Source organism: Ursus americanus, chromosome 13, assembly GCF_024610735.1.
Source record: "Ursus americanus isolate L20-20 chromosome 13, mUrsAme1.1.p, whole genome shotgun sequence".
Lineage (NCBI taxonomy): Eukaryota > Metazoa > Chordata > Mammalia > Carnivora > Ursidae > Ursus > Ursus americanus.
The window spans coordinates 29,882,543-30,026,721 of NC_142139.1; the positions used below are offsets into that span (position 1 = coordinate 29,882,543).

General features: G+C 38.1%; 2 protein-coding genes across 4 annotated transcripts; both read left to right on the forward strand.

The window, feature by feature from the left end:
* Positions 1–1,174: 1,174 nt before the first annotated feature.
* Positions 1,175–80,629, forward strand: NAA15 (N-alpha-acetyltransferase 15, NatA auxiliary subunit). 2 transcript variants are annotated; one of them, XM_045798946.2, is made up of 20 exons: positions 1,175–1,513; positions 31,771–31,855; positions 33,799–33,903; positions 36,765–36,922; positions 37,732–37,866; positions 39,091–39,244; positions 42,871–42,990; positions 44,333–44,428; positions 44,579–44,685; positions 46,949–47,021; positions 49,884–50,053; positions 51,267–51,419; positions 51,946–52,074; positions 53,140–53,353; positions 62,201–62,394; positions 66,705–66,813; positions 69,183–69,281; positions 74,117–74,260; positions 76,116–76,213; positions 78,186–80,629. In XM_045798946.2, the coding sequence occupies exons 1-20, from the start codon at positions 1,460–1,462 to the stop codon at positions 78,384–78,386; spliced, it is 2,598 nt and encodes an 865-aa protein (XP_045654902.1). In that variant the 5' UTR covers positions 1,175–1,459; the 3' UTR covers positions 78,387–80,629. The 2 variants fall into 2 exon arrangements, with proteins under 2 accessions (XP_045654902.1, XP_045654901.1); XM_045798945.2 differs by having other exon boundaries at positions 1,176–1,513; positions 74,114–74,260.
* A 29,614-nt stretch (positions 80,630–110,243) lies between these two features.
* Positions 110,244–126,705, forward strand: RAB33B (RAB33B, member RAS oncogene family). Of its 2 annotated transcripts, XM_045798944.2 has the most exons (3): positions 110,244–111,184; positions 111,427–111,694; positions 123,896–126,705. In XM_045798944.2, exons 2-3 carry the CDS (start codon positions 111,446–111,448, stop codon positions 124,334–124,336), a joined length of 690 nt encoding a protein of 229 aa, XP_045654900.2. In that variant the 5' UTR covers positions 110,244–111,184; positions 111,427–111,445; the 3' UTR covers positions 124,337–126,705. The 2 variants fall into 2 exon arrangements, with proteins under 2 accessions (XP_045654900.2, XP_087722582.1); XM_087866456.1 differs by having other exon boundaries at positions 111,041–111,694.
* Positions 126,706–144,179: the final 17,474 nt, after the last annotated feature.

Consider the following 144,179-nt stretch of genomic DNA (forward strand, 5'->3'; position numbering starts at 1 on the left):
TACTGCACATACAATGCAATGATTCGTGATGCAGAGAATGCTACGGATGGAACTCAGCATCTGGAGAGAGATCATCAAAAATAATCAAGTGTAAAAGTGGCTCATATGAGGGAAAAATTGTAGATCATCAATGGAATGCCAGCTTTAAAATAGGTTTACTGTATATTTTAAATATTTTTAAAAAAATATTTTTTAAAGTAGACTCCATGCCCAACTTGGGGCTTAAACTCACCACTCTGATATCAAGAGTCACATGCTCTACTGACTGAGCCAGCCAGGCGCCCCTTTACTGTCAATTGTTAATGAAATTTTATATCTATACCTATATCTATATCTCCTTATGTGGAAAAGGTCCACTTCGGTATCTAGTTTGATCTACTGCAGCAGTTCTCTGGTATCCTTGCCTGATACTCTGGTGTTTAAGATTTGAGGATTTCTGGTGATGGGAGTTCAACACTCACAATATTAAGCACTAACTTTTAGCCAACTCCAGGGGAGTCAATGTCCCTGAACTCTACTCCAAGATGACTCGAACAGTCATGAACCCTTCATTGTATGGACTCAACAATGAAATAAAACACATTTAACTTTCAGATGCTTCTTTGGCAGGGCAAACATGGCACTTAGGATCTGGCTCTTTCCAGGCTCACCTTAAGTAATAAACCAAATCACCCATACTCCAGCCAGTCCATTTAATTGGTCAAACTCGTGCACGGTTTTCAGACTCCATTAAGCCTCTGCTTTCCGTATTGGTTTACAAGTCCTCCCTGGGGTGAAGTCTTCATTTCCCTTCCGCCTCTGCTGCTTAATTAGGCACTTCATCCACGATCAAACGAAGAACTTCTTGAACACCTGCACTTAAGCACTTCGGGCTCGAAACTGGGAGAATCTACCCAATGAATGAAAGGCCACTTTGGCAGCAAAGAGCAGAAAGGCTACTCCTGAGCTGCAGACCGCCGGAATCGCAGTTAGCGACCCTAACCCGGCGCCTCCAAGACGCTCTGCGACCGAGGGATGGGCGGGGCCTGCCGCGACCCTCGCGGCCTCCGCCCACCCGCTGGCCTCCACGTTTCCCAGCAAGCTCTAGGACAGAGGAGGTGGGGAAAGGAGGTCATCGCGCCTGCGTGCTAGGAAGTGTGACCCGGGTGGGAAAGCCCTCTGCGTCCGCCATTTTGGCTGCCTCTGTCGGTCTGTTCAGTTACCACGTGAACCGCCGACGGAGACCCGTGGGGGGGGGGGGAGGCGGCGGCAGCGTTAAGTGAGAAAGGAAAAAAGACAACGAGGGGAAGGGGGTGTCGGGGTTGGGCGACGCGGTGACATTCGAGGCCTGGTGGCGGCGGTGGATCGGGGCAATCAAGGCTGAAGCAGCCCGGGGACGGCGGCGGCGGCGGCGGCGGCGGTCGGACAAACAGACTGACCGAGCCGGGCGGTGGCGGGAGCAGCGGGAGGAGCCGGAACGATGCCGGCCGTGAGCCTCCCGCCCAAGGAGAACGCTCTCTTCAAGCGGATCTTGGTAAGTGTGAGACTCTGGGCAAGCAGTGGGGAGGATTTAGCCGGTACACGGGCCTGTCACCCCTAACCTCGGCCCGGCGGGCACCGGGCCACCTCCGCCAGGAACCCCGCCTTCGTACTCCTAGTCAAGCCGAATGCGCCCCCCCCCCGTTCCCTCCCTGTGGTTCCCACTTCACCCCGCGCGCCCCGGGCTTCCTCCTCCTGTCTCCACGCTTCGGAGGCCGTGGTTCCGGAGTAGGCCCCGTTTTCCTAGCTTCTAGACTGCGGGTTTTCATCCGGCCCGAGTGAAGGGAGGACAGGCCCGGCCTTTAGCAGGGAAGGGGGCAACACGGCAGGAGTCGCGGCGGGGGTGGTGCGGGAACACTGCCGGCAGGTCGGGGTGGCACCCTTGGAAGGAACAGGTGGTGCGGATGCGGCACAGCTCATTCATTGCCCAAGCGCGGAGCTCCCTCCATCGTCCGTCCCTCCCTCTTCCTCTCTTGATATTCACCTGTCCCCGCCCGTCCCGGGGTCACTGAATGACCTGGAGGGAGGGAAGGAAGGGGGTCAGAAGAGGAAAGGAAGCTTTCTTAACGACTACCTCCTTGTAGTTAGTTTCATACTTGAGACTGCAGATTCTCGGCCTCTCTTTTTCCCTCGTTTCTGGATGGAGTAGGGAAGGGACCTTTATTTCTTAGTTTCCAAGCGGGAAACAGCCCCACCCCATACCCTGCTCGGGAGGTGGGGCCCACTGCGAGGGGGCGGTCCGGTTGGAAGTGAAAAGTTTATACAGTTTCTGGTTGAGACGTTCTTGACACGGATTTTCTCAGAGACTGAAGTGTATTAACACTGATGCGAAAATTGAGCAGCAAAGACAACTTAAGAACTTTTGAGATGGATCTTATTGACACTAGCTCAAACTCATTTCCTACAGTTCAAACGTGTGCTGTTTGCATTTTTTTAAATACCATAAAATACAGTGATGTTTGGAGGGACTGTTTACATTGTAAAATATATCTTGTGGCCTTGGCGCTATTACTGATACACCATGGCACATTTTTGGTTTGGCATTTAGTGTGTGGGTTGCCCCTTCATGCAAATACTTCTTTATGAAAGAATTAACTGTTTGCCAAACTTAAAACTTTAAAAATTTTTTAAATTTGGAGTGTGTGCATGAAAGTGTTAGCTGTTGCAATTTTAATTTGCTTCACTTACTTGAAAAGTAGAACAATTTTGGGGATCCAGTCTTCTAGGAATAGGAAAGAGTAATCCAAGTTGAACTATGATTTTACAAAAATATCCATATGCCTTACAGATTTAGTCAATTTATGTTGAAAAACTCATGAGAACGTCACATCCAATACCACGTAACTCTTTTCCTTTGAAATCCTTATTGCCATTTTTTTGGTTTAAGAATAATGAGTGTAGATGGGACTATCACATAGTTTTAATAGAACAATTTGTTTACTTTTAAATCCTTTATTTATTTATAAAGATTTTATTTACTGACAGAGAGAGTGCGCATGCGCACAAGCAGGGGGCGTGGGTGACAGAGGGAGAGGGAGAAGCAGGCTCCCGCTGAGCAGGGAGCTGGGACATGGGACTCACACAGGACTCGGTCCCAGGACCCCCGGGATCATGACCTGAGCTGGGCAGGGACCCAACCGACTGAGCCACCCAGGCATTCCTACTTTTAAGTCTTTTAAAAGACTAACTGGTGCGTAGGTTCGACTGTAACATAGTTTTAGGATAAAAACGTGTCTTAAATCTTACTCCTTAACTTTTTTTTGAAAAAAATGCAAGCAGAAAAGTTGAGGAAGAGTACAAGGAGCACGCAAATCCTTTACCTTAATTTAGTATGTAACATTTTGCCAGATTTGCTTTCTCTGTCTTGCCATACACATAAGAGTAAGTTACAGACATAATATTTCATCCATAAATGGTCCAGCAAGCATTTTCTGAGTATAAGGATATTGTCCTGTATATCTATAATACTGTTAACAGTCATTCCCTAATACTGTGGAATATCCAGTTCATATTCAAATTATCCCAGTTGTTAGGGTAGCAGTTTTTTAAAAATCAAACTTTTTATTTTGGATAACTGTAGATTCACATGTAGTTTTAAGGAATAATACAGAGATCCCTTGTACCCTTTACCCAGTTTCCCAGTGCTAACGCCTTGCAGAACTGTAGTTCAGTATCATAACATTGATACACTCTACCAATCTTATTCAGATTTCTTCAGTTTGCTTGTACTAATTTGTGTGTGTATTTAGTTCTGTGCAGTGTTATCGCAATTGTAATTACATAACCACCAGTACAGTCAGTATACAGAACGGTTCCATCAGCACAAGGATCCTTCTGTTGCCCTTTTAGAACCACACCTTTCCCCTGCTTTCCATCCCCTCTACCCCCAAACTCTGGCAGCCGCTACTGTTCTGTTCTCTATTTCTATAATTTTATCATTTTATGAGTGTTTACTGAAAAGAGTCATACAGCATATAACTTTTTAGTATTGGCCTTGTTTTAATGCAATATAATTTCCTTGATATTCATCCAAGTTGTTGGGTGTATCAATACTAGTTCCTTTTTTACTGTTGAGTAGAATTCTGTGATATGGATGTACCACAGTTCAACCATTCATAGAATAGCGTTTTTTGATTAATCGTTTTACACATTTTTTTTTCTGGTTGTGATAGTGGGGCAGAACCTTTAAGTTCATTGCTAAAGTGGAAGTGCTAAAGGATTTATTGTGATATATATGCAGAAGAAATGTGAAAATTACTAAAGAGAAGGGGATAGAATGTTCTTGTTGTTCTGTTACATTAGGAATGAAGAAAACTTTGCTAACCAAAGTATAGTTAGTATTTGCTTTTTCAAAATTGCTTCTACTTCCCCAGTTTTTATGGTATGTAAACTCTTTTGATTTTAAGCCTCCTAACTCCGAAAAGTTGGGCATACTTTAATGCCTGTAACCAAATTGTTGATGGGTTGGTAACTGTTAAATCATTCCAGTAGTAGTCACTTTTTGAGCTGCTACTTTGTTAGTTGTACCATACTCCTTTGTAGTAAATTCCTTTAGGAAATGAAGTTAGTTTGTATTTTTAAAATATTTGAAACCTCAATTTTAAAGTAATGAAATATGTTTTTGCCTTAATTTTTCAAAGGAAACCCAGAAAGTTTCAGTAGTGGATTTGCCTGGCTTGTTGTGGTTTAGTTGATATCTAAAATTCAGTTTTGGGGGCGCCTGGGTGGCTCAGTCGGTTGGTTAAGCGTCTGTCTTCGGCTCAGGTCATGATCCCAGGGTCCTGGGATCGAGCCCTGCATTGGGCTCTCTGCTCAGCGGGGAGACTGCTTCTCCCTCTCCGTCTGCCTGCCACTCCCCCGGCTTGTGCATGTGCTCTCTCTCTGTCAAATGAATAAATAAATCTTCAAAAAAATAATTCAGTTTTGTTGCATATTGGGCCCTTTTTTTTCATATATTACTTAACTTTTCTGACTAAAGAATTGTTATAAGTTGGTCAAAATGTCTACAGAATGTGTCTTGTCTATAATTTGTCTAGAGAAAGGGCAGGGCATGAATTTCATGTAACATATATTATGTAGGAGTTTAGTTTAAAGAAGAGTTATGTGTGTTTAACAGAAGTGGTTTCTTTGCGGGATTTTTGTTGTAATTATACACCATTTTAACAATTTGGAAAACTAAGTCATTAGAAAATTGTGATTTTGCCTACTCTTTTTTTTTTTTTTTAAAGATTTTATTTATTTGACAGAGATAGAGACAGCCAGCGAGAGAGGGAACACAAGCAGGGGGAGTGGGAGAGGAAGAAGCAGGCTCACAGCGGAGGAGCCTGATGTGGGGCTCGATCCCATAACGCCGGGATCACGCCCTGAGCCGAAGGCAGACGCTTAACCGCTGTGCCACCCAGGCGCCCCGATTTTGCCTACTCTTGATGCTATTTGTTTAAATAGTTTGAGGACATTACCAGATCTTTACACCACTGTTTTAGGATCTAGGTTAAGGGTAGGAAAAATGAGTTGCTGGAGTGGAATGAAATTCACACCTTTTTAGATTTTAGCCCACTTGCAGAAGTGGATATACCCTAATGCCTTGCAGTCAAGAGTTGCCAGGTTGGTCACTCTTGCTGCTCTTCTCTTCTTAGGTGGTAATGTGAGCTAAAAGGGCAAAAAACCTATGTTGGGAGTACTTAAAATATTTTACATCATTAATCTATTTTTGGACTTTTGCCTGACTGAATGTTTTATGTTGTTAGTTAAACGTGTAGATGGCAGAATTTTTCTTTCCTAGGAAAGTGGTAAGAGAAGTTGTTAGTATAGCATGGTTATAATGTTAGTGATTTACTGAAAACTTACCATTTGTACTATACAATAGAACTTTCTGTGATGATGGAAATGTCCTGTATCTGCTCTGTCCAATATGATAGCTGTTAGTCACATGTGGCTATTGTACACCTGAAATATGGCTAGTGTGATTGAGGAACTCAATTTATAAATTTAATTAAGTTTAAATTCAAATAGCGACATGTGGTGGTGTATGGTTGCAGTTCTGGACAGTGCACTTTGCAGATCCTTCTTTATTCTTAAAACTTCTCAGGGTGGGGACATTTTAATTAAGGAAACAGACTGAGATTAAAGTTAACAGCTCAGTGTTAGATTCGTTAGATTCAAGAATCAGTTTTTTTGTTTGTTAGCTCAGGGCATTTATACCGTACCTGCCTAGTGTTTATCTGTTCGGTGTTGGGGGGGAGGGGAAGCGGCAGCGGTTGTAGGGAGAGGGAGTTAGGTAAAGGTGTTGTAATAATTGTAGGTGGCTAGATGTATTGTAGGTAAATTATTTCATATGATTTATTGTGTTTGGGAAAAAAGTGCTCTTTTTACAGTTAGTGATACTTAGGTTTGATTTAGTTGCAGATGAAAGTAAGATTAAGAATTGTCAAGTAAATTTCCATATGTACATGAAAGCTCTGTTGACTTAAATTTCTATGTGACAATTCTAGTTTTGCAACTGAATGTGGACAGTAACCTTGAAATTGGTTTTAATATGCTTTTGCCTGCCCTGCATGTGTTCAGAATGTAACAAAAAATAAAGAAATGGAAACAAAGTTTTACCTGCTATGAAGTCCTTTTTCTTTCTTTCTTTTTTAAGATTATTTATTTGTGAAGAGAGAGAGGGTAGAGCGAGTGAAAGCATGAGTAGGGGGATAGAGGCACAGGGAGAGGGGCAGAAGGAGAGGGAGAAACAGGCTGAGCAGGGAGCCAGATGTGGGGCCCAATGCCAGGACCCTGGGATCAGGACTTGAGCCAAAGGCAGAAGCTCAACTGACTGAGCCACCCAGGCGCCCCTGAAGTCCTTTTCTTTGTACACTGTAGGTAATCAAATGTTTAAGCTAGAATAAATTGCTTCCTGAAAGTGTACCAGAAAAGGAAATGGAAATTTGCTGTAATGTAAATATACTACATTATAAAATACACAAAATACTTTTTTTTTGAAAGTCCGTAAAAATCTTAGGAGAAAAAACCTTTTGATAATGTGGCAAATTCACTATTTCGGTTTCCTTTATACTTCTGCCCGAAATCCTTTCCGTAGTATGAATGAACAAACTGAGATACGTTTTTATTTAAATTGAAGCGCGCTCGCGCTTGCGTGTGTGTATGTGTGTGTGTGTGTGTGTGTATTTTTCCTTTCTTTTCTTTTCTTTTCTTTTCTCTTTTCTTTTTTCTTTTCTTTTCTTTTCTTTTCTTTTCTTTTCTTTTCTTTTCTTTTCTTTTCTTTTTGAGAGAGAGAATCTTACTCAAGCAGGCTCCATGCTGGACATGGAGCCATATGTGGGGCTCGATCTTAGGACCCTGAGATCATGACCTGAGCATGAAATCAAGAGTCGGTGGCCTAACTGCAACACCCAGGCGCCCCCAAATATTTTTAAAATCATTTATTGTATTAGAAACCTGAAATGTTTCAAAAGTGATTCTTTTGGATTGAGAGTAGGTTAAAGTACTTGTATGTACAGATTATTTGGAGAATAGAGTGCTTTGGTTAAAAAAAAAAAAAAAAAGATTAGGGTGCCTGGGTGGCGCAGTCGTTAAGCATCTGCCTTCGGCTCAGGGTGTGATCCCAGCGTTCTGGGATCAAGCCCCACATCAGGCTCCTCCGCTGGGAGCCTGCTTCTTCCTCTCCCACTCCCCCTGCTTGTGTTCTCTCTTTCGCTGGCTGTCTCTCTGTCAAAGAAATAAATAAAATCTTAAAAAAAAAAAAAAGATCGACCACAGTTTAGTTTTTAATAGTAGTAGACAACACCATATATTCAGAAAAGCATACAAAACTTTAACAGGGAATCGAATTTAATGTTCGATTCTGTGGGTATTTTAAAGGTTTGCAGTCCTGGGTCATTATTGGCGATTATTACAAACTAAGTTATTTGATAGTTATAGAATTGCTATCCCAACTATTACTTTGAAGCACTGGTTAAAAGACAGTTTCCACAGAGGGAGACATGGTGCCCTGTATGGCTGGAGGACTGGAGAACTACTGGCCAACCTGCTTCAGCTGAAGGGATCTCTTTGTTTAGTGTGCATTATTTCCTTTAATATTTGTGCTTCTGACAATGCAGTTCTCACAGAGCATTGATTCAAATATATATTCTTTGTTCATAAAAGTGGTTTTGGACATAAAAAGCTGGGTTATATAAGGGATCATATGCAAAGGACTGTTCAGAATTTTCTCCCCTATCAGATACCTGCATGGCACATTTCTTCTCTCAGAATTCTGTTCAAGTGTGCTCCTCAGCTCAGCTTATTTTCTTCCTTACTTTATGTCTCTCTGTATCACTTTATTACCATATGACACATATGTGCAAGTAATTTATCACATGTCTTCTATAATTAAAATGTAGGTTTTATGATGATAGGGCCTTCTTTGTTAATTAGTGTACCCTCATTGGTTAGAATAATGTACCATAATAGACATTGAATAAGTACTTGTTGCATAAAATGAATGTATAAACAGTGACAAGAGAGAAAGCTCTTTGGATTATGTTCTTATATAAAGATTTTTGAAAAGGGGAGTTACTGGGCCTTGGCATTGTAGAGTACGTTGTTACATGAGGTAATGGTAGGATATCAGGCAGAACCTGTATTACTCGGTAAGACCTTAGAAGTTTCACTTACGAATGAATCATAGTATTAGTTTGTTTACATTGCCTTTCTCCAGTCACAGAAGCATAATAAGAGGAAATTTTATTGTTCTGTTTTGGTTGTTTTAGCACTGGAGGAAAAAATGGCATCTGGATTAAATGAGGATGTTTGTCGTGAGGAGCCTGCTGCTGAATCAGATAGTAAGGCTCAGTCATCTGTAGTTTCATAAAGCTCTACGACTGATTACAACACAGATTTGAGGGTGAGGACCGGTGCATATGATACTATAAAACAGGAAGGGAAAATTTTGTAGATTAGAGTTGCTTCGTGAGTGTTTTACAGAAAATGTAAAGATCAAGTTGAATTTTTGGAATTGGAAAGGTATGCTGGGAAGCTGGTGTGGCAGAGCAAGCCACATAACTAATCATTGAGCCTAGCCAGCCATCAGCATTCACATCTAAATACAACTTTGCTGTCTATTTATAGGTAGTAGCCCTACCGAAGGGAGAAAAACTTAGATTCTTAGTGAAAAATAGTTTTGAAAAAATGTCAGTTGCCAGTGCTAATGGTGAGAAGAGCAAGTGAAAAGTTTTAAAAGAGTGATGATTCTTAATATAAATATTAGGGTTTGAAGAGGAGGGAATTTTATACTGTGATTGTATTCTTGACTTTTGGGAATTTCCCTGGAATATCAGCTGTATACCTAACATCTAAGCTGTTTTTTAATTCATGTTGTACAAACTTGTGTTGAAGTTTTAACTTTCAAAAAACTAGTTTAACTTGTTGCTTATGGTTTTTCCCCCTTAAGTAAGATAGGAATTATATTGTTCACTACTAATTCGGAATTAAAACAATTCTTTAAAATTTTAATTTAATAAAGCAATCTTTTTGACTATTTAAAAGTAAAATAAAAATTGTAGTATAGAAATAAATGATGGAGAACTTAATGTTTTTGTTGCCTGATGTAGTCTGTTCCACTGAAATTTTCTTTGGTTAGTATAATAGGAATACATTTTCAGTTGAGATAATTTGAAATTTCTGTCAAAGCCTACTGGGGAAATTATAATCTTACTTCAAGCCAATGATTTTTTTCTTTTTTCTTTTTTAAGTAAGCCCTAGGCCCAACATGGGGCTTGAACCCACGACCCCAAGATCAGGGGTTGCATGCTCTACCCACTGAGCCAGCCAGGCACCTCTAGCCAGTGATATTTTAAATCTTAAAGATTCCATTTGAGTTTTTTATGTAGGAGGTTATTTAAATATTCCTGTGTGTTATCTGTAAGGGTTGTTCTATCTACATATCTTAGTATAAAAGGAGAAATGAAAGTTTGCTTTTGAAAGTATAGACCTAGGAAAAAAACCCTTAAGGTTGGTTGTTTATTTCCACACATGGTTGTTCCAGTTAAAAAATTTCTTTTCTCCTTATAATAATGGCTTCCACTTAATATGGCACTCTATTTTTCAGAGAGATCTCATTGGAGATTACAAGATATCTTTGATTATCAGTGCTTTGGAACTGAGTCAGAATCTTTTAGAAGAGGGGAAATGAAGTAAACTGGCATTTATTGAGTATCTATTTTGAGCCAGATTTTAGGCTAAGCTTTTCTTACACATTAGCTGATGTAAACGTTGCATCTCTCCTTTAAGGAAATTGTAATAAGTATTGTCCATACTTATTATTAAAAGTAGATTTCTGATTGCTTTATATACAGTCAGTTGTGCTGTATCAGGACAGATGGGTTCCTAAAACTCACTGCACTATGCAAAATCATACAATAAAAACCACAGGGCTTTTTACTAGGCACAACACTCAAAAATTTTGTTAGTGAAGGGTACCTGGCTCTGTCGGTTAAGTGTCTGTCTTTGGCTCAGGTCATGATCCCGGAGATTGGGATTGAGCCCTGCATTGGGTTTCCTGTTCAGCGGGGAGTCCGCTGCTTCTTCTCTCTCTCACATAAATAAATAAAATCTTAAAAAAAATTTTTTTTCACTAGTGAAAAAAGCAAAGGTAAGAACCAAATTAAAATGATAGCACAATTTTTACATATGTTAAATGGTTAATAAATACTATAGAATAAATACTGCACTTTACCATGGAAAAGACCAGAAGTGAGTGTCAGAAGGATTGCAGTTTGTGAATTGTTTTGAAGTAATGGAAGGAAAGTTATCTAAAGTCTGAGGGAAAGTTGTAACACCGGAGAGAGATGGGTGTGGCTCTTAACACGGCCAGAACTGATGTAGCTGGTAGATGTTTGAGGTGTATGTCTGTCCTGTACATTGCCTGTGTGGTTTATTTTAGCTGAGTTCAGTTTGTTCACCTAGTACTTCTAGTGGACAAAATTCCACAGAAACAATCATGAAATTTGAAATTTAGTGTGTTTAAAATACTCCTTACTATATCAGTGATATTGGAACAAACATGTGTTTTCCAGACAAGCTTTATAGCAGAACTGACTGTACATTATCTAACTTTGTGTTGTAGTGATCACACAGCTGAGATTTGGGTAACTCTTCTTTACTCTGGCATGGGATTATGTAGATTACTAAACTAGAACTTCTTGAATTTAGGACCTGAGAGAGCGTCACGTTGTTTGCCATCTTAGTTGCCACTGCCGCTATGAAGACTTAAACTTCTTTCAGTGTTTTCCTTGTTAAAGAGAAGCTTTGTTCCAGACTACCAAAAGTTTCAGGCCAATTCATCTTAAAGATTTTTTGTGGGAAGACAGTATTTTAAAAACAGGAAACAAAATACTACACATTTCTTCAATTTGTGTTTTGAAACAATTTCAATGTTGAGTGGAGGGAGCCTGGTGTGGAAAGAACAATAGAAAGATTCTGGGATTGAATCCTAGCTCTGCATTGTTTTATTCCTTACTCTTTTTAAGGCTCAGTTTGCAAATCTGAGTAAAAAAGATAAAACAGTACTTTTCTGACACACTTCACTGGTCATGTAGTGAGATATGTATGAAAGTGCCTGGCAAACGGTAAATCATGTGAATTAGTACTTGTTTTGTTGTAGGTGTCATCTGTTAAGAACTTTACTTTTTTTATTGATCTCATTTTGTTTTGTTATCCTTATCACGTGTCTTATATTCTGTTTGATATTTTTATTTTGTTTTGTATATTTTTTGGTATTTAGAAAGGTTTATATCTTGTCAGTTACCTTTATGTTTCTACCTTTAAAAAGTTACCTTAGTTTTCTTTTTTTTTTCTTATTTAGGCTTTTGCTATTTGATTTGTTAGCTGTGAATTAAATCCACTGAGTCTCATTTTCTTATGTGTGAGGCAATTTATGAGCTTATTCTGCTTTACATTTTTTCCCACGTCTCTTTTCCTTTGACATTTTAAAATTCTTTTTACTTGGTTGAGAGTATGTAATTTATGTACTGTTCTTTCATCCTTATCAATACCTTTGTTTTAGATTTAGTTCTATAATTAAATATAGTTTATATTCACAAGGAGACTGTTAGCTGAAGTTTTCCCAATCATCCCTTGGTTGGATGAAGCTCATTGTACGCTGGAGATTCCTCAGCAGTGCTTATGGAAATCTCTTAAATTCATACATGGTTAAACTGTTTTTCTATAGCCTTGATATTTGAAGGACAGTTTGGCTGAATGTAAAATCTTTGATGCATATCTTCTTAATTTTTTGAAAATACTGCCCTCTTGTTCTCTTGGTTGTATATTGCTGATGCCACCATGATTTTCTTTGTGGATGATTTGGTCTTTCTTTTTTATCTTTTCTGTTTTATATTTTCCTATTGTTTGTCCATTATTTAACATTTTTTAAAAAAGATTTTATTTATTTATTTGACAGAGAGAGAGACAGCCAGCGAGAGAGGGAGCACAAGCAGCAGGGGGAGTGGGAGAGGAAGAAGCAGGCTCCCAGCCGAGGAGCCCAATGCAGGGCTCGATCCCAAGACTCCGGGATCACGCAGTGAGCTGAAGGCAGACACTTAATGACTGAGCCACCCAGGCGCCCCCATATTTAAAATTTTGAACATCTGATTTGAGGTGTTCTTTTATGTCTTCATCTGGTATATAATTTTTTTCCAGTTATATTAAGAAATAATTGACATATCTCACTGTAAGTCATACAGCATTATTTATTTTTAATTTGTGATGGAGTTGTATTACATGTTTCTTTTTTATAGCTAGGCTTTTTGGGTGTCTTTTCATCTGCAACAAGGTTTTTTGCTTTTTTTGTTCCATGTAAGTAACCTGGTATAGATGCTGTGTTCTTTTTTTCTGTTCAGGTTGTGATGGATTTTACTAGACCAACACTATGGACCGTTTTATTTTTTATTTGTTTTTTATTTTTTAAAAGCTTTTATTTATTTGAGAGAGAACGGCCAGGGGGAGAGGGAGGGGGAGAAGCAGACTCCCCCCCCCCCCCCCCCGCCAAGCAGGGAGCCTGATGCGGGGCTCGATCCCAGGACCCCTAGACCATGACCCGAGCTGAAGGCAGATGCTTAACCAGCTGAGCCCCTCAGGCGCCCCTAGACAGTTTTATTTTTGGTTTGAGGTTTGTGTGGCTTCCTCAACCTCTTAGTTCAAAAGAGCACCCTCTTTTGTTGCTACAGTGAATTGTTTTCAAATAATTATATCTCTTCTATCTCTTTCCAATTGTTCTATCATTATTTTAGTAGAGTCTTCATCTAAAGTGGCTTCTTTCTGTATCAGGCCTTCAAGTGTCAGTTCCTTCTTCTAAGGTGCCCCTTCTCCCTGAATGCTATGCCTTGCTAAAACTGCTATCTTTGGTCTTTTTTGTTTTTCAAGTTTTATTTAAATTCTACTTAACATACAGTGTAATATTAATTTCAGGTGTAAAAATATATCAATTCAGCACTTCCATACACCACCCTGTGCTCATCATAACAAGTACACTCCTTAATCTCCATCACCTTTTTCACACATCCCCCACCCACCTCCCCTCTGGTAACCATCAGTTTGTTTTCTATAGTAAGAGTCTGTTTCTTGGTTTGTCTCTCTCTCTCTTTTTCCCCTTTTCTCATTTGTTTCTTAAGTTCCACATGTGAGTGAAATCATATGGTATTTGTCTTTCCTTGACTTACTTCACTTAGCATAATACACTCTACCTCCATCCATGTCATTGCAGGTGGCAAGATTTCATTCTTTTTTATGGCTGAGTAATATCCCATTATGTATATATACCACATCTTGTCTATCCATTCATCAGTCAGTGGACGTTTGGGCTCTTTCTATAGTTTGGCTATTGTTGATAATGTTGCTATGAACATTGGAGTGCGTCTATCCCTTTGAATTAGTATTATTTTGTATTCTTTGGGTAAATGCCTAATAGTGTAATTGCTGGGTTATAAGGTAGTTCTCTTTGTAATTTTTAAACATTTTATTTTTAAGGGGTGCCTGAGTGGCTCAGTTGGTTAAGCGTCTGCTTTCGGCTGAGGTCATAATCTCAGGGTCCTGGAATCGTGCCCTGACATTGGGCTCTCTGCCCAGCAGGGAGTCTGCTTCTCCCTGTCCCTCTCCTTCTGCCCCTCCCCCATGCTCGCTCTCTCTCTCTCTCTCTCAAGTAAATATATAAAATCTTTAAAAAAACATAAAGATTTTATTTTTGAGTAATCTCTCTTTTTAAAGTAATTCCTACATGGGGCTTGAACCCACAACTCTGAGATCAAGAGTTGCATGCTCTAACAACTGAGCCAGCCAGGTGCCCCTATTTTTAACTTTTTTTTTTTCAAGTGGGCTCCACATGGAGCCCAGGATGGGGCTTGAACTCACAACCCTGATATCAAGAGTCAGATGCTTAACCAACTGAGCCACCCAGGCACCCCTATTTTAACTTTTTTTTTAAAGTATTTATTTATTTATTTATTTATTTATTTATTTATTTATTTATTTATTTATTTGAGAGAAAGAGCATGCATGAGAGCGTGAGTTGGGAGGGCTTGCAGAGGGAGAAGCAGACTCCCCACCGAGCAGGGAGCCTGATGTGGGGCTCAATCGCAGGACCCTGGGATCATGACCTGAGCTGAGGGCAGATGCTTAACCAACTGACTGAGCCATCCAGACGCCCCTATTTTTAACTTTTTGAAGAATCTTCATATTGTTTTCTACAGTGGCTGAGCCAGTTTGTATTCCCACCGTAAGTGCAAAAGGGTTTCTCTTTCTCCACATCCGTGCCAGCACTTGTTTCTTGTGTCGTTGATTTTAACCATTTGGACTGGTGTGAGGTGGTGCTAGCTCATTGTAGTTTTGATTTGCACTTCCCTGATAAGTGATGTTGAGCATCTTTTCACGTGTCTGTTGGCCATCTGTATGTCTTCGAAGTGTCTTTTTGTGTCTTCTGCCCATTTTTTAATTGGATTATTTGTGTTTCGGGTGTTGAGTTTTGCAAATTATTTATGTATTTCGGATACTAACCCTTTATTGGTATGTCATTTGTAAATATCTTCTTCCATTCAATAGATTGCCTTTTTTGTTTTGTTGATTGTTTCCATCACTCTTCAGAAGCTTTTTATTTTGATGTAGTCCCAGTAGTTTTATTTTTGCTTTTGTTTCCCTTGCCTCAGGAGACATATCTAGAAGTTGCTACTGCTAATGTCAAAGAAACTATGGCCTGTGTTCTCTTCTAGTATTTTTAAGGTTTCATGTCTCACATTTAGGTTTTTCATCCATTTTGAATTTTTTGTATATGGTGTAAGAAAGTGGTTCAGTTTAATTCCTGTGCATGTTGCTGTCCAGTTTTCCCAGCACCATTTGTTGAAGAGGTGGTCTTCACAAGACTTTATAAGCCTCTTCTTCTTGACTCCCAGTAGGCATTAGTCTCATCCATCACGTCTCTTAAGTACTTCCTTTCGGAATGAGGCCTCTTCTGAATAAATCCTAGTTAATATTACATGTATTCAGTCACAACTTCAACCCTGTTGTATTGCTCTTTTGGACAGTTCCCATTGGAGCTTCTGATCTTGGGTGTTTATGCACATATATGTAAGTTGGCATTTTTTGCTTACCTCATCTTCTTATGATGCTGGCTTTGAGTGATTTTGTTTGCTTTCTTTCTTGGCCTGTATGGTTTTTGTGAGGATTCGTGGAGTGTTTAGAAATTAGAAGGCAGCGATTATGCTATAAAGAATTTATTTTTAGTTTTGCAGCGATTATGCTATAAAGAATTTATTTTTGGTTTTATATGCTATGCTTGACAATAACGGTGTGTGTTTGTTTTTTTTTTATTGCAGTTCGGGTTTTATATATATAAATTGAGTAATTGGTTGTACTTCTGTTTCTGTGTCCTCATGGCCACTCCGTTGTTTCTTTTCAAACTCTCCTGGGAGTATTTATTATTGAAATAATTGAGGTTCTATTATATAATTGACTATCAAACGTGTATATACCTTGAGTTTTACTGAATTTTGTCCTACCCCTAGCATTAGAGCTCATAGCTAACAGCATTTCTTTAGCAGAGTTCTATTCGTATTAAGCAGAATCTGAAATCTTCAACTTTTTTCTCAAGTGACACAGTTTAATGCTGAAAAAAAAGTAAGATAAAACACATTTTACAATGCATTAACAGTGGTGTAGTATCCAGAAAGCAGATGGTGATTGTCACATTGAATTCTGCTTCTAGTAAGACCATGTCTAATTTTAACTTCTGGGTCCAAAACTTAGAGAGATACAGACCAGTGACTCCCACAGGCTGATATGCCACAAGGATATTGGTGTAAAATTCCCACAGACCTTTCTTTGTTTTATTCCGAGACTGTGTATTTGTTACTTTTAAAATACTGAAATGCCTTTTGTTTTGTGAAATATTAATAAGAGATTTTTTAAAAAATGGTTTATTTAGAAAAAAGAAAATTTAGCAATCTCATTTAAATGATCCTTTTTTTGGGGGGGGGGAAATTTTACTAGTTTTGAGAAATTACACAGGTGTGGAAACAATACTGTATCAACCTCAGAGAGTGGCCCAGGTTGTTAAAGGACGTAAAACCTTCCTATAAGGAACAGTTAAGGAACAAAAATGGTTAGCTTAAAAGAGAAAACTGAACTCTTACAGAGCTAAAATCAGTAAACAGAGGTTAGAGTGAGATAGAGTTTGGCTCAGTATATCTGAAAACATTTAACAGACTGAGCTGGCAGCACACATGAGCTGTGTGACCACTTGCACCAGATGATGTTTAAGGTCTCTTCCAACTAGAGACTATAAAATAGCCTTGACTTGCTAAGTCTTATCTCAGTGGGTCTTAGTTTTTTTTATTGTAGAAATAAGAGAAACATCAAAAAAAAATAGTATAAAACTAGGAGGAGAAAAGTCATCCTTAGGATTTTTCATGGTTTTTGTAGTTTGCCAAAAATTACATGATATGAGAAAGACAACAGATTGTCTGCAGATGGAAGTTCCAACTAAAATAATTTTGGGAAAGGGAGGATATAGGTAGAGATCCTATGTTTTTTGTTTTTTAGAGATTTATTTATTTATTTGAGAGAGAGAGAGAGTGCAGCAGGGAGGGGCAGAAGGGGGAGGAGGGAGAATCTGAAGCAGACTCTGTGCTGAGCGCGGAGCCTGACTTGGGACTCAGTCTCATGACCCCGGGATCACAACCTGAGCTGAAACCAAGAGTTGGATGCCTAACTGACTTGCCCATACAGGTGTCCCTCTATGTTTTCTTTTTAAAAATTTTTTTTTCAAAAATTATTGTATAATTTACAGTAAAATGCACAGGTCTTGAGTATACTATTTTATTAGTTGTCTTGAGGGTACTACTGTTCCTTTCATTTTGACAATTGCATATACCCATGAAACCTATGCCCCTTTCAAGATGTAGAACATTTCCGTCATCTCAGACCCCTTTGATTATATAATTTAATTTCTGCTTTCATATTTCTCTGCATTCAGCCAAGCTGGGTTAGGTCTAAATATTGTAAGCTGTAACTGATATCATTTATTTAAACTTAAAAAAAATTTTTTTTAAGTAAACTCTACCCCCAACGTGGGGCTGGAACTCACAACCCAGAGCTCAAGAGTCACATGCTCCACTGACTGAGCCAGCCAGGTGTCCCTATTTAAACATTTTTATTGAGTGCTTATTCAGGTTCTTTATACATGTTTGCATTCAGTTCTCACCTAAACCCTGCATGGTGGTTGATGATATATTTGAGGCTATAGTTAGGCCAGTGATACAAAGCTGTTTATTAAGTGGTTGCTAGGACTTGAACTCTAGACTGTTGTTGTCCAGTAGAATTTTTCATGATGGTGGATGTGTTCTATGTCTTGAGTTTCCAGGACATTAGCCAGTGTTCACATGTGGCTGTTGGACACCTGGGATATGGGCAGTGTGACTGAGGAGCTTTACTGAAGAATTTTAATTTTTTTTTTTAAAGGGAAAAGCAGGGAGGGGCAGAGGGAGAGGGAGAGAGAAAGAATCTTAAGCAGGCTCCACACCCAGCGTGAGCCCACTGTGGGGCTTGATCTCACAACCCTGAGATCATGACCTAAGCTGAAATCAGGGGTCAGATGCTTAAGTGACTGAGCCACCCAGGTGCCCCTAAAGAATTTTAATTTTTATTTAATTATTGATGAACTGAAATGTTAAATGGCTACAGCTCTAATCTCTGACTCCGGAGGCTTTATGCGCTCTTTCTCCATACCTTTCTACTCTACAGAAGTAGAACCACTAAAGTAGCTCCAGTACATTGGCACTAAGTGCCAGTCAGCCTCCTGGTAAGTGAGTAAACGCTTCTTGATTTGATTTGGGCATACCTAAGACTCGTTTTCTTTTTAACTTTTTAATTGTAAAGTTTTCAAACATGTGAAAATAAGGAAAATAATATAATGAACCTATTTCCTAATTTTGACAGTTACCAAATTTGGTTCATTCTTTTTCATCTGTGACCTCTACCCCCTAGACTATTTTGAAGAAATCCCAGGTATCATTTCAACATGAGTGACTTTAAAAGCCAACTTTGACTTTTATCATTTAGCTTGATGTGAAGCTGCATTCTTTTTAATCATTTTCAAAGAATGAAATGTTTCTTGGCATTAGCTGAAGGAAAGCAGTGGAAGGATATATATAGTACTAAAGAAAATCATGTAATCTTAATGCCAAATCTAAATTGTATATACAGTTTTTGCCTAGTTTCTCTATTTGCCATGTCATAGTTCTCACTTCTAGGGAACTGTTTTTTTCTGTAACGAGGATTTGGAAAAGGATGATGAACTTTCTTTCTGCAATAGATAACCTTATGTAGTTTATCTGGGCTTTTCACAGCTTGTCCAGCTATTCTATTCTACTCTATTTTTGTTTATTTACTTTTAAAGATATATTTTAGGGAGTACTTGTGTGAATGGGGGAGAGGCAGAGGGAGAGCATCTTCAAGCCAACTCCCCACTGAGCACCAAGCCCCATGTGGGGGCTCAGTCTCACAACCCATGAGACCATGGGACCTGATCCAAAACCAAGAGTCAGTCGCCCAACTGCCTGAGCCACCCAGGCACCCCCAGCTATTCTATTTATATAAACAGCCACCTGTTTTGGAGATTTCTTAACCGCCTTCATATTCATTTCATTTTATTTTATATATATGTATGTGTGTGTACATATAAATTTGAGAGAGCATGCAAGTGGGGGGGGGGTGCAGAGGGAGAGAGAGAGAACCCCAGGCAGGCTCCACGCCCAGCACAGAGCCCGACACAAGGCTTGATCCCACAACCCTGAGATCATGACCTGAGCCAAAATAGTCAGACACTTAACCAGTTGAGCCACCCAGGTGCCCCAGCCTCCTTCATATTAGTCAAATTAGAGATCATTTTTCTAGGAACAGCAGTAGAATAATTTTCAATATTGTGACAAAAGTGCTGTTACTTAACATCATGAGATTCATTTGCTATAATCTCATGGTACCATAGTGCCTCACGTCAGGCATTGGTGCTGGGCCACTTAGAGAATCCCAGAGGATCCCCTCCTCTGGGATTCCTCTGGCACAAATGCCTAAGGCTATGTTCATTTTTTTTTTTTTTAAGATTTTATTTATTTATTTGACAGAGAGTGGCAGCGAGAGAGGGAACACAAGCAGGGTGAGTGGGAGAGGGAGAAGCAGGCTTCCCGCTGAGCAGGGAGCCTGATGCGGGGGCTCGATCCCAGAACGCTGGGATCATGACCTGAGCCGAAGGCAGACGCTCAACGACTGAGCCACCCAGGTGCCCCTATGTTCATTGTTTAAAACTCTCTTTTCTCTGTTCTTCAGATCGGATAAATTTTATTTATCAATTTACCAGTACACTGATTCTTTCCTGTTATCTCCATTCTGGTATTGAGCCCATATGATGAGTTTTCTTATCTTCCCAAAAAAAGTGTTGCAAAGTGTTCAGTAATTGCTTCTTCTGGTATTTTTATAATAGCTAATTTAAAGTCTTAAATTTCTCTCATCTCCACATTGGCATCTGTAAATTGTCTTTTTCATTGCAAGTTGAGATTTTTCCTGTTTCTTCACATGCCATATAATTTTGGATTTTATCCTGGACATTTTGAATATCAGCTTATCAGAGTCTGGGACTTGTTGAGATCCTGTGGAAAATGTTAATTTTGTTTTAGCAAATTTGGTTAGTTTCAAGCAGCAAGTCTCAACTCTTTTCTTTGGGCTGGGGTTCTAATATCAGTTCAGTTTTTAAAATCTTTGTAGTCAGTTTTAAAATCCTGTTGATATGCTACCCAGTAACTAGTCTGAGTCCTGGACAGTGTATATGTTAGTTCATTTCTCAGTCTTTGATGTCGTGAATAGGATCAGATCTATGCGTGTGCAGTTTAAGGGTGAACTGTGGAGTTCATAAATATGTGGTTGCTTTCTCTAGTTCCTCCTTCTCTGTGATATTCTTGGCACTGTTTTCCTGAGTCTTGTCTTTTCATCCTTTGGCTAGAAAGCTGGGATTCTAGTTATTTCACTGTACTTCGCACTTTTGTGATTATGCCTATGTCTGGCTAGAGCTTATCAAATTCATTGATCTCAAAGAACTAGCTTTTGGTTTCAGTGATTTCCTCAGTTTTTCTTTTTTTTTATTTCATTGATTTTGCTCTTAACCTTTTTTGTTTCCTTTCTCTTACTTGGAGTTTAATTTGCTCTTGTTTTTCTAATTTCTTAAGGTAGAAGCTGAGATAATTGGAGACCTTCTTTTATAATACGGGCTTTTTTCCTAACTAGTTCCATAATTTTCTCTTTTGTTACTTTTCAACAGTTGGATTGTGATGTGACTCTTCTCCTCCCATCTTCTTTCAGTTTAATCCTGCTTGGGGTTTGTTGACATTCTTGGCTCTGGGGATTTAGAGTTTTCATCAAATTTGCAGGTTTTTAAAAAAATTAATTTATTTGACAGAGGGAGAGAGTGCACGCGAGCGAGCATACAAGGGGAACGGGAGAGGGAGAAGCAGGCTCCCCACTGATCAGGGAGCCTGATCAGGGGCTCAATCCCAGGACCCTGAGATCATGACCTGAGCTGAAGGCAGATACTTAACCTACTGAGCCACCCAGGTGCCCCAAATTTGCAGTTTTTTGTATTTATCCCACTTAAGTCTTCATTTTCTTTTGATGCTCCTGTTACATGTATGTGTTACACTATTAGACTACTTGATATTGTTCCACAGGTCTTTGAGTTTCTCTGTTTTCTTTCCCTGCCACCCCCTTCATTTTCCTCTTTCAGCTTCCATTTTGGATCATTTCTGTAATATGTTCTCACATCCACTGCAGCCACTTTAAGTTCTCTCAGTGGTTTTATGTTCACTGCACTGGCCTCAAATTCACTGTGGTGTCTGATATTTTAAGCCTTTATGATTAACTCTTCACTTTTTGGTATTTTTTATTCTACAGTGTCCATTTTTTTAAGTTTCCATTTTTCTTTTTTTGTTTTTTAAATATATATATTTTTAAATTTTATTTTTAAGTAACCTCTATACCCAACATATCCTTGAACCCACAACCCCAAGATCAAGAGTCACATGTTCCATGGACTGAACCAGCCAGGCGCCCCTCTTTTTTCTTTCTTTTTTCTTTTCTTTTCTTTTTTTTTTTTTTTGTGTGTGTTCAGGTAAACGCTATCCCCAATGTGGGGTTTGAATTCATGACCCTAAGATCGAGTCACATGCTCTGTTGACTGAGGCCAGCCAGGTGCCTCCCCCCACCACCAAGTTTCCATTTTTCTATTGAGATTTTCTGTTTGTTTTCTGATTGGGTCCATGTTTTCCTTTCAGTCCTTTGATATTACCTAATAGTTAACTGTTTTAAAACCTTTGCTACTTCCATCATCATTATTTTTGTATTTCTGTTGATTTCTTTTTCCTATAGGTCATGGGTCACAATTTTTGCTTTTTTACCTTTCTAATTTTGTTTTTTCATAAGATTGGATATTATAGACACACGACATTGAACATCTGGATCTTATTGTCTTTCTTAATAGAGTTTTGTTTTGACAGACTGTTAATTTGCTTGTGTATCAGCTTCTCTCCAGGGCTTGTTTTAAGGCTTTAATAAAAGTGGGTCTAGATTAGCCTTATTCCCAAAGTGTTGGCTTTCTGGGTCTCTACTGAATCATGGAGTATTTAATGAAGTCTGTAAATGGATGTTAGGAACTCAGATGTCTCCTCCCATCCGTGTATGAATGAGCACCAATAGTTGTTCTGCCCATGCTAGTTGATAGTTGTTTTTGCCTAGCTTCTGTAGATTCTTTCAGTGAACCTGCTCAGCTTAATAATTGACAAAAGATTTCAAGGGCGCCTGGGTGGCTCAGTTGGTTAAGCATCCAACTCTTGATTTTGGTTCAGGTCATGATCTCAGGGTTGTGAGATCAAGCCTCATGTAGACTGCATGCTCCGTGCAGTGGCACTTGAGATTCTCTGCCTCTGCCCCTCCTTTCCTTGCCCGCGCATGCGGCTCTTTCTCCCTGGCTCTCAAATAAATAAATAAAATCTTAAAAAAATATATTTGAAGATTCCTATGCAGATTTCCAAAGCTTTGTCTTTGTACAATTCTCTTTGGTACCCTGCCTCATAAATTCTAGCTGTTGTATCCCTTTCTGACTCAGATTATCTGCTTGTATCAGTGAGACTGCCGTGTTCTGTTTGCCCTCCGCCTCCCATTCTACAGTCTGGAAAATGCCTCTAGGCAGAGAAAAGGATTTTCTTGGGATTTACCTTGATTCCCTTCTGAGATCACAGTCTTGTGTGTTGGCTCTCATCCGACATCTGAAAATAATTACTTCTTATTTACTTACTAGTTTTATGTTTGGCAGAAGTTTCATCTTTCTTTCTTTCTTGTTTTTCCAGAAGTATTATTTGTGTCAGTTATTCCTATACATTTGGAAGCAGGGATTTCAGAGTGTATGGTACCATCATTTAGCACATGGGGTTTTTTATCTATTAGGACAATTTATTCTATTTTAATTTTATCCTATTTTGCTTTACTATTTTTTTTTTAAAGATCTATTTATTTATTTTTAGAGAGAGCTAGCACAAGTGGGAGGGGCAGAGGGAGAAGGAGAGAGAATATCAAGCGGACTCCATGCTCATCATGGAGCCCAACATAGGGCTCTTTCCCACGACCCTGAGACCACCATCTGAGTCAAAACCAAGAGTCAGAGGCTTAATCAGCTGTGCCACCCTCATGCCCCATGCTTTACCCTTTCTAGAACATAGTGTTAGTATTTTAAAATTTAACTCCTAATGGAAGGTAATCTACAATGTTCTAGTATTTTTGAAACTATTATGTCTAATTTTGAATTAACATATATCCATGTTATAGGCAAGAGAATAGAGCACTGTGGCATTCATCCCATACCAAGGGAAACCCTTGTAGTCCTGAAATTTCAAGAACTCCTAAATACAAGAGTTTTAGAGATAGAATTGTAGACTTCTACTTTTTTTTTTTTAAAGCAGTCTCCACGTTGGGCTTGAACTCATGACCCTGAGGTCAAGACCTGAGCTGAGATCAAGAGTCAGAGATGCTCAACTGACTGAGCCACCCAGGCGCCTCTGTAGACTTGTTTTATTTAATTGGATGATTCCACTGTAGAGTACTTAATATGTCTGTCTACCATGTTGTTTTATAAAACCTGTTTTAAATGAATTGAATGCGAAGCTTTTCTTCAAAGTATACTATAAATAGTATTTTGCATCCTTCTTTTCCTAAGTAAAAGTCAGTTCTTTAAAAACTTACTTTCGGCCTATGGGATTGGTTAAGGCATTAAGAATCTTGTCATGATGCCTTCCTTTTATATAGTTCTGCAGAATTAACTTTAGTGTTAGTGTTATGTGGGATTTTGAAAAATAACCAAATCTATTTTTTTTCATTTTGTACATCTCTTTTTGAATGGTTCAAAAAAGGACTTTTTATATATTTTATATTTGTTGTTACTTTTTCTATTAAACTAGAAATACTACTCTCTTGTTGTAGAAGTGGTGCTCTTTTAGGAGAAAAAGAGATTGGGATCCATTTCCTTAAGTACACACTGATTCTTGAGTTGAAGAAATGAGTTCTTAGCAGCTTTTTGGAGGAGTATACCATTTTGAATTATTTTTACAGGTCACATTGACAGGAGATAATTGGTTTAATGACATTGAGTATAATTTTAATACGGAAGACTGCCAGATTTCATTAATTGAGAACATAATCATTAGGAATTGAAACTTAATTATTATTGGTCTGAAATGTGATAAAAAGCTAAGTAGTATAGTATTATCACATTCAAAGAAAGTGGAGTTTGTTTTTTAATTTTCTTTTGGTAAACTCAATTATTTGGGGTAATTATCCAATTAGTTAATTATTCTGTGTGTGTTCATTTTTCTCACCTTACTTTTGGCATTTTTATTGCCTATTTATTTGACTATAATAGTAAGTAAGAAATAAGGTGAGGGGTGCCTGGGTGGCTTAGTTGGTTAAGCCTCCAACTGTTGGTTTCAGCTCAGGTCAGGATCTCAGGGTCCTGAGATCCAGCCCTGAGTTGGGCTCTGCGCTCAGAGGGGAGTCTTCTTGAGATTTTGTCTCTTCCTCTGCCTGTCCCTCTTACCCCCACGCACCTCTCTCTGTCTAAAATAAATACGTCTTTAAAAAATAAAACAAGGTGAGATAATGTTTGAATTTGATTAGAAGATCTGTTAAAAGATTATAGGCTTTAAAAAAAATTTTTTTTTAAAGATTTTATTTACTTATTTGACAGAGAGAGAGAGAGAAAGTGTGTGCACAGCAGAGGGAGCAAGAGAGGCAGAGGGAGAAGTAGACTCCCCTGCTGAGTAGGGAGCCTAACGCGGGGCTTGATCCCAGGACGGTCCTGGGATTATGACCTGAGCCAAAGGCAGGCGCTCAACAACTGAGCCATCCAGGTGCCCCAGCTTTTTAATTTTTTATTTATTTTTTAAGTAGGCTCCATTTCCAGCATGGCACTTGAACTTATGACTCTGAGATTGAGAGAGTCTCATGCTGTACTGATGGAGCCAGCAGGCACCCCAAAACTATAGGCTTTTTTTTTTTTTTTTTTAAAGAGAGGGAGTATGAGTGGGGGTTCGGGAGCAGGGGAAAGAGGGAGGGAGGGAATATTAAGCAGGCTCCACACCCAGCACAGAGCCCAGCATGGGGCTCAATCTCAGGACCTTGAGATCATGACCTGAGCTGAAATTAAGAGTCAGATGTTTAACTGACTGAAATACCCAGTGGCCCCCCCCAAAAAACTATAGCCTTTAATAACATTTATGTTAATAAAATTTAATGAAATTTCTGTATATGATGGAAAGAGCTCTCACCTGGGCCTCAGAAGGCCTAGGATGTCTAAATTTTGCCACTAACTAGGTAAATTGCTTGTTTTCTAAATCTTACTTGTACAATAAGCATTGAACCTTTTATTCTTAGTTTACAGGAGTATCATGAAGATTAAATGAGATGCTAGTGTGCAATCCCTTTGAAAAATGTGGTGCTGTAAACAATGTAATGTATTTCCAGTAAGACCAAGAAAAAAACAACTGGAATCCTGAGTATTTTAAGTTCACCTATACAAAATAAAGTCACATTATGCATGTCAAGTAAGAATATAAATGTCTGTGATTTTCATGTGCTTGTTATCAATTATATTTATACAGGTTCGCATTTATACTATGGAACAGTAGACTGTTCTGTAGTTTTTGGGTTAGACCTTGTTAAATAATCAGAATGTTAATAGCAATTGCCTCTGTAATGGGATATAGCTTAATTCTTTCTTTCTTTCTTTCTTTCTTTCTTTCTTTCTTTCTTTCTTTCTTTCTTGGCATTATATTTCTTCTGTTAGAGGTTTTCTTTTTTCCTATTTTTTTTTTTTCTGTGCTACACTACTCAATGTAGTAGAAAGGTAGTTATAATGGCTAAGTGTAATGGCTCTGAATCCAGATTGCCTGGTTTAAATCTTTTTTTTCATCACCGGGTAGCTGTGTGACCTTGACCAAATTATATAATTTCCATGGACCTCAGATATCTCATCTAAAATGAGGATAAAAAGAATACTTACTTCATACCATTGTTGAGATTAAACGAGTTTTCCCTGTAAAGCATTTAGCACAGTACCTGACATTCACTAAATGCTCAATAAGTATTAGCTGTTAGTATTGTTTTACATTAATAGCTCAATAAGTATTAGCTGTATTATAGTAGAGTTTTCCCTGTAAAGCATTTAGCACAGTACCTGACATTCACTAAATGCTCAATAAGTATTAGCTGTTAGTATTGTTTTACATTTCCTGGCAAGATATCTCTAGGATTTAAAGACTCTTTCTGATACTCAGCAAGGTACTTAAGACTATATAACTAGTTTGTTGTCCGAAGTTAGGGTTTAAAACCAGAGCTATTTGATTCCATAGGTAGCTTTTCACTATTTGACTAATTCCTTGAAGTAAATTTTTCCATTCATAATGTTACTAGTATGTAAAAATTACCTACAAATACAATGCTAGGATTATGTCATAGTGGTCACACTTTATATGATTTGTTTACTTTAGCAGAGAAGACCTACACTCCTTTTGTACCATATTTATTGTATTGGCTTTGGTAAATTTAAGCCTTAGGTATCAAAGCAATTTTTAATCCAAAGTAAGTTAAAAGAGATACTAAGTTTTTGCTGACTTACTACTGTTAGTTCAGGTAGGTTATTAATTTTAGGTATTTTTTTTGGTTTCATGTATTTTTTTTGTAATCTCAGTTATTAATATTTTTTTTTCTGTTTTTCAGTGAATATATGTTTTTATTTCTGTTTATTTTGATGTAATTAAGCACCTCTAATGTGTTTATGGGCTGTTAGTATAACCTCTTTTGGGTTCAATTTTTTCAAGACCCCGCCCCAATTATTTTTTAAAATTTTTTAAAAGATTTATTTGCAAGAGAGAGAGAGAGTGCACAGAGGGAAAGGGAGAAGCAGACTCCCTGCTGAGCAGAGAGCACGATGCAGGCCTGATCCCAGGACCTGAGATAATGACCTGAGCCAAAGGCAGATGCTTAACCAACTGAGCCACCCAGGCACTCCTCCTTGCCCAATTTTTTTAATGACCTGTCTTTTTGATATTGACTTATAGAAGTTTTTTATATATTCTAGATGTAGGATCTTTGTTGGGCATTGCATGTCTTCTCTGGCTTGCCTTTTTTTTTTTTTTTTAAAGATTTTATTTATTTATTTGAGAGAGAGATAACATGAACAGGTGGAGAGGCACTTGGAGAGGGAGAGACAGATTCCTGCACTGACAGGGAGCCCAATGAGGGGCTTAATCCCAGGACCCTGGGATCATGACCTGAGCCAAAGGCAGATGCTTAACCAACTGAGCCACCCACCTGCCCCTGGCTTGCCTTTTTTTAATATTATCTTAAACATTTAAACTTTCCTGCTTAAGGAATAAAGGAGCTTATCAACCCAACATATAATGAAGATATTTTAAAATGGTTTTTTGGGAAGCTTTATTGTTTCACCTTTTTCATTTAGATTTGTGATGCTTTTGGAATTTTTCTTTTGTAAAGAAGGGTTGTTGTTTGGCCTCATGAAGTTTCACCGTACATATTTAAAACTTAGTACTCAACAATTTTTAGCAACAGATGCATGGGGACTCTGCTAATTTATTTTTCCATCTTTTTTCTCTATACTTCTATACTTTTTCTATACTTCAGTTTGTGTAGTTTCTATTGTCTGTGTTTCTATGTCTTCCGTTTCACTGATTTTTTCTTCTACAGTGTCAATACCTTTAATCTGATGACATTTTTTGTATATATTGTATTTTTCACCTCTAGAAGCACTATTTGGTTCTTTTTTATATGTTGTTTCTCTTTTCACATGTTTATTTTCCTTAAACTCTTGAGCATCTAGTTGTCTTGATATTTTGACCTCATTATTTCATCATTTCTCTAGTTCTCCTGGTTGTGGATCATGTTTTCTTGCCTCTTAGGTTATCTAATAATATCTTATTGGATGGTGGGTATTTATGAATTTTACATTGTTTTATGTGACTTAACTGTCTTTAAAGAGTGTTGGACTTTGTTAATAGCAGACAGTGAAGGTACTTGTATATCAGCCTAGGCCTTTGTTTAGATTGGGTCTAGGGTACACTTACTCTAGGGCTAGTTTTTGTCTTCTTCTGAGTAGACCTTTTTTGCAGTATTTACTCAATTCTGCAGGTGTTAATTGAAGACTTCATTCTGGCTATTTGGAATTCTCAGTACCATGTGAAAATTCTTGAACTTACTGCTTCCTGGTCATTCTTTTTTGGCCTCATGAAGTTTCCCTCTACATTTTCAAGACTTAGCACTCATAGTTTTCAGCAACCAATGCATTTGGACCCCCTGCAGATTTTTAAATTTCTTTCTCTGAATAGTTCCATCAGCATTTGCTTTATCATGTGGTTGGCCTCATTGAACTTCATTCAGTCTTTGTCTCTTCAATTCTCTGTGGACTGTTGTGCTCTGTGAGATCCTTCTCCCTGTACTATGATCTATAAAGTAGGGGCATTTCTAAGTCTGTCATTTTTTCCCCACCTCTCACGGTTCACAGCCCTGTGCTCCCTATTGTCCAATGTCTGACAATAGTTATTTCATATGTTTTGTCTATTTTTGTTGTTTACAGTAAGTAGAAGGGCAAGTTCAACTTTATTTATTCCATCATGGCCAAAAGTGGAAGTTCCTTTACTGTATTTTAAAGAAATAAATTTTCAGAGGTGCACTTGGGTGGCTCAGTCAGTTAAACATACCACTTTTGATCAGTTCTTGATCTCAAGCCCCATGTTGAGCTCCACACCAGGCATGAAGCCTACTTAGATACAAATAAAAAAAAAGTTTTCAGAAAGCTAATTGAGGATTTTAAGAACAATGCCCTTAAATTGTTCTTTGTATGTATATAGTTCCTGGAAAACATTGACACATACAGAGTGTCCCTCTTAACTAGTGTTTACATCATAGCTATACATAATTATTATAAGAAAAATATACTATAGTTAGGCTTTCTGCTGAGTAAATAGGAATATGAAATTTAATTACTTTGTTATGTTTCTTTGACTACATATGGTTAATGATAGCCTTAAGTTACTGCTGCTGCTTTCCCTTCCCTCTTATCCCCCAGATAACTGCCTGCCAAGTGTATAGTTGATTGTGGGGAAGGGAGGCAGGGAATTAGGAAGCTTTTGTAGAGAAATTGGGACTATTGTTACCTACTAGAGGATGGAAGTATGAGTGAAAGAAAGCACCAAAGATAAATAGTTTTGTTTTGTTTTTTTTTCCTTCACATCTGGTTGGGTGAGTTGAGGGGAAAGCATCTACTGAGATGATGAAGACTTGGTGCAGAACATTCTGGGGGAGGCAGATATTCAGTTGTGTTTGGGATACAATAAGTTTGAGATGAGAAGCAGCAAAGTAGAGATGATGAGTACGTAGTTGGTTATAGAACAGTTCTGTAGTTGGCTCTAGCATTGAGCTTAAGCAGTTGATGTCTTTGATGCCAAATGTAAAATTTTATGTTTTCATTGTTTTGTTTCTATACATTTTTTTCTGCGGTGATTCTGTCATTTTTTTCATTAAGCCTCCCTCCCAGATTTTGAAAATACTGTTTCAAAAGTTGTGAGCAAAATTTGCTTAAATTTATGACAGTGAATTCTGGCATAGATTATTATATGTTCTAGATGTAGGCTTATTTCTGTAACAAATAGAATGATTTAAAAATTAATTATTGGGGCACCTGGATGGCTCAGTCCGTTAGGCATCTGACTCTTGATTTTGGCTCAGGTCTTGTTCTCAGTGTGGTAAGTGAGTTCAAGCCTTGCATTGGGGTATGCTGGGCATGGAGCCTACTTAAAAAAAAATTAAAAAATAATTATTATTAGTGAAACCACACATTGATACCTGAAAGTCAAATAGCACTAGAATATTTATGATGAAAAAATATGTCCCCTTCACCCCTACCCCCTCACCCTCCACCTTCCCACTTCAGAATCACGCACTCTCTTAGCCATATTCTTTGGTATTTCCTTTCTTGTTGCTTAATAATATACCACTATTTTTTGGTGCATGACTTTGAGACATTTGTTGACTTCTGGTTATGGAAAAAAAGGACTTAGAAGTTCATCATTCACATATTTGTCCACTTTCCTTTTCCTCATCACCCTGTCATAGTTGTATCACAATATTTTGACAAACCAGCACTGAATATTTACATTTTTATAATTATGCATGTATTTTTCACTGTTAAGGTAAATATTACACTAATACCATACTTTCTGTCTTATTTCTCCTAGAGATAATACTTGTCTCATTCAGTTGCCTGGTTTTCTGTAGAGCTATTGCTCATTTTTCCCAAATGTGTCTGAATTTCTGTCATTTGCTCATAAATAATAATTTCCATATTATGAAATATATTAGTTCCATTTTTGCCCTTACTGGAAACCTATTCCATGGTGGCCTTTGGCTTCCTTTTTTATTTTGAAGTGGTTGTTCTCTAGATCTTTTTTCTGCATTAGATTTATTTACCAAGTGCCATATTGTCTTTTTTGGTTTGTTTTGATTCCTTTTAATAGCTTCATAAGGAAAAGTGCATAGAGATAAATTTTTAGCTTTCTGAGAAGTCTCTAAGTCTCATTTTCACATACTTGATTGATAATTTGGCTGGGTATAGAATTCTAGGTTGAAACTTGATTTCATTTTGAATTTTTTTTTTTTAAGATTTTATTTATTTGACAGAGAGAGACAGCCAGCGAGAGAAGGAACACAAGCAGGGGGAGTGGGAGAGGAAGAAGCAGGCTCCCAGTGGAGGAGCCCAATGTAGGGCTCGATCCCGGAACGCTCAACGACTGCACCACCCAGGCACCCCTCACTTTGAACTTTGAACTGTGTATAGATGTTTTCTGGTTTTTAGCAGTATTCCATTATTACTTTGGAATAAAAGTTCAGTGACGTTCAAATTACAGATCCCTTTATGTGCCTTTTCCCCCCCCCGGAAGTTTTTAAGGACCTTTTCTTTTTTTTTTTTTTCTTTTTTAAAGATTTTATTTATTTATTTGACAGAGATAGAGATAGCCAGCGAGAGAGGGAACACAAGCAGGGGGAGTGGGAGAGGAAGAAGCAGGCTCATAGCAGAGGAGCCTGATGTGGGGCTCGATCCCATAATGCTGGGAACATGCCCTGAGCCCAAGGCAGACGCTTAACTGCTGTGCCACCCGGGCGCCCCTAAGGACCTTTTCTTTATTTTCAAGGCTTTGAAGTTTCATTATGATGTGCCATGGTAAAGATCTTTTTTTTCTTCTTCATTATTTTGCATGTAGTTTTTTGTCCCTGTGGCTTGAGAGACTTCTTTCCTTCAGTAAGAAGAAAATATTATTTAAAAATATAATTTCCATACCTTTATTTTCTCTCAGTTTTCATTTTCTATAACACTTGCTGGACATTTTAGGAGTGAGCTGATGATTTCTTATTTTTCCTAATCTATAGTCTGTCTCTTTGTCTTGCTTTTACTTTTTGTATTTGAATCTTCTGTATTTTTTATTGGAATTTTAATGGGATTTAGGAGAATATGGACATAATATTTGATCATTCCGTTGTATTTAGCAATCAAAATTTTAGGATTGAATTTAAAATTGTTTGCATTTCTTGCTAAACTCGATTTTTTCTTTTTTGTTTTGACAGAGATGTTATGAACATAAACAGTATCGAAATGGGTTGAAATTTTGTAAACAAATCCTCTCTAATCCCAAATTTGCAGAGCATGGAGGTAAGTATAAATACCATATACTTGTCTGTATAAGTAAATAAGCTGCTAACTTGTCTGGCTTCACTTATTTCGGTTCTGTTACTCTCAGATGCCCTGTTTTTCAGAGAGAATGGACCTTCTTTGACTGTTGCGTGAAGCTCTTTTAATACTGTAATTTGAATTTCATGTCAAGAAAACTGTAACACTTTCTACTTGATTTCTGGTTTATTCCTGTTTTGAAGATTAGTGCTGTAGGAAAGGCAGAGGAGATTAGTGGGGACGGATTGTTTAAATTTAATAAATAAACTCATTTAAGATATTAGAAAATTTTGCTTTAGAACTCTGTTGAGCTGCAAAAATTTGATTTCTTACATTAAGCTTATTCAGAAAGTGCCTATTTGGTCCTTAGCTTATGAGCTAGCATCTTTTTATTCAACATTGTATCTTAGTTTTTCAAGACAGTCATGTTTAAGACTTGATCCGTATCATGTAATGTTCTGAAAATTTACATAGCTTTTGCTTATGTGAGGGTAGAAGATTGGACAGTGAGATGTTGGTAGGGTAAAAGGAGAGTGTGTGGCTAAACTTGTGAAGACGCATAGGAAAACTAAGCTTTTGCAAGTCTGATTTGTGCAGTTAGGAGACATGGCTCTTCAGTAATTAATTTGATAATCGCTTAGTATCGAAGAAGAGGGAGAGAGCAATAGTTCTCTTTTGGCTCTCTTTACTCCTACATATTTTTACTATAATAATAACATTGGAGGTGGAAAGCAGGGGACATAAAACCACCTAAATTTATCTCTCTTTTTTTTTTTTCCTTGTTAAAAAATATTTTTTTTGTTAGGTGCATGGTATGTTGTAGGAAGTGCCATAATTTAATTGAAAGTATTTTAACGGTACATAAAGTGATGGTTTGTCTTCGACTCACTGGCAGTACAGAGTTTCATTAATTAAGGCACTTTAAGATGTTTGGTAAAACTTGCGTGAATAGATTTTACCTATTTGACAACAAAGAACTGTTTTACATGGTATAGTACCTTGCAAGTTTGGCTACTTGCCAAATATATTTTGTTAGCTTCCTTTTCCTTTAAAGTTATATATGATTTATAATGATTTGTACATGATTTTTTCCCCTCTCTTTTCTGTTTCTTTATCTGTATTTTTCTAATAAATGTTGATTTTTTTCCTCAGGGTAATACCTTTCTTTAATCCTTGCCTTTTATTATTAATTTTTCTATAAATTATAAATTTTAACCCTAAAAGTTAAGTAAATCATAATGAATATTTTTTATTCCTGTGTGCTTTGTAACATGCACATTATAAAATTAGAAATCTTTTTTCTTTTCCTTTTCTGAGAACTTAGTATTTCCCTGAACTCTGTTAATCTTTTGATTGTGAATGACAGATACCTGACATTTTCTTTGTTGTGTGTTTGGTAATAATCCCAAAGAATCTTTTAAAAATTTATGAAAATCAGAAATGTTAGACAATTTATTTGGATGGTTTAACCATTGAACAGTGAATTTAATCTTAATGTAACTGGGGTTCACAGAAATAAAGTCTGTTTTAAGGTAAAGTTTTCCGTATTTTAAAGGGGGATTTTAAGGATTGATTATTAGAGGTGAATTTCCTTGAAGAACAGTAGTAGAGTCACTGTATCTTGTTAGCACATGAATTACCAGATATTCATGCACTTTTGTATCTTTTTATTTAGAAAAAAAAAATTCTGGGATGCCTAGACTATAGAAATGTGTGTTTCCTTGGTTTGTCAAATTTTAAAATATTTTAATTCTGTAGAAGTCCGAAAGTTTTCCAGATAATCTTCTTGAAAGTTTAAATTCTTAGAATAATGTAACATTTGTTTTTGAGATTATGATTACTTTTTTGTTAACTATTTTTAATGTTTAATTACTTTCTTTTTTCTTCCTTTTCTTTCTCTTCCCCCCCTCCTTTTTTAAAAATAGAAACCCTGGCTATGAAAGGATTAACATTGAACTGTTTGGGGAAAAAGGAAGAAGCTTATGAATTGGTTCGTAGAGGTTTGAGAAATGACTTGAAGAGTCATGTGTGTATCCTTTTTCAGATATGTTTAAGGATTGGATTGGGGTGTCTTAAGCTAAGACAGCAATTTGGGAGTCAGAAGTCTTAGATTCCTCTTACTGTGTAACTCCAGGGTTATAAATTGAATAACAGCTGTCTTCATGGAACATTTTTATGTACTTACCCTGTTCTAACATTACTTCTGTTCAGATAAATTGGACTTTGCCTTTTAAAATACCGTGGTCCCACCTTATCCGCAGTTTCACTTTCTGCAGTTTCAGTTACCCGAGGTCAACTTCAGTTTGGAAGCACGATCCTGACGCATTGTCAGGTCAGTAGTGGTATTACACTACATCACAGTGCCTGAGTCATTCACCTCACTTCATCTCATCACGTAGGCATTTTATCACCTCACATCACAAGGAAAAAGGGTGAGTACAGTATAATAAAATAGTTAAGAGAAAGAGAGACCACGTTCATATAACTTTTATTGCAGTGTATTATAGTTCTATTTTGTTATTACTTATTGTTGATAATCTCTTACCATGCCTAATTTGTAAATTAAACTTTATTGTAGGTTTGTGTATATAGGAAAAAACATAGTTATATATAGGTTTCAGGCAGTTGTTGGGAGTCTCGAAACCTATCCTTCACAGATAGGGGGATACTATATTTATGAAAGCCCTTCCCTCGATTACAAATAAAGAAGCACCCGGCAGATTTCATCATCATTATAAATTTAGAAAAAAATATACAATAGGAATAATAGGCAAATAGTATACTGACAAAGAACACAAGCTCTGGAGTATGCTTCCCTTAGGTTTGAATTTCACCTCTTCTTTTTGTGATCTTAGGACTTAGTTTCCTAGTGTATGAAATGACGATAACCATACCCATCTCACTGTGGTGTTGTGAGGATTTAACGATGAGGTGTCGTAGATGTTTAACATAGTTTCTGATAGTGCCAAGGTACTGTACCAGATAAATTTTAAGAGTCAGGTGAAGTTAGGAGCAAATACAAATGTCTGAAGGAAGATAGAGAAAAAAATATGGGTTGCTCTTTTTTAAACCGTTTTTAAACAAATATTTCTTATTTTGTGAGCTGACACAGTTTTTAGTGCTGAGACACTTTGAATTTCAGGTGTTTACCAGACCTCTGGCATACTACAGATGAAGAAAAGTTAGGGATTTTGCTGTCGAGGAATTTACAGTCTGGTGAAGGAAGGTACTTAGTGGATGCATATACAGAAACGTGTTTGAGTATTACATAAAGCATTACAGCTTGTTCAGAAACTATCACTAATCTAGTGAAGCAGAATTGAGTTGGGAGTAAGTAGAAACGCTAGAGTAATCAAAGGACTAATTAGTAAGACTGTTGTAGATACCTTTTCATCATTTTTAATGATTGCATAGTGTTCTGTAAGTATTTACTTATGATTTATTTGTGTTCCTCTTGATGGACATATGTTTCTTTAAATTTTTAGCATTGTTAAACTCCTTAAGTATAGATTTTTAGGGGGTGAAGTTTAGAGGCAGTTAAAAGATAGTTGCAGTGCTCATGAGAGGTGATGAAGTCCTGGTAATGGGGGCCAGATTATGAAGGGTAGTGTGTCTTAGGCTTTTAAAAACGTGTACCAGCCAAATGAGAAGACTGTGTTAAACTTTACTTTGTCATTTTAGTATGAAAGCAAGGATTTTTCAAATAAAATTTATGGTATTCAATAATGTATTTTCAGTTTAACGTGTGCCATCCTGGGCATTATGTATTTAACTGACTCTGTTGAGGAGCCCTGACATTCATAGATTGAAAAGTTTATATCTGATCTGAGAGAGAAACACTACAAGTTTCTGGAAAGGGAAGTGAATTATTTTCTTTTGATTTTACGTATTTTTTTTTTTTTTAAGAAAGGTTACTCGGAAAGAATAAAAGCAGAGAGACTGTGAAGGTAGGAGGATGGGTGACTGTGCAGTACTCAAGATCTAAAGTGAAAAGGACTTGTATTAGGGGAGTGGGATTATTTATGTATTTTCCCCCCATTATAGCATTTTTTTACAACAACTATAGTTTACTTCTCTGTGCTCTTACTAGACTTCAGATTTTTTGGATGCAGGAAACAATCCATTTTGGTCACCTACACCCTGATTATTAAGATATTTTAATAATTGCTAAATGAATTTTTATCTTATATGTGTTTTTCATCTTCTATGTATTGACTTTTAGGGACTTGTACTGCACTAAGCATTCTACACTAAGAATCTTGTTAGCTAAAGAAAATGTACATGATGTAAAATAATTATATGTTAAGTATATACTCATTCCCTCTTTTTTTCTTTTAAAAGTAAAGATAATTCCAGGGGCACCTGAGTGGCTCAGTCGGTTATGTATCCGACTCTTGATTTTGGCTCAGGTCTTGATCTCAGGGTCCTGAGACCCAGACCAGTGTTGCGGAGCCTGCTTGGGATTCTCCCTTTCCCTCTGTGCACTGTGCCCCACCCCCACCCCCAACTCATGTGCACTTGCATGTTGTCTCTCAATAAATAGATAGATAGATAATTCGTAATATTTATTGAGCATTTATTTTGTACCGATCTTTTCCATTTACTTATGCAACTATGCTGTATAGACTTTCTATTTACATTTTATAATTGAGGAAACATATAAGACCAAGTAACTTACCAAGGTGACAGCTAATAAGACAGGTGAGACCCATTTTCTCTGGCTTAAAAAGCTGTGTTGTTTTCCAGTGTGTTAAACGTCTATCTTTATATTCTCTCCTTTTTTTAAAGCTTATAACTTTATAAATAGCTGTAGTTTTCTGAGTTTCTTGAGGAATGTTATTGGAATATTATTTCTTGACTTGTAGGTTGTGTCCTTAACAAAATCCTTTAGGTTGGCATGTTTATGGCCTTCTCCAGAGGTCAGACAAGAAATATGATGAAGCCATTAAGTGTTATAGGAATGCGTTAAAATGGGATAAAGACAATCTTCAAATCTTAAGGGACCTTTCTTTACTACAGATTCAAATGAGAGATCTTGAGGGTTACAGGGTAAGTAAAATAGCCAATTTTTTTATTCTAAGGGAAAAGTAGTATTAAAATATTTAAAACTTTTTTGAGTACTTACTAAAAACAAAATTTTCCATTCTTAAACAGAATTTAATTGAATCTTATTCATCTCCTCCTAGTAGTGATTGCGTATATGTTATGACTGGACTAATCAGATTTTTAAAATAAATTATTTTACTCTGAGGCAGAATTGGATTACTTTGTAGAATGGAGTTAATTCAGTGAAAATTAGCATTGAAGTTCCTCGAATAGACAATGTCTTTGTCTGCTATTAACATGTAAATACAACCTTTAGTTCTCACATTTTTCTGGAAAGCGTATTTGTTCTTCTTTTGACCTCCATTGTGACAATTCTTTGTACCTATCTTTTAACCCTTAAATTAGTCTATTAATTCAGATCTATAGAGTCCATGTAGTACCTCCTCAGTTGTTTTCTGTAGATCTTAACTCAGTAGTTGGGCCCTGTATTTTTAAAAAAGTTTTTCTTTTGTACTCTTTTCCATCCTGTCTCTCCTTTTTTTTTTTTAAAGTAGTTCAGGAAATAATAAAGCATATCTGGTCTTAAGTTTTAAAAAAGTTACAATATTATTTTGGAGGCTTCATTGTACTTCTTACCAAATATTGTTTTGCTCCTATAAAGCTACACAATATGGATGTCTGAAGCTATGTTCTATTATTTTTCCCAGTATTGTGTTGCAAATTGCTCATCATTGTTGGGTTAATTAATATGATCTTTTTAGGAGCATTTGCTTTCACCGTAAACCTAAGAAAGTTTTTTTTTCCCTTGAAAGGAAACGAGGTATCAATTACTTCAGCTTCGCCCTGCACAAAGAGCATCATGGATTGGTTATGCTATTGCTTACCACTTATTAGAAGATTATGAAATGGCAGCAAAGATTTTAGAAGAATTTAGGAAAACACAACAGGTAACAACCAGGAGCCAGACCTAGTAAACTGGGTCTAATTCTAAGTGTAATGATGAGAAAGAAGTGTATATAGACTTACAAACTTTTTATTTTGAAATAGTTCCAAACTTGAAGAAAAATTGCAAGGAACTCCATTAGGAGTTCAGTCACATTAACTGATTGTTCATACTTGACACATTACTTTACAAGTTCTATTATCTATTTATCTTTTTAAATTTTTTTCCTGAAACATTTGAGAGTAGTGCAGACACCATGATCTTCTCCTAAATCTGTCAGTGTAATATTTTCTAAGACTAGCTCTATAGTTATTAACTCTATACACAGTACAATATAGATTATCAAAAATTAGGAAATTTAACATTGATAGACTGTTATTATCTAATCCACGACCTGTATTCAAAATGTGTTAATTATCCTATTTATATCCTTTCTAAGATCTTTTCCCCCATTACTGGAATCATACTTTGCATTTAGTTATCATTTCTTTCCAGTCTGATTTAATCCGGAAGTTTTGAAGGCTTTCTTTCTATTTCATGACATTGAAATTTTTGAAGAATACAGCAAGTGCTTTTGTAGAATGTCCATCAATTTGGATTTCTTTGATGCTTCCTCATTATTAGATATAGTTAAGAATTTTTGGCAGGAAACTACAGGAGTTACATTTAGCCCTTCTCCTCAGTTCATCACATTAGGAAGCGCATAAGGTCTGTTTGTTCCATTTAAATACTTGGTTAATGTGGTGTCTGCCAGGTTTCTTTACTAAAAAATTGTTGTTTTTTCCTCTTTGTATTTATTAAACAGTTTGAGATGTTATGAGTAGCCTGTTCTTCATCAAACTTACCACTGGTTTTAACATTCATTGTGATTCTTGCCTGAATCAACTGTTCTGTGATAGTTGCAAAGTGGTGATTCTCTAACTCTCTTATTTTTTCTAGATTTATTATTTGACATTCTACTGTTAAGTAAGAGCTTTCCTTTCTACCCTGTTTACTTATTATTATATGTAAGGACTTAGGGATTCTTACTTTATTCAGTGGGTTATAAGTTAATATTGTCATTTTTTACTTAGTTGCTCTCTAGACAGATATTTAAGAATGTTTAGAAAATGAATTCTGTCAGTCAGTTATTATCCTTTGATTTCTTGTATGTATTTTGAGTGTATAAACAGTTTTCTAAAATGAAAACGAAATTCTTACTGTTAGTATTCCTTATATCCATATATAGACATCTCCTGATAAAGTGGATTATGAATATAGTGAACTACTTTTATATCAGAACCAAGTTCTTCGGGAAGCAGGTCTCTATAGAGAAGCCCTAGAACATCTTTGTACCTATGAAAAGCAGATTTGTGATAAACTTGCTGTAGAAGAAACCAAAGGTACTTTTAAAAATTTTATTTATGTATGTATGTATATATGTATGTATTTTAAAGAGTTCATTTGTTAGAGAGCCTGCGCATGCACAAGTGTGGGGGGCAGAGGGAGAAGCTGACTTTCCGCTGAGTAGGGAGCCTGACAGTGGGCCTCTATGCCAGGACCCTAGGATCATGACCTGAGCCCAAACCAAGAGTTGGACATTTAACTGACTGAGCCGCCCAGGTGCCCCAAAGGTGTTTTTTTTTTGTTTGTTTGTTTTTTATTTGTATTTTATTTTTTGGTATTTATTTGTTCATATTTTATTTTTATTTGTTTTATTGTTTTATTTTTTTATTATTCTAGTATTTAGTTATCGCAAAGAGCAAGACTAAAAAATCTAGTTGCTGCTGATAATTGCATATAATTCAGCTTTTTTGTGATAGAAAATCTGTTTCTTGCACATACACTGAATAATTTGTAATGTTGGAAAATACGCATTTAAACAATGGCTATTGATATAGGAAAGAATAATTGCAAAAAATAAAATCATTAAATGAAGTGACTCAGAATATTTTTCTTTAAATAAAATGTTCTTGGCTTGAAAATATTAATAGGGTTTGATCAAAACACAGGAGGTAATTGCTTAATTTTATAAGATAGGAATAAATTTCTTAGGAACAGCTTATTAGCAAAACTGAATGTGTTACTGAGTCTTTACTGAAGTATATATGGGGCAATCGTAAGGTCTTTCTAGTTTATGTGGATGTCTTTCTGGACATAGAAGGAATATGAATTGAAACCAGAGATTTGGCTTTATATGTGTGGATTGTGATAAGAGGGGTAGATCCCTAAATAAAGATCCCCAACGCTGCCATTTATTAGAAGGCTGAGAAAAAGGAGTTTCAATTTTAAAAGTTGAGGAACTGATTATGGAAAATGAAAGAAGAATAACAAGTAACTGAAAATAGAAGTACTTTTCTAAGAATTACCATCTGAAATGTCTCTTTGCCTGGGTTAGTCCAGGGAACTGATGTTTGCTGGTTTCAGATTCCTTTGGCTCCTGTTGAAGTTGAATACTAAAAAAGTGCAGTACTTGCTTGTATAGTGGATATAACCATTATTTGCCATATGAGCTTTCAGCAGAGGATAATGCTGCTGGCAAGAAAAAAAATGGAAGTCTCTACCCTGCTGGAGCTCATTTGTGAACTATAGATCCAGAACAGCCATCTTTCACTTGAATTGATCCTCCCTTAACCATCTGTTAGTTATAAAGGGAGGGGATTTCTGACTTTATGAAAGGATCACAAGACTGGAAAAAACTAGTTCAGGTTCTTTCATTGGCTACTATAAGTAGCTGTATGACCAGTCAGAAGGCTTGGACCTTTGTTTCTTTATCAAAATACATGATAGTTTTCAAAATACTCTTAAGTACATTATTTCATTTGATCTTTTTGATAACTATTAGCGATAAAGAATGACAGATCAAGTTAGGTGAGAATTCAGAATTGATCAGTGGATTTTAGGAATTTGGAAGTCATTGGAGAGACCTTAACAAAAGCATTTTCTGAACATTGGAAAGGAGGGTGACAAATCAAGTGGAATTAAATGACATTGGATGTCGAGGAATTAAAGATAGCATGCATGGATGACTCATAAAAGAAGTTTTGTTGTCTAGGGAAACAGATAAGTGGGGTGGTGCTAGATGAAATGGAATACAGAATCAAAAGGTTTTTTTTTACAGTATGTACTTAATGCTCACTGGAGAATGATCCAGTAGAGACAGAATATTTGATACAACAGAGAAGCTGTGATCTAGTGGATAAGTTGAAAGATGAGCTTTAGATAACAACATGAATAGTTCACAGTAGCAAGTGAGGGTTGAATACATAGGTAAGTAGATATATAGATGTAGTAGATATCTGGGAGTTCTTCTAATTGCTTCCATTTTCTCAGTGAACTAGGAAAACAGTCATCAGTTCATTCCACAAAGTATGTATTGATAGTTACAGTGAATCAGGTGGTGGGGACAGCTTATATAAAGAAAATAGAAAGGAACTGAGAGTAGAACATTAATCGTTGGAAATTCTAGTAATAAAGGCATTGTTACTGGTCTGAATAATTTGCGAACTTCTGGAGTGCGTGAGTGGGCATAGTTAAGCAGGAAGTTTCATTGTTAATTCTTTACACCACCAGTTCCTTCTACAAAAAAGAGGTGGGAGAAAATTAAGGAGAGGAAATGTTGGATGGGTGTAGTGTAGGGGAGAAAAGTTGCAGGATTTTTTTGTTCTCAGTGAAGTAGGCTTTTGATTAGTATAGAGCAGGTTTGTCAACCTTGGCACTGTTTTGGGACTGAGATGTTGGGGATGGAAGTTTCCTATATGTTGTAGTTCACTTAGCAGCATCCCTAGCTTTTACCTATCAGAATACCAGTAGCACTGCCCCATCCCTTATTGTGATAACCAAAAAATGTCTCCTGATATTGGCAAAAGTGCCCTTGGCTGAGAGCCGCTGGCTGATACAGACGTTAAAAATATGGGCTTTTTAAAGCCAAATTACTTGGATTCAAATCCTGATTCCAACAGCTAACTATCTTAAAGTTCCTCAGCAAGTTTACTTAAGTTCTCTCTGCTTTAAAATGATGAAAATAATAGTAAACTATCTCATAGAGTTTTGAGAACTGAATTGCCTAATGCATGTGAAATGTTTAAGTCACTGGCACACAGTGAAAACTCAGTAAGTGTCCTTTTTTTTTTTTTTTTTTTTTCTGATGAGAGCAGAGGGTGACAAGGATGAAGTCATGGTTTGAAAATAATACCTTTGGTGGATGGAAGCCCATTAAGGATAAGGAAAAGTGTACCTGAGCAGTGCTTGAGGCTTATTTGATTTTGGAGCTCATAGATTTCTAGGGAAACCAGTGCCTCTGTCTGTTCATCTAATGACCTGCTTCTTTTTGTGAGAAGGTGTATAGCAAACAAACATTTGGGAGCCTTAGGTTTTGAGACTGATTTTGACATTGGGGCTGTTAATACCATTTAGGGATGAGATTGGCTATGTCACCCAGAGAAAATCAGCAGTGAGTCTGCGAGTTACCGAAGGGTCTGAAGAAAAGGGAATGGTTTTTCTCTAAGATTGAAGGCTAAGTTTAGTGAGACAAGAATAAGCTAGACAAGACAATTAAGCTTAAAGCAAGATAGCTGCCCTATTTGGTAGACTGAAGAGCTAGAAAAAGCAGGTTTTGGATGTGGTCATGACCGTGGGCTGCTATAGCAGAATCCTTTTATAATTGATTCGGAGATCATAAGGTTAGAGTGTTGGATTGGGTCAATAATTCAGATGTGAAATTGTCTGTGTTATATCAGGAATAATTAAGTAGTAGGTGGTGGCTTGGTGACTGTGTTTAGTGAATTTGGGGAATAGCCTGGAGTTAGACAAATACCTGAATAAATTGAGGATGTAGAGAGGATGGCATTTCTACATAAGAACTTCAGAAAGAGAGACAATAACATGGTAGTCTTGCTGAAGGGTATTAGGAATTTAAGAGGATACCAAATCCACTTCCCAACATTGAAGAGATTTTAAGAGAAAATTCAAGGAAAAGTTAAAGTTATAATCAGAAGATATTTAGTTAATTTAATTTGTTTTTCATCAGGGGAACTTCTGTTGCAGTTAGGTCGTTTGGAAGATGCAGCTGATGTTTATAGAGGATTACAAGAGAGAAATCCTGAAAACTGGGCCTATTACAAAGGCCTGGAAAAGGCACTCAAACCAGGTAGTATTGTTTAAAACTTTTTAAGTTTCAATTGCTCCTTTTGTTGATAAATATTTTTTTTAACTCTTTGAAAAGCTTATCTAGAAAAATAGTGGTTAAGAATTGGTTTCAAAATCTGAATACAAAAGTACAGTTGCAGACTTCCATTTAGTATGGCAGATTGAGCATTTTCTGAAACCTCTCTTTTACACATTTATAGAAATAGTTGAGAAAAGAATTTCATAAACAACTTTTAATAATTTGCAAATGGCATGGCAGCATCAAAAATTGAAAGGGAAATTCCTCCTGACAGAAATGTCTCCTTACTTACAGAGATGTCTCCCTAAAGGAAAGAAAGCTTAACTTCTGTGGCCACAGCTGCATGGCCTGCCAAGGGCACATGAATGCAGCCAAGCTGAAAGAGCAGCACTGTTTCCTGTGTGGGAAGAGGGACTAAATTTCCATCACTTAAATGAACTTGGGTCCAGAGACTTTCCCCACAACTCCCCTTCACCCTCTCCCATGAATGGGACTCAAAGAGAATAGTAGAGAACACCCAGAAACATGTCATCTACAAATAGGGTCCTTAGCGAAGATGATTTGATTTGAGGCTGTGTCTCACTCAAGACTGGTAGTGAGCCAATACTGATACACTGATATATACAAGAGAAACCTTGTAACAAAGAATATTTTACTATTCTGAAACACTGTCACAGGAATGGTAATCATTAGTACAGCAAAAGGGAGTAAATGGAGGAATCTAAGGTGAAAAAGGGAATTGCAGCTATGAAATAGGAAAAGTTATGAGAAAGTACTAATTAGGAATCTAGGAAAAGAAAAGCCTACTTACTGAAATAAAAATCTTAATAGATTGAATGGAAGAGAGTCCACAACTGAGGAGAAATTAGTGAACTGGAAGATTGAACTGAGGAGAGCTCTTAAGTGAGAGTGAAAGAAAATACAAAAGAAATATGGAGAAATGGAAGATTAGGGGATAGATCCAAAAGCTCTAAAATAAAGGATAGGCTGAAGAGAATAGTAGAGAAGCTGTGGAAACGTAATAACCAAGCTTTTCTTAGAACTAAACTGAGTCCTTAGATTCTGAAAGATACCTAAAGCAGAAAGGATAGAGAAAATTATATATTTTAGAAGATTACAGGCATTTAAAATATAAAAATACTAGAAAAATATTCTAAAATGATTGTTGGTATATTTAGGTTATTAGATTATAAATTTTGTTTTCTCTAATTTTTCTGCTTAATAAGAATTTATATAGACTTTGAGAAATTTATAATTTGCTAGAAAAAACATACAAGTTAGGATTAAATATAAAAAGAATTTTTTTGTTTTGTTTTGTTTGCAGCTAATATGTTAGAACGACTAAAAATTTATGAGGAGGCCTGGACTAAATATCCCAGGGGACTGGTGCCAAGAAGACTGCCATTGAACTTTTTATCTGGTGAGAGTAATTGCAAAGGAATGAAAGTGATGTTAGGATTTACAGTTTGTTTCCTTGGTTTTAGATATATGAGTGTGCATGTTAGTATTGAAGTATGTATTTTAGAGTTGTCTGGGTAAATGCAAATCAACAGATTTTTTTTCTTCCAAGGTGAGAAGTTTAAAGAATGTTTGGATAAGTTTCTAAGGATGAATTTCAGCAAGGGTTGTCCACCAGTCTTCAATACTTTGAGGTCATTATACAAAGATAAAGAAAAGGTAAAGCAAAATACCATTTTTTCCCCACTATCATTTCTTCACTCAGTGTTTGAAATCATTGATTCTTGATTATCTGTGTACATAGTACATATTTTGTGAATCTGGTATCTGTTTTCCTGTCTTGTGGTTTAAATGCTTCTGTACCTCTTACTTTTCATCCCTTTCTCTTTTTAATCAAGTAACTTATTATTTCCTTATTTTCTCTTTTATTTCTGCTATTTACTTTGAGTCAGTGTAGGTATGAAAAGTTGGTAAGGTAGTGATTTCTTCAATATTTTCTCTAATCCTTGTTCATGGTGAAAGTCAGAAGTAATTTTTTAAACTAAGGTTTAGCTTAGTGGTCTTTCTCCTTTTTTATTTGGTAGGAAAAACTTCTGTCAGCAGTTTGTTTGCTGTCCCAGTAAGTTAACTTTTTGAGCTATGTATAATAATGCTCAAATTGCTTATTAAGAGGGTGGTTTTTTTTTTTTTTTTAAAGATTTTATTTATTTATTTAACAGAGAGACAGCCAGCGAGAGAGGGAACACAGGCAGGGGGAGTGGGAGAGGAAGAAGCAGGCTCCCAGCGAAGGAGCCTGATGTGGGGCTCGATACCAGAACACTGGGATCACGCCCTGAGCCGAAGGCAGACGCTTGCCCTGAGCTGAAGGCAGACGCTTAACGACTGAGCCACCCAGGCGCCCCAAGAGGGTGTTTTAATACTAATTTAGATTATTTTGCTTGCAAGTACAGTGACATCAAGGCATGCTGGTTGGATAAAAAGAAATCAGTTACAGTGAAGAATCAGAAAGGTGGGACAAATTAAACATGCTAAACACTTTAACCTAAAGCATAGAAGGTGTGCTTATTTTCCAGTCTTTTGTTGAGAGGCCCAAGGTATGGGCTTTATTGATGACTTTCACTCTTTTTTTAATTGCATAAATCAACATTCCTAAAATGTGGTCTGTTGTTTTCAGTATCAGTAGCATGGGAACTTGATGCTTACGAAGCAGTCTTGATTATAGAAGCCTATATATTACGATTTTCCCCCTTATCATTGAAACCTAAATTTGTTAGAAGTATATAATTTATCCTTGAGTCTCTCCATGGTATTCAACTTAAAACAGTTTTTTCTTTTGTTCTCATTTATTGAGTTTGCATAATATTGAATTAAATTCTGTAATGATGATAATAAATGCAACTGATTCAAACAGGTTTGGGAAAACAAAACTCTTAGTAAGCATGTAGCTCAACTTGTGGGAGCGGAAGAACATGGGCGCACCAGAATAACCTAGCTGTGACCATTCAGTCCTCACAATTTTCTGAGGTAATGGAGAGAGCTGGTGTTAATCTGTTGAGTCGGTTAAGTTGAGGTCATTCAGGAGAGCTTCTGTAGTAACAAATCCATTATAGATGGATTAAGTGAAGAAGGGAATTAATAAATTAAAGGTATTCACAGATCTCTTACAAAGCCAGGAGCAAGTGGTGTAGTCATGACTCAGGAGAAACCAGAACCCAGACATCCACTCACTATCCTGGATTTCAGAAATCCACCCACTGTTGTGTTTCAGTTTTACTAATGCTTTCCCTTTGATGCTAAAATTGAGAGTTGATGCTATTATGTACTTTTGGAATTTCTCTTTTCACATAGTTTTTAATTCTTGATTCCTGAAGGGCAGATGTTAATTGTGGATATTATTTATGTGAATTGAGATAAAAATGAACCAAGATAAGAGTCATCCACAATATCACCTCTTTTTATCTACTCTTTTCCTGATTTCTAGCTCAGCTTCATTCATATTCCCTCCTTTCTAGCAGGGAAAGGAGTTGCCAGTAAATTTTTAGAAAGTTGTATCTTTTTTTTTTAACTTTATTTATTTATTTATTTATTTATTTGAGAAAGCACGAGCAGGGGGAAGGGCAGGGGGACAGGGACAAGCAGACTTGCCACTGAGCACGGAGCCCAGTGTGCGGCTAAATCCCAGTACCCTGAAATCATGACCCTGAACCAAAATCAGGAGTCGGACACTTAACCGACTGAGCCACCCAGGCACCCCGAAAGTTATATTTTAATACCTCCAAAAATGTATGATTTATTTGCTTTTAAGTTTTTATCCATAGGTTAAGAGGTTTATAGAAGGGTGTGTGTGTCTGTGTGTGTGTGCGCACGTGCGCGTGTCTTGGAATGTTGACGTAGCCTTTTAAAATAGTGAATAACATGTTTTGTACAAAAATGGTAACTGCATTTATATATATTAAAGTTTGCTTGTGTGTTTGTACTCTAGGTGGCAATCATAGAAGAATTAGTAGTAGGTTATGAAACTTCTTTAAAAAGCTGCCGGTTATTTAACCCTAATGGTAAGTGCTCAAGTTTTATGTTTTAAAAATGTCTTGAAAATTTCTTAATCAGAAGGTCAATATTCATTACTTAGACAGTAAGCTTAGTATATTTAAATTTTTTTCTTTTTAAGGTGGAGATGCATTAATTTGCTCATTGTGTGAAAATATTTGGTTAAGAAGAGAATCATATTATCTTACTGGAAAAAAATATAAAATTTAAAACATCTACAAAACTAGGCCTACTCATACAGTGATCCTCCATCATTTACCCAGCATCCACTTTCAGTAATTTTTAACTCATGGGAAAACATTTCATCTATATTCTTTCTTTCTTTTTTTTTTTTTTTTTAAGATTTTATTTATTTATTTGACAGAGATAGAGGCAGCCAGAGAGAGAGGAAACACAAGCAGGGGGAGTGGGGGAGGGAGAAGCAGGCTCACAGCAGAAGAGCCCGATGTGGGGCTCGATCCCGTAACGCCAGGATCACGCCCTGAGCTGAAGGCAGACGCTTAACCGCTGTGCCACTCAGGCGCCCCTATCTATATTCTTTCTTACTTCTCTCTTTTCCCATGTATTCTGAAGTAAATCCCAAACATCACATCATTTTATCCATGACTATTTCAGTATTCTAAAAATCATAACCATAATATCATCACCACACCTGAACATTAATACTTTATTAAGATCAAAGAAAAAAGTCCATGCTTACATTTCCAGTTATCTTAGAAATGTCATTTTTTTTCCCTCTTTGGCTTTGAAGTTTGTTTGAATGAGGCTCCATATGAAATCTGTACTTCAAGTTTGCTATGCCTCAGCTCTGTTACAAAGAATCTATAGGTTTTCTGTTTGCTCTTTTTCCTGCAGTTTATTTGTATAAAAAATTCGGTTTTTTTTCTTGAGTTTTTCTACAGTCCAGATTTTGCTGAATGGACGCTCATGGTGTTGCTTAACATGTTATTCCTCTGTCCTCTGAATTTGTTATAAATTGGTAGTTGGATGTAGAGCTGTGCTATCTAGTATAATAGCTATTAGCCACATATGACTATTAAAATTTTTTAAATTAAATGAAATTAAAAATTCAGTTCCTTAGTTGTAGTAGCCATAATTCAGGTGCTGCTTAGTAACCATGTAAAGCCAGTTCCCACTCCCATATTGGTCAGGGCAAATACAGAACATTTCCATCCTTGCAGAAGCTTCTAATGGACAGGTCTGAGTAGAGGATTAATGAGATTCATTATTTTGTTTGTTTGTTTCCTTTTAAATATAGGGGGTGAACATGGTTATTTCATGGCAGGGCTGGTAGTATATTCTTCTATCAGGAGTCATTTAGTGTTTGTTTTGTATGTTAGCAACTGTCAGTAATTACAAATTGATAATAGTCTATCATTCGTCTTCTATTATCTTATAAGAGAAATTTCCCTTCATCTGTTACCTGTTTATCCAGTATTTTGGTTTATATAGGAAAAGCAAGATAAATGCTGCTTCTTTCCCCATATGTCCTACTTTTTGTTGTTATTCTTTACCAGTTTTCAAAATAATGAATTCATATAGTAGCGTCCTTCAAAGATGCCAGTGCACATTTTAAAGGTATTATGAATTCATGGGTTTAAACATATTTCATGTTTTAAATCATTGCAGTTTCAAATGGTTCCAGCCTTCACATACCATGGTGTAGTAGTTGATAGCTTTTTGGCAGTTTGTTAATGACAAGATACTCCAGTTCATCTGGTACACTGCCCATAGCAGACCTGGAATCAATTGTTTTTCCAAAGGAGCCCTGGTTCTTACAGTGGGAAAGCCCAGTATGGGACCTGGGGTGCTCATTGCTATTGGGTTGATCATTGTTTCTAGGTCTCAGATTAATTTTAATAATACTTTTTAGAAGGCGTTACCATGGTTTCATTGGTTAATCATCATGATGTTCCTTTGATTATCAGCATTTTCCTACATATTTTACAAATGTGGAAGAGGTTCAATGACATGCCCAAGAATATGCAGCACTTTAGTTGCAGATCTATCAGATCGGGAGTTGGTGAGTTCCACTCCTATTGTTTGTCCACTGAGCCATCCTGCTTTTACTAGGATAAAAATAAGCAATCTATTGCTTTCTTTGAAAGCAAATAACAGTTCTTAGATTTTAGATATTGGTATTTAAAAAAGTATTTTATAATGTGTGGGTTGTATATTTAACTTACACATTTTCTTGTGAGTGTATAAAAATTAAATTATGAACTAAAATGTAGAGTAAGCATTTTTACTTATTTCATTTTTTGGGTATAGTTTTTATTTACCCTAAATTAAGCATCATTGCATATCAGCATAATATTAGAATATATTAATATAATCACCCAAAACTCAACCACATCACAAGTATATTTATGTATAGTTTAGTACATTAGCTAGAAATCCAATTAAGCAGTCAGGCCTTTTTTTTTTTTTTTTTTTAACCTCACATTAGTGGAAGATCAAAATTTCTTCTGATACCTTTTTTGCCCCTCATAAATAACATCCTGATCTTTACACTTTTGTAGTACTAGCACAACTTGTCTCTCCCCACCCCTATTCCTTTCAGTTTCTTTTTTTAAGTAATTTTTTATGTCTTTGATCTCATTTATCTGCCATATTTATTATATGAAGTTCTTACTAAATTCAAGGTATCGTGGTAGGGGCTATAATGATAAAGAACAGACAACAGGGTCCCTTCCAAAGATCTTATAAATTTAAGGATGGTTTTATAGCTAGATAAATAAATAAATGGTTCAAATTACTTTTCCTTATTAATAAAGATAAAGCCATTTGGAGGTGGGTACTCTCTTAATATATGTAATGACTAATCTTGGTTTATTTCCTCTCCCACCCACCTACCCCACTTTTTAAAGATGATGGAAAAGAGGAACCACCAACCACATTACTTTGGGTCCAGTACTACTTGGCACAACATTATGACAAAATTGGCCAGCCATCGATTGCTCTGGAATACATAAATACCGCTATTGAAAGTACACCTACATTGATAGAACTCTTTCTTGTGAAAGCTAAAATCTATAAGGTAAAATCTTCCCCCCCCCTTTTTAATAAGGTAATGAGTCTTATAAAAACTTTTTTCTATAATTTGTAGATTCTGAAAGCTGTAATAAAAATGATACATTTGATGGCTCGTAAAACCTGGAATAAGTATGGAATATTTCTCAGTCTGGTTACTTTTAGATTTGTCATGGTCATAATTTTCTCACTTGTATCTCTCTATAAACACAGATATACATACATGCATATGGTTATTCAGATATGTGGTTATTCATATTACATATTCTTAAACATTCACACACGTGTCTGGTTATTTTTTTGGTTTTAAGTAGTAACAGTATAGATACTCAAAAGTAATTTGCTGCGACATATTTGTTTCTATTAACATTTGAGTATGATCAGGATCAGTATCTGGTAATCTTAATGAAATGAGACTGCAGATTTTACTATTTTACTTGACTTCTTAACTTCTTGGTCTCACTTGAGAATCTCCAGTCATATGTTTTAGCATCATGTTAAAGTAAACTTGGCTCTTCTCTTTCTTAATACAAATACAAATTAGTAATAATAGGTCTTAGGGAAGAGACTGAAAACTTACAATTTATTTACCAAAATATAATGAAATTAAGTATTATTTTAAAGCACTTTTCAGAGTCAGGTTATGCTCATTAGTTTTGTGGCTTTGACAGATGGACTAGTAATGTAAATTAAAAAGCAGCATGGCATGTCCAGTAAGAGGCAGTAATGGTTCCATGGTTGCTTTAAGGTAGAAATTTGGCCATACCTTTGCTTTTTTTTTTTTTTTTTTTTAACTCTTCAATGTTGAAGAATAATTTTTAAAATAAACATTTTTGTATGTTAACAGAATTTCCCTGATACTCAGCCATGATGCCTTTTTTGAACTTTATATTGTTCTGACTTAAAGATTTTAATTACTATTTATTCTTAAATTCAACTATTGTTTTTGAGTATTCATTATGTGCCAGACAGCTGATATAGTTGTATAGTGAGGTAATAAAGTTAACAATATTATTAAAACAAGTCTTTACTGTCAGAGAGCTATATTCTACATGGCCAGAAAAGTATCAGAATGTATATATCTACATTGATTAGGGTCTTAAGATCAGTCAGAAGAATACCTTTTTTTTCATTTGTGTTTTAAATATTTATCAATAGGTAACTAATTACTTGCATAGTAAAATTAGCATACTGACTGGTTTATTTTGCTTTTCTATAAGCATGCTGGAAATATTAGAGAAGCTGCGAGGTGGATGGATGAGGCCCAGGCCTTGGACACAGCAGACAGATTTATCAATTCCAAGTGTGCAAAGTACATGCTAAAAGCCAATCTGATTAAAGAGGCTGAAGAAATGTGCTCAAAGTTTACCAGGGTTTGTACAGCTAGTGTTCTTATGAATAAACAGTTTATACTTGTATACCTTGCTTATTTTTCAAAATTTGTTTCTAGTATTTTTAGTATCAAAATAGGATTTTAATTAAATTGCCTTAGGAGAAAGAAACGAATCAATATTAGTATAAAACATAATTTTCTTTTTAGTTGGTTGTACAGTGGGTTTTTAAACTCTGGTTTATACTGATGTATGTTCAGATGAATTTTTTTTAGGGGTGAAAGGAACTAATGTTCATGACTATCTGCTGTGTGCTAGTGTTGTCTTTCTTATGTTACTCTCCAACCCCAGTTAGTAGATCTTTTGATTATTTACAAAGGTACATTTTTTTTCAGTGATTAGAAATATAATTCAACTTCTTACACATAGTAACTGTTCCCTTTTATTCTGAAAGTTAAGTGATTTTGAAAAAATTTGAATCAGTTGACCATATTTTCCTTCTTAAATTCTATGGTGGAATGGCATATTTGGTAAGAAATGATCTTGAATGCATATAATTTTCATATAGGAAGGAACATCAGCAGTAGAGAATTTGAATGAAATGCAGTGCATGTGGTTCCAGACAGAATGTGCCCAAGCTTATAAGGCAATGAATAAATTTGGTGAAGCACTTAAGAAATGTCATGAGATTGAGAGAGTAAGTACCATATATATATATTTATATATGAGTTTCTCATTTTATTATATGTGGAAGGTTTTAGACAACTATAGTTTTTTTCTTTATAATTCACAGTAAGTGATTTCTAAATATCAGTGCTCACATTTTTTCAGTTTTTTATTGGAAATGTTATAGACTACATTTTCAGCAGACTTGATCCATTGTCTACTCTTTCAGCAAGAATTCATGTGAAAAACTTGATAGAAAGTTTATAGCTTGGCTGTTTTTATTGATTTTTGAATGTTTCAAATTGCTGCTCCATCTTCAGGAATACAAAGCTCATTAAGTTATCTTAGAAAGCTGTTTGTTAAGGGGTTGATTGGTGATGCAATATACCCTTGATAGTCATAAGGTACAAGCTTTGAATCCTTTTTACAGTATTTCTGTAGCCTATGTAATTCCTCATTTTCTGATACATTCATTGTTAGTCCTCTTCTGATTAATTTCTGTCACGACTGGTTAGCTTTCTTTTTTTGTGTTTTTCACAGATAAAGATAATTTATATAATTTCATGCTCTTCTCTTATCAAGTCCAGAACCCCAGAGCTTAGTTGAAATGTGTTAGGTTCTGGTTGCTTGACTTAAATGCTAATTGGTCTCTCCCACATACCAGCATAACATTGTGTAGAACTCAAATTTGTATTTTTAGAAAAATTACCAAAGACTACATATAGTCTTCTCAGGTCATTCTAAATATAAAAACTGAATGTTTAATATGTAAATGTACTACATCATTATGTATACTAATAAATTATGTTTGATTTGTCATGCTGGCTTTAAGTATGATTAAGGAAGGAATAAATACATATATTTCAAATCATGTGTTTCCTTTTCATTCAACAAATAACTCAGTACTTGGTGTATGCCATATACTGTGCTAGGGGATGGCCGATTGTATTTGATTATCTGATATGCAAAACATATGGGTGATTGTGATTTTTAATATCTTTATTTTACTAATTTTTTCACGCATAGGAAACAAGTAATTCTGAGTTTTCTTTGACATTATTACACTTCCATATAATAAAAAAGATAATTTTGTTAGCATTTTATAGAAATCACTGATGACCAGTTTGACTTTCATACATACTGTATGAGGAAGATTACCCTTAGATCATATGTGGACTTATTAAAACTAGAAGATGTACTTCGACAGCATCCATTTTACTTTAAAGCAGCAAGAATTGCTATAGAGATTTATTTGAAGCTTCATGACAACCCCCTTACAGATGAGAATAAAGAGCATGAAGCTGATACAGGTATAATATTCAAAGATTTCTTATTTGGTATGGTGTGTATGTGTGTCTTTGTATTTTTGTGTAGCATAGATTTTACTTGAGCTTTTTAGTAAGCACCTTGTGGGAAGATGTTATATGTGCTTAGAAAATGATGGACAATTTGTGGATTTCCCTAAGCAATAAAAGAAAAATACTGTGTATACTTTGAAAAGTTAAGCAGTAATTTAACGGATCGTTAGCTTTTAAGAAGTTGAATTTCATGAGTTTAACATTTAAAGTCTGGTTTACCCAGTACTGTAAATTACTATCATTAGCGTCGGCACTTTACATTAATGTTGACTGTCAGTATATCTAGTTATTCTTCTTTGTAATAGTTAACTTATAATTAACCTACTGAAAGGTGAATAATGCTTGAACATTAAAAGCCGGCTTGGAATTAAACTAGTAAAATTGCCTGGTGATTTATCATTTGGCCGGTTTTTAAAGTGCTATTTTTATACCATGATGACAAAATGTATAGTCTTCCTTAGATAATTATTTGGGAAAGGATCTCAGAATAAAAATGATACAGACATGTGGAAGGATATAAATACACATCCAAATATTTTGTGAGTTATTCATGGCAAAAATGTTACATGAGGTGGGTGGAAAAAGTGTGTCAGATTTTTTTATTCAGTCTGAGCTTATTCCTCTTCTGAAGTTATGGTTAGTTGTTTTCTGTATCCTTCTTCCTGATAAAGAGCTTTGGATCCTTTTGATAATTTTTATTAAAATTTAAAATCACACGTTGAAACCCTTGTATAGATTTTATTTGACCCTCTACCTGTTGTTGCTTCCTTAAGTAGAAAGAAAATGCCAGTAAGAATCTACAAAACAATTTATAGTTGAAGCTGAGAGCTGTGATCCTGTGGTTTCTTTTGTTTATCTTCCTGTTCACTCCTCCTGCCTTTCTCCACTTCTTCAAATTATTCAAATAATATATAATTAACTCTAATTATACAAAGTTAAAAAAATTCAGAAATACACTAGCAAATGTGAAAATCCCCTTTCACTATTCTCCATACCCATAGACGATCTTCTTTCATAGGTTATCCCTACAAAAGGTTCAGTTGCCTTTGTACACAATTACATATTTCAGTTTTATGTGTATGTAAACTCCACACACACATTTCAGGGCAGTTTTTTGAGGTTGTTTGGTTTTCATTTGTTTTATTTTTTTAGCCCCATAAATGAGTGATATTATCTTGAGTATTCTGCAACTTAGACTTGTTTTTTCATAGTGTTGCTTCATATCTGGACATGACTTACTACAATGATCAGTCATTTTTAAGGCCCTGTAGAAACCTATGTGGGTTTTTTTCCCTCACCATTACAGTGCTGTAGTAAATGTCCTTGTACGTCATTTTGTACTTGTTTATTCAGCATGGATTGTTAGAAGTGGAAATTACTGGGTTAAAGAATATGAGAATTTGAAATAGTGTCAAATTGACTTCCTTAAAAGGTTCATCAGTTTTTATTTCCACAAACACTTTTGAGCTTATCTTTTACTTCATTGCTAACATAAAAAATTACCCATCCTTTACATTTCCACTGTTTTGGGGAAAATACCTGATTTATAATTCCTAGATTATGTAAAAGTTTATTTATTTTGAGAGAGAGAGAGAGAACGTGTGTGCTCGCACATCTGGGGGGTAGGGCAGAGGAAGAGAAAGTCCCAAGCCAACTCAGCGCTGAGTGTGGTGCCTTATGCAGGGCTTGATCTCATGACCCAAGATATGACCCAAGCTGAAATCAAGAGTCAGATACAACTGGCTACACCACCCAGGTGCCCCCCTAATTCCTAGATTTTTAAGAATGGAACATCTGTATGTTTTCATGTGGCCTTTGGCTTTCTTGTATGAATTGCCTGTTCATGTCTTTTTCCCATTTTATTTTTCAACTTGGTTTGTAGAAGTTCTCTGCATGTTCAGGACTTTAATGCTTGTTTATGTATTGCAGAAAATTTCTTCCTCTTTTACTTTAGTCTTAACTTTATGGTAGGTATCTTTTATTATGAAAAAGTATTAATATTTATGAGATAAAATTTAGTCTTTTCTAAGTCTTGCATAGAAAGGCTTTTTTTACTTCAGAATTTAAAATATATTTTAGAGGTGCTTGGGTGGTGGCTCAGTCGTTAGCATCTGCCTTCAGCTCAGGTCATGATCCCAGGGTCCTGGGATCGAGCCCCACATCAGGGAGCCTGCTTCTCCCTCTCACACTCTCCCTGCTTGTGTGCCATCTCTTTGTCAAATAAATAAATAAAATCTTAAAAAATAAAATAGAATAAAATAAATTTATTTTAGAAGATATTTATCTTCTGTGTTTCCTTATAATATTCTGTTATGATTACAATCATCTGGAGTTAATTTTTTTAAAGGTTTATTTATTTATTTTGGGAGGGTGGGGGGAGGGGCAGAGAGGGAGAGAGAGAATCCCTAGCAGACATGGGGCTCCATCCCACCACCCCAAGATCATGACCCTAGCCAAAACCAAGAGTCGGATGCTCATCTGACTGTACCACCCAGGCATCCCTCATCTGGAGTTAACTGTTACATATTGATGTGAAGTTGAAGGTGGCTTTTTACCCCCAAATAGACTGCTGACTCCTCAACAGCATTTATTGGTAAGTTGTCGTATTCCCTGCTGATTTAAAAAGGGGTGCCTGGCTCGTTCAGTCTGTGGAGCATGTGACTCTTGATCTCTCGGTTGTGAGTTCAAGCCCCACATTGGGTGTAGAGATTACTTAAAAATAAAATCTTTAAAAATAAAAAAATAAATTGCCACCTTTATCATGAACTAAACTATGAAGTACAGCATAGGGAGATGTGGGTATGGTGTTTGGTTCTAACATACATCAAAACTTCCTGTAAAGACATTAAACTGTGGTATTGACATCAGTATATAGGTTTCTGTTCTTACGATCTCTTTGTCTCTTCTTAAAATCTAATGCTATGTCTTTAGAATTTTCTTGCTTTTATATGAACTTACTTTTATATTTGAACTGTAGAATTAGCTTGTCTGTTAGTAAGATTCTTTTGGAATTTTTAATTTGAATTGCATTTAAGATACAAATTACCATTTGGGGTGGGGATATCTTAATATCAAATCTTTGCATACTAGAATGCATTTTATGTCCTATTTATGTTTTAGTGTGATTGTCATATAACTTTGAATTTACTACTAGCATTATCTCTACATGCCTTTTTTTTCCATTATGATATTCTAAATGAATATTATTATAGTTTTTGTCAAGTTGGTATCCTTATTGAACTCTGATACTAGGTTTAGTACTTTTTTTCAGTTGATTTTTAAAAATTTTTCTATGTAAGCTGTTATATTAATCTGTAAACAGCAGTTTGTTTTCTTTCAGTATTTATACCTCTCTTTCTCATGCCTTATTGCATTGGTGAGGCTTGCTAAAACTGCTGATTACTGGAAACAGTAGTATGCTTGCTGCCTTTTTTAATCTTTAGACATAATGTTTCTAATGGTCCACCATAAAGCTTGTTATTTGTAGTAAATATCTGGTAGTTACCCTTTATTTGGTTGAGAAGTTATTTTTCGCTTCTTACGTTTTTATCTTTTCAGTGAACTTAAAGAGTCTTACTAGTGTGGCCAGATTTCTTTTATTTTGCCTTCCTAACGTGAATGTTGATTTGGCTGTATAGAGTAGTCTAGATTTAGGTGTTATTTGCTATGTATACACATATATGCATGCATACACATACGTATACACACAATTTTTTTTTTTTAAGATAGTGCAGTATTCTAGGATAGTAGAATTTTCCTCTGGCTCCTCCTAATTGAAAATTCTGAGCCTCTATTATGTTCGCACAAATAATAGGTAATTCATGTAAAGTTGAGACCATTCTTATCCAGGTAACTAGTGCTGATTAAGTTAACAGGATTCGAACTCTTAATTTCTGTATTAACTTCTAATGTAGTTATTCCTTTCTCCATTTTTGTATGGCAGCTCTGTTATTATGAACTAGGTGAGTCATTTCAAGGCAGTGGTAGATAATATGGAATAAGATCACAAAAGAGCCAGTGGGCCAAATCTGTACTGTGGTTTGATTTGATAAATGAAATTTTATTGGGACATAGCTGAGCCTCTTCGTTGATGTATTATTTATGGCTAATCTTGTGCTACAACAGCTGAGTTTAGTTGGGGCACCAGAGACTCATGGCTTTCAGAGCTGAAAATATTTAGTTATCTGGCCCATTACAGAAAAAGATTATTGACTCCTGGTGTAGCATAGTGGAAAGAAAGAGCCCAGACTTTGGAATCAGAATGAAGTGGACTTAAATCCTCGTTCTATCTTTTATTGTTACTTGAGTTAATAGTTTTCCTCTGAAACCTCAGTTTTCTCAATACATAAAAATAGTATACTCTAATCCATGAGATTATTGAAGATATTAAATAAAATAATTATGCATGGTATCTAGTATGTAGTAAGGATGCAAGTGGTAGCAGTTATTTTACAAGTCATTAAAAGGTCAGAATTTTTGTGGTTACTCAATTTTAAATGTCTTGTATTTCCAGAATGTAATTTTTGGTCCTTGTTTCAAATTTTCTTTTTTAGTAGTAAGGCTACTAGGAAAAAGAGAAACAGGTGTGTATTTATTTTTGATGGTTGTTGTCTATTGACACATAATAAATTTCCCTAAATTTAGCAGCTTAAAACAACTATTTGCATAGTTCAGGAGTTTCGAAGCATCTAGGTTGTTCTAGCTCAAGGTCTCTTACAAAGTTGTAGTTAAGGCGGGGGCGGGGGGTGGGAGACACTTGGGTGGCCCAGTTGGATAAGCATCTGCCCCTTCAGCTCAGGTCATGATACATGGTCCTGGGATCGAGCCCCACATCGGGCTCCCTGCTCAGCGGAGAGCCCACTTCTCTCTTTCCCTCTCCCACTCTGCCTGCTTGTGGGCTCTCTCTCTCTTTTAAATAAATAAATAAAATCTTACTAAAAAAATGTTGACTGGGGCTGCAGTCATCTGAAAGCTAGACTAGAACTAGAAGATCCATTTCCCAGATGGCTCACTCCATGGATTTTTGGCAGGTAGCCTTAATATGTTAGTCTCTCTAGAGGATTTCTTCAGTTCCTCAAGGCATAGTAGCTAGCCATGAGAGCAAGGAAGAAGCCACAACACTTTTAATGTTCTGTTCTCTTGACATAACACCCCATCACTTCCTACATGTTCTGTTTGGTAGAAGTGAGTCACCAAGTATAACCTATATTTGAGTGGGAGAAGAATCAATTTGTAGACATATTTTTAACTGCCATGTTCTGCATTCTGGACACAAATTTTTACAGTATTCTTTTTTTCTTCTTTTTTAAAAAGATTTTATTTATTTATTGGAGAGAGATAGAGATAGCTAGAGAGCAGGAGCAGGGAGAAGAGAGAGAACGAGGTTCCCTGCTGAGCAGGGAGCCTGATGCAGGACTTGATCCCAGGACCCTGGGATCACGACCTGAGCCAAAGGCAGATATTTAACCGACTGAGCCACCCAGGCACTCTGTTTACATTATTCTTACATGCAAAATACACTTGCCCCTTCCAAGGCCTTCAAAAGTCTCATTCCATTACAGTATTAGCTCAGAGTCCAGAATGTTCGTTATATATGTATATGATGTGCTGGTGCTGATGAGATTTCTTTAATATGGTTCTTTAGTGTAGCTCTTCAAGTATATATAGTTCTTGATATGAAATCCTGTGCCAGGGGTACCTGGGTGGCTCAGTCTGTTAAGCATCTGCCTTAGGCTCAGGTCATGATCCCAGCATCCTGGGATTGAGCCCTGCATCACTCCCTGCCCAGTGGGGAGTCTGCTTCTCCCTATCACTCTTCCACTCTCCCTACTCATTCTCTCTCTCTCTCTCTCTCTCTCTCTCATTGTCTCAAATAAACAAATAAAATCTTAAAAAAAAAAAAATCCTGTGCCCAGTGCATGTCCACTATAAATTGATAGCAGAGGAAAAGAGTACCCGTTGTCGATATTCTTGGTCAAAAGGGGGTGGTTAAGGGGAAATGGGAGGTGCACAGGAGTTACTGGTTATGTCGTTCTCAAGTCCAGTTGGGTACAGGATAGCAGTTCTTCGATTAGGACTCACGATTTAGGACTAATTCTCTAATGGTTCCTGGTTCTGTGCTCGCTTTCTTGGTTCCACCTTCTGCATCTTCTTTCCTTGTTCTTAAAAGTTAGCATTCGTGGGGTGCCAGCCAGCTCAGTTGGAAGAGCTTGCAACTCTTTTTTTTTTTTTTTTTAAGATTTTATTTATTTATTCGACAGAGATAGAGACAGCCAGCGAGAGAGGGAACACAAGCAGGGGGAGTGGGAGAGGAAGAAGCAGGCTCATAGTGGAAGAGCCTGACGTGGGGCTTGATCCCATAACGTCGGGATCACACCCTGAGCCGAAGGCAGACGCTTAACCGCTGTGCCACCTAGGCACCCCGAGCTTGCAACTCTTGATCTTGAGGTGTGGGTTCAAGCCCCATGTTGGCTGTAGTAATTACTAAAAAAATTAATTAATTAAAAAAAGTTAGCGTTTGTTTACACCAGAGTAGTTTTTCAGTCTGCTTCCAAAATTTGGGGGGTCTTTTATACGATCTCTGTTCCTTTCAGTCCAAATTTGCTGTTTCTGCCCATAGAATTGTGTTTTTTGTTTTTTGTTTTTTTTTTTAAGATTTTTAAAATTTATTTATCAGAGAGAAAGACAGCCAGCGAGAGAGGGAACACAAGCAGGGGAGTGGGAGAGGAAGAAGCAGGCTTCCCAGCAGAGCAGGGAGCCCAATGCGGGGCTCGATCCTAGGACCATGGGATCACGCCTTGAGCCGAAGGCAGATGCTTAACGACTGAGCCACCCAGGCGCCCCAGCCCATAGAATTCTCTTAAAACCTTTGTGGATCTTTTGTGAATCCAATTGGAAGCCACATGTACAAATATCTTTGTCTGCCTTGAGCTTTTGCTGAGAGGACAGCATCCTTGAGTTTCTTAGAAGCTCTGTTATTTGAAAGGATCAGTGAATCATACCCTGAAAATTTTTAACAGAAAAGAACCTTTTGGGTGACCAGTAACTGAGGCACCATCTTTCTGACTTCTGAGTTTAAAGGATTTTAAAACTCCGGTTTCCCTGTTGATGTATTTTCTTGGAAATTCCCTGAATTTGACCTTTGCTCAGCAGCCAAGAGGTTGAGAATTTTCAAAACTGTCAAGTCCTTGTTCCATTTGTTTTTTTCTCTTGCATTTTTATTATAAGCTACAAGAGGAATCAGTTGCTACCTTAACTACCCCCCTTTTTTTTTAGCTTGGAAATCCCTCCAGATTTCCATAGATCACTCATTTCATTTGATATGCCTCTACATGACTATAACATGTTTCACTTAAAGCCTCTTCAAAATCCAGACTCTATTAAATAGTATAGGGTCCTTCGAGCTTCCATTAATGCTTTTTTCCAAGTCTTCCCACCTTTTGCCATGCTTTGGAACCAAAGTCAGTCCTACATTTTAGATTTTTATTGCAGTGGCACCCCACTTCCAGGTACCATAATCTGCCTTATCTATTGCTGCATAACAGATTGCTTACACATAGCTTTAAATAATATTTATTATCTCAGAATTCCTATGGGCCAGGAATTCAGAAGTCACTTAGCTTAGCTGTATGATTTTGAAAGATGTGGGGTCTCTCAGGAGATTGAGGTCAAGATGGCAGCCAAAGGCTTCTGAAAGGTTGATTTGAGTTGGACAGTCTGCTTCCAAGATGGCTTACTCTCATGGCTGGAGGCCTTTTCTTGGCCACATAGGTCTTTCCATAAGGTTGTTTGTGTATGTTCACAACATGGCATTTGGTTTCTCGTGAGTGGTGCAAGAGAAAGTAGGGAGGAATCCACCATGCTTTATGTTCTGATCTTGGATGTCATACACTTTGAATTCTAGCATATTCCATTCGTTGGAAGTGAGTCAAGTATAGCCCGCAATTAAGGGAAGGGGAAATAGGCTCTACCTTTTGAAGGAAAGACTTTATGGGCATATTTGAAAATCACCACTGTGATGGTATATTTTAAAATGACCTTTTTCATTTCTCACTATCAATAAGTATACCCAAAGTTACAGTTGCACATGTAACTTTCAGATTTATTGCTTGAAGAGGAAACGATATAGATTTTTTACTTTATTATCTCATATTTGTGATTTCTGGTCTTTCTTTTGAGACATTCCATAGTTTGTACCAGAAGAGCTGTTGTTAATTTTCAGTGTCGAGCTTTTAATTTACCATATAGTTTTTTATTATTCCGTCAACAAATATTTGAGTATTTTTTGTATATTCTGCTAGGCCCTGAGAATACATAAATTACAAATAAGACAGGGTCTCTTCCACCAAGGAGTTCACGGTCTTAAAAGAAAACCACATATATAAACAAAGTATTGCGACAAGCAAAATATATGTCATAGTGGCAGCACTGAGTAGAGAATGAATAACTGACAAGGTTAGAGAGGCATAACTAAGAAAAAACATAGTCTAAGGCCATAGAAATATCAAACAGCTTGTTATTTCTAGAACTGCAAGTATAATATTGCTGGAGGAATTCTTATGCTTTTATGTTTTGCTGTGGTTGTGGCACCAGGTCTCCACCTGGTTTCAGAACTTTTTTTTTTAAGAGATCACAGTGTTCTCTATCGAATGTGGAACCATTAAATGGCTAGGTACACATAGACACATGGACATGTATAACGTAATATTTTTTATGGGAGTTTTAATGGGAATGTTAAATTAGTGATCATTACTAACCTGATTAATATGCTTTAAATTAATTAATCCATATTGTCTACAGCAAACATGTCTGACAAAGAACTAAAGAAGCTACGTAATAAACAAAGAAGAGCTCAAAAGAAAGCCCAGATAGAAGAGGAGAAAAAAAATGCAGAAAAAGAAAAGCAGCAGAGGAATCAGAAAAAGAAAAAGGATGATGATGATGAGGAAATTGGAGGTCCAAAAGAAGAACTTATCCCTGAGAAACTGGCCAAGGTACTTAATAATAGTGTTGAGCACAATTGAGTGAAATTTTGTGGCCAGTTATTGTCATTTTATACTGTCTTATTCGACCAATTTGATTATATATTTTAGAATGAAAAATCATTTTAAATCTTAGCCTGTTATCCTTCCTTCTTTTGCTCTTTCTTTCTTTCTTTCTTTCTTTCTTTCTTTCTTTCTTCCTCTCTCTCTTTTTCTTTCTTTCTCCTGCTCATATTTCACATTTAAAACTTGGAATAATGATCCTGATCCAGAGTAATCTAGTATGGTATAGAGGAAAGTTTTGGCTTTTGAGTCATTCTGATCTGGGTCCACATATATCAGCGCTTATACTTCACTGTGTGTCTTGGACACTTCGTCTAACCTCTCTGATGGTTTTCTTATGAATAAAATGGGACTTGGAAAAAATCCCTACTAGGCAGGATTAAAGGAACTATATGTACAAAGAATGAAGCATCTGTTATAAGTGGTAACATGGAACTTTTTATATTTAGACCAAATTGAGCTTAATAAAGGAAATGTATGTGTATATCTCTCACCCATGTGTCAGTTTACAGTATTTCTTTATTGTACTTTGCTATTTTAACCTAATCTCTTTAAAAGTCCCTAAATATTTTCCCCCAAGCCAAAAATCATATCTGCTATTTTTAATCATTAAGCTAAAACCAAGGTATTCATTGTCAAATGAACCATTTTGATTAGTAACGTACTTGTGCACTTTTCTTCTGACCCTTGGTGTTCAGCTACTGCATGTGAAAATAATTTTATAGTTTATTATGTTAAAGCAGTAAATATAGTAAGCACATTGCCCTAGAGTTCAGTAGTAGCCTCACTAGTAGCTAAAAAATCAAAATCAACTGCCTTATAACTAAGAGAAATTATAATACCTAATAAGTAGAGTTGGAAAATAGTTTTAGGATTATATCAGAGCAGATGGACAATAATATCTCATAGCAGTATGGCTATCTAAGAACCAGAGAAATCTAGCTTGGATTTCAAAGGATATATTGACATCTTTTCACAGAGAATTGTATAACTTCTAGGAAGAAAGATACTACCTTTTTATTGTTGGGAGTTTATTGGAAGAATACGCAGAGTAGTGAAGAAGCCCAGAAAATTGCCTTTTAGGCCTCATGGAAAATCGGAGTGTTTTCAAGGATAGCATCAGCTTGAAGGGCCTTCCGTCTTTATGCTTCAGCTTTATTACTACCACTTGTAATCACTGTCAGCGACTGTCTGCCACTACCGTTCTTTCCACATGCTTTCTCTATAGCCCATGACTTTTCTTAATGACCTTTTTCTTTGTAACACTTTGTACCTTCCGTTATACTTCTTAAAGAGAGAATTTACCCCCACAGAGCAGAATTCTTATACCAGGCCTCCTTATGACTATTGGGTTTTTCTTGTGTCCAGCTTATCATGGCTTCCTTTGGGCCAGATGCCAAGTTATAGTCTAATTATTTATAGCTAGACGTTTGTAGAGTCTCAGAAGAAAAGAATGCCTACAGAAAGTGCTTTATTTGGAAAGAGCCCAGTGGAAGGTACCCACCTTCATAGGCTGCTATTTAATATATACTGTTCTTACCTGTTAGGCACATAACACACTTCTCTTCCTAGGGTAACTGCCTCCAGGATGCCCCCTTCTAATAGTATCAACCCTTACTTATATCCCCAGTGTGGTGGCAGCATTAGATTACTCCAAGCCATCATAATAAGGTATGACATTGTAGGCAGTTTTAAAAGTTGCCTGCCAAATCTGGATTTACAGTCTCTAGATTCTGATTTTTTGTGATCCTGTATTTTATCATTCTTAATGTTATAAATGGTATATTTAGTGTCACCGATTCAGGATTTTATATATGTAATATAAAATAAAAGCATTATTATGTTAGCAATAATTCCAGTTGAAAAAGGAAAATAGGAAGAGGTTTAGTGAGTTTAATATTCAGTTAACTGAGTATAAACCTGAAGTCTTTGTTTCTCCAACTTATCATGAGGCAGTAATTGGTATTTATGAGTTCCTTCATGTACCACCCATCCTATGTTCCTCCTTGCGTTCAGGTAGTTTTCATCTCAGCTGGATTATTTTTTTCCTTCTGTATACCCATATGTTCCTCCTTACATTGTGTTCTTAGTATTCTGTCTGTATAGGGTTTAATAGTTTTAAACTCTCTGTTGCTATGCTGGGAGTATAGGGAAATGTATTCTTATACAACATATTGTAATATGGATTAGACTTCACATCAGTTTATAAATTTAAAAATTACATATGATCAAAACCACCCTTGTAAATCTCTTATATTGCCCATCAACACAATGCAGTCCCATTCTGCATCTCTTTAAACTTAAGTAAATTAAAATCTTCATGACTAGATGTAATTTTTTTTTTTGAGAGACAGAAATGAATATGCATAATTCTGGCAATTTCATCCAGTACTCCACTCAGTGAACACAGGACCCCAACTGAGTATGAGACTGAGGAAGTATGATTACCATTTGTTTATTAGTCCATGTCAGTTCCTGTGTGCCTCTCCCAGTGTGAACATTTTGCTACTATGATTCTCATTTTGGTACTTAATATGGTTTTCATGCACAGAATGCAAACTAGTAATATATATTCATTTCTATACGTCTATCTCTACAACTTTAGGGATTTTTCAAGGGTAGTTTTGATGATACTTTTTTCCTTTTTTTTTTTTCTATCTTAAGCACTGATTTTAGAACTCATCCCTGTTGATATGCTTTTGTATATATAACTCCATACTTCATTATGTATATGAATAGAATGTAGTTAGCTTTATTGTGGTTATGTATATATGTTTAAACACTTAGATTTAGTGTGACAAAAATCTTACCTACGCGAGGCACACAAACGTGGGGATAACAGATCCAGATTTTTTGTGGTGGCAAATGTTCTCATTTATTAGAATTGTAGGCAGAATTTCTCTTTTCTTTTTCCAAGTTTAAATACTTGATTTCAGTTAAGTATAATGTTTGTATTGACTTAGCTTCCCTATATTTCTTGTTTCCATTTTGTAACAGCAGCCATATCTCCCTGGTAGTAAATTACCCTGGTCAATACAGTGATCCTCATTTCAGTCTGTACTCTGAAAGTCTTGAAAAACTTGATACAGTTCCATTACAGTTTCAGTTTGCAGTTCTTTACCTTTCCCTGGTAGACATTTCTCCCCTGTATAACACAAATCCCAACTCGATAGGACATAGAATCGTGGGAATAAGAAGCAAAATATTTACAAATGTGTGAGAAATGCATACTTAGGAGGGCCCCTCTCTCCCCTTTGTCTCTTGGTATTTACAGCTAGTAGAGTGACAGCACCATATATTGATTTCTTGTTTAGAGCATGTGTCCTTCAGAGTAATGCCAGCTCTTTTACATGCTAGTATAAGGTAGCTTTGCTTAAGGTTTTTCTTTTGTTTTTTTTTTTTTTAATGCCGTGAAATAATTTCCTTAGCCATAATCTGTGTTGGTAAAACCACAATTACCATATTAGCAGAGCCATGTTGGACAGCTATGGCAAATCTAAATTCCATCAAGGATAAGTTGTTAACTGCCTCTGTGATGAGACAAGGCAAATACAGGCATGGATGTTCAGTGCCTTTCCGATAAATCTGATATTGCTCCCCACCCCGTCCCAGTCTACAGGGAAGAATTTTGTCCAGATACTCAGTGTAGGAATGTAACAATAACACAGTTGTGTAGTAAACGTGCCTGCCCAGGAATTAAAATAAATTTTTTTAAATGCCATCTCACCATTAGTATGGCATTGGAATAAATATGGATTCTATAGAATTTGTATTAGAACAAAGCAAGATAGAATGGATATTGTACTGCTTTTTTTTAATAGCTTGATTGTACTTCACTTTGAATTTAGAAAGAATGTTGACTCATTTTGTAGTATTCTCTCTCTTCCTTAACCCCTCTTCATCCTGTTTAACATCCTCCTCTGTCCTCCCCCTGCCCCACCCCTTGTCTGTCTTACCTGTTCATCTCACTGTCTTTTCCTGGTTCTGTTTTATCTTTCTCTTTACTTGTCAGATAGTTTCTCTACAGAGATAATGTAATATCTATGGTTAAAAACCAGTGAAGATTTCTAGAGTTCAAAATCCCCTTCCTTTAGATTATGGGAGGTTAAAATATGATGGTATTTCTGGGTAATGGGTAAGTGATTTTTACCAAAAAGAAAAAAAACCCAGAAAGGGAAGTGTTTTTAATAGAATAAGATCACATCCTTCCCCCTCCCCCACCTTGCTTCCATTTGTATAATATCTTTTATTTTTGTTAGGTTGAAACTCCATTGGAAGAAGCTATTAAATTTTTAACACCGTTGAAGAACTTGGTGAAGAACAAGATAGAAACGCATCTTTTTGCCTTTGAGATTTACTTTAGGAAAGGTAGGCACTTAGGGTATAGTGGCCCTGATAAAATTGATCATTGTATTTCTTAGATATAGTCACCCAAATCCAATAGTCTCACCACCGTAGGATTTTTCTCCCAATGCAGCTTCTCATAGAAATGCCTGCTACGTGTACAAGATACTATGGGGAGGTATAATGATACTGTTAGCTCTCCTAAGACATTAAAATCAACAGTAGATACACATACGTAACTAAGATTAAGGTCAAATATAGTAGTTACCTATGGGTGTGAATAAAATTAATGATACAGAGCTTAGATTAGTGCCTGATACAAAGGGAGCATTGAATAAATGTTGGTTATTATTAGCTATTGTTAGAAGGTGTGGTGGTTAAGGTTTATCTTGAAAGATGGATCATATTTCTAAAAGAAAAGATGCATAGAAAGGAAGAGGATGCATTAAGAAAACACAAGTATGCTTAAATAATGTTGAGGTTGTCTGTCTTGCCTGAGTCAGGTAAAAGGTTAATGGAAGGTCTTGGTTGTCTTGTTTAGAATGCCTAGACTACATATAGATACTAAGACTTTGTGGTATTGAATTGCTGTAATCCAGGTGGTTCATTGGGAAAAAAAAAAAAGTATCATTAGGGTGATGCATATGAAGGAAAGAGAAATTAGTAAGATCTGAACAAAGGTTGTTGGCTCCAAGCAGTGTAACTGTTCTAAAAGAGATTGAATAAAATAGTATCTCTATAGAGTATCCATTAAAAAATCATGTTTGTCCAGGGGCGCCTGGGTGGCACAGCGGTTAAGCGTCTGCCTTCGGCTCAGGGCATGATCCCGGCGTTATGGGATCGAGCCCCATATCAGGCTCCTCTGCTATGAGCCTGCTTCTTCCTCTCCCACTCCCCCTGCTTGTGTTCCCTCTCTCGCTGGCTGTCTCTATCTCTGTCGAATAAAATAAAATCTTAAAAAAAAAAAAAAAATCATGTTTGTCCAAAGTAATTAATAATGTTGGATAAAGGTTGCTGTATAGCATTGCTTGGAAATATGACACAAAACTATAGTTTGATTTTAATTTTTACTAAGATATTTACATGGGTATGTAAGACAGAAAAAGGGCCAGGAAGAAATACATAAAAAAATAACAGATGGTCTGTTAATGGATTTGAGTGATTACAATGGTTTCCATTGTATTTGTTTTTCAAAATGATTGTGTTATAATTTGTAAAAGAAGTTTATTAAATAGTCCAATAATTTAGAAACTTTTAAAGAAAAGTTAATACAACTTCCCTTTTCTTTTTTTCTTTCTTTCTTTCTTTTTTTTTTAGAGTGTGGAAGTAGTGGGGGTTTGGGGGGGGGAGAGGGAGAGAATCTTAAGCAATGCATGGCTTGATCTCACGACCCTGAGATCATGACCTAAGCTGAAATCAGGAGTCAGACACTTAACTGACTGAGCCACCCAGGCGCCCCAATACAACAAATATTCTTAAATGGAATCCTGAAGTATAAAAAACCTGTTCTGCTTAAAGTGGGGAGGGCAATCTAAATTCCTTACAATTGGCTTCTTGGTTGTGTTCTAACCTCTGAAGGGCTCTTCAACATTTGAAATTCACTGTAGTCATGTGAAATGGGTAGTAACAAAGGGTATGGCAGTATTTTTAGCTTTGTGAGTGTTGGAGTAAGGGGAAAAGAAATGTTAGAGGAGCCTGGAGTTTTGAATTTTGTTATTTGGAGAATGGTACCAAATTAGGGAGTCTTAAAGAGGTGATTTTAGATGGGACTTGGAAGTACAGTGAGTAATCAGGTGAAATTTCCATTCAACAGGTGGAAACACTACTGAAGCTTGGGAAACACGGGGGTGTGAGTGTGGGGATAGTATAGAAAGATATTAGAAATCACTGAAAACATAACCTTGGTGAATATTTTATCTTTCGAGGAGGAAGAGGAACCACAGATTGATTAGGAGAGGACACAAGTAGGAGGGAAACCATTTCACATGAATGTCACAGAACCCAAGAAGGGAGCTAGTTTGAAGTATAAACGATGAAGTTTTATAAGTAGTGCGAAAAATCCCTTTGTTTTGATTAAAGGAGGTTAAGAAATGAAATGGCTTCAAATTTTGTTTATATGGCATTAGTTCAAGTATTGTTGAATGCTGTCTAAATTTTTTGTACTTCACAAAACATTTTTTTCTTAAAAACATTTTTTCTTAAAGAATGTTGTGTGGAAAATATGAGCTAATATTGCTAAATCTGAGGAAATCCTTTGCTTCACTCCTGTTGCAGTTCAGTTTGATTGACTCTAAATTCGTTTCTCTATTTGTAATTCTCTAAATTAGTCCTCCAGAGGAGGGCAGCTTATTTTATCAAATGATCAAAATATATCTTACTTTTTCTTTTTATAGAAAAGTTTCTTTTGATGCTACAATCAGTAAAGAGGGCATTTGCTATTGATTCTAGTCATCCCTGGCTTCATGAGTGTATGATTCGACTCTTTAGTACTGGTATGTTTTGTTTTACATTACTTAAGTATTTGATTACAGTAGTTGATAGTGACTGTATAAGTGATCTATATAAGTTTGTCATAAACTCATTCATTTTAAAGCTTGCATTTTAAATTAGCTAAGGGGAAAAGCAAGGTTTTTTCTTTGTGATAAAGGTCTTTATTTTAAGGTAGAAATGTTACTTGATTCTGATATATAGAACTATTCAGTCTGAATATTTGAGAATCACTTCTGTTTCTAAAACGTTTCACGTAAGTTGGAATTTTGAATCATACTCGTGTAAAACTTTTTAATTGTTCTAAAATTGAAAAATCTCTGAAATTGTCTAGCTATCTCCTTGTCTGTCTTCAGAATTCTTGCAGTCATAAAATTTTTGCTAACTATAGATTTCAAAGAACTTTAAGGCAATCACTACTTTTCAAATATTTTCATTGTAAGATCCATATATTTTAATGTGAGGTAGAATTATAGAATTTTAGAGTGTAAAAGGTGGAATTTTATGCTAATTATTTTTCATTTTATAGTTGAGAAATCTAGGACCTTAAAAGCTTAAATAGGACTTATTTAAGGTCACACAAATAGTAATGAAGCAGGGATGAGAGCTTGGGTCTTTATATTGTTCTTTCTACTACAAAAGCTTTAAATTTAGAGTAAAGAACTCCTATAGTCAAGTGGTGGTTGTGGTTTGATTTTTAAGTGACTGGAGAAGGGAAATTGAATCTTTATAGAACAATCTGCAAATACAGTTAAATTATCTATCTCATTGCTGAATACTCAGCCACATATGAATCCATACATATCTAAATAATGAGGTTAAAACAGTCATCCCAGTCTTTTGAAAAATGCTAAATTGTCCTGATTAAGAACACTGTTTTGACTTCTAAGTAAAACCTTACTTAAATTATATTTATGCTTGCCAAAAAAAGTGATTCCTGTTATAGACACTGAATCATAGAGATGTTTTTCAATTTCTTAAATTATGATAGTAATAAATAACATAACCACCTTATAGAAAATAGAAGAAAGAATTGCTGTATTTAGAGAAAATTCAAAAATTTCTAGTCTCTCTTTTTCTATTAAAATTTTTTTGAAATCATGAGTCAGAAAATAAAGGCCAGGGCTAATGGCTTTTAAAACCATTCTTGGTTAGGATGGAGTGCATTTAAGCTGTTTTCAAAATTAATATACACATTTTGTATAATCAATTCTTTCCTAAAAGGTAGGAAAATAATACATGTAAATCCTATGGATTTAGAGATTTCTCTTTGAAATAGGAATTAAAAGTGGCATATCTAAATATATTTGTTCATAGTATGTGCATGGATTGATGAACATATGACTGTTTTCTTGAAACAGTTGTTTCAGGAGTTAAAATGCTCATGGACTTCAGAAGAACAAAGGCAGGATGGTCCTGATGTAAAAGTAGAATTATTTAGTGTCCCTGTTAGCTATGCCCCTTGCTCCAGATGTTTAGCTGACAGCATTGTTAGGAAGAGAGTTACAAAGTAATTCTTATTTTGACTAAATTTAGGCAATAAAGTGGTAATTTGGAGTGATAAAGATGCACTGTCTCTTTAAAAAACCTTCAAGAAATTGGGTAGACCACTTATTACCTTTGTTAAGAACAGGTGTGTACTCTATAAAAATACTTGTGAGACTACAGAAACACAGAGTAGGGGCATCTTTGATATACCCCACAGGGTTCCTTTAGTATATTTGGTACTTAAAAAAAAAAAATTAACTTTGAAGTAAGTTTTCAAGAACACATTTGTCATGTCAAGTTATACTGTACTAACTCCTTCTTTACAAAGAAATTTTCACATAACTCTTTTCTGGGAAGTATGGGGTTAAAAGGTGCGTTGACACCTATTTTATTATGGAAACTTCTCTAAGTAAATATAGTTATATTAGCCTGGTTATCAGTACCCTCCAAATCTTCAGAATGTTGTTAGACTCCCAAAGTAATTAGTATCTGCTACATAAAGTAATTTCCCATATAGGTCATCTTCCTCTCCCCCTTTTAATTATGAAGATGATTTTCAGGTTTTTCTTCTTTCTTTCTTTCTTTCTTTCTTTCTTTCTTTCTTTCTTTCTTTCTTTTTAATTTATAGGATTTAGAGCAATTTAAAATACACTTCTGCTTGGTGCTAAGTAAAAGATAGGAGCTTAGACATTGAATTGTTCTGTTATTCGCTTACATGCTTTTAAAATCACTGGTCATCTTGTTCTACAGTGAATCTTTTGTCTTTTCCTCTCATTTGTACAAACTCCTTTCTTCTTTTATCTGCAGATTTTCTTCTGTACTTATGTATTTCTCTCCTAAAAACTTCGTTAATACTCTCATTTACCTATTCTCCTGTTTTGAGTGGTAATCCCTTAGTAGGTTGTGCTTTAACCTAGTAGTGAGTATACTGTCTTTATCTCACACAGAATATGAGCATTTTCCACCCAAATCATTACGAAAATGCCAGCTAGCCTAGGAACCCAGGGAAATTCTTTTTGCTAAGAATCCACCCCCTTTTCAGTGTGACTTTTAACCATTGATGATTACTAAATTTCTTTAATCTGCTAATAAGCTAATAGCATGAACCAAACATTATTTTAATTTTAAGATGTCAAAAGACTCAAATCAAAAGCCTCTTAGATAAGGTTTTATTACCCTTCCCTCATTCAAGTATTACTTTTCCGTGATTCACAAGACATTATCAGACGATAGGAAGATAAGTAGTCTGGGATTTTTTATTTTCCTGGGACTTCAGTATTTTTTTTGTTAGTTTTAATCACTTTCAAAGGATGTTTAGATTGATCCCACAGCCCACTAGTCTTTAGCAATAAAAGCTTATCTAATAGATGTGTGACATTTGAGGTTGCCCCTTTCCTTAAAGATACAAGTAAAATTCCATTCTATAGAATTCCATATAGCATTCTAAGTTATACTGCAGCAGATTTTTTTTTTTTTTTTGTTATTAGTATCTTCCTGGAAATTACAGTTCCAATCTGCATAATGTAGGGGAGCAAACAGAGTCAGCCTCAAACATTTTGTGACTTAGTGAGGAAATGTTTTTGGAAATAGCTATTAATGGAAGTTGGGAGTTATATAAATATTTCCTCTTTATATATTCCGAGTATATGTATATTTGTTTTTAATTGTGTGGACTTTTTAAAAAATCAGTTTTGATTTTTCTGGGGACATCGTTTTAATCTGAGGAAAACAAATTTAATAAAGGTAGTAAAAAAACATGAAAAGCTTAGCTTCCACCTATAACCAGCTCTAATGTTGGTTACTTTCCCATCTGTATATGGTGTCTGGAAAGCACTTCATGCAAACCAACAAAGCCCATGGAAATAACATATTTTATAGAAAACCTGTGGTTTTGACATAATGTCCATTGTAATTGGCTATAATCTATTTTACCACCTTTCTTTTCAGTTCTCTCTGCACTCCTGCTTCCCCTGAAAAACAAATACTGATAAATTGCAAAAGCCAAGTTGAAAGTACAGCCATAATGGAGGTTAAGCTAAATTCTTTGTAACTCATTTAATTGAAAAAAAAAAAAAGCCACATTTAATTGAACCACTAATTTCTGTAGAATGATAGAAGAGATGTTATTTAACCAACAAAGCGCATATCAATTATTCAGGTACTATTTATGTGTAAAACATTTCATACAGATGTTTACTACTCAAGAGTTCAGTGTTTTTTAATAAAGCTTACGGTAGTGATCCAGGGTAGTGATCCATTAGGGAGATAATGAAGGCAGTTTAGTGAGTCATTACTACCATTTGACTAAAATAGAATGGAATAGAAAATAGCAGAATGCATAGCGCAAAGTTAGGGTTAGTGTTCTGTGCAACTTTTGCTTCACATAATGAGCTATGTATATAGGGTACATATTCCTCAGTACAACATTTGAAAGTGACCACCATAGTTCCTAACCATAAGGAAAATATATTTTCAATCTATGACAAAAGTAATAACAGTTCATTGAATTATATATTTACCTATTATAAGTTCTTTTATATATAACTTTTCCTTACTGTGATCATTTTAGGTTGGGTATTTCCTTAATTTTACAGGTCAAGAAATAAGTTCAGAGAGGTTGTGACTTGTCCAAGCCTAGATCCATACCCAGGTCTGTCTGGCTCAAAGCTTCAGACTATCTCTCTATACCAAAATAATAATGAAGAATAAGCATACTGAAATTCAGTCAGAGAGGTTGGGGGGTCAGCTTTTCCATTTCTAAATTCCAAGCCCTGGGAATATGATTACTAGCATGTATTCATTACAGGAAAATACTTTGGTGGTCCTTTGGAATTTATTATACAGTGATAACTCAGTTTACATACATGAAGTGAATCACGTTTTCTTTTAAAATTGATAAATTTTGTAATGGCCTTATTTGGGTATGGAAGATGGAGGTGAGGAAAATTCTGTTGTATTCAGCACTGCATAATTGCTGTGGCAGTATTTATCAGGTAGGTGTCATCAAAGCCCCTATTTGACAGACTTGATTTAAAGTTGAGGGGGGCAGCCCCTCGGGGCTTAGAAGGCTACAGAATTACATCCTTCATTTTCTATTTTGCTTTGTTTTTTTCTGAAAATGAATCATTTATCATAATGAAATGTCTTTGAATGCCATTAGAAAATCATATTATTCTGACACACATTCTTTACATTTATATAATCTCTTTAAATGTTGAATTATAAGTAGGTTCATCTAGTTTTTACATATAATTGCTTTATTTATTAGACTTTTGAGGTAGATAATTTTTTAACTTCTGCAAACTATATCGGAGTATCTATTAATTGAGTTTGTTTTTCATTTGTTCAGCAGTGTGTGAAAGTAAAGATTTATCTGATACAGTTAGAACAGTATTAAAACAAGAAATGAATCGTCTTTTTGGAGCAACGAATCCAAAGAATTTTAATGAAACTTTTCTGAAAAGGAATTCTGATTCATTGCCACACAGATTATCAGGTAATCACATTACTTTCTTTTTATCTTAGCCTCCTCCTTCTTCTTTTTTTTTTTTTAAGATTTATTTATTTGAGGGGCGCCTGGGTGGCACAGCGGTTAAGCGTCTGCCTTCGGCTCAGGGCGTGATCCCAGCGTTATGGGATCGAGCCCCACATCAGGCTCCTCCGCTGGGAGCCTGCTTCTTCCTCTCCCACTCCCCCTGCTTGTGTTCCTTCTCTCGCTGGCTGTCTCTATCTCTGTCAAATGAATAAATAAAATCTTTAAAAAAAAAAAAAAGATTTATTTATTTGACAGACAGCCAGCAAGAGAGGGAACACAAGCAGGGGGAGCGGGAGAGGAAGAAGCAGGCTCCCAGCGGAGCAGGGAGCCCCATGCGGGGCTCGATCCCAGAACCCTGGGATCACGCCCTGAGCCAAAGGCAGATGCTTAACGACTGAGCCACCCACGCGCTCCATCTTTTTATCTTAGCCTTCTAAAACAATTTCAGTTTTTAGCTAATGGATTAGTGACAAGGTTACACATTTCTCACATGGAAGGGGCATTATGATTATCTCACATTTTAGTCTTATGAAAATAGGCAGCTCAAATATGCTTTCTATAGGGGCGCCTGGGTGGCTCAGTCGTTAAGCGTCTGCCTTCGGCTCAGGGCATGATCCCGGCGTTCTGGGATCGAGCCCCACATCAGGCTCCTCTGCTGGAAGCCTGCTTCTTCCTCTCCCACTACCCCTGCGTGTGTTCCCTCTCTCACTGACTGTCTCTCTGTCTATCAAATAAATAAAGTCTTTAAAAAAAATTAAAAAATATGCTTTCTATAAATCTTCAAATTTTTTAGACAACGTTATTGTTGTGAATCAAGGTCAGTAGTTTCTCCTGGTTCAGCATAGTCTTTACAACAAAGCAAGTATATTGCTTTTATCTGTATATTACATATAATGAAGGAGGGTGGAGCTTTCTGGTTTTTTTTCTTTCTCCCTTCAACATGCTCTTAAAATTCACTTGGATGTGACCATCATCTTCTATTTCCCACGCTTGTGTAAAATATTAAACCGAACAATGCAAAACACCTGAAACCATTTCACAGGCAGTAGTCTGTACTAGCAGTCCAAAGTCTGGACTTGATGGGACCATGTGGGTAGTGCTTTAGTAGGATGCTTTTAGAAAACCTGGCTAAGAAGCCCAGCAGCTTTGTATGCCTTTGTGGAATTCTGAATTCAGCTTTTTGGCTCATACCATCAAGGTTGGGTATCTCCCTCCTCCCACATCTGCAGCCCCACTTCATTAAGTGGTGTATTCCCCTCAGCCCCAAATTATGTTCATTTTAGAAAGAAGCAAACTATCCATAGTCCCCCTACACAGAGACAGCTATTATTAGAATATTTTATTTCTTCATAATTTTTTTTACTTTAATCTCAGTTAGGCTATTTTTGGTCTGTCCTCTCAGGTTTGTTTGTTTTTTTTTAATTTTAATTTTATTTTTATTTTTTTTATTTTTTAAAAGATTTTATTTATTTATTCGACAGAGATAGAGACAGCCAGAGAGAGAGGGAACACAAGCAGGGGGAGTGAGAGAGGAAGAAGCAGGCTCATAGCGGAGGAGCCTGATGTGGGGCTCGATCCCATAACGCCGGGATCACGCCCTGAGCCGAAGGCAGACGCCCAACCGCTGTGCCACCCAGGCGCCCTGTTTTTTGTTTTTTTTTTTTAAACAGTGTTTCAAATGGCTATTCCCATTTTTCTAATAAAGTGCCACACTCTGTGTGCCCATGTATGTTACATTTTATATTTGAAAGGATAGAGGATAAGATGCTGGTTTTACTTTGGAATAAAGCAGATTTCCTTTTTTCTTCTCTTTTAGCTGCCAAAATGGTATATTATTTAGATCCGTCTAGTCAGAAGCGAGCTATAGAGTTGGCAACAACACTTGATGAATCCCTCACGAACAGAAACCTCCAGGTAAGGAGTTTCTCATAATCTCTCTTTTTTTTCATAATCTCTGTTACAGTACCTGACTACTTTCTGTTTCTCTTTTCACAAAGAGAAAAATTTTCACCAAATAATTGTTTTTTGTTATTTATGCATACTGTTTACCAAACCGTTATGAATCCACATCAGAAACTAACCTTATCTTGAATTTATTTAGGATTGTCTGTGTGCACACATACACAGCAGGCTACTTGGCATCCAAGAACTAGTTCCACATCTATTACTTAGAATAATTTTTTCTAGAAATGTGTTTTAGTAAAATCATATATATGTGTTATATATATATATATTATATATATATGTCCGTAGTTAATTTTAGATTTCAGTTCATTCATATCTGTGCATTTTTTTTGAAGATTTATTTATTTTAGGGAGAGTGAGAGAGCGTGCGCATAAGTGGGAGAGAGGGGCAGAGGGGGAGGGAGAATCCAAGCGGACTCCTTGCACAGGGCAGCTCAGTCTCACCACTCCGACATCATGAACCAAGCCAAAATCAAGACTCAGATGCCCTTCTAACTGAGCCACCTAGGTGCCCCCATATCTGTGCATTTCTGAGCAAGCAATAGTCTCTGTGAGGATTTTTTTTTTTAAGATTTATTTATTTACTGAGAGACCGCGTGCGTGCATGCACGCAGGAGGGGTAGGGAGGAAGAAGAGAATCTTAAGCAGACTCATACTGAGCCCCATGCAGGGCTGGATGTCACCACCCTAAGATCACTACTTGAGCTGAAACCAAGAGTCAGTCACTTAACTGACTGTACCACCCAGGCACCCCCTCACAGTGAAGATTCTGACATTTTGAAGATGTATGTGCCAGGGGTCAAATTAAAACACTCGTTTTATAACTTTTATTGTAACATGAGATTAAGTGGAATAAAAGATATATGGGTGTGTTGCAAAATACAGATTCTAGTTTCAACTAAAAACAAAGGATAGGGGGCGCCTGGGTGGCACAGCGGTTAAGCGTCTGCCTTCGGCTCAGGGCGTGATCCTGGTGTTATGGGATCGAGCCCCACATCAGGCTCTTCCACTATGAGCCTGCTTCTTCCTCTCCCACTCCCCGAATAAATAAATAAAATCTTAAAAAAAAAAAAAAAAAGATAGTGCTACTTCCTGTGATAATTGGCCAGATAAAGTAAGCATTTGATATATTCCCTTAATAGCATATGAAGGAAATATCTTGAAGAAACATTTGAATTATTGATTGCTAATTAATACGTTATTTAGATTAGAACATCTCTAGACAGGCAAAGTTGTTGGATACTATGTATCTACAAACTACGTAATGTTTTCCAAGTGAAAAGATGAAGAAATAAAACATGGGAAATGCAAGTCAACATGAAATATTTTAAAATATAAGAAGATATACTAAGATATACTAAGGGGTTTGGTTGAAACAGTTACCAGTTTCATGAACAAATTTTTCTTGTGTATATGCTCCTTTGGTTTGAGACTTCTCCTGCTTAGTTAGTGGAGAAACTTACAATTTGATTACAGTGGTGAAAAGCAATGTTTGGTATTGCCAACTGTCTCTGAGCCTCTTTAAAAAAAAAAAAAACTGTAAAAGTTTTAAGTAACCAACATTAGCATGGAAATTTTGACATTCATACACAGGGCTATCCTGGGCTGAGGCAGGGTTGCCATCTGGGGTCAAGCACTTGTTAAGAGTGGGTGTGTCTTTAAATGCAGCCCCCTACACACTTTGCTTGCCCAACATTAGTCCTGGCCCTGTTTATAAATTCATCCTTTTGTATAAACCCTGCAACTCCAAAGAAATGAATTCTTACGGAATGTGTATGTGAGAGTAAAATGCTTTTGTGTATCTTAAATGTGTACATTTGCCCTTCATTTAGAAAATCTGTGGATAACGAAATGTCTAATGAATTCACAGTGAAAACTTCTTTTTTGACAAGTTATAACATGACCTTTTCTCTTTCTTTAGACATGTATGGAGGTATTAGAAGCCTTGTGTGATGGTAGCCTAGGAGACTGTAAAGAAGCTGCTGAAGTTTATAGAGCAAATTGTCATAAGCTTTTCCCTTATGCTTTGGCTTTCATGCCTCCTGGATATGAAGAGGATATGAAGATCACAGTTAATGGAGATAGTTCTGCAGAAACTGAAGAACTGGCCAATGAAATTTGAACATCATTAAACAAGCAAATGGAATGACTTTGGACCATATCTAGTGTATAATATTTTTGTCACGCACCTGCTGCATTGCTCTAACTTACACAGAATGAGAAGAGTAAATGTTCTTGCCTTCAAATAGTGTTTTACTTTTTTTATCCTGCTGAAAAAGTATATATAAAATATCTAACATATTACAGGATATAGGTTCAGTTTCTTAAAAAATTAAAAGCTGCTAAAATTGAGGGATTAAAAAAAGATACCTTATTCTATTCCTACCTACCCACCCATGTTTTTTAACTAATTTATATAAAATCTGGAGGCTGTTACAGCTAACAAAGCAGGTGTGTGGCAGAAATATTACTTTAAAATTTGTCTTGTGAGATTTTACTATATCTCAGACAGCATAAACGCTGTTTTAGCACTGGATTCTTTCACTGAGCACAAAGAGTTGTTGGGGCTTTAGCATCTGACTGATTTTGTTACGGGGTTGATTCTGACCATAGGAAGTATGCAATGTGAATCACTATTTACAGAGAAAACCTACAACAGATGCTTGATGTTGTAGAAGCTGGGACATATAGATACCAAGCAGAATTATAAGCAACCTAGAGGGTGTTCAATACGCTTGTTGTGTTTCCAAAATTCACTGTACATGATCAGTTTGGTGTTCTTGTACCACAGTTTTTAACTGAAGGAACCAGTTGGAACAATCTCAATTTTAACTAAAACTTGAAGAACTAAAATAGCAATGCAAACCTTTCAGCATTGTTTTGGCCAAACTTGTTAAAACTGTAATGCAAGAACCAAATGCACTGTGATGTGGCACCAACTAATTAGCACGCATGAATTTTTTCACCCAAGAGTGAAAAAAGAAAATCTACCATGGCTTGAAGTTAAAGAGCAGAACTCCTGACTACCATTCTATGACTGATCAAGAGACTAATAGTTAAAAACCTCAGCAGGCCTTGTTCACGATATGCAGAAAAAAAAGTGCTGCAGTTTAGATACCTCTGGAATTTTTCCACAGTGTCACAGGTTTGTAATACTTGAAGCCCTACATTTCTAAGAATATATTTCTTGCTCAGTTGTTTCAGGCAAGCCCAAGACTTTGTAATTTTTAAAGGGCCCAAGATTTTTTTTTCAATAACAGACCAGCTTCTTTTTCCTGCAGTTACAGATGTAATTTCCTTTTTGTTGTCAAACATAAGGTACCAAATATGATGCAATAAATTGTTTTGAAAAACAGTTGTGTGAATATTTCAACTAATCTGTGTTGGGCTTCTGTGAAAATACACAGGTGGAAACAGAGGTGCAAGCCAGAGGCAGTGTAATGTGCTGTACAACTAGTGCCGATGGGAGCGTTTAGAATGGGCCGAGTGCCGATGTCAGGGAACTCCGTAATGCAGGGGTAGTGCTGCTCCTGCATTCAGATTTCAGTGAGGGCCAGGATGGTGGCAGGTACTATGAATGTAATTCCTAACTTATCATTTGAAAGGAAAACTGAAAACTGCAATTTTGATGGAGAAAATGAGCCTTAAAATGTTAAACCTGTATACTGAGAACTGGCCTCGGGCTCAATATTCTCATTACATTTGCAAGATTTGAGCAAATTAAGTATAAAGTGAATCAATTGTATATATAATTGACCTTTTTGTGGTACTTTTAGTTTATAGGAAGTATATTCTAAAGGGAATTTTCAGGAGACCTTGTCCTTCTACTGATTGAACAGTTGTGCTAAACTCAACCTTTCATAGTACGTGACCTGCATTCCGCGTCCCAGTCTAACGATTTAGTGATGTAAAGAGAAGTACAAACTGAACTCCAGTGCTTTGTTATGTTTTCTTAACTGGCCCTGTCTCAGGAACATCTTAACAGATGGCAAAAAAAACAAACAAACAAAAAACAAACTTTTTTTCAACTTCTCCTATGAGTGGCAACTGAAGTTCTTATTGTTGGGAAAGAACACTAGTGCTACCTCTGCCACTACTGAGGTGTTGGGAGGAGGCACCAGCCATATAATAGGGGGTGTATGTGTGAATTATGTTTAAACTCTACTGTATATTGAAATGAAATTCATATATTTGTCTTGATAATGTTCAAATGATGTAGATTGTCTTAGAATGAAAATTCATAAATACTCAGAACTCTTGATGCAGATGCCACCCGTGAGGAGCTAAATTCCTAACATGTATATTGTACTCCAACCCAATTTTACTGGAACTATTGAATAAATATTTTATTTTCTTTCAGGTTTACTTGATAGTGGATACATTGTCTGGTGTCAGAGGACCTTGACAGGGTTCATTTTATGTCCAGACAGCACCCCTACAACATTGTACTGTACTGTCTTGCTCTGAGTAGTATCAACTGGATCATCTCACATTTGCCTCATTCACTCTATTAATTCCAAATGATACTGTGGGGGAAAACAGGGTTAGAAAAACAAGTGGGGGAAAAATGCAGTGATGTTGTATTCTAAACAAGTGCCTTATGTTTATTGCTGAGAACTGGTGTTATCAACCCTTTTCAGAAGAAAGGGTCCCTTGACCTGTATTAACATAGGAAAGTAAAGTTATTTTTGTTTTTCTTTATATTTACTACTCTTGTCATTTCTCATTTAAAAATTAAATTCTGACTAGGTTAGTTTATTCAGCTTTAATTAGATAGTTGAGTCCTACATTTTCAACATTTTTCTGTATTTATTATGCACAAAAATAAAGTGTGATCTATAATAGCATGGCTAAAAGTAGTCCCAATATTAGTGAATAGCTTTTCCATGGGTTTTATCAGTCCCTTGTTTTCCAGTGATGTTTGTACTCCATGGTGTGTTGCTGTTAGAGCTGTGAAATGAAAGCTGTGATTGTAAGAAGAGGCCAGAAAAGTGTGGTCTAGTTTCAGGTAGGTGGTGATAAATTCAGGGAAGTCTCCTGCACAATTTCTAGGAATATTCCAGTTGCCGCATGTAGCGTCTGTTTGGGAAAAGGTAAAAAATGAAGTGTTAAATTTTCTTACAAGATACATATATACGTAGTAATTACTAGCCTTAAATTTTAAACTAGCTGAAATGAGTTCAGAGAAAGACTGACCTGTCAGATGGAAGGTGTAGTCTTCCTGTTCTGGCTCATGCTCCACTTTAAGTTACAGGCAAGGTTTCTTGATGCCATCCAGCTACCATCTAAACTTTGTTGAATCCACTGATGAAACTAAATTAAAAAGTCACATGAAATGGCTGTATTGCCCCATAGGGAGCTGAAGCCTTAAGTTTTGTTTCAATTTTGATGATTAGAAATCTCACTACTTGTAGCAATAAAACATTTTTGGAAAAGGTTATTGTTCTTTATTGAATTGCACCTTCACCTTTTTTAGTATGCAACCTACAGGGTTAAAAGTACTGGTAGTGTGCAGGAGGTTCTGGAGAAAATGCACATTTCAATAAAGCAGGAGAGTATATTACATACGGTAGGTTATACAGCTGAGTTAACACTGCTACCTCCGGCAAGACCTACTCCTTTTATGATGACATAAAGATGGGCAGGAGGAAAGGGAGCAGTATGTGGCAGAAGGCAGGTCTTCAAGGTTTCCAGCCTCAGTTTATCCAGTTGCCTTGGAAATGACACCATCTTGGGATTGTAGCCAGAAGAAAAAATTGGTACTGTTTAACATAGAACTCTTACTAAATTGTCAATGATAGTCAAGCTTGCAATATTAATGTTCAGTTCTCTTTATAGAGTTCTAGATGCCAAAAACAATATGGACTTTGTTTCAAGGTGGCTTGTAAAGTTGATGCTTGGCAGTCTAACAAAGACTGTAATGTAGTTCTTAAATTTTTATATTAGGCCTTGTGTCTATTTTAATGGTCTATTATTTCACCCAAGTGGTATAATTCTTAACAGATAATGATCTTGATCTTGAATATGTGATGAAAAATTTCCTGTGATATATAAAGACTCTGCTGTTGCTAAGTCAACTTCGTCTCAATAAGTACAAATTATCCTCTCGTTTAGAAACAACATAGCAAAGAGACTTTTGGAATATGATTTAGGTCCCCTGGCTTGCTTTCAGCTAATAATTACGTCTGCCTTCTATATCTAGTTTCTTGTGCATTGTCTAAACAAACAAGAAGCCTTTCTCCATGCATTTTATGTTATCTTTCTAGTCTACTATAATTTCCTAATGGGCTTTTATGAACTTGCCACTTGTTTACTTTTATCTGCAAGTTTATCAGGTCCATTGCCTAGTGCTTGATACTTTATCACAATTGAGATAGGTGCTGAGTTTTGAAAGTGTTCTTCCAAAACTCAGTGTTTCTTCATTAATAATGAATAATTAAATTAGCTACCACTTTTTGTCTTTCAAATTATTTTGCCTTCAAGTAGTCAGACTGCTGGTTGATACCTTTAAAAGTGAAAAGGGAGCCCTTTAAAGAAGTAAATAATAAACATCTCCCAGATCCTTTAAGTTCTGAACTGTGGAATACAAAATACTAATTCTTCCCTTCATTAACTTAATTAAAAATTTTACTATGCCTTAATAACAGTAATAGGTATTCAGAAACATGTATTCAGCCAGCATTGTTTACTGTTGGCATAACTTGCTTAGATCTGACTTAGAGTATTCCCGTTCACCTTCTTGTGCCTGTCTGTTGATCTTCTGCAATTTCCTCAAAATACCACAGATCCATTATATTTTGCCTAAATGTTGAAAACATTTCTCACGTCTCATTTTTGTTTTTTTCCTATAGTTTGTCAATGGATGGTTGTGACTGGCCTTGTAGGAAGCAGATGACTGGAGGACCATCCTCTAACTTTTTCAGTTGCCTGTTCATTGTCGCGTAAATTGGCAGCGAATCTACTCACCTTCATGTCTTTAGCAACCAGCCACCCAGGTAACATCACATCCAGTGGAATTAAGCCGCTACGGAGACTGTCATTCAGTAGTTGCTTCTCATCTAAAGAGCATGAGGGGATTGGTAACACACACACCAACCACGTACCTAGGAAGCTCTGTTGTCGGTAGCCTATCTCTACTTTTAATCAGTACGAGTAAGGAGACGCTGGGTAGGCTCTGCAATGGTTATTTCTAGACACATGACCTATAGCCAGTGTTCATCACAACCAGAAGCTGTGCTCTACAGTTGATCTTTACGTAGGCGATTGAATCCTTTTACGTCATTAACTTAACCCTGTTTATTAAAATCCCAGGGGAGCTATTTTAAAAAACAAACAACCTTCAAAACCTGGGCGTACCTGCAGAGATTCTGATTTGAATGATCTGAAGTCAGGCCTGGACATGGGTGGTCGTCTCCTCTTCCCCTGTACCCCCAGGGATTTTAAGGCTTATCCAAAGTTGAGACCCATTGTCCTTGATGAAATTTGAAATATTTTATAGTATTGACTTTTTTCCTTAGATTGAAGAAGCAAGCAACTATGTAAGTGCAAAAAGATTAACTTTCCCCCATCTTAACATTTGGGGGAAGAACTTAACGTTTGAACTTTCTGTCAAGACTTTCTGGTTATTTTCAAAGTCCATGCTTTTCCCTACTTAAATCATGCTGCTACTATACTATCGGATATGCTGGTGTTCAAAGAAAAAAAAATCACTTCATAGATTGGTTGGATGTCATGATAACTTGTCTCCATTGAAGCAACTTTTCAAATAATATAATTGTCATGGATAGATAGATGCTCGAGTTTTTGAGTAGATGAGTACCAAAGCAGAGTATGGACTTTTAAATAAGAATGGGTGCTAGATAGTACTCCCTGGAAATCCATGCATACCTAACTCCGAAATACATGTTTTTTCTCCCTAAAGGACTGCATTTTACATAAACAAGTAGATTACTGTTACAGATCTCAGATGTGAAAGGAACCATGATTCTTGGACAGACAGAATTCAAAGCTTAATGTTGGCCCGTTAGTGTAGAACCTGGAAAGGAGATTTACATAATATACAGTCCTATATCAAGCTAAAACCTGCTTTGTGAGATCTGCTGAAGTAACATTCTGGGTAGATATCCCAAATCTATCCAGTCTGGTGTTTTTCTTTAGTAAAATAAGAGTTTTATAGACAAGCCTCTATTCTGTCTAGCTCGTTCTTGGCTGGTGAAAGGATTTAATCAATGAGTCTGGTTTTGATAGTGTTCTTACCTCACCTTGGCAAACTGGAAAATCTAAATTGTTTTAGTTTCTTCACATAGAAGCCTGGTTAGTTACTTTTCTCTGATCCTTGTGACTAAATGCCCACTTTGTGGCTTGGTTCAATAGTGTGATGTAGTTGAAAACATAAGCTTTTAGGTGACAGAACTAGGTTTAACTCCTGGTTCAGGTGCCTTAGGATAATAAGAATTTCTAGTTCATAGTTCTTGGAAGGATTAAGTAACGTATATACTGTATAGGAAGTGATTAGCACAAGGCCTGACACATAGTAAGCATTCATTATAAATACTAGTATTTGCAAAAGGATATTCTTTTCTGTTTGTCAGTATTCAACTTGGTTGTCTTTACTGACTGCAGTACAGTGGGCCAGCATATTCAGGAAATAGTTTATAATCTTTTCCTAGATACTAACAGCTCAGTGTTTTTCCCCCTAGTATTTTACTTCACACTTGTGAGAACTTTACATTGTTTTGTCTTTTCTCACGGTAGAGAAAACCACCTTTAATACATCCATCCTTCGTGATCATTTTTACATTCATGGAAACTTGTACTAGTGTTAGCGAACTTGACAGATTTCTTGCTGTTGCAGTTTATTTAGAAGATGTGAAATTAGGCCAGTCTCAGTGTCCATCCTTCTGTCCATCCAGTAGTTAATGAATGCGTGTTACCCCCAGGAACTGTGCTTCGTATTGGGAATAGATGACATAGTCCTTGCTCTCACATTTTTTACAGGCTAGTAAAGAAGACAGACAAATCAAGAAATGAGTGCAGCCGCAATTTATAAACCCCTAGAGTCAGTACTCGTTTCTTTTTGGATGGACTAGGAAAAGCTTGACAGAATATTCACTAGAGCTTGGAAAGATAAAGACCAGTTTCCTAGACAGACAGTAGGTAGCACGTACCTAAAGTCACAGATACATGGAACATATATCCAGGGACTATGTAAACCAATGAATCTAGGAAATGATGCTAGGGCTCAGATGCAAGTGTGTTAGATGACTTATTAAAAGACTGGACTTGGCTTTGTGTAGACAGAGGCCAGTTATTGAAGAAATAGGGAAGGGTGGGAGAATTCTGCTAGCAATGTGATCATGAGGGTGGGGAGCAAGATTGGAGGCACCAGAACTAATCACAAGACTCAAATTGAGCTAATGAAGAAGCTATTACTGAGCTTTTACTGTGTGACAGGCAGTGTAGTGAGCACTTGGCATTTGCTAGCTCATTTAATCCTTGAAGAGACCACATGACGTAGGTATTGTTCCCATTTAACAGAAAATTTGAGGATCATAATTTGCTCATGGTCACACGGTTTATAAGTGATAAGAATCTGCATTCAAGCCCAGGTGTGTCTAACTCCAAAGTGCTTGCTTCTGATCAATATAACCTCTGGCAAAAAGTGGTAAGGACAACAACATTAAGTATGGGGAGGAGAGCAAGATACAAGAGATGTTAAGAAGGTGGGACCTAGAACAGCTGACTTGGAGGGGAGAGGTCAGTGCATGGAGAAGTAAAAGTTAACGATGTCCAGGGCTTGGGCATAAAACACTTGTCTTTGACAGTATCATTAAACAGTAAGAGTTGGGAAGAAGAAATTGAGGGAAAAGAGAGGTCTTTTCAGAATGAATTTTAGATGTTTATAGGACATGTAAGTCCCATAAGATTAATAGGCAGCTAGGCATATGGGTCTCAAATTTAAAAGAGAGGTGACTAGTAGTTTTTGAAGAATTAGCTGTGAGTAGTGTAGCCTGGACAAGACTGCTCAAAAGGGAATAAAGTTGATGACTTGCAATGCCGAGAAAAGTGGGTAGAGGAAGAGAAGCTAGCAAGAGACCAAGAAATGATAGAAAGTTAGGAGAAGTAGAAGATAAAAATGTTGGGGAATCAAAATTTTTCAACAATTAGGATCAGTGGTCAAAATCAAGATAGAATTCACGTCAGTCAAGGTGGTAGGTAACATTTTAGCAGTTTGAATATCAGATGTTGGCAAGGATGTTGAAAAGCACCATAGGACTCTCAGGTACCGTCTTTGGGAGTATAAATTGGTATAATCATCATGAGGGCAATTTGGCAATATTCATTTGCTAAAATTAGATATATGCATACCCCTATGAACCAGCAATTCCACTAGGATATATATATATGCCCTGTAAACGTTCCTACATATTTGCCAGAGAGACATGGAAGAATGTTCATCACAGTATTGTTTATAATAATGAAATTTGGAAATAAAGTGTCTGTGACATAAGAACGGATAAGTTGTGCGATATTCATTTAATGGAATGCTGTACAGTGAATAAGCCAGCAGTAAGTGAATCAAGAATTACCCTCCAAAACAGTGGTGATTTACAAAAAAGCTAAGTTAAATGGCATATTATATTTCTTGTATGTACATTTATTAATGTAAGACCATTTTGTGTGGTTTATGGATATATTCATTTAAAGTAAAGGTTAAAAGGGGTGCGTGGCCAGCTCATTCAGTGGAGCATGTGACTCTCGATCTTGGGGTTGTGAGTTTGAGCCTCACGTTGGGTATAGAGATTACTTAAAATCTTTAAAAACAAAATGAAGGTTTAAAAACAGGTTTGGGAATTATTAAGATTCAGGACAGAGGTTCTCCTTATAGGAGGGAAAGGCACATAGGTAGCCTATAATTTTTATTTCTTGAAAAATAGTCTTAAATGTGGCAAAGTGTTAATTAAGATTTGATGTCTTTGTTAATTTGGGGTCTATATAGGTTACTTTTTAAAGTTAAATAAAACAATTTTATTTTTTTACCCCACTAAAAAGATAGATAAAAATGCATCTACAATTGAAACAAAATTTCCTTTATTTGTTTTTAGGGTGGGAGGGGTAGAAGGAAAGGGGGAGAGAATCTGAAGCAGGCTTATGCCCAACACAGAGCCTGACTTGGGGCTCGATCTCACAACCCTGAAATCATAACCTGAGCTGAAATCAAGAGTCTTAACTGACTGAGCCACCCAGGTGCCCCAGATTTTGCTTTGGTATTTTTACTGAGGTACCAAGAATGATGAGAAAATGAAGGGAAGATCACCAGGATGTGTGACATAATTTTTCAGGAGGAAAAGTAGCTCCCATAATATCTAAAACATTATTACCCTTTGTAATTACTTATATGTAGGTATTATACCTTCTTTACAGATGAAGATACATGTCTCAGAGATGTTAAATGACTTGGTAAAGAGCACCCAGCTAGTAGTAGTGCGAGCACTGAGTTAGATGTTCAGATTACAGACCTGTAGATGTTAGAACCGGAACTTGAACCCAGGTTTTTTGTTTCAAGGCAAACTAAACTATGTATGGTGCGTTCCTGGGTCCTGCTGTTTTGCCCAGAGAGCAATTAGTGAAGTCTTGTGCTATTTAGAAACTCCCTTAGAAGAAAAAATTGTTGAAATGAAATATGGGTATTTTTCTAAACTATGCATTTGTATGTAGTATCTGTATATCCCCTTTGATATATACAACGTACTTCATGCTGACAGTGCTTTATGTTTCAAACTTCTCTCTTTTTTTTTTTCATAAGCCCCTGTTATGCTGGCATTTGGATTTCCTTTTGCAGTGAGGAAGTGCATCTTTAAGATGGTAAAGATAAGTGTTTAAGATCACTTACCAATTCCATGAATTAGAACAACCTACCATCCCTGTATCCCTCAAGTGAAATAAAGTGTTCTCCAAAGGAAACCACTCTAGTGGATAAGATGCCAGTAGTAAAGTAGCCAAGAACTGTATGTTATAGATGTATTGATTATCAGAGATTGCCAGGTTTTCTTATCTTTGTACCTGGATCATGTTAACCCTTCAGATCTCAGTTTATTTCATCATTTTCTAGGAGATGTCAACATTCATGTGGGTGGTCTGTCAAATACCCAAGTATCACAGTTCCAAGGCCACTTCGACCCATCCCTTGGCCATACTTCCCACTTTGTTATAGAATAGTTCTGAGTGATTTCAGTACCCTTCTCCCATCCATATTACCCCCAGTATGCCTGATCCAGAATCTCATCAAGAGCTCTATTCCTGTAATATTGCCTTCCAGTTTGTTCTTGGTCCCACTTCCTTCCATATCTGGCCTTGAGCTTTTAATTGGTTACATGAGCTGTTCTCTCACCAGTGCTTTCCATCCCCTTCCATATTTTTCCTTTCCTGGTATCTCTCTCCCAAAGCACATTTCAAGGACAGCGCTATGTTCTGCCTGGCATCAGTGCCCTCAACTCCATCCTTTCTTTCTCCGCTGTCTGTCATCCAACTCACAATTCTGGATCAGTCCTATAATATGCCTGGTCCTATAAGCCGTTCAGCCAAGATACTAGAAATAATCATAAAACCGCCATACTTTCATGATTTCCAAACTCAGTTTAGTAGTTAACACCACAGTGAATGCCTTTGCCTTAGTCAGTGATCTATTTCAAACTGTCTTCATTCTCTTTAATGTCTGTTTTCACTTCCTCCTACTTCACAATAACATCAGTTATTACTTCCTACTTCACAAAAAATAATGAGGCCATATAGTAAAAAACCTCTCCTCTCACAGCTATAAATTTATTTATAACCATTCCCTTACTCCCTTAGTTTCTGAGAAAAGGTATTTTTGTCAAGGCCCACCTTTTCAGTCTCCTTTGGGACCTTGCTCCATCAATTGTCTTTCTCCTTCTCTGCAAGTTCCTTTTCATTCAAATTGCAGTCATGCTCAGATCTGTCAAATATCATGACCCTTCTCTTCTTACCCTTTATTTCCTTCTGGTTTCTGCCCTCCATATCTCCTTTCCATCTTACCTCCAAAGCATTTTGAAAGAGTGACATTCTCTTGAAGTTTATGTCCTCATCTCCCATTCGTTCAACTTGTTCCTTGGCTTCAATTCCCACTACTCTGTGAGACTAGTTTTACTAAGTGGTGAAAGACTTCTAATAGCAAAATCTGAAAACTTTAGAATTTATGTTTATAATAGTTTTCAGTATTGGTAATGTTTTCCCTCATTTTACTCATTTATTATACCTAAAGTTTAATATTGTAATTGGGGTCTAAGGTAAGTGCAGATAGACCCTCTATTCTTGGTTTCAAATTATAATACTTCAGCAAGAAAGAAAGCCTGGCAATTCTCATCCCTTTCCAAAGCCCAGTGTATTTTTCACTTTCTTTGTGAAACATCCCTTGCCATTTTAAGCCACAGTGATGCTCCCTTCCTGGAAATTCAACTACTGTCTTACTACTCACATGAGAACATCTGATTGTGACAGCTCAAATTTGTATTTCGTTCTCGATTTAGCTTTGCTACCAAACTGGGTTTTGCACCTAGCACCATGTATTTTTCTTTCTTACATACCTTACTACTCCGACCATAAGGCCTTGCACAAAGGAAATGCTTGCTGAATATTTATTAAATGAATGAGTTTTATCTCACCTCGAAATTATTATGAACACTTCATATAATTCACACAAACATCTGAATAAATTAGACTGCCAGCTTAAATGTATTAACTTACCATAAGAAAGGTCATCATACAGGGTGACTAATCTACTTTAAACAAGCCATAGGTCAGAAGATGGCTCAGTGAGCCAGATTAAGAGACCAGAAAGTGCTCAAAAAAGATCACCAGTCTTCAATTTGCATTTTGGACTATAGGAGCTTTCCTGCTGGAGCTTAACAGCTGGAAAGTCTTTTTTTTTTTTTTTCTTTAAGATTTTATTTATTTATTTGACAGAGAGACAGCCAGAGAGAGAGGGAACACAAGCAGGGGGAGTGGGAGAGGGAGAAGCAGGCTCCAAGCAGAGGAGCCTGATGCGGGGCTAGATCCCATAACGCCGGGATCACGCCCTGAGCGAAAGGCAGACGCTTAACGACTGAGCCACCCAGGCGCCCCAACAGCTGGAAAGTCTTAACAGTTGACATAAGGTTAGAAATTAGATAAGTTGTAAAAGAAAAAGCTCATGCTTTTTAGAATTTGCCACAAAGTCAAGCGTATCATGGGCCATTAAAAATTAAATCAATATGTGAGTACTGCTCTAGGCCAGACATTTAATTGGTAATTCTCCATCCCTACTTGTAGTAGCTGTATGTCATGGGCCATGGATCCTACAACCTAGAGGAAACCCTGTGTTTGCTGAGGAGCAGTATCAGCGGCATATGTGGTGTTTCTGTAGTCTCCAAGGCACCAGTTGTTTTGTTTTTCATTTTGAATTTGGTAGTTGTGAGAGAAATTCGGAGGCTATTGGTTAGGTTCAGTGAAATTTTTAAAACAATTCATGGTTATAGGATCTTTCCAAAACACACATCTTTACTGCTGTTTTCAAGTCCTTACAGACAACTCGAATTCTTCTATTATGTAATAGCCAATGCTTGGAAATGGCGAGAACTGAATTCAAACCTCAAGGACCAGATGAATTATATCCCAGGGTTCTGAAAGAATAATCAATCCAGTAGGACCACCAAGGAGGCAGTGGAAAAGGTAGTCTTCTCAAGGGAAAGCAGTTTTCTGTTTAAAGCCAGGAGATGGGAGGAGTATTTTGTTGCAAGGATGAGAAAATAGGTGAGTTTGTTTCGAATACTCAGGATTTCCATAGGACACAGGGAAAAAGCAAGAAGAGGAAGGGTTTGGGAGGATCGCAGAGCAGAATGGGAGAGGATGGCCACCTGGAGAGTCTTGTATTGGGGAAGTGCTGAGTATGATAGGGAAGTGAGGACTAATGGGCCTTACAAGTCTCAGGAAATTCCTGTGAAGTGATATTTGAGAACTGGCCCAAGCGAAGGCCTAGGAGACATCAATTCTGAGGAAGGGAACAATTGGCAACTAAGTCTGGGGATGCATCTCTTTCCACCCTAGCTGGTGTTAGAGTCATAATGCTACTAGCAACCTTTAATCAAGTTTCTTTCATTTATTCAACATATACTGACTGAGCATCTCTTATGTGCCACGCATGAGGCTTGATTCTAGGGATGGGGTTACAGTGGTCTGAATGTGTTCCACCCACATTCATATGTTGCAATCCTAATCCCCAAGGCGATAGAATTTGGAAAAGAAGCCTTTGGGAAGTTATTACTCGTGAGAGTAGAGCCCTCATGAATGGGATTAGTGCTCTTACAAAACAGGCCCTGGAGAGAGCTTGCTTACCCTTTCCACCAAAGTGAGGTTACAGTGAGAAGTCTGCAACCCAAAAGAGGGTCCTCACCCACCGCTGGCACCCTGACATTGGACTTCCAGTCAGAACTGTTAGAAATAAATGTCTGTTGTTTACAATCCACCCAGTCTGTGATGTTTTGTTATAGGAGCCCAAATGGACTAAGAAAAAATATAAATATAAGACAATTATGTTTTATGATAGAGGAAGTGCAGGGAGGGTGTAATGGGAATATGAGTAATTGGGGTAGGACACATACCCCTGATTTAGGAAGATCTAGGAATGCTTCATGGAGGGAAAGCTGAATAAGCTGGAACCTAAAGTGTAAGTGTGAAGCAGGCAGATGAGGAGAGGGGGCAAAGAGCAGGTGAAGAGGAAGTAAGATTATTTTAGGCAGAGGACAGCATATGCAAAGTCCCAGAGCAAGAGGGAAAAAAGGCTGAGACATCGAAAGAGGCTTGTTCCTGTCTTATAGGGTTGTCGTGAGATTTAGCTGTGCCTGAACAGAGAAGTGTCCAATAAATACCAGAAATTATTACTGTGCCTAGAGCATAAAACCAAGGGTGAGTGTGAAAAGAAGTGAGAAATAAAGGCTACGTGAATAAGCAGAAACCAAAGTGGAAGTCCTGTAAACCATGATACCAGGCATTTAGACTTAATCCAAGAGTCACTGGTAAACCACTCACAGATGGTAAATAGGAAGGTACATTTCATGCATTTTAGAATGATGGGCCAAGACTAGCAGCAGGGAGACAAGGCAGAAGATTGTTGCAATTGTGGCCTGAATTAGATAGGGGCAGGGATGATGGAGAAACATGGATGGATTTCAAGAGATAATTAGAAGGTAGATATATTAGTTTTCCTAGGACTACATAACAAATGACCACAAACTTGGTGGTAAGAACAGAAGTTTGTTCTTTCACAGTTTTAGAGGCCAGAAGTCTGAAATCAAGGTGTTGATAGGGCTGGCAGTCCCTGGAGCTCTTTGGCCTTTGGCAACATGACTCCGGTATCTCCTTGCATCTTCTCAGGGTCCTGTACAGGGCCTTCTCTCCTGCTTTTGGGTCTCCGTTCTCCCTCTCCTTCCCCCTCCTCTTTCTCATATAAGGATACCAGTCATATGATCTCATCTCGAGATCCTTAATCACATCTATAAAGATCCTATCTGCAAGTAAGTTCACATTCACAGGTACCAGAGGGTTAGAACTTGGACATCTTGGGGGGGGGGCACAGTTTGAGCCAATATAGAATTAATGGAACCTGATGATTGGCTGGACTGGGAGTGGGGAAGTTGAAGGAGAAACCAAGAGTAAAATCCACGAACACCTGGTTGAGAGTGATGGTACCCATTCACTAAAATAAGTTAACAATGGAGGAAAAATAAGTTTGGAGAAGGAAGATGACATCTTTATTTTAAGGCACTTGTGGAAATCCCAGTGAGCATCAAGTAAGCACTACGTCATGTAAACTGTGAGCCGAACAGAGGGAGATGGGGGCTGGGCATGCAGATTTGGGTGGTAATTGAAGCTATGGACATGGGAAAGATTGCCGCGGGAGAATGTATAGAATAAGAAAAACCCAGATCATGGGGCGCCTGGGTAGTGCAGTCGTTAAGCGTCTGCCTTCAGCTCAGGGCCCACATGGGGCTCCTCCGCTGGGAGCCTGCTTTTTCCTTTCCCACTCCCCTTCTGTGTTCCCTCTCTCACTGGCTGTCTCTCTGTCATATAGATAAATAAAATCTTTAAAAAAAAAAAAAACCCAGATCAGAACCCGAGATACACAGAATTTAAGGGTGGGACAAGAATAATAGCAGGGAAAAACAATGTCTTGAAAAAGCTCAGGGAAGAAAATTAGCAAAGCAGGAATGAGCTGTTTCTAAGGACTTCTGGAGAAACCAGAACGATTGAAAGATGAGGCAATGCAAAGATGGTAAAGAAATATTTCAAAAAGTTTGGCTTTGAAAAGCAGGGGAGAGAGATTGGCGGCTGACTGGTGATGCAATACAGAGGATTTTTTTTTTTCTTCTGAGTTTTATTTAAAATGGGAGAGACTTGTGCCTTCTAGGAAAAGTGTCTGTAGTCAGATTTGAATGTAAAGTCTAAGTCAAGATCATTAAGGAGGCAGAACATACAGGAGACAAATTCAGACAGGAAAAAAAAAATCATCTCTTAAAAGGAGGAAGAGGGGAAAGGAGGGCTCTAGAAGTGCTAATTTCATGGCAGGAAGTTAAAGGTTTTTTTCATGTATTCATCCAACAAATATTTTTGAATGCCTAGCATGTGCCAATCATTGTTCTAGATGCTAGTGATACAAAGAACAAAACTAAGTCTTCATCTTCTTAGAACTTACATTTTAGGTGCGAAGACAGAATAAATACATATGTATGTGTGTGTTTTACAATGCCAAGGTATGATAAATGCTACGAGGAAAAATGAGTATAAGGAGAGAGAGTTTTGTAGGGGTATCTGTTTAAATAGAGTGCCTAGGTTCAGCCTCTCTGAGGTGAGAAATGAGAAAGGAAGCCATGATAGATCTAGGAGGAGCATTCTCGGCAGAGGGAACAACAGATATAAAGGCCTTGAAGAAGGAGTGTGCTTGGCACCGGCAAAGAACAGCAAGGGTGCAGCTGGAGCACAGTGAGGGAGGAGAAAGGTACAAGAATGGTAGGCAGGAACCAGATCACAGAGGTCTAGTAGCCTTTGGTAAGGACTTCAGATTTTTAGTCTAAGAGTGATGAGGATTTCTTGTAAGATTTTGAGCCAAGAAGTGACATGATACAGTTTTTGAAAGAATAACATCTACATGTGTAGAGGAGATGGTGGTAGGAGAATGGAAGCAGGGAGTCTAGTTAGGAAGTTGTTGCACCAGTCAGATGAGAGATGAGGATAGCTTGGACCAGGGTGGTCATTACAGAGGGATAAGAAATAGTTGAATTTGGGATCTGTTCTGAAAGTGAAGCCCACAGGACTCACTGATAGATTGAAAAAGGGATATAAAAGAAAAGAGTCTCCAACACCTCAAATAGAACATTGGCTAGTATATAAATGATTCCTTCACATAAAGCCTAGCACAGGTGTGTGAAGAACATCTGGACTGGAGCATAATGCAGGAAGAAGGGAAAAAATTGTATACCTGCTAGATGCCCATATGTCCTAGTTTTTTATGTCATCTCTTTTAATCCTCTCTACCACCTTTGGTGATGTTATGATCCTTAATTTTAGAGATAAGAATTTTAAAATTAAAATTTAATAATTTAGTCAAATCATAGTTACTGTGTGACAGCTAATATGTGAATTTTAACTCGAGACTGTCTAACATCTAAGGTCTTTTCACACACTGTCCTCTAAAAATATAAAGCAGAAAAAACACTTTTACAATACTTGTACAAATTTTAAATTTTAATTTATTTTCAAGCAAGATGGTACTTGAGAAAAAGCAGCTTTAATTAGATGATAATTCAAAAGTATATATTCATTTTGGGAGCAATTCTGAAAGATCTTTGGGTTTTCATAGGGCTTCAGAAGGTAATGGCCCTATTTATTTCAGACTTTCAATTTCACTTCTAAAAGATTTATCAGTAAGTACAATTTTCCCACTTATTAGCACTTAATGCTGTTTGGTTTTGAGCACATAGATAGACGCAGAGCTGGAGACTATTTTCCCTGAGAATTTGGGCAAGAGCTAAAAGAGAGGGGAAAAGTTCATGAACAGGGTACCTAGTGATGTTAACTCTAAGCTCTGGTAGTCAAAAACTTAAGCAGGGAGCATAGCATGGATAAAACTGGAATGGGGGAAGCCAAGTAAGCCTGTCCGTAGTCCCAAATCTGACTGAAGATTCTCTACTATCTGGGCCCCGGGACAATTCAAAGTGAGTCTGGACAAGATTCTTTACAAGGTACTGGGGGTGAAGTTACTTTGTTTCCTAATATTCCTCTCACTTAATGTTTATACTTTCTTGTCAACCATGAGGAACGTGACATTGGGGATATGCTAAGAGCTGTCACCAAAAGCACTGAAGACGAAGCACTGAGGTGTAGTAGGATGGCACAGTAGAGGAGCCTCAGGTGGACTCAGAATGCCTGGCTCTGCCCTGCCTCTGTGGCTCACTCACTTTCTCTGAGCCTCAGGATCCTCATACGTTAAAGGGGGATAAATGAGAGTAAAAAGGACCTACCTCATAAGTTCCTATGAGAATACTATGGGATAATCCATGTAAAGTACTTAGAAAAAGGGCTCAACAAATGTTTGTTACTATTAATGAGTTTCATCAGCAGCGTGACTTCAGACAAGTGGCTTAAGATTTTTGCTTTTATTTCCTCAGCTATAAAATGGTGGATAGAACTAGGTGATACTGCAGATTTCCTTACAACTTTATCATTATGATGTGTGCATTATTTCTTAACGTGATAGAAAAGAAATAGGAAACCTCTCTGGTAGCCACCAGGTGGCAACAGTGAAGAGTTTAACTGCTATCCCATTTTGGGGTAAACCTAACTAATTTTTCAGTATACAAATTCAAAAAACAAACAAAAAATTGTTTAATCATCCTTAATTCTTTTTTCAAGGGAACTACTGTTAACATTTTGATTTATAACTTTCCATCCAGGTTATTTTTTCACCTATATATGTAAATTATTATTTTTAAATTTTACATAAATGCGGATACTATTAGATATACTGTTTTATAATCGGCTTCTCCTTTAACATGGATTATATGCGAACACCTTCCATAGTAGTTAATGTCATTCCGCACCACATAACTCTCAAAGGCTCTGGTATTCCACAGGTATCTGTCTAAGCCACGATTGTCTGAGCCACCCTCTACTTGTGAAATGCGGATTGTTCCTGTCGTTTTAGCATTACAGACATTGCTTTGATAAACAGCTTCGCCATATTATCTAACTATTTCTTGGGAAAGATTTCTAGAAGTGGAATGACTAGGTTAAGGATATACACTTTTTTTTTTTTAAGCTTTTGATAGAATTTGTCTTTTCCTATGTTTTCCTGTCTGGTAGAGCAAGGTCCCTGATCAGTACCTGTCTTGAGAAGTTAATTTACTATTCTACAGCATTTATTCTTCCTGGTGAAATTTAAAATCTTGTCAAGTTTTGCCTTTCTCTTTTCCCGAAGACTTTAGTTGGGATTTTGATTGTGTTAAATTTATAGAATGACTTGGGGCAAATTTGCATCCTTACAATAAGCTTTTCCATTCAGCAACATGGTATGCTTCTTTATGTATTCAATTCTTCTGTCAGTAAAATTTGAATGTTATTTAGTTTCCATTTAGTTTACTTCTGGATATCTTATATTTTTTGTTGTTATTAATAAATATGATCTTTTCCTATATTTTTCAAATGGCTTTTGCTGTATATAGAAATGCTATTAATTTTAGGATTTGTGAGTTTGTAATTGGCCTCATTACTGAACTCATTTAATTGTCCTAATATTCTTCCATTTATCCACTCATTCATTCTATAAATGTTTATTGAGTGCATACAGTGTACTAGGCACTATTCTGGGTCCTGGAAATAAGCACAAAAAAAGTCTGTTCTTAAGATCTTTATACTCTACTGAGAGGAAGTACTAAACAAACAAATATATGACAGGGTGGTAAGTGCTAAAAAGTTGGGGGAAGCATAGTAAGGGATGGAAAGTGACCATGAAAAATACTATTTCAGATAATGTGTTCAAAAAAGCCTCCTCTGAGAAGTTCAAGTCTGAGAAAAGACCTAAAATGATGTTGCTTTTCTTGGGCTTTGTAGGTAGATACTTATATCATTACACACTTTCTCGCCCACAGCAAGAGTTCCGTATCCCTGGAAGGCTGTCCATCAGCAACACCAAAGAGGGAGCCTCCAGGGTTCCCAATATTCCTGGATTTACATAATACCTTCAGAGATCCTTTCAACCAAAATCCCAACCAGATTTTAGAAGCACAGAGTTCAGTGTGCTCCTGGTAACTCTGCTCCCCTGTACCCCCCAGATCTCAATATCTTCCTACCTTGCCAATATAAACTGCCTAGGAGAACAGTCTCAAGAAACTAATTATAGGCTACAAACTGCTTAAAGAACAATCTTAACAAGCTATAATTAGACCTTCCTTTAAAAAAATTATAAATAACCACATCATATCTCATAAGCCTATTTGCCTCTTTTTATAGGTCAAGTCCATATACAAATTCTTTTTTTTTCTAAGATTTTGTTTATTTATTTGACAGAGAGTGAGACAGCCAGCAAGAGAGGGAACACAAGGAGGGGGAGTGGGAGAGGAAGAAGCAGGCTCCCGGCAGAGCAGGGAGCCCGATGCGGGGCTCGATCCCAGGACCCTGGGATCATGCCCTGAGCTGAAGGCAGACGCTTAACAACTGAGCCACCCAGGTGCCCCCATATTCAGATTCCTAACCCCAAAGTGCCTTGCTCTAATCTAGCCTAACTTCCCATTTCTTTTAATCTACTTGATTCTTTAGTTGTGCTGAGATCAGTCAAATGCCCTATATCTTTAACAGTTTTTCTAAACATTCCCTTTATCTTCTTACTCTAACCAAAAACCTAGCCATCTCCTGAAAACATGGCTTCCTCTCTAGTGCTCTTAAATTGTGTGTTTTGTTTTGTTTTTAATCCCTCATTTCACTAAACAAAGGGCCTATAGATGAGGTAGGTGGCTTGCCTCCTCCCTATTGCCAATTCCACACCTTTTCTCTTCCTTCCAAAATCCTAGTTCCCATAGGTGCCTACCATTATGCTACATTATCCATTCCCCCTTCTTGTGACAGTCACCTACTGCCCTGGCAGTCCCTTTGCTCTTATCACAGAAGAGTTCAGCATGTGCTGTCCTGCCCTTCTCTCCACCACTACTCCTGTCATTATATTTGACATCAGCAATCCATCCAGTACCTGATCTTTGGCCCCCACGTGATCTGGCCTCTGCCTACTTCAACTTCTACGTCCTGCCACTGAGTGTCTGCATCTGAACGGAAGTGTCTGAGCGTGTATCCTTCTTGTGAGTTAGCAGGTTGGCCTGCCACAGTTTTATACATATACTGACAGAAGATAGCAAACTCCTGGGCCAGGGACGTAGAGGATTGGTTATTCATAGCAAACAGCATTTACAGCAATAGTTTAGGTCAGTTCCTCATGTCTCAATCCCCACAGGTGACAGGATGATGCCAGACGTATGTGCAATGGGCTATATCACAGGAGAATACTCTGAATTTAGGAGGCTAAGCTTTTATCAAGGCTGCTGGTTACTGGATCATTCCCCCCTCAGGAGAGATTACTCATTATCTTGAAACACAAGCAAATTTCCTCTAGAGGAGAAAGGCATCTGTAGGTTTATTATCCTGGAATGTAAACATTGGGGTTTTTTTTGCTAGATATTTATATTACTATGCCCTTTCCAGCCCACAAAAGGCTACTCTTAACCTACCCTGGTTGATTGACTGCTAAAACCAAATCACCAGCATTCTCAATAGAATTTAAACAAGATCTAGAGTCTCAAAACAGAATATTCAAAATTTCTAGGATACAATCCACAATTATTAAGCATACTAAGAACCAGGGAATTTTCGATTTACATGGGAAAAAAAGATGCCAACATTGAGAGAACAGAGATAATGGAATTATCTGAGAAAGGCCTTAAAGCAGTTATTTGTTGGGACATGATTCTCCATTGATCTCTCGTATTTCCACATGTCTTTTTGGGCAAATGCTTTAACAGCTTTTTTCCTGGACTGTCTTTTCAGGGATGCTTGTAGAGCAAACATCCTTGGAAAATAGAGATAATATCTTCCTCTGAGGATAAAAGGAGATTTGTTTGCTGTCCAGGATTAAAAAAAAAGATCATGTCCCTCTCCAGGGTGCAGTTGGATAGGTTTGCTAGCCCCTTATTAGGGGAGTTTCCCATAGAGTTCCTCTCTTGTAATGCAACTCACTTCATGTACAGGCATCACCTTGTTCTCAAGGCATCACTCTGTGCAAACTGGGACTCAAGAAACTGGCATAAATGCTGATACTTTGCTTCCTGCTACGGCTGTGGGTAATAGATTGTTCTTTGTTTCTGACCCAGGAGACTCATGTCTTCTGCCACTATCTATGAAACTATGGGCAGCCTAACTTTTTAATTTGCAAGTAAGGTAAAACCTCAGGCCCTTCAAAGTTCTTGACTATTATAAAAATTCTCTTACAAGCGGGGCGCCTGGGTGGCTGAGTTGGTTAGGCGTCTGACTTTGGCTCAGGTCATGATCTCATGGTCCTGGGATTGAGCCCCGCATGGAGCCCCCAGTATTGGACTCCGCACTCAGCAGGGAGTCTGCTTATCCCTCTGCCCCACCCCAACTCATGCTCTCTCTCAAATAAATAAATTCTTTAAAAAATTATCTTACAAGCAATCAAAAGCACTTTTGAAACCAATGAAAAAATATAAAGTATCAGCAAAGATATGAAAAATATAATGAAAACCAAATTATTATTTTAGAATTGAAAACTATAGTAGCCAAAATTTGAAAAACTCAATGAGGTAATCTCAGGAGCAGAGTGGAGGTGACAGAAAAAAATGTCAGTGAAACTTGCAAATAAATCAAGAGTAATTACCCAACCTGAACAACAGAGAGAGAAAAAAATACTAAACAGTGAACAGAATCTGAGGGATCTGTGGGGCAATAGCAAAAAATGCTGAAAATAAATTTGTATAAATAATTAATGAAAAGTCTTAGATTTGGCAAAAGACATAAATATAGATTCAAGAAGTTCAACAAAGCCCAAACATGACGAATATGAACAAATCTCTGCCCAAACACATCATAATCGAAATGCTGAAAAATAAAGTCTTGAAAGCAACCAGAGAAGTACATGTATTATCTGCAAGGTAACAATTCGCAGATTTCTCATCAGGAGTCACGTAGTCCAGCAGAAAGTGGCACAACTTTTTTAAAGTGCTGAAAGAAAAGAATGGTTGACATATAATAGTATATCCAGTGAAAATGTCCAGAAATTAAGACGAAATAATGGCATTCTCAGATGAGGAAAACCGAAAGAATTCATGGCCAGCAGACCTGTTCTAAAAAAATCGCTAAAGGAAATTCTTCAGACAGAAGAGAAGTATACTGGAAAGAAACCTGAAACATCAGGAATGCAAGGAAGAGCACCAGAAATGGTAAATGTCTGTATAAATATAGTAGACCATTCTCCACTTGAGTTCTTTAAAATATGTTTGACATTGAAAGCAAAAATTACAACATTGTCTCATGGAGTTTTCAACATATGCAGATGTAACTGATGACAACTGTAACACAAAGAGGAGGTTGTATGGGCCTATTATGATGGTAAGGTTTCTACGTTTCCCTTGAAATGGAAAAAAATATATTAATTCTAAGTAGTTTTATAAATTTAAATACATATATTTGCATTCCTCAAACCTTGTTTTTGTGTCAGGGTCTTCGTAGTTGCTTCTCCCTTTGCCTGAAATACCATTACCCCATATATATGCATCCCCTGCTCCCTCACCTACTGGTGCCCCTGCATGAATACCAGTTCCTCAAAGAGGTCTCCCCTTAACCACCCACATGAAACAGCCACCTCTCCAGTCACGCTCTCACTTCTTCTTATCTTGCTCTATTTTTCTTCTTTCATTCATCGTTAGCCAAAATTTATGATAGATGTATTTTTTAAAGATTTATTTATTCATTTGAGAGAAAGAGAGGGCGGTGGGGAGGGGCAGAGGGAGATGGAGAGAGAGTCCAAAGCAGACTTCCCGCTGGGCTTATCTCAGGACCCTGAGATCACAACCGGAGCTGAAACCAAGAGTCAGACACCCCAACCACTGTGACGCCCAGACGCCCCTTATGATATTTTTGTTAAAATGTTTATTTCCTCCTGTTGCATACAGGCTTTCTGTGAAAGTCATGTTTTACCTCACTGACTTCAGTTTACCCAGTGCCTAGGCCAGTGTACTGATTTTTCATTTGCTTAACCTGTCAAGAACTGAGAATGTTGCAGGGAAATTTGCCACAAGAATCTGTAGTGTTTTTTTTTTTCCTGTATATATTCCAAGTCCATTTTATTGGTTACAAACAGGATTAGAATTCTTTTATCTTTCTGGTGAATGAAACCTTTTTTCATTAGGTAATGATCCTTTCTATTTCTAATAATGTTTTTTGTCTTAAAATTTTTTTCTCTGATATTAATATAGGTAGGTGAGTTTTCTTTGGATTAGGATTTGCCTCGTATGTTTTTCTATCCCGTATCTTCCTTTTTGGTCCTTTATGGTTTTTGTTGTTGTTGTTGTTGTTGTTGTTGTTGTTGTTTTAAGATTATTTATTTGAGAGAAAGACAGAGAGAGCACAGCGGGCTGGGGCCGGGGGCGGAGGCAGAGGGAGAGGGAGAAGCAGACTCCCCATCAAGCAGAGAGCCTGATGCGGGGCTTGATCCCAGAACCCTGGGATCATGACCTGAGCCGAAGGCAGATGCCTAACTGACTAAGCCACCCAGGCGCCCCTGGTCCTCATGTTTTAAGTGTCTTGTACATGGCAAATAACTAGATTTTTTCTCTTTATTTCAAACTGACAAATTTTATCTTTTAATTAGTAAATTTAATCAATTATGTCTATTGTGATTCTTGATATATTTGGACTTGTTTTTACATCTTTTTTATGTTTGCCTTCCTTTTTCTAAGCAATTTTTTTCACCCTTTTATTTGCACTTTTTTAAATTGAGTTTTTGGTTAGATTTTTTAAATTCCATTTTTTTCCCATTTATTAGGAATTAATACATTCTATATTTGTTCTTTTTTAGAAATTTTCTTATACCTCTAACTTTAAAAATATAAAGGTAAACAGTATATTAATCCTCCTTCCAAACAAAACAATGATCTTAGAATAATTTAACTCCTTTGACCACTCCTCCTCTCAACACCTACATGCTATTGATAGTTAAGATATTAGTTTTGTTTTTTAAATATCATAAATCAGACCTTTTTGTTTTAGACAATGTTTGGACTGACAAGCCTTTTTACCATTTGATTCACTCACCGTTCTATCTTGTATCTCAAACATTCTTCTAGGATAATTTCCTTTTTAAATTTTTTTAAAAAGCTCTCACAAAGTATTTATGTTTGGCTTTATACTAAATGCTTTATTTTCTACTAACTAATCCTCATTTAACAATTCCATGAAGTATATACTATTATTGTCAACATTTACAAATGAGAAAACTGAAGCCTAAAGATGTTAACTCACTTGTCTAATGTCCTACAACTAGCAAATGGCACGACAAGGATTTACATGTAGGCAGTCTCCAAAGTAAATGCTGTTAACCTCTAGGAAATGCTGCCTCTCAACTCCATCATTTAGGAGTTCCTTTAATGCAGGCCGCTGAGGTAAACTCTCAGTTCTCACTTATCTTTAAATGTTTCAGTTCCAATCTTGTTCTTGAAAGATAGTTTGATACAATTTAGGTGTTCATTATTTTCCTTCAGCACTTGAAATGTATTATTCCATTAACTTCTGGTTTCCATTGATGCTGATGAGAATCCATTGTGGTTTTAATTGCCATTTTTTGCAAGTGATCAGTCCATTCTCTCTGGCTGCTTTTAAGATCTTTTCTTGTGAGTTCTTCAATGTCTTTACAGTGTGTTATTATGCATTTCTTTTTATTCTGTTTTGGTTATGTTCTGATTCTTGAACCTCTAGGTATTTTTCATCATTACTGTAAAAGTCATGGTACTATTTCTTTAAATATTGCCTCTTATTATAGCAATGGTTAACAGTGGGAGGTAGGGGACAGGGTTTGACTGACGAGGGACATGAGGGAACTTTCTGGGGTGATGGGTATGTTGTTTTTTGTTTTTTTTCTTTCTTTCTAAGTAGGCTCCACACCCAGTATGGAGCCCAACACAGGGCTTAACTGAGATACCCAGGTGCCCCATATGTTGTATTTTTTGACAGGAGTTTGTGTTACACCAGTATATGTACTTGTAAAAGCTCAGTGAATGATGCATTTAAGATTCATGCATTTTACTGAACAAAAATTTTACCTAGGGGGAAAAACCCTATAAAACAACATTGGACATCTTAAGTTAATGATAAACATCTTAAAGGTGATGCCTGCAATATACTCTGAAACGCATCAAAAAATTTAATGCATTGGGGCGCCTGGGTGGCACAGTCGTTAAGCGTCTGCCTTCGGCTCAGGGCGTGATCCCGGCATTCTGGGATCGAGCCCCACATCAGGCTCCTCCGCTGGGAACCTGTTTCTTCCTCTCCCACTCCCCCTGCTTGTGTTCCCTCTCTCACTGGCTGTCTCTCTGTCAAATGAATAAATAAAATCTTAAAAAAAAAAATTTAATGCATTGATGAATGGGTAGAATGAATAAATGATATAGTGTATGAAATAAAATGTTAATTATAGGATCTTGGTGGAGGATATGAATGTTTGCTGTAAAACTTTTTCCACTTTTCTATATGTTTGAAGTTTTGCAAAATGTTGAGGAAAAATATTGCATCTCTTTTATTCTGCCCTCCTTTGATTCCAATTAGTTATGTGATAGACTCTCTCATCCTAACCTCCATCTTTTTTGTTTTTAAAGATTATTTGAAAGGCACCTGGGTGACTCAGTCGATTAAGGGTCTGCCTTGGCTCAGGTCATGATCTGGGGGTCCTGGGATCAAGCCTCACATCGGGCTCCCTGCTAAGCAGGGAGTCTGCTTTGCCCTCTTCCCTCTGTCCATCCCCCCTGCTTGTGCTCTCTCTCTCTCTCTCTAATAAATAAATAAAATCTTTTTTAAAAAGTTGATTTATTTGAGAAAGAGAATGAGCAGCTGGAGGGCAGGGGCAGGGACAGAGGGAGAGGGAGATACAGTCCTAAGTAGACTCTGCACTGACCATGGAGCTGGAGGTGGGGGGCCATCTTGCAAACAAGATCCTGAGCTGAGCCAAAACTGAGTTGGACGCTTAACTGACTGTCCCACTCAGGGACCCCCTACCCTCCTTTTTAAAATATCTTTAACATATTTTTAGTTCCTTGTTTTCTATATTCTAGATAACTTCTTCAGGAATATTTTCTCATTTATTAATTCTCTCTTCATCTGTATCTGATTTATTCTTTAACCTTACCACTGAGTTTTGTCATTCTAATAACTATATTTTTAATGTCTAGAAAGTCTCCCCTCTCCTACCTGCCTCCCAATCTGCCTGTACATTCTTGGTAGACTCTTGCTCATCTTTGTGATTACATCTTGTACTTTTTGAAACTTTGGAACATAGATATTCTATGCTCTGTATCTGTCAATTCCACTATCTATGGGCCTTACAGTTATATATCTACTGAATGTTATCCTACAGATACTCATAATAGTTGGGCTTCTTGGTGCTTGGCATTCTTTGATTGTGAGCTTATTGCTTGACCTTAATTTTGAAAATCTTCTGGACCTAAATTGGGTATGTTTTCTTCCAGAGAGGTTTTGCTTCTGTTTCTGCTTGTAGCCATGGAGCAACACAGACTTCATATTAATTCAGTTCCTTATGGGAGGATGAGGAAATCCTATGTATGGCTTTTCCACTTGGCTCTGTATCTGGATTGCAGCTGCTATAGACACATGCCCTTCTGTCTGCTTGCTGATCAGCCTGGGCCAACGGTTTGTGTGTCTGTGATGGTAGTAGGGATTCCTTAGGACTTTCTCAGTCTCTTGGGGACCAATGATGCCCTTTAGAGCATGTCTCATGCAGATTATAGCTGTCTGGCAGTAGGGTTCCTCAAAGAACCTTACCAGCCATCCTTTTAGAAGAAAATGTTTGATATCCTTTATTCGTATCCTTCTAGTCCTAATTTACCAAGGATTTTTACATTAGACATGGATGTTAAATTCTATATCAAATACCTCTTTAGCATCTGTAGATATGATGACATATTTTTCTCCTCTAAGCTTTTATTAAGAATTGTTCTATCACCTAGATTCATTAAATATTTTTCCTTCGCCAGCTGGCACAGTGTTAAGCTATGTCAGTAGAGGACGCTGGAAAGAATTTTCCTTACTAGTTCTTGCTTTCTTGGCTGGCACCTGCAAACACATAGCTTCTCTAGCACCCCCTATCCTGCATTGCCTACAGCTTTTCCTTGCCTGGCTCCTACAGTACAGGCGGCTTCCTAGTGCCTGGCTCTTGCAGTGCAAGTGGCTTCACCAGCACCGGGCTCCTGCAGTATGGGCAATTTCTCCAGCACCCAGCAGCTTCCCAGACCCACCTTCAGACTGTTTTGTAGCAAAATGGCTTCTGCAAGATACCTACCCACGAACAGTTTTCTCTGGCACCCTAGAGGGTGGACTTTGAGCAAGTTCCAAAGGGTGGATTACCGTCATGTTTCATTGGCACAGTACCACAGCAAATCCTTTACCAATCATTAAGCCAGGGCCTTGCCCTCTGTAACATGGTCTAGATCTCAGCCTGGAGCTGGGGGCAGGGTGTGTGTGTTTGTGTGTGGGTGGGTGCTTTGGGGAGTCCATCTCTGCTTGGGGGTAGTAACTTCTTCTTATACCTGATATCCCTATAATGTTTAGAGTTCTCTTTACTTTGTATCAGCTAATCCCTTGTTACCTCAATTCCATCATAGTTAATAATTGTTTATATTAAACATTACATGGCCAAATTACTACATGGTTTCTATTTCCTGACTGGACCTCTACTGATACAATTTTCAATTATTTTTAAATTTATTGAAGATTAAAAAAAAAATCTCCCAGTTTGTGGTCTATCTTGGTGAATGTTCCATGTGCGTTTTGAAATAAATGTATATTCTGCCATTGTTTAATGTAGTTTTCTCTGAATATTGGGTCAGATGGATGGGTTGATAATATTATTAAAGTCCTCTTTATCATTACAGATTTAAAAAAATCTACTTGTTTATCAGATACCGAGAAGGAAATGTTGAAATCTCAGCTATAATTTTGGATTTGTCTATTTCTCTTTTCTGTTTTGTCAGTTTTTACTTCATGTGATTTTAAGCTTTGTTGCTCTATCTTCTTGATGAATTGACCTTTTTATATTATTAAATGTCCTCTTTATCTCTTGCCCTGAAGGTAGGCCAAATTCCTTTTCCTGAAGTCTACTTTGTCTGACATTAGTACATATTCCAGCTTTATTCTGTTTGCTTATCTTTTTCCATCATTTTACTTTGAACTCATCTGTGTCTTTATGTTGATGATGCCTTCTTTTTTTTTGGCAAGCATTAGTACATAATTAGGCCTTGCTTTTTTATTTAAAGAGGTATGTCTTCATTTTATTTATTAAAAAAATTTTTTTTAAAGATTTTATTTATTTATTTGACAGAGAGAGACAGCCAGCGAGAGAGGGAACACAAGCAGGGGGAGTGGGAGAGGAAGAAGCAGGCTCATAGCGGAAGAGCCTGACGTGGGGCTCGATCCCAGAACGCCAAGATCACGCCCTGAGCCGAAGGCAGACGTTTAACCGCTGTGCCACCCAGGCGCCCCTATGTCTTCATTTTAATTGCAGTGTTTAGACAATTTACAATTAATTTAATTTTTGATATATTGTTCACTATTCAATCTACATTTTGTTTCTTTTTCCTCTTGTCTTTTGGGCTAATTTGTGGTATTCCATTTTAATTTCTCTGTTGGCTGCTTAGCTATGCTTCTGTGTTTTATTATTGTAGCTGTTGTTCTAAGTTTTACCATATGAATCTTTAACTTATCACAGTTTACCTTCAAGTAATATGATACTACAACACATATAATGTAAGATATACAGTGGAAGCTCAAACACTGCAGGGGTTAGAGATGCCAACCCCCTTTTTCTCTGGTATTCTATTAAACAAGTTCCACAAACTGGGTCTTTTTATTAACCGCAGTATCTTTAGCAACTCATATAGCGCCTGTGTTTCATGTGGTAGGTGCTCAACTAAATATTTTTATGAATACATGGAGTTATATATAGTATTCTCTTAATATTTAAAATTTCTGGGGTGCCTGGGTGGCTCAGTTGGCTAAGCGTCTGCCCTCAGCTCAGGTCACGATCTCAGGGTTCTGGGATCATGTTGAGCTCCGTGCTCAGCTGGGAGTCTGCTTCTCCCTCTGTCCCTCTCCCTCCCCCTGCTTGTGCTCACCAGTGCTCTCTTTCTCTCAAATATATATTAAAAAAAATAAACTTCCCTTTGGGGGCATCCGGCTGGCTCAGTACAGCGTGTGACTCTTGATCTGTGGGTCATGAGTTCAAGCCCCACACAGGGTATAGAGCTTACTTAAAACAAAAAAATCCCTTTGAATCTGAGCTTAACTTTTTCATTCTTAACATCTTCTGATTTAAAAATATTTGCCATTTTTATTTTGACACATTTATTTTATTGATCATTTCAAAGAACAAGCTCTTTCCTTTTTTGATCTGTTTTGTATTTCTGGATTTAATTCTAAAACTCCGTAAGCTAATCTATAAAATTATAGTAGCAATTTACTGTTTAGGTACTAAAATAAAACTCTGCTATTTATACTGTCATATCTCTTTTATGATATTTGGGGTTACTGTTAAATACAGTGGTATGTTAATCTGGTGGAGGCCAATAAGACCAATGCTGTACTTTTCTGGGAAATTAAGAGATCTGTCTTTAAGGGAGAGGTGACTCCCACTATCACCTGGGATGGAGAGGTAACCAGAATTGTGAGAAGAGTCCCGATATAGGCCAGTGATTTTCGATGAGAACAGGGAGGGGGCACAGATTTGCCCCTCAGGGCATTTGGTAACGTCTACAGAGGGTTTAGGTTGTTACAACTAGGAGTGGAACACTACTGGCATGTATCTGGTGGTAGCCAGGGATGCTGCTAACCATCCTACAATGCACAGGTCAGCTTCCCACAACAAAGCATTATCTGGCTCAAAACGTCATCAGGGCCGCAACTGAGAAAGCTTTATCTGGGCAAGCAAAAGAACTCTCCTTTGTCCTCTGTGCTCAGTCCTGACCCATGAGTGGAACTGCCTAGGAGCTATTCCATGGTAAGATCAGTTTAAAAATGGCTTCTGTGACAGGGAGGTGGCTTCTCTGCAGCAAACAGAAGCTGAAAATAAGTAATTACACTTTGTACGTAAGATTACCCTTATTTTATGTTTCTAATATTCATTCAGTTTTTTCTATTAGAAAAGTATTTTTAAATATATATCTAAATCCCTAAATATATTATAAATCTACACATCTAAACAAATCATTTATAATGTTCCAGTTTACGTCGTATCGCTAAAAGTTCAAATTTAGTCTCTTCTCATCTATGTTGCAAAGTACTAAGAAAAAGTTACATGCTGATACTTTGAGGTCAAGTGGTAGTGACAGCAAGGAGTGAAGAATTCCAAGGACAAAATGAATTCTCAGAAAACAGGGCTGCATAATCTATCCATTTTTCCCAATAGCAGAATCTTCGAGTATCAAACCTGGAGGTTCTGGGATCATTCAGTTACGAAGAGTGACATACTTCAGTCACACAGGCTCTCTCGAACTGCAAGCTGAAAATACAAAATGCTTCTTAACAGTGTCAAGTGTCGATAGTATTTCTTCTATTTAAGTAGTGCTGAAATGTGTATAATTGGTAAAGGGTTCAAACTGACAAACTTTATGCAAGAAATTTTCTCACTTCATTAATTTATTCATAATTTGCTGCAAAACAATAAGCCTTCCATCAGTAGTCAAGAGCAGACAATCTGGCTGGTAAGACACAACACGTAATTATGAAAGTGAAGATAGCATTCAAACACTAAAAAAGCAATACCCCAAAAAGCAAAGAGCATTCTGAACTGAAGTAATCAGGAAAAGTTTCACAGAGATGAAACTTTTGAAATATGAATAGGATTTGGATAAACAGGCAAGAAAATTAATTTCTGATACAGTTTAGTAAGAGCTAAACTGAAAAAGCTAGAATACAAAAGAGCAAGGGTCTTAGGGTGCAAGGAAGCGGATGCTTTTTTTTTACTCCTCCTTTGCAATTACTGATTATCCAGAGCTTTGAATTCCTCAACTGGTTTTTGTCCTGTATCTCCAGCTTCTTTGAATGGGATAGGTAAATTAGAGAAATATATTCCAAGGCCCTCTGGAATGTATCTGGGATGATTAATCTTCATAGAAATAACCTCACAGATACACAGAATTTTCCAGCCCATGTTTTAGTTTCTCTAAGAGGATACTGAATAAATGTAATCGGCAGACAATTCAACCAGGTGAATAAACTTCTTTCCTTGGCTAACATAACTTGGTATATTAGTGACCGTATAGTTTTTCTACAGCAACATAATTCACTGTATGTTAAGGCTATTGCAAACTCCTGTTAATTCTGGTCAGCCTCGGGTTCTACCACTAATTTCCTCTGACTACATTTTCATTTTACCTAATGGAATGAGCAATTTTTCTCCTTTCCTAGAACGTTTAGTGCTCTCCTATTCCCCTCACTCTATTTAAAGCCTTCCATGTCCTCCTCTCCATAGCCCTTGACTTTACAAGCGGCATGACCATTTGCTCAAAAAGAAAAAAAATGCAGTCTTGTCATTGCAAAACAAAACAACTTTTCACAAAACACAAAGTTTGCACATTTTGGACTTTTTTGTGTGAGTTAATGTGTGGTAGGTTTCATCTGAAGAATTCACGGTAATCCAGAGAAGATTCTTTAAGGTTGGGTGGTCTCGTCTATTAATGTTTTTCTTAAATGTGTGCCAAGACAACTTCTGCGTGCGCTCAGGAACACGGCTACATCATCGTCACCCAGGCATTAAGACATAACTAGGGCATAATGGGTTTTATTTTCACAAGAGAGGCCGTCTGGAAAACAACTCCCGGTTCAACGCTATGTGGCCCACATGTGATCGGCTCTACTTCTTGGGCCTGGGGCATCAGCCAAACGAGCCCTGGGCACCAGAGTCCCGCGGATACCCTCACATGGCCTAGCTGGCGTCTAGGAAATTCTCCGTGCCACGGCGGTAGGCGGCCTCGAACTCCCACCCGCTCACTGCCAAGACTGAAGGCGGCCGCACTCCGCGAGGCCCGGAGCTCGCCTCTCCCGGCGTCCCGCGCCTTCCGGCGGCGCCTCACGCCCCACCCCCTACGGTCCTTGTCGCTGTCCCAACTCCCGGGGTCCAGAGAGCCCGGAGGAGGCAGGGAGCACAGCTGACTCCGCAGTCCTTGGCTGCAAGCCAAGGGAATCCTCTTCCATCTGCAAGTTCGGGGACTCCCCGACAACGTCGACAACGGCGCCGAACCCTACATCCCAGCCTTCCGAACCTTAAGACCCCTCACCAGGCATACGCCCCCGTTTAAGGCGGCTCTTCGGCCGTCTCGCGAGAGACTGCCTGGCGGTACCTCCTTCCTTCCAGCTGCCTTTCTCTCCCCGCCCCCAGAGTGACTGCGCGGCTTCCTTCGGAGGGCGGGAGCCTTGGACGTGGCGAGGCCGGGCCAGCCGGTGTGCCGGGCCTGGGGCGCTGTGCTTGGCCGCTCTGCAGGCGGGCCGTCCGCACCCGCCGTCAAGCCCCCAGCAGCTCCCGTGCCTTTGCAGGTAGCCTGGTGCGGCCGGGAACGACGGCGGGGTGGAGCCGCGGGCCAGGTGGGAGGAGCGGCGGGACGCGGCTGGTGGGCGCCACACCTGCGCGACGCGGGGGCGGGAAGGTGCGCACGCGCGCTGCGGGGCTGGAGGGCGGTGGCTCCTGCAACATTGCGCAGCCGAGCCGGCGGGCCGGGCGCGCTCGCTCGAGGTGGCGTAATCTTTCTGTGTTTCGCGTCTCCTTTCCTCCGCCTCAGTTTGGGGCGGGTCCGGAGAATGGCTTCGGAGATGGAGTCGTCTCTTGAGGGAAGCTTCTCGTCTAGCGGTGCGGTGTCAGGGGCTTCCGTATTTCTGCCTCCGGCTCGCTCCCGTATCTTCAAGATAATCGTGATCGGTGACTCCAATGTGGGCAAGACGTGCCTGACCTACCGCTTCTGCGCCGGCCGTTTCCCTGACCGCACCGAGGCTACTATCGGGGTGGATTTCCGAGAACGTGCGGTGGAGATAGATGGGGAGCGCATCAAGGTGAGCGGAGGGGGGACTGTCAGGGGAGGAAGGATGCCTTGGGATGCCGGGTCCCAACCCCGCCGTGGGTTAATCGCTGGCCCTGTACAACGTGTGCGCTCCGTCTTTTCTCAAGCTGATGTAGAGATTGGAGCTGGGGATTGGAAGGATTTATATATAGCAAACTTAAAAGACAGTGCTCCACAAACTTTAATGTCCCGCGATTTATCCGGGCAACTTGTTTGTTGTTGTTTTTTAAATGCAGATTCTAATTTCGGAGGTCGCAGGTGATGCAGACGCAACTAGTCCGTGAACCACACTTGGAGTAGCAGAGTGTGGAAGGTATCCGGACTCATTGACAGTGTCTCATGTGTTAGGAGTCAGTGAAGTAAGGCCGAAGGAAAAAACAGTGACATTTCTCAAGCATGGAAAACACTTAATTAATATTATTTATTAAACAATTGAGCACTGCCCTAGATATTGTGAAAGTAAAACCTTACTCCCTCTGAGGAAGTAGTTAGGTGTTCTCTTGCATGCAGTTTTGCTACAGAAGTTTCTGTATGACATGAGCTGTTTAGAAAAATCTGTTTTCCTGCAGAAATATTCTATACATGATAGTTCCTATTTGGTTTGCCGAAAGCACATTCCTAGCACCACCCTCTCCCGATTCTTAATTCTTATTGGTGGCTCCCGAGACTAGGGATGCAGTAATAGTGGAGAAGGTAGTAGGCCCAAGGCCAAAATTGGGGTTCTGAGGGGTTGGAATGGGTACATTGGAAAATGAGGAGCAATGACAGGACTGAGACCTTCTGCTGGTATAAACCGTAGACACACTTCTTCATTCCAGGCCACCACTAAGTCTGTAGCCATTGGCTAATACCCGTTAAAACACGCAGACCCCAGGAAAAGCTCTGCCTTCCTTATACTGTGTTTACTTTTTTGCTTTAAATTAGGAAATTGTGGGGGAAATCGCAGACTCATTTCTTCATTCCTACCCTCACATCCTTGAGGCAAGAACGATTTATTTTTTAGTTCTCCAACCACCGCCCTCCCCTCCCCATCCCCAAAGGGGTTTAAATGCTAATGATGTAAAGGAGAAATAGGATTGAAAAGAAATCAGCCTTCTATAGGCCCTTTTGCCGCTTAGTGTTTATTTTAATCTTTTATCATTCCATTCAGGCTCCCAGTGGTGGTCCTTTGGGTACTCTGTATTAGGGAGTTAAGAAAGATCTGTATATTATTACAGAGGAAAAGATAGATAAGAAGAGACTGAATCTTTTTCATCAGAATTAGGTTAGGGCCAGAATCCTTAAGGTGAGGGAAATAATGGGGCTTCTGAGGTTTGAGAAGGAGGTTAGTTTGGGAGAAGCAGGAGTCCTGGGAGAAAGTGCATGGGCTTTGGAGCCCAACCGACTTGGCTCAAATTTGAACCTATGAAAGGGTAAGGATGGGCTGTGTGTCTTCAGATGGGTGACTAATTTTGCCCAAGACTTTCCCAGTTTTAAAACTGGAAGTCCCATATCCCAGGCACCCTCTCAGTCTTAGACGAATTGGGGTTGTTGGTTACTCTAGTCCTAAGGCAGGTTCTTTACTCTTTCAGAGACTCTTTTCTTTTGTGAAAAAATTGGGATGATAATACCATATGAGATTAGATGAGATTAACTGAGAGGATTACATGAGAACATATATGAAGCACCTGGTTCATAATTGGTGGTCTTAAGAAGATTCTTCTTCGTTGGTGGCTCAGCATCATTATTCCTCTTTGGCACCATTATTTCTGTGGCTGTGCACCCAGAGCGTCAAGTAGAGATAAAGTAGGGCATAAGCAGACAGCCGAAGGTGAGAGAAATTACCCTAAAAGCATGATTTTAAAGAACTAAGTAGAGGTAATGGAGGCAGGGGAGAAGTTGGGATTTTCCTCCTTTACCTACTTCTGGGTTGCCATTTGTATTTGAACATCTCAGATTATCAGTTGCAAATTTAAGAGATACCTACATTGAAAAAATATAAAACATGTCTGATATCTAAGCTGAATACTTAACTACTGGGGTAAGTTCTGGCAGTGATAAGTAAGCCAGAACCATAAGTGTGATGAATCTGGGAGCACAGAGTTCATTCTTCTGATTGAGAGCAGTAAGGAGAAAACATTTTTTCCTGGGATGATTCCTCCTAAGCTTTAGACCTAACCTGTTTGGTTGGTAGAGACTGGATATTGAGTTTCTTTTTCTTGTAAGGCCTTAGCCATTGACTTGTACCTCCAACTTTTAAGACTTGAAAGATTTCTATTGTTTTTGAAAAGACTCTAACAGAAATATTCTGAGATTTCTGTAGTAGAATGGATATGACTACATTGGACAATGTTTTTGCACAAAGTTTTAAGAAACTAAAACATTCCAAAACAACCATACATTATGTATTAGACTTTTTATTTTAAAGATTTAATTATTTATATAAGAGCAAGTGAGTGGGGGGAGAGGGAGAGGGAGAGAATTTCAAGCAGACTCCCTGCTGAGCGCAGAGCCTGATACAGGGCTCAGGGCTCAAGGCTGAATCTCAGGACCCTGAGATCATGACCTGAGCCGAAATCAAGAGTAGGGTGCTTAAGCGACTGAGCCACCCAGGTGCCCAGGACATTTTTTTAAAAAACTATTTTTAGGGGTGCCTGGGTGGCTCAGTTGGTTAAATGTCTGCCTTTGGCTCAGGTCGTAGTCTCAGGGTCCTGGGATCAAGCCCCCTGCCCCCAGTCGGGCTCCCAGCTCAGTGGGGAGTCTGCTTCTTCTCCCTCTGCCCCTTCTCCTGAGTATGCGCTCTCTCTCTCTTTCTGATAAATAAATAAAATCTTAAAAAAAAAGACTATAGTGTCTTAAAAGAAAAAATTGAAGTGAATATGGAAGAGCTTTTTTCCATGTCCTGCTTCTGCTTTTTCTTTGTTAACCTGTAATACATCTTAAGTGCTGCTGAAATGTTCATACGTATTTTCTCTTTGGAAAATTTTTAGCCTAATCTGAAATAACATGTCTTTTTATTTTTCATCTTAAAGTGAAAGCTGGAAAGCTTTATGTTACGTTAGTAATAAAATGACATTCTAGACATTATTTTTACTTGTTTGGTTAAGGTGAGATATTGTGTTAAATTTTTTTTTTTTTAAAGATGTACTTATTTGAGAGAGAGAGCATGTGGACACACACATGTGAGTGGGGGGGAGGAGCAGAGGGAGAGAATCTCAGGCAGACTCCGCACTGAGCAGGGAGCTGGACTCGGGGCTCTATCCCACCACCCCAAGATCATGACCTGAGCCAAAATCAAGAGTTGGACACTTAACCATCTGAGCCAACCAGGTGCCCCATGTTAAATGTTTTCAATTGTGAACTGGAAGTTTTTCAGAGAGCATGTCTTAGGGCAGTGCCCTTTCAGAATCAGTTAAAATGTTTTATGAAATGTAGCAAAGTCTATATTTGTTCATCTGTTCCTAAGTACTATATATGTATGGTTGAAAAAGGAAAATCTTAATTTGCAGAATTTTGGAAGTTGAATAAAATTATGAAATGAATTCTTTAAATAAAAACACATTTGATTTTTAAATTAAGACTCTCAACCCTAATCCTTATGGTCCTTCCTTGTATGTGTATCCCCATCATAACTAGCTGTATTCCTCTCATACAAGCATTTTACAATGTCAGACACCAACAGAATAATTAAAGCCTCATGTTGCATTTAATCCATCTGCTCATTAGGGGTCAGGAGTTTCTATTTGTACATTGGGATGGCTTACTTATCAACTGTAGAGTTATGACATTTGCCATGCTAAATACAAGACGTTAATATTAAGTAAAGGAACATAATCAGAACACCTCTCCCCTCCATTGGTAGAACAAATATTTAATGAGTAATTACAGGAAAGATGACATTTTTGTTAGTCACAAAGAATTATGATACATCATAGGGGTTGGCAAACCATGCTTGAGGGCCAAATACGGCCTGCTGCCTGTTTTTATATGGCCTGCAAGCTAAAAAAGATTTTTACTTTTTTCAGTGGTTGGGGGGAAAATCATAAGAATATGATTTCACGACAGGTGAAAGTTATTGAAATTCACATTTTAGTGTTTGTAAATGAGGTACTGAAGTGCTCCTGTGTTCACACGTTGCGTTTGCCTTTGCGTCACAGTGGCAGAGTCGAGTAGCTCTGACAGACACTGTTAGGCCCCCGGAGCCCAAGATAGTCACTGTTGTGACCCTTTACAGAAGAAGCTTGCTGACCCTGATACAGCACAGGTGAATCGCTGTCCCAGAGTGATGACCGGCAAAAGCAGGCGATGGATGAGTGTCAGGTTATCGTGTGGATGTGGGCGGAGGAATCCTTTGTGCTTGGAGCGCTCGCTGGAGTCTCACCGAGGGAGGGCAGAGCTGAGGGGCCTCTTCTGAGGAGGAACCAGCAGGGTGCTCGACAGGCTCAGAGGTTCCTGTGGAAAGATGGCAAGTGGCAAGAATGTGAAGGTGCCGGTGGCAACGTTTGTGAAGAGTGTGGAAAACAAAGCTGAAGAGTCTGGCTTCATTTTGTGTGCATGGTAAAAAGTCCAAGTGTTTTAGGAAGATAAACGTGGCAGCAACTGAGAATGAGTCCAGAGTGAGACTAGTCTGCCCCTGGACCTGGTTTTCTATCTACACTCTCTCCTTTGGCAGTCTCCTGATGTCAGCTGTCAATGTGTGAAGATACCTTCCGCATCTTTGTTTAGCCTGCCCCTCTCCTCCTCTCATTCTGCATTTCCTGCTGTCTTCTAGACATGCTATTTGGATAATCCCTCCTTTGCCTTGAATGTCTGAAGTGAGTTCATCTTCCCTGGCCAGTCTCCTTCTCCTGTTTCTCCCCACGTCACCTAGGTTGTCATGATGGTGTCCTCCTTATCCTCAAGGCCTCGTCCGTCTCTTTTTGTACCTAAATCCAGCTGGTTCTCTACGTGCATGATTCTCTCATCCGTCCTTTCTTCAAAATCCTAGTTCAGGTCTTTTTTACCTCCCTGTGAACTGTTGTGGCAACTCAACTCATCTCTTACCCCCAGTCCTCAGTGGGCCTGTTTGGTACATTGTTGCCAAAACGCCAGATTAGTGTTGCACTTTAGGGAGATTAATGTCCCCTGTCTCAGTTGCCCTAAGTAGTTCTCCATTCTATTGTAAAATTCCAGCTTTTAAAAATTAATGTAGTACTTCCTTCATCTTGCTCTAGACTGCTTTTTTAAACTTTCTTTCCCATTAATTTCCTTCAAGTCCCCGATTATCTAGCTGCTTATTTGCCGATCCCTGTGTTCCCCTTGCATGCCTCACTCTGCCTGGAATATTCTCTTTGCTCATATCTCACCACATGTAATTCTTCCTTATTAAACTTAGTGTGTCTGTCAAAAATATCCCATCCCTCCTTTTCTGTTCTATTTCTTCCTTCTGTGAACTCCCTTCAGCACCTTACCTGAGCCTTTAAATGAGCTCTTCACTCACTGTATTATGTAGGTGTCTCTACCTCTTTTATTAAGTCTTGTTCAGTCTTACTCAGAGCAGGATCCATGTCTAGTAATGCCATAGACTTCTCTGAGTATCTGGCTCAGTTTCTAAACTGGTAGTACTCAAGGGATACATATTGAATGTATAGAAACAAGGAGATCAATTGGTAGGCTACTCTGGAAATCCAGAATTGAGGTGATAAGGGAAACTAATGGAAATTTGATAGCTGATGAAAGAGGGAAGATCCTTTGGGTTAATACCTTTATCATTTTCAGTCAAGCAAAAATAGTATTAAGTCAGTTTAGCCAGATCATTTCTAATTTTGGTCATAAAACTACTAAGATTTCATCAACAATAGGAATCTACTCTTGGGATTTAGCAGATAGCTAGGTTGCCCTTTTTGCTGGAACTTTGTATTAGAATTTAAAGTAGAGATTTGTGAAATATTATCGAAGTATATTTTATGTTGTCCTTATGTGTAAAACGGAGGTAATATCTATGGAAGTGTGCATTAGCCATTTTTCATAAAACATGATTAAATTGGGAAAAATTGCTCTGAAAATACTTCCTAGTTTAACTAGACAAAGGCAAGTCACTTCCTTAGGTTCCCAAGTATTATTCTCCTTTTTCAAGCTCTGTGTGTCACTCTACTCATAGCTAAACCTCAGGACTTTTCTAAGCTATCATGGGGTTTATTCTCCACTGAGTATCTCCCTATCTGTCTCTCTGTCTTTTGGTCAAAGTTTTCTCTTGCCTTTTATGGCTGACAGTGTTTATCATTTGTCCTGTCCTTTCTTTGCTGGGTCTCTCTGCTCGTCCCCAGTCCCCTTGCCCTCGCCTCAGTGTCCCTTCCAGGCCCGAAGGTTGCAGACAGCATGGTGGTGTGCCTTTTTTGCCTGAGCCTTCACTGTTTCAGTAATTCTGTCAGTGAAATTTTGAAGCTTCTTTTTAAATACACCTTTGTGGGACACCTGGGATCATGACCTGAGCTGAAGGCAGACACTTAACCAGGGTCCTGGGATCGAGTCCTGCATCAGGCTCCTTGCTTGGCCTGCTTTTCCCCCTGCTTGTGCTCTTTTTCTCTCTCTCTGACAAATAAATAAATAAAATCTTTAAATAAATACTCCTTTGTAAATGCCTCATTAACTTAGTCATTACTTTTACAGCTTTCCAGTAGAGTGTGAAGAGTTACTATTTCATAGTTCTTGTTTCCTGGAAGTCTTTTTTTTTTTTTTTTTTTTTTTTTAAGATTTTATTTATTTATTTATTTATTTATTTATTTATTTATTTTTAAATATTTATTTATTTGACACAGAGAGAGACAGCCAGCGGGAGAGGGAACACAGGCAGGAGAAGTGGGAGAGGAAGAAGCAGGCTCCTAACAGAGAAGCCTGATGTGGGGCTCGATCTCAGGACTCTGGGGTCACGCGCTGAGCCTAAGGCAGATGCTTAACGACTGAGCCACCCAGGCGCCCCTCCTGGAAGTCTTAATAGGGTAGAATGCATAGTTCTGAACAGGATTGATCGAAAGCCAGGTATTGTTGAATCTGTCCTATCCTAAAACAAACAGTTTTCTTATGGATAAATAGCCTCATCATCACTTTTATTGGGGACTTTCGCAGTTCTTTGAGGCAGGTCTAAATTCTGTGTAATTATTATTTTTTTTAAAGTTTAGTTTGTTTTTATAGAAGAAGTGGTTAGTTGTTATGGAAAACAGAAAAGTAGAACTAAAGGGGGAAATTGTCTTAAAGATAACCATGGTTATTTGGTATTTCCTTGTGTGCTTTTCATTTATTTATTTTTAACTTATATTCTTTGCTTAAAACATTATTAATCAATCTTCATTGATGAAATGGTTTTTGAATACCTGAGCTAAGGAAATGTTATTAAAAGAGAGAAGATCTTGGGATGCCTGGGTGGCTCAGTTGGTGAAGCGTCTGCCTTCGGCTCAGGTCATGATCCCAAAGTCTTGGGATCGAGTCCCACGTCGGGCTCCTTGCCCAGCAGGGAGTCTGCTTCTCCCTCTGCCTGCCGCTGCCCCTGCTTGTGCTCTCTCTTCTGACAGATAAATAAATAAAATCTTTAAAAAAAAAAAAGAGAGAGAGAGAGAGAAGATCTGCTCCAGTTTCTTTGGACAGCTTTTATATAGGTCATCCAAGTTATTCCCCAAATATCTTTCTAAATGTTAAAGATACAGTTTGGAGTGGGTTGTTTTTTTTTTTTTATCACTCTAAAAAACTGAGATATAATTCACATACCATAAGATTTACCCTTTTAAGATATACAATTTAGTGGTTTTTAGTATATTCACAAGGTCTATATGTTCAGTATCATCACTATCTGATTCCAGAACTCCAAAAAGAAGTACCAGTACTTCATTCCCTTTTATGGCTGAACAGTACTCCATTATATGGACATACATTTGCTTATTCCTTCATCAGTTGATGGATATTCGGGTTGTTTCTACCTTTTAGCTATTATGAATACTGCTGCTATGAACATTTGAGTACAAGTTTTTGTGTGAACCTATCTTTTCGGTTCTCTCAGGTCCATACCTGGGAGTGGAATTACTGGGTCATATTGCAACGCTGTTCTGTTTTGTTTTGTTTTTAAACAATTTATTGAAGTGAAATTCAGATAACATAAGATTAACTTCTTTAAAGTAAACAATTCCATGGCATTCATAATGTATAACCATACCTCTCTCCAGTTTCAAAATATTTCCATCACTCCACAGTATAGCCCCTCACCCATTCAGCAGTTTCTCCCCATCCCCCAGCCCTGGCAACCACCAAATCTGTGCTCTATGTCTATGGATTTCTCTATTTTGGATACCTGATATAAATGGAACCATAGAATATATGTCTGGCCTCTTTCACGGAGCGTATTTGGAGGTTCACCTTTGTTGTAGCATGGATCAGCACGTTATTCCTTTGTGCGTAAGACATAGTCCGATGAACTTTTTGAGGAACTGCCTGTTTTCTAAAGTAGCTGCACCATTTGACATCCCCACCAGCAGAGTATGAAGGTTCCAATTTTTCTACATCTCCACCAACCCTTGTTATTGTCCATCTTTTTTGTTTTTTTAATGGCTGTCCTGGTGTGAGTGTAAAGTGGTATTTCGTTTGTTTATGATTTGCATTTCCTTGGTGGCTGATGATGTTGAGCCTCTTGTCATGTGCTTATTGACCATTTGTATATTTTCTTTGGAGAAATGTCTTTTCAGATTCTTTGCCAGTTTTTTGATTGGTTTATTTGTCCTTTTATTATTGAGTTGTAGGAGGTCTTAAATATTTTGGTTGGTAGACCCCTATCAGATATTATTTGCAGGTATTTTCTCCCATTCTGTGAAAAGACTTTTAGTATAATATTCTTTGAAACACAAACACTTTTAATTTTGATGAAGTCCAGTTTATCTATTTTTTCTTTGATTGCTTGTGCTTTAGATGTCATATATTAGAAACTTGTCTAACCCAGTGGTCACAAATATTTATCCCTATGTTTTCTAAGAATTTTGTAGTTTCAGCTCTTAAATCTAGGGTTTTTTAAATCCTTTTTGAATAAGTTTTTATATATGGTGTGAGGTAGGAGGTCCAACCTCATGTTTTGTATGTTGTCCCAGAACCATTTGTTAAGACAACTGTTCTTTCCCTTATTGAATTTTCTCAGTACTCTTGTAGAAAATCAGTTGAACACAGATAGATGGATTTATTTCTGGACTCTAAGTTTTGTTCTGTTGATCTGTATGTCTGATCTTATTCCAGTGACACACAGTCTTGATTATTGTAGCTTTGTGTAATATGCTTTGATATCTCTAGGAGCATTTTTAATTGTATGTTGAGTGTTTTTATTCTTAACCTGTTAGTTGGGGTAAAAAAGTTGTATTTTTGTAAAGGAAAGTTGTATTTCTGAAGAATTATATACTTACTTTATCAGCTCTTTGCATACTCAGTGTAGCTAGTCTACGAGTGCTTATTTTATAGGGTCTGAAACTAAATTTTCCTTTCACTGTTGAAGAAGCTAAGGCCTAGAAGTATAACAGTCACCTATGGCACATAGTAGGCATTGAATTAATATTTGTTGATTTAAATAGTGTTAGATGTTAGTAGTTCTTAGTTTGCTTTGCTGACAACTATTTGCTTCTATCTCTGATTTATATGATACTGAGTCTTTATGGCCTATCTGCCATTTATATTGCTTACCTCACAAGGGGTAATTTTATAATAATTTATTTTGTGATGTGGTTTCTAGGAAGGCATTGAGGCAAAGCCTTATGATTTAGCGAGTAAATGTGAGTGTAAGGATAAAGGTTTTAAACAGTGTGCACGGTTAAGTAATTTTAGGATGCCATTCAGCTACAGGTAAGAGAAGTTCGATTATAATGATTTAACCATGTAAGGTTTTCTTTTTCTCATGTTATAAGGAGACCAGAGGCAGCAGTCTATGTGATGGTACCCTGTCGGCAGGATTCCAGGTTTATGTGGACTTCTGCCATTCTTGCGTGTGGCTTTCTTCTTCATGCTCATAAGATGGTTGCTGAACCTCCAGCCATTATATCCCGTGCCAGGCAGAAAGGGTATGGTGAGAGAGGCGCAAAAGGCATGTGCCAGATGCTCTGTCTTTTTAAAATCAGGTATCCCTAGTTTTCCTGGAAAACCCCACTGAAAGACTGTGTACAAATTTTGGGCCAGAACTATGTCATCTGGCCTCCCTTAGTTCCAAGAGAGCCTGAGAGATCAAGTTTGTGTAGTATTTTATATTTCGGCCTGGAGCAGAATTTAGTTTATGTTAATTAGAAAGAAAGGGAGAATATTAAGAAAATGGAGAGATTGGGTCTTAAAAAGAACTACCAAAAAAAAAAAAAATCAGAGTTGATAAAATTTATGGTCATGGGGGCACCTGGCTGGCTCAGTCAGAAGAGCATGCAACTCTTGATCTTGGGTTTGTGAGTGCAAGCCCCACATTGGGTGCAGAGATTACTAAAAAAAAAATTTTTGTTTTTATTTTTATTTATTTATTTTTTTTAAGATTTTATTTATTTATTTGACAGAGACAGAGACAGCCAGCGAGAGAGGGAACACAAACGGGGAGTGGGAGAGGAAGAAGCAGGCTCATAGCGGAAGAGCCTGATGTGGGGCTTGATCCCACAACGCCGGGATCACGCCCTGAGCCGAAGGCAGACGCTTAACTGCTGTGCCACCCAGGCGCCCCCAAAAAAATTTTTTTTAAATTAAGATACCATGGAAGAGATTGGTGACCAATATTTTCATCTCTAATCACATTTTTCAAAATGTGTTAGTCCTTATTTCATCTTAATTGAGTACTTACCATGTGCTGCTACACTCTGAGCACATTATAGCTTATATCCTACTTACTTTGTGGGAGATCTACAGAATCCCCTCATTTCCCTCTACTTCTGTGTCACTCTGTGAAAGATCACCAGTTTAGGCTTCCTGTCCATAGTCTGAATTTATATAAATAGTACAAGTCTTTCGGTCAAAGTTATCTAAGCAGATCTACCTCTAGTCTTTTCCACCCTCATCACTTACCTCTTTTAGGAAGCAAACAAAGGCAGGGTGATTCAGTGTTTTAAGAGAATCATAACACATGACTTGTATTTAGCTTTAGATATTATTTTCCTCACCCCCCCGCCCCGCCCCTATATTTCAGTTAGGAGATATTGGAATAGTCTTGTTGGTAGAGATGTTTAAGTTAAATAAGTGATTTTCTAGCCTTTTAAGATTTTCAAGGGGGATTTCATAGAATGTCTATATATATTTATGTGTGTGTGTGTATGTGTGTATATATATATATATATATATATATATACACACATACACACACACACATACACACACACACACACACACACTTGGGTACTAGACCTAATGACTTCTAGCATCTGTCCTAAGTCTACTATTTTAAATTAGTCTAATGGAAGGTAGAGAAGGGCATATAGTAACCAAATTTATAGGAATTAGACACTTAGTTGGGGTGCCTGGGTGGCTCAGTTGGTTAAGCAGCTGCCTTCGCTTGGGTCATGATCTCAGGGTCCTGGGACTGAGCCCTGTGTTGGGTTACTTGCTCAGTGGGGAGCCTGCTTCTCCCTCTCCTTCAGCCTGCCGCTCCCCCTGCTTGTGTGTTCTCTCTCTCTCTATCAAATACATAAATAAAATCTTTTTAAAAAAAGGAATTAAATGCTTAACATGTTTGTTAAAACCTGATGTTTTTATTTAATATTTTATTTATTTTTAATAGTTTAAAAAATTTCATCTATTTATTTGAGAGAGAGAATGAGAGAGCACAGCAGGGGGAGAGGGAGAGGGACAAGCAGACTCCCCAGTGAGCAGGGAGCCCGACTTGGGGCTCGATCTCAGGACCCTGAGATCATGACCCAAATCGAAGGCAGACGCTTAACTGACGGAGCCACCCAGGTGCCCCAATTTAATATTTTAAAATCAGTTTTTGAGGCATAATTTTATCCAAACAGATTCAACTTACTGAAATTTAAGTGCTGAACTGCAATATTGGTTCTGACACTTGCATTAATTATGAGGTAACTATAGTATCATGAAGTCCGGATCCCATAAATTACACCGAAAAGGCATTATGGAAGGGAACAAAGTAATTTAAGTGAAGAAGTACTAAAGACCATGCACAATTGATTCAAATTTTCAGTATGTATAATTAGAATGAAATTTTCAGTTTTCTCTCTTTTTTTTTCATTTTCAGATCCAGTTATGGGACACAGCAGGACAAGAACGATTTAGAAAGAGCATGGTGCAGCACTATTACAGAAACGTCCATGCCGTTGTCTTCGTGTACGATATGACCAACATGGCTAGTTTTCATAGCCTGCCATCTTGGATAGAAGAATGCAAACAACATTTGCTAGCCAGTGACATACCACGGATTCTCGTTGGAAATAAATGTGACTTGAGAAGTGCCATTCAAGTACCTACAGACTTGGCACAAAAATTTGCGGACACACACAGTATGCCTTTGTTTGAAACCTCTGCGAAAAACCCCAATGATAATGACCACGTGGAGGCTATATTTATGACCTTGGCTCATAAACTTAAGAGCCACAAACCATTAATGCTTAGTCAACCCCCTGATAATGGAATTATTCTGAAGCCTGAACCAAAGCCTGCAGTGACATGCTGGTGCTAAGTAACAGTCTTCGTTATACTGTCTCCTTTTGACTAAAGAGATACTTTTGAAGTATGACAGTGATAAGTCATAAGATTTAATCTCAAATATAAAGGATCATCCTGACATTTTACTATTTATCATTGTCATGCTAATTTTTGTATTTTGTATCTACTTAATTACGTTTGTCATTGTGACAACACAGGGAAAAAGGTGGTTTTCACGTGAGGTTGAAAACGAAGTGAAGGTAGGACGAGTCGAACGTCTTCCCATTGAGAGCCCGGTGAAGGAGGCTTCACATGAGAGCAAGCTGGTGTTTAGGAGTAATGGCTGTTCAATCCTGGGTCCTGGGATTGCAAAAAAGGTTAAGGGTTTAGGACATACTTACTAGGTATGTCCTTTGAATGGGAAGTGTTCTCAATAGGACAAAACTGGTATTTGCCTCTCCCTAGAGTTCTTTCTTTGTATTTTTGACGTATTGCATTATTATTGGTACATTTGAGAGCCAAGACGGTATTTAGTTCCAGTGTGGGGAGAAGGCATAGAATATTTTCTGGTTCTCCGTGCATAAAGAATGATTGCCAATGATTCCAGATGCTTGGTATTTCTAATTAATATATCATTCAGATCTACAGAAGTCATTGTTATTTTTAGAAAAATAATTTGAACTGTTTTCTTACCAAATTCTATTAAAATATGCAAAAGTAAGTCTGACTTTATTGTAAATCAAGTGACATAATAAGGTGCTTTATACTTTATTTTGATATCTTTAGTGAAAAACCAATTGAAAGCATCGGAGGAGTTGTAACTTGAGGGAAAATAGGTAAATGTGTTTCCTGGCTACCACAGGAGACCCGTTCTTCGCTTTTAGTCATTTCAAGCCGTGTGTCTGGCATAGTATCTCTTGTTCTCCCCCACAGTCAGTCAATTTAATGACTGAAGGTTGAGTTAACAAATCAACTTCTGTTTGGATTGTAGCTCTGAAGGCACACCTCTAATTCCTAGGAGTCTACATATATTTCTATAATGTATTGTGTTACAGTGTATCCGTTTTTAAAATCTTTAAATTTTATGGTCACAACAAGCTATTGCTCCTCAGTATGAAAAATAAAGTAGATACTAAGAAATACCTTGTCTCTCTCCCTCAGTGGTGTGAAGAGTAGTTCAAGACGTTTCTTACCCTAAATACATTTATTTTGAATTTAAGACTTTGCACATAGAAAATAGCAAGCTTGCATACAAAGCTATTACATGAATGGAATGTAAGCCATGAACTTTAACTGAAGTGTGCACATTCACGAATTCTGGTAGATTGCTGTCCTTGATAATTTTAGAGATAATTAAGCCAAAAGATGATTATACTTATAATATTTTCAGAATGTGGGAAATCAATTAAATATGTAATCTAATCTAGTTTAGAATTTTTGTTTAATCATCATGGTGATTCTAATGGATAACTTAATTATAAAAACAAGATAATGCTATTAAATGAACTGAAAGAAATAATTATAGGAAATAATTATTCAGTTTTAAATATTAGAGCTTAAGGAAAGACCAGTTGGCTTTATCTGTGTTTAGGGAAGATTAATCCATTTTTCTTATGCTAGAATTAAAAATGGCTTGAATTTAAATTGTTGATTTGTAACTATTTTTATAGTAAAACAAGGACAACTGTGCTAATTGTGGTGGGTGTAGCAGTTTTTTAAAGAAGGGAATCTGTTTATTGCTTTTAAAACATTTTCTAAAGTGTGGGAAGAAAGTTTACAAACTTTCCAAGCACATTTATGTTTTTAAGTGCTGTTAATAATGGTTAAAAAAATAATTTAACTTTGTTTCTTTTTATAAGAACGTAACATAGGTATCCTTTACGGTTCTGTGAAAGAACTTATTTTTTCACTTTAATATTTATTAATTTTAAAGTATTTGTATCTCATTTGTAATGATTTACTGTTTTAATTTTTTTCTACATATGTTTTTATTTTTTAAAAGAGCATACTTACCAGTTGAATGGAGATAAAAGTTTTAGATATTTTCCAAAATATTTATAAAACACTTCATTGTTGAGAAATCACTTCCAGAATGGTGGCTATAAAACAAATAATTACAGATTTTTAAAGCACAAGTCGCACATTTTGTAACTCCTCTGTGAATTTATCTTAATCGTGACCCTGAATTGAAAACATCAGGTATGTTTTGGGAAAGTCTCAGTTTGAGAACAACGGAAGGAAGCTAATCCGGAATCTAGTGTAATTAGCTATTAATGATGACGCTTTATTGACAGTATATTGCTAACGTGTTTCCTCGTGAAATCTAAAGTTGAATGAGTTCATTGTGGAGTAGTGTCATTGTAACGTTTCCTTTATGATGTTCAATAAACCAGCTTTGCCATAAAGAAATTATGTTTCATTCCCTTTGTTTGGTTATTAGGATGATTACAGAGTAAAACAAAAAAATCTTTTTTCCCCTCTGGCTTCCACGTAATGTATAATACATTAGAAACAAACAAATCTTTTTAGAAATACATTTGGGGTTAAAGAACTTTTTGGGAAAAAAACCTAAATATTAAAATTAGCCGATAAGGGTAGGTTTTTCATTTGTGTGAGTAATCAGCGTGTTTAAGAGTACTTCAGGGCAAACAGAAACACTGGAAGAGTGGTTGACAGCTCCAGATTTAGAGGTAAAACAATTTAACAAAATGAATAATTATAAAATGTATGACAAGAGGGAAGGAATTACGTTGTAGGTCTAAGATTGCAATTTCTATCTTCACGTTACTGATTCAGGCCCTTTAGGAGAGTGTGGACTGGGGCTTGGGCCCCTGAGGTTGATACTGCTTTACCCAGTTCATTTATTTCCCATTAAGTTACCCTTCTGCTCAAACACAAAATTATATTATTCATGAAAGACTGCTTCCTTCATCAGATATTAAGATAATAAGTTGGTCAAGTCTTTTGAGGGCAAATTTGCTAGAGCCTGTGTGGCAAGAGTTAATTGATTGGAATAACCTGATTTATCAAACATTTGTCAAGTGCCCACCATGTGTTTTCCAATTGTGTTAGGCACTGAGCTACATAAATGAATATGACGATGTCCTTAAAGAACTTACAAAATAATAAACAAGTGGGAATTTTATAATATAATATGGTAAATGTAATCAAGGAGCCGAATACTTAGGACAATGAGCACAGAGCGTGGAGCCCTGCTTTGACTTTGATGCAGGGGAGTGAGTGCAGGGGAATGACGAGCTAGGTGGTCAGAACAGTGGGAAGTGAGGCTCTCAAGACAGGCTGTGGTTGAGCCGCCACGTTGCCATTGCCGTATGTAAGGGGGGATTAGGACTGACTTGGGTGCAGGAATCAAACTCTTGTTTGAACCCGCTTACTAGGCGGGATTTACTGAGAGGAGTCTGACTCATCCTATGGGACTCCAGGACAAGGATGCAGCTGGACGCAGGAGCTGGGATGGGGCGCTCGGTTTCCTAACTCTGGGCTTAAGCCTCTCTGCACATCTTCATTCTTTCTCTTTTATAACTGGATTTCTCTCCCCTTTTCTGGTTCAGTTGGCAGAAAATGTGGCCGCTGACTGCTTCTGAACTTTTGTGTGCCTCAGACATTCAAAGAGAAATGAACGGATTGAGAGTCCTGAGTCAAAATTTCTGGCATGGACTGTTACTGGCCTGGCTAGAGTCCGATGCCCAGCCCAGGACCAGTTACAAAAAAAAAAAAAAATCAAATAGGCAATTTCCACATTTGGGGGGGAAAGGAATTTTGAAGAAGGGAAGGAAAAAAGGAATAGCCACATGAAACCATCTGAGCTTTGGGTAACTAGTGAAAGCATTGAAGCAAGGTGGTGATTGGGACCGTCAGATTCATGCTAGAAATAGCAACGCCATGAGACGGGCATGCAGGAATGGAGCTGTGATGCCCAGTTTAGCATACGAGCCTACAGAAAGCTTTCACTGGGACATTGGCAGAAGAATATGGATTGGAGATGTGTCAGGGTTAAAATCCCGAGGACTTGGAGACTAAATACAAGTTGATAAGGTCAAGGTCAGAAATTTAATTTCATGAAGTAGTATGGTTCTTCTCTAGGGTTACACTCTGCACTCATGGATGTAGCTAGATGTTTTTAAAATGAATGTTTTTAGTCCTATTTTTTGTATTATTGTAATGCTTTCATTTGCCTATACCAAAATTTTGATTCCTGTGATCTGTCATTTCCTTTTCAACTGTTTGAGTTAGATGAAACTTCTCATTTAAAATTATTAATCTTTATACTCTAATGCTATTAGATACTTACACTTTTAAATAATTTAGTTACAGAAGATTTTGTGTATTTTTCTTGAAGTCCTGGAACATGCTTTAAGAACTAAAACAACAGTTAAATTTTCATGTTGGTCCTTCATCTCATAGAATTAGAGTAATTTAAACGCATTTCATTACTTCTCTTGGCTCCTCAACCCTTTGAGAGTTCTATTTATCTGTAAAATATGACAAGTAATAGGGCTTTTCTCGATTAGATGTTTGTATAGGAAGTATATTCTTATGGTTCAATATTTGGACCATATACAGATGAGTAAACAATGAAGTCTCCTCCCACTCCTCTCGGCTCCCTGGTTCTCCCACCACAAACAACCGGGATGGTGAATTTGTTTCTGTACATAACAAGATATCCTGAGGATGAGGGTGCCTGGGTGGCTCAGTCGGCTAAGCATCTGCCTTCGGCTCAGGTCATGATCCCGGAGTGCTGGGATCGAGTCCTGCATCAGGCTCCCTGCTCAGTGGGGAATCTCCTTCTCCCTCTGCCCTTCATACTGCTTGTGCTCTCTTTCGCTTTCAGATAAATACATGAAATCTTTAAAAAAGATATCCTGAAGATGAGCACATATTAAAATACGTAGGCATCATTTCTCTCCTAGTCCTCGTGGAATTCCTTTAGCTGACCATAATTTATTTAGACAGACCTCTATTGGTGGACATTTGGGTTGTTTCCAGTCTTCTGCTATTACAAACAATATTGAGATGAATAACCTTTTACATAAATCATTTCCTAAATGTGTGAATATATCTGAAGGGCAAATTCCTAGGAGTGACGTTGCTAGGTGAAAGGTCTGTGCATTTGCGAGTGGGGTTTCTAATTGCCCTCCTCAGAGGCTGTACTGGTATGGAAAGAGTGTTGTTCCCTTATACTCTCACCAACACAATCTATTATCAAAGTTTTTGATCTTTGCAAATCAGTAGGTGAAAATTGCCATTTTCTTATTGTGAATAGGGTTCAGCATCTTTTTGATGGTCATTTTTAGTTCTTTTTCTGTTGAATTGTGTGTATCCTTTGTTCTTTTTACTGATTTGTAGGAATAGGTTATATATTTGAGAAGTTCACTTTTTTTTGTGATAGGTGTTTTAAATCTTTTTTCTAGTGTGTTCTTTGCCAATTGACTGCTTGTAATGGTTTTGGCATGAAAATAATTTTAATTTGTCAACCTAACGATCTTTTTCGTGATTTTAGTTTTGTGTCACAATTAGAAAGATCTTCCTTGTTCTGAGGTACCATAAGAATTCTCACATGGTTTCTCAGGGCACCTGGGTGGCTCAGTCTGTTGAGTGTGCGGCTTTTGATTTTGGCTCAGGTCATGGTCAGGGTCCTGGGACTGAGCTCTGCTCGGGCTCTGCGCTCAGCAGGGAGTCTGCTTAAGGATTCTCTCTCTCCCTCTCCCTCTGCCCCTCCCCCTGCTCACATGCTTCCTCTCTCTCTCTCTAAAATAAAAACATAATCTTAAAAAGAAAGAATTCTCACTTGGTTCCTCTAGTACATTAATGGTTGGTTCTTTTTTTTTTCCACATATGAATCTTTGATCCAGTTGAAATTTATTTCAATGAAAGATATGAGATATGAACACAAATTTTTCTTTTTAGATGACACTTACTTGGCCTAACACCATGTTTTGAATAATCTATCCTTTCCCCTTGAACTTGAGGTGCCAATTTGATCATCTCCTAAATTCTGTATGTTTTTGGACTTACTTCTGGATTTTCTCTGCTGTTGCACTAATGTACCTATTCACGTGCCATTTGTTTTTTAAAAGATTTTATTTTTTTATTCGACAGAGAGAGAGGCAGACAGCGAGAGAGGGAACACAAGCAGGGGGAGTGGGAGAGGAAGAAGCAGGCTCATAGCGGAGGAGCCTGATGTGGGGCTCGATCCCAGAACGCCGGGATCACGCCCTGAGCCGAAGGCAGACGCTTAACGACTGAGCCACCCAGGCGCCCCCGTGTGCCATTTGTTTCAATAATTATAGTTTATTGCTTTAATATCTGGTAGGATTAGTTCTGCTTTTACTCTCTTTTCCCAAAGTTTTCATGGTTCTTGCTTATTTTTCCACTGGAACTTCAAAATTGGTTTAAGCTCTAAAGCCTAGAACAACAACAGCAAAATCCTGTTAGTGTTTTATTAAATCCATGTTCGACGTTGGGGTTAAAGAGAATTGCCATCTTTATGCTTTAGGCTTCCTGTTCAAGATCATGGTGGGTCTGTTCACTTGCTCCACTGCTAACACCTTGGTATACCTCTGGAGTATTTAGAGATTTTTTTTTCACATGGATATTCCTCATTTCTTGAGAGGTTTATTTTTTTTTTAAGATTTTTAATTTTATTTATTTGACAGAGAGACAGCCAGCGAGAGAGGGAACACAAGCAGGGGGAGTGGGAGAGAGAGAGAAGCAGGCTGCCAGTGGAGCAGGGAGCCCAATGTGGGGCTCGATCCCAGGACCCTGGGATCATGACCTGAGCCGAAGGGAGACGCTTAATGACTGAGCCACCCAGGTGCCCCAAGAGGTTTATTTTTGATGCTTTATCTTTTTTGTTGCCCTTTTAAACTTATGTTTTTGGGGTTATTAAGTGTTTTGAGAATGCATCTCAGGACCATTCTACACATTTGGTCAAGATGGAGAAATTAGACCTAGATAGACTCCAGTCTTTTTTTTTTTTTTAAGATTTTTAAAATTTATTTGACAGAGAGAGAGAGCACACAAGCAGGCGGAGTAGGAGAAGCTGGCGCCGCCGTGCAGCTGGATCCCAGGACCCTGGGATCATGACCTGAACCGAAGGCAGACGCTTAACTGACTGAGCCACCCAGGTGCCCCAATAGTCTCCAGTCTTAAACAATTAGCATTTTGGACAAAATATACGAAACACCAGTTTTTAGACACTGGACAAAAGGCAGCACAGGACTTAAAATCCCAGAAAGAAGGCAAGAGAAATAAGTTTGGCACAGCCACGTATGCCCCTAATTAATCCTAGCCTCCCTTACAACTTGGTATGGTCACGTGCCATAGTTCTGGTCAAGGAGATGTAAGCAGGTGCCTGCCAGGGATTCCCAGGTAAGTTTTGCTTTCCTTCTTTTTTGTTGCTGTATGGCAGGTGAAAGGGAGAGACTGGAGTCGGTACAGATGTCTTAGCGTTAAAAAGAAAAATGGTCTGGAGAACGGCATCCCAATGGTACTACAGCTCAGGCGATTTACCTCGTGATTTGCGGTGAGAAAAATAACCCCAATTCTGGGGAGGTTTCAGTTACATGGAGCTTAACACAACCCCAGCTGGAAAGACACTTCAGAGTGAAGGAGACTTGGGGACACGGGGATGAAGGCTTCTGAAGAAAGACTGCACTGACCCAGTCTAGGAACTGTGCCTGTGTGGGCAGGGAGCCAACTTGGTGGCCACAGGCTGTCCTGGTGCACTCGTCCTTCATGGGGAGGAACTTTCTGGGAAAGTCTCAGTGCCATTCTGCTGCCCTCCAAACTGCCCCATGGAAAAATACCCTTTTAGGAACTTAGTGGAAAATTGTGTGAGCCATGCAGATATTTTTCCTAGGCAACATGCTAGGAGGGGCGGAGCAACGAAACGGAAGGACCCTGGGTCCCAGACGCTGCCAGCTTTCCCCTGGATTACTTATGCTAAAACTACGGCGCCAAAGTCAAGTAGAAGACTTCTATCTCGTTTAAGCCAATGTTATTTGGGATTAACTGATTCCTCATCTAAGTTATCCCAAGAAAGTATATCTAGCTTCAAATTGTTAAAATTTGTCAGTCCATGATAAAATAAATGGTATAAAAATTTACCATTGAATGTAGAGCAATATTTATGTAAAGTCTGATATGGAATTGGTATACATTAGGGAGCTCGTCTAGCTTGTTTCTGATGAAAAGGACTTTTTAGAGGGTTTTAGGTAGCTTACAGAATCTCCAAGACCCGAGGCCAAGGTCTGGATGCGACAAAGACAGGAAAAGCAGCAGCCAAGAGAAATGCCCAGGTGTGTGGCAGAAGGTCCCCTGCATGTTACCTCCCCTTAGCACCTGTGACACTCAAGATCTGACACCAAAGCGTCCCCATTGCTGCCCCAGAAGAGCTGAAGACTTCCAGCACCATGCTGGCAAGAAGTGCCATTCTCCCTGTCACCGTCTTACCACCCATTCCCTCCCTTCCCAAAGAATAAGCCTGCGGGGCACAACCCAGGCCGCATCCCGAGCTGAAGCTGCGAAGAAGTCTGGAAACGACAGATCTGAACATTCTAGGCTCTGCAACAGGAAAGCACCAGAGCAGGACTGAGAGGTGTTGCGTGAGCCAGTCATAGCATCTCCCGCAGAAAGGGATGCTGGCTTATGCCCGTGAGAGCTTTTCCCCGGGAAGCATAGCACACTGCATGTTTCCGTGCCTTTTGGTAGTATGTCTGAGGCATGAACTAAAGAGATCCTCACTGATGTGGTGATTTGTTATATTTCCATAAGCTTCTTCTGCAAATGTAAGATTAATAAATGTTGCCTGCTCCTGGGAGTCTGTTATTCCATTGCACATCTACATATGCCGTATAGCACACATTTTTAAGTTTTTATTTAAATTCCACTTAGTTAACATCCAGAGTAATATTAATTTCAGGTGTACAGTATAGTGATTCAGCACTTCCATACATCACCCGGTGCTCATCTCAGCAAGTGCGGTCCTTCATCTCCATCACCTAGTTCTCTCCTCCCCCACCCGCCTCCCCTCCAGTAATAAATCAGTTTGTTTGCTGTAGGTAAGAGTCTGTTTCTTGGTTTGCCTGTCTCTCTTTTGCTCCCCTTTGCTTGTTTATTTCTTAAATTCCACATATGAGTGAGATCATATGGCATTTGTCTTTCTCTGACTAACTTATTCCGCTTCACATTATACTTTCTAGCTCCATCCACGTTGTTGCAAATGGCAAGATTACATTCTTTTTGATGGCTGAGTAATATTCCATTGAATATACATACCAGCTCTTCTTTATCCGTTCTTTAGTTGATGGACACTGGGGCTGTTTCCATAATTTGGCTATTGTAGATAAAGCTGCCATAAGCATTGGGGTGCATGGATCCCTTTGAGTTAGCATTTTTGTATTCTTTACGCAAATACTTAGTAGTGCAATTGCTGGATTGTAGGGTAGCTCTATTTGTAACATTTTGAGGAACCCCATACTGTTTTCCAGAGTGGCTGCACCAGTTTGCACTTCTCCCACCAGTATAGCAGACATTTTTAAATTCTGAAAATATTGGGAACTTAATCATGTGAGGTCATGTGTGTCAGAATCCAGACAAGGAGGCACCCCTAAGCCTTAGTCCTTCTTCCTCTTTCTTTCTGGCTGAACAGCCTTTCCCTTCATGATCTCATCTTCAGGAAACACGTGATTCCCCAACCCACTTTCCAGGGCCTTGACGGCCCTGAATACCTTTTGAGGTACCCGCGGCACACCCACTAGGCATGGCCAAATCCACACTCGTAAACCTCCTCCCTAAGCTTACTTTTCTTCCCATGTTCCTCCAAAGCCCCAGGTTCTAAGCGAGGCTCCCCTTTGCCTCGTCTCCCGCACCGAGTCTCCCACCTGGATGTGTTGCTTGCACTGCCTTTGCCTCTCGCATTTGTTCTCTTCTCCCCAAGAGGCTGGGGGCACTGCATGTAGCCCCCCGAGGTCCGCCTACGTGGGCACCAAATCCCAGAAAGTCTAGTGGTGGCCCCTCTCAGCGCGGCCGTGGCCTCTCATCTTTAAAAGGGGGCTGCCAATAACAACATGGTTACTGTGCGGATGAAATGAGCCCATAATGCGTGATGTCTGCTGCTGCCAACATTCTGCAGAACTTAGTAGATAGACCCGCCGTCACCCACGATCCCTCACTGTTGCGGGGGTCCGGAATGCGGCAGTTCCGGCCTGGGGCTCTCCGAAGGCTGAGCGCGGGGACACGCAGCCCCCTCTGGGGCTGGCACAGCTGGGGCTCCTCTGGCATCTCTCTCTCTGAGATCTCTGCATGGTGGCCTCAAGGTAGCCAGACTTCTTATCCGGGTCTGGAGACACGCAGAGCAAGGGGCCCAAGACAAAACTATAGAAGCCCCAAGGGGGGTTGTAGCTTAGCTCGGGCGTCCTGCTCTGCTCACGCAGAGCAGCGATCACAAAACCTGCTGCGTTCCAGGGCAGGAGGTATGAACTCCCACTGTGCGTGGAGGCCTGTTGAAAAACTCGTGCAAGTGACCATGGAAGTGTTTTGTGCCGTTGGGATGATCCAGCGGATATCTCACCGCACGGTAATGAAAAGCCTTCATCAAACTGAAAGATGCACGACGCATTTTTCTTTCCCAAAGAGACATGGTTCAAATTGTTGGACCTTCTATAGCACAAATGTCTGGAATGTGTTTCATACTAAGGAACACATTTCCTACTTGTAGCTATTTAAACAAATACTCTTCATCTCTCTTCCTGATTGGTGTTTGGAAACGTTTCCCTCTAATGTGCTTTTGTTTCTCAAGTCTGTTGTCACCTGTAAAAACGCTATCTGAACATGTTCTTCCGGCTGGTCTTAAGGGTTAACTGGCTTCAAGCTTATGCCCTCCTTGCTTGCTGACCTAAACCCCACAGTTTGTAGCAGAACTGATCTATTTCCCTCGAGATCCCGCAGACCACTGGCCTTGAGGAACAAAGAGCCAGACTTTCGGGAAGATAAAGGCATGACCTCATTTCAAGACAGCTGCGACTGACCGTGGTATGCTCCGTAAGAGACACCTGCCAGTCTTGCTTCCTGGCGTGGGCGTGGGGGAGGGGAGGTCTGGACTGGCTTGCTGGGACTCTGCTAGTTGGGCTGCGGGGGTATCCTTCACTGAGTGACGCCTGGGGCCCTTGATTACTGGCTGAGCGGAGTAATCTGGAAGCTTTGCTAGCTTCTCTTGCACAAGGCCCCCGCACCATTTCCTGAGACTTCCTCTTTAAAAGCCCTCTGCTTCACCTGGACTGGGAAGATGGTCTATGGGATGTTAGCCCGTCTTCCCTAAGTAAGCAAACCTTCCCACCGGCCAGCCTCTTGAGTATTGGCTTTGGAGTGGCCAGTGGCCGAACGTGAGTTTGGAGCTGGTTCTCTGCCCAGTAACCATTTTAAAAGCTAGAATTTTCCATTCTGTTTAAGAATCTTCCAAACTAGGACTTACACTACACAGTGGATCCATTTGCTAAAAATATAAACACGACGCCCAGGTAGTTTGCAAGAACAAAGTGGGGAGATGGAGATCTAGCAAATGAATTCAGGTAAAAACCTTTGCATGGTTAACGGGTGGAAATGAAAACTCGGCACCACGATTTAATAAGCCTGGGCGATGATGTTCTTCTGTTTGGACCCAAGATTCTTTGTGAGGTGCCCCCCCATCTTCGATAGTCATTAAATGCAAGTATCAAGAAACTGGACCTTCACCTTGCTTTATCATGAAGCGTTAAATCAAGATTTTCAAAATAATAAAGCAGTTATTATTAGCAAAATAGGTCTCTGTGTGTGACAGAGGGGAAAAAAAGGTTTTTCAGGATTAAGTGAAAAGACATAAAATAATTGTTTAAAAATACTCTTTATTTCACCTCATCCTTTCCATTTTTCTTATGTGTATGTTTCTTCATCTCCTGAGTATTATCAGTACAGATTGGGAGGATAATTTCAGGTGACCCGATGAGCACGCCTTAGAGAGCTGGCTCACGTGCTTTCCCTGGTAAGGACGTCGTGTCTGAAGAGCTGGCAGACCACGGCGCGAACACTGTCCCCGGGCTGGAAGCCGGCGTCAGCGGATGGCACAGGGCCTGGGGCTTCGCGGCTTCGTGGCCTCGACTGTGCGGGAAGGGCCGAGTCCGGAGCTGCTGCTTGAGGGTTTGGGCTGAGCGTCGTCCTCTGGCGCCCTTCCTCCCTGGAACATTACAGTGGGAAGGAGGAGGAACAAGTTTCCGTAATTCTGCCTGTAGCAGCCTTGATTACGTATGATCGTCCCCACAATGTCGCAGTGGGTATCTATGAATGTCATTTGTTTCCTCCACAACCACCCTCTTTCCTCAAGTGTTCGCCATTTGGAAATCACTCATATTCTTAAGTGATTCCTCTTGATTCTATCACAATTTGGCTCCAAGGGCTTTCAAGAGGAAAAAAATTTCCTGATGTGTTGGTTGAGTCATGCTTTGTGAAAATGAGCAATTCATTCCCAGCACGCGCTCTAGTAACATTACATTTGCCGAGAACACGTGTCTTCTGGGAGTTTTGTTTCATGAACGTAAAAATGAAGTCACTCTGCTTTTTAACTCCTTTGCTAAGCTTCACAAAACAAAGCAGCATTTCTTAATGTAAAGATGATCGTGAACGGAAAGTACGGAAGTCCTCATGTTTTTCTCTTCAATCCTGATGGCAAGCAAGGTCCAGGTCCGCCGGCTGAATCTTGGCAAGACTCCTACAAGCCATGTTACACCGCTCAGCCCCAGTTTCCCTATCTGCAAAGCAGGATCAATAAAACCTGCCTCCTTTACACCTTAAAACAGTTATTATTGGATTGACTCATACTCAGGAAACCTTTTTAGAAGAGCAAGTGGGACTTCATTCTGCAATTGACAACGCGGCCTCTAATACAAGCTTCTGTTTCATCTTACGTCTCCCTTCATTCCCAAATTTCCTACAGCTAGAATCTTTTTTGGCCTTATGAACTGAACTCAGATGAGATAGTCTCAATTTCAGATGTCCTCCACAGTAGAAACAAAAAGATCAAAAGCCACCAAACTCTTCCAAACGGCGGCCCCGATCTGGGGTTCCTCATCAGTGCAGAAAACCTTGCTCAGACTACGTCTAGTTGCTTCTTGAAGGCTCTTTCCCTCAGAGGTGACCCAGGAGTGCCAGCTGCACAGGCAGGAAACCGAAGTCTCTTACAAGCAGCTTTTCTCCTCACCCTTTCTTCCCCTCTGAGCCTCAGGACCTCTCACTTCAGCCCAGCTTTTGGAACTTTGGCAACAGCTGTGGCCTCAGCGAGGAGAAGGTTCTGGGCTTCAGTCCGTTTCTATTTCGGAGGCCGCCTGCTGAGTCACCCTCTCCCGCCCCCGGGGCCCCCAGCCAGCTCTCTTTATCCATTAGACAGCTTCTGCACCTGCCTGGGACCAAGGAGCTTCCTGAAGACCTATGAACATGTTTGAGACCCGACGAAAAGAAAGGATTGGCCTCGAGCTATAAAAACAAAATTCAGAAACAATTAAATGTCTACAAACTAAAAATTAGGCTGACATTATTAATGGATAAATGTTAACATTCATATAAATGGTAATTAAATTTGAAAACAATTCATAGGTTAGATTATTTCCCTTTATTTTTTGTAAAGATTTACTTATTTGAGAGAGGGCGTGCGCGCGGCAGAGAAAAGGAAGAGAATCCCAAGCAGACTCCCCACTGAGTGTGAAGCCCAAGGCGGGGCTGGATCTCAAGACCAGTGCTGGTGGCTTAACCAACTGAGCCTCCCAGGTGCCCCCGGTCGGTTCCCTTTAAAAGGACTTGCTGAGAAACTGACTACAAATGAAATGGTTCACTTGTAGCTAAACCATTTTCAAAAGTTTTCAGAAAACCAGTAGTGTGTGTACATTTTAATATATTTGATATGATGTGTAGTGAGAACTTGAAAAGACTGAGTGCTTGGAAATTAGAATACAGACAGTATTAGACAGTGTGTGTTAGACAGTATTAGTGTTAGACAGTATTAGCCAATCATTGTTTCTTAGTTGTGTTGATAATATTGAGGTTAAGTGGGAGAATCTTAGGAGAGACATACAGAAGTATTTAGGGGTGGTGTCCTGAGGTCAGCAACTTGCTTTCAAAATATTCTGCAAAATAATAACAAGCATATGGTGGAAAGGAGGAGTCTCATTTATTCTGCTCATAGTAGCCTTGATTATGGATAATAGTTTCCACGTCTTTGTGGTCAGTGTCTTATATTTGAACGTCATTTGTTTCCTACAAAATCCTCTTCTTCCCCTAGGTGTTTGCCATTTGAGAATCACTCAGCATGTCAGCCACCTGCTTTTAAAGGTTCTGCAAAATGATAATACACGTGTGTGTATAAATATATCTATATGCTACAAACACACATATCATATATATATTATAAACACACATCAAGAGAGAGAATCAATGTGGTGAAATGTTAACAAGTGCTTTTTTTTGTTTTTTTAGATTTTATTTATTTATTTGACAGAGAGAGACACAGTCAGCGAGAGAGGGATCACAAGCAGGGGGAGTGGGAGAGGAAGAAGCAGGCTCCCAGCAGAGCAGGGAGCCCGATGCGGGGCTCAATCCCAGGACCCTGGGATCACGCCCTGGACTGAAGGCAGACGCTTAACAACTGAGCCACCCAGGTGCCCCTAACAAGTGCTTTGAAGACCATAATAAACCAGGTTAAGAGGATAAAGAATGATGGATAGCATGGTCAGTAAAAACCTCTTGGAACGGTAATATCTGAACCAGACCTGAGTGAAGTGAAGGAACAAGGTACACAAAGATTTGAAGGAAAAGTATTCCAGGCACAAGGAAAGACATATGCAATGGCCCTGAGGCAGGACCAAATAGAACTTGATACTGTCCAGTTAAATTGTTGTTGTTGTTAATCTGTTGAGAGTAAAATGGGCTCTAATGATCCTAATCTGTATTTCCCTGCTTATTTTTCATATATTTGTTTGCTATGTGTGTTTCATTTTCTGAGAAATTCTTGTCAAGCCTTTTGCCTAGTTTTCCATTGGGTTGTCTTTTTCTTATTGCTTTGTAGGAGTTATTAATATATTCTGGATATGGCTCCTTTGCCTATTATATTTGAAGCAAATATCTTCTCCCACTTTTATGCATCGTCTTTTCATTCTTTTTATGGTGTTTTTCTAAGAACAGGTGTTCTTCATTTTAATGTAGCTGAATTTATCATTTTATTTACAGTGTATTTCTGTGTCTGATTTAAATTTTTTTCTTATCCCGAAGTAAGAATAGATGTTCCATTTATATTATTCTAAATGTTTTATGGTTGTGTTTTTCATATTGAAGTCTTTAATACACCTAGAATTGACTTATGTATAATATGAGGTAATTATCCAATTTTGTATTTTTTCCCATATAAATATCTTATTGTTTGGGCACCATTTATTAAAGTAGCCACCCTCTTCCTACTGATCTGTCGTGACCACTCTATCAATAAAGGCACTATTTATGCATTTATGTTTCTGGGCTATTTTATTCCATAGGTTTATTGGTCTGTTTCCAGATTTATACTACACATTATTTAATTTATATCTTGATATTTATATCAAGAGCTTTATATCTTGATATTTAACAGGGAAAGTCTCTCACCTTGCTCTTCAGCCAGAGTCTTATATTTATTCTCGAACCTTTGTTTTTCTGCCTAAGTTTTAGATTTACCTTGTCAAATTCTATGAAAAATCTTGTTGGGATTTAAATTGAGATGCTTTGAAGTTATCAATCAGTGTAGGGGAATGGACATATCAACAATATTGAGTCTTCCTGCCCAAGAATATGGTAAATCTTTCCATTTATTTAGGCTTTCTTTAATGTCCTTGAATAAAGTTTTATAATTTTCTTCTTAAAGGACTTGACTTATTTCTAAGAACTTTTCTTTTGGTTCCTTTTTAAAGATATCTTTACAAATCTTCATCTTCTAATTTCTTGTGGCTAATGTATAGAAATATACTTGATTTCTGTATATTGATTTTATATATTACCTAGGAACCAAGTGAAATATTTATTAACTCTAGTTATTTATTTGTAGATTCTTTTCACTGTTCTACATGAGTAATCAATCGCCTGCAAATAAGAACACTTTTTTTTTGTTATTTCTAATTTCTATATAGTTTTTATCTTTATCTGGTTTTATTGCACTGGTTAAGATGTTCAACACAATATTAAATAGGAGAGGTGAAGCTGACGCATATATCTTGTTCCTGATCTTAAAGATAATGCTTTTGACATTTCACAGGTAATTATGAGGTCTGCTGTAGAATTGTCAAAGATGCCTTTTCTGACCTGTATTTTCGAACACCAGTTCTCAGGAGACACTGACTGGGTGTCCTCCCAATTTTAAGATTTCCTTTTTTTTAAAGTAATCTCTACCCCCACTGTGGGGCTCGAACCCACAACCCTGAGAGCAAGAGTCACGCACTCCACCAACTGAGCCATCCAGGTACCCCTATGATGTAACAAACTTAACTCACTTCTGACACTATCTACCTGGAGAGAGTGGCAGATCCCACAGGTTTAGGGCTCAGTCCCATCCACAAGACTGTCCTCGCTTCAGACGCCAATCACAAGTCCAGGTTGTCACGGACTATAATTTGGAGTTCCCACCACCTCCTCCTCAGGTTTAACTAATTTGCTAGAGCAGCTCACAGAACTCAGGAAAACCAGCTTACTCACTTGATTACTAATTATTACCGAGGATATTAAAGGATACGAGTGAACAGCTGGAAAAAGAGATATGCAGGGGTACCTGGGTGGCTCAGTTGTTAAGCGTCTGCCTTCAGCTCAGGGCGTGATCCCAGGGGCCTGGGATCGAGCCCCGCATCGGGCCCCCTGCTCTGCTGGGAGCCTGCTTCTTCCTCTCCCACTCCCCCTGCTTGTGGTCCCTCTCTTGCTGGCTGTCTGTCTCTCTGTCAAATAAATTTTTAAAAAAATCTAGGGAAAAAAAAAAAAGAGATACGCAGAACAAGGTCCAGAAGGGTCCTGAAGACAGGGGCTTCTGTCCCTCCGGAGGTTAGGGTGGGTCACCCTCTGGGCACGTGCATCCATCACCAACCTTGAAACTTTCCAAATTCCATAGGTCAGGGATATTTATAGGGGTTCCTTAAATCATTATATAATTGATTAAATCACTGACTGTTGGTGATGGAACTCAAGCTCCAGCCCCTCTGTCCTCCTTAGAGGTCAGGGGATGGGGCTGAAAATTTCAACCCTCTAATCACCTGGTTGATTCTGTGGGCTACCAGCCTCCACCCTCAAGTTACCTACGTGCTTTCCGAGAGTAACCTCATTAACCTACTGAGGGGTGATTGAAAGGGGTTGTTATTAATAACAAGACCCCCCATTTCACCTTTATTGTTCTGAAGCTACTTTAAGAACTAAGGGCAAAAGATCAGATATTATACTCCCCTTGCTCTTATTGGGAAATTCCAAGGGTTTGGGGAGCTTGGGCCAGGAGCTGTGAATAAAGACCAATACATATTTCTTATTAAAACCACAGTATCACACGCATACACCCTTTCCTCCATTAAATCCCCTCCAAGTCCTCCCTGCTTGTTTTAAAGTTATAACTTTATTACTGTCCTCTGTACTGGACTAGGTGTCTTATACATTACCTCATTTAATCCTTACGGTAACCCTATAAAGTAGGTATTATTGCTTCTCTTAGAGAAATTAAGTAACTTTTCTTTTTTTTTTTTTAAAGATTTTATTTATTTATTTGAGAGAGAGAGAGCGAGCACAGGGGGAGAGAGAGAAGCAGACTCCATGCCGAGCAGGGAGCCCGATGTGGGACCCGATCCCAGGACCCTGGGATTATGACCTGAGCCGAAGGCAGATGCTTAACCAACTGAACCACCCAGGCGCCCCTAAGTAACTTTTCTAAAACGGTATTGCTGGAAAGGGATTGAGCAAGGTTTGGCTAACTTGGCAAGTTCTGCTTTCCCCAGAAATCTTTGCTGCCTTCTCCTCAGGTTGAAATCTATTCCAATCTGGGGAACACTGGGGAGATGAACCAGAGCAGCTGAGTTGAGCCACAGAAGAGCCTGTGAGGAGAAGAAGTAAAGAGAAACGGGAACTTAAATGGACAGTGAGGCCCCCTTCCCCGGTGTGTGATGGGAAGCAGCCAGTTCACCTTGACTGACTGGGTCACCTTCTCATCCAAGTATCTTCTCTCAAGACTCCCTTGGGTGTCTGTAGCCATGGCAATCTGGATAGTTACGGGCTGATGAGGACCACAAGGTGTTTCCCACTGCATGCCACTCTCAAGCCCATCACAAGTGCTCTCTTACTTTTATTTTGTTTTGTTTTGTTGTTACCAAGTTGGCTCCTCTGATTACGGCTTCCTGGAAATCATCTCACTAGTGTACATATTCTGTGTTAAGCACTTGCTATTCCTGCTACAAACACTTGTTCAGCCTCTCATTTCCTTTGATGAAGAATCAATAAGTAGGAGATGGAGATCCACAGGGAAGATGGACGCATTCCTTTGTTCAGCAAATATCAAATGAGTGCCTCATACGTCTCAGGCACCATGCAAGGGGCTAAGGATATAGCAATGAACAAGACTGACAAACCCCAGCGATACTTATATTCAAGTGATAGAAGACAAGCACCAGGCAATAAACAAATACACAAAATAACTGTGGATTGGAATAAGGGATAACCACGAAACAAATTGGGTAATGAGCTAGAGGGTAAATGGGCAGGACTTCTGAGACGGAATGGTCAGGGAAGGCATCTCCAACACACACTGTAGGAGTTAAGAGCTGACAGTTGAAAGAGACAGCAAGCCATATAAAGAGTGGGAGGAGAGCACTGGGCAGAAGAAACAGCAGGTGCACAGGCCTGGGGCCAGGAAAATGCTTGGCAAGTTTGAGGAACAGAAGGTCTGGCTGGAGTACAGTGAATGGGAGAATGGACTAAATGACACTGGAGAAGGGAGGGGGAGCCAGGCCATCGCAGAGAGTTTGTATTTTATTCTAACTGCAGTGAAAGGTCAATGCAGGGTTTCTGCAGGGCAACGGCATGATCTACTTGACTATTTTGAATGATCACTTTGGTGGCTGTGTGAAAAGTGGGTGGGAGAGTAAGAGACGAAGGGAGCATGCCTGGGGAGCGTGTCTTCCTTTTGCATAATTTTCCTGGAGGTTCCACTTGGTGACCGACACCCTCCCCTGACATCTCACTGGTCAGGTGGTCAGCCCTAGCTGCAAGAGATCCTTGACAGGTGACTATTTTAGGCACAGGAAGGCAAAGGGAGCAATGGTTTGTGAATGGCTTTTGGGTAGCCGATCCAGTGTCTGCCCCTGGGGTCATCTGCGTTATACTTAAAACAATCCTGCCACGTAGTGGGGCCCATTTTTATTGGGCTCGTTTATAAAGGGGAAACAGTGTTAAAACACACAGAGCTCATAGGGCTCGAGTCCCAGGCTTCTGACCTCAAATTCAATGTGCTCCTCTCACTACCTTTCATTTTTCTGGGCTCCGCAAGAGGCCGACCCTGGTCACAAAGCTCCTGCTGTGTGTACAGGTGAACAATTCTTCCAACTCTGTGTTCAGTGTCCAGTGTCCCTGAGCAGTTATCACGGCTGAATGGGCACCAGGGGGGAGGCCAGGTTATCGGATCAGACTCTGGAATGGAAAGAAGCCTTTTAAAAATGAAAAGAAAAAATAAAATAAAAAATACCGCCTTGGGTGATACTCGGAAATACTGTTCCACTGAACAGAAGGATAAGGTAGCGACACCCCAGGGGGTGTGGAGGACAGTCCGTTGGAGCGTGGGAAGGACACTTACG

What these genes read in the sequence shown, in the direction of transcription:
- NAA15 (XM_045798945.2), top strand. Translation starts at nt 1,460, where the DNA reads ATGCCGGCCGTGAGCCTCCCGCCCAAGGAGAACGCTCTCTTCAAGCGG. An exon ending in TGACTTGAAGAGTCATGTGT is followed by an intron (nt 33,904 to 36,764) that starts GTATCCTTTTTC and finishes AAAATCCTTTAG; the next exon opens with GTTGGCATGTTTATGGCCTT. An exon ending in GAGATCTTGAGGGTTACAGG is followed by an intron (nt 36,923 to 37,731) that starts GTAAGTAAAATA and finishes TTCCCTTGAAAG; the next exon opens with GAAACGAGGTATCAATTACT.
- RAB33B (XM_045798944.2), top strand. Translation starts at nt 111,446, where the DNA reads ATGGCTTCGGAGATGGAGTCGTCTCTTGAGGGAAGCTTCTCGTCTAGC. An exon ending in TAGATGGGGAGCGCATCAAG is followed by an intron (nt 111,695 to 123,895) that starts GTGAGCGGAGGG and finishes TTTCATTTTCAG; the next exon opens with ATCCAGTTATGGGACACAGC.